Source organism: Emys orbicularis, chromosome 23, assembly GCF_028017835.1.
Source record: "Emys orbicularis isolate rEmyOrb1 chromosome 23, rEmyOrb1.hap1, whole genome shotgun sequence".
Classification (NCBI taxonomy): Eukaryota; Metazoa; Chordata; order Testudines; family Emydidae; genus Emys; species Emys orbicularis.
This window is the reverse complement of record NC_088705.1, coordinates 6,392,063-6,531,487: the sequence shown is the minus strand read 5'-3', so window position 1 is coordinate 6,531,487 and position 139,425 is coordinate 6,392,063. Positions and strand designations below refer to the sequence as shown.

At 58.1% G+C, this 139,425-nt stretch overlaps 1 protein-coding gene across 1 annotated transcript; it reads left to right on the top strand.

The window, feature by feature from the left end:
* Positions 1-59,815: 59,815 nt before the first annotated feature.
* Positions 59,816-134,603, top strand: ADGRB2 (adhesion G protein-coupled receptor B2). The gene is made up of 32 exons (XM_065421890.1): positions 59,816-60,614; positions 74,543-74,626; positions 77,943-78,107; positions 83,412-83,576; positions 87,065-87,229; positions 90,523-90,687; positions 91,699-91,800; positions 92,715-92,821; positions 94,596-94,790; positions 95,767-95,835; positions 96,547-96,655; positions 96,933-97,079; positions 98,210-98,357; positions 99,660-99,762; positions 100,376-100,419; positions 104,572-104,698; positions 106,824-106,927; positions 109,082-109,184; positions 113,889-114,039; positions 114,763-114,832; positions 115,024-115,090; positions 115,432-115,517; positions 121,429-121,527; positions 124,771-124,942; positions 126,449-126,544; positions 127,255-127,294; positions 127,666-128,318; positions 130,078-130,113; positions 130,891-130,995; positions 131,725-131,778; positions 134,259-134,279; positions 134,427-134,603. Exons 1-32 carry the CDS (start codon positions 59,825-59,827, stop codon positions 134,601-134,603), a joined length of 4,719 nt encoding a protein of 1,572 aa, XP_065277962.1. The 5' UTR covers positions 59,816-59,824.
* The last annotated feature ends 4,822 nt before the right edge of the window (positions 134,604-139,425 follow it).

Here is a 139,425-nt window from a genome sequence, read left to right as displayed (position 1 = left end):
TTTCCAGATTTTTTTTTTTCATTTTGTGAAAAAAGATGAATTTCCGACTGGGAATGGAATCAAATTCCCTCATGTCCTAATTTCCCCTGGGATGACTGTTCCAGGTTCTGAACGGCTCTGCTCATTGCACGGTGATGCTCCAAGTGGAAGAAGTTTTCCCTTCGCACTCAGCCATTCCAGTAGGCACCACTGTCCATTTCCTCCACCACTGTCACACTGGGGTTTCATAAATAAAGCCAGAAGGGTTAAAAGCTCATGTTGAACTTGCTCTACTATCTCCTCCGTGCTCCCAGCTGCACCAGCGCTGTTAGGGGATTTCCTGCAACGAGCGGACTGCCCTTCCAGCAAATGTTCCATGCTCCTGAAAAACCAACTGTGGCAAGATGCTGGCAGGGTACAGGATTAAGGTGGCTGTGCAGAAAGTGCATGGAGGCTACATCAGTTGTGGGGGATTTGGGTTGTTGTGCCCCTTGTCTCTAGCGTTCTTTCCAGGGGTGAGACCTGAAGTGAGCGTTTTCTAGCTTTGTAACATTTGAGTCCCTATGTTCCGGGAGTACAGGGAGAGCAGAAGGTGCCGCTATGCAGCGGCAACCTTCGCTCCTGAACAAATTCTTTTTGTAAGTGACCGAGATAAAGGCCAGAATTTGATCCCAGAGGTTTATGGGTCAAACCCAGTGTAGCCAATAATACCTGGTGTAAGCAGAAAAATCAGCTCCGGTAGCTGCAGCTGGCTGAGTGAAATGTTACACCTGAGTGGGCCTGTCATTTTTCCAGTCGAAGGCAGCAATAGACATGCAGACAAACCGATAAATCTTAGCATCTCCAACCGGGAGAGCTCTGTCTGGCAAAGGCTGAGGGCTAAAAGACGGCGAATGTTTTAAACACCTGGATATTTTAATCAGTGCTAAATTGCAATGGATTTTCTCAGGAAGATGAGGAGGTCAGGACCCTAACCTGGCTTCTCTTCCAGTCTTACTGCTGACTAGCTGGTGACCTCGGCCAACTCTGGAAGGGGAGGCTCACCTGTGTCTGTCTTGCAAGGGGGCTGGGAAGGTGAGTTAGTGTCAGTACGGTGCTTTGAGGTGCTCGGATGGAAGATGCTACAGGATAGCGAAGCACTATGGGAGCAGGCTGGGAAGTTTTTGATGAACCATTTTAATGGACGATTCCCATTTGCCAAACCGTGAGGTGCTCCTGGGAGAGAGGGAGTGTTCTTGGGGGAGAGGGTTGCTTTGGATGAATTTCCCACTTCCACAAAGTTTTGGGAAATTTTTTTGAACTGGTCAGTGTCCCGTTTTGACATTTTTAAAATGAGGGGGGAAAAGATTTCAGGTCAAAACAATTTTTGTTTAGAAATTTTAGTTCATTTAGAGTTTAAAAAAAAATTGAAGATTGAAATCAAAATGAAACGATTCGATTGACCCCAATCCAAACATTTTTTGGATGTCCCAATTGCAAAAACTTTTGAGACTTTGGCTCTTTGTCCTCATTTGGGACGGGAACATTTTTTTAAATCTCAATTTCTCCCGGAGCTGGAAAACGTTTTCCTGTCCAGCTCTAATTATTTTTGGTGTTGAGTGGTATGACGAGCTCCATTGTAATGCGGCTGATTGTTTGTACTTCCCCAAGGACCTGAAGGTGGTTTATAACCATTAACACACCTGATGGTGAAGCTGGTACTTGTTTTCCCATTCTTAGCCATGAGTGTTGTACTGCTGCTTTAAAAGACAATGTTGTCTGGTGACTGGAGAAGAAAGTGAGGCCCAGAACTCCTGGGTTCTATTTCTGGCTCTGCAACTGATTCGATCCTGGGCAAGTTACTTCAGCTGTCTGTGTCTGTTTACCCCATTGTGGCAGGTGCTGTAAAAGACACTGAAAGACGGTCCCTTGCCCTGAAGAGATTGTTCTACATGGACAAAGGGTGGGAGGAGAAACTGAGGCATAGACAGGTCAAGTGGTTCCACAGCTGAGAACAGAACTGCCCACAGTGAGGTGTCCACTGGCATCTCAGGTCTAGCATAGGAGGAGGCTGATCCCAACTCAGCCGTACAAGGAAAGGGGATGGATCACTTGATGATTCCCTGTTCTGTTCATTCCCTCTGAAGCACCTGGCATTGGCCACTGTCAGTAGACAGGACACTGGGCTAGACGGACCTTTGGTCTGACCCAGTCTGGTCATTCTTATGTTCTTATGTATGTTCCTAGCCACGTCAGAGTTAATTGCAAATCCACCAGCTCTGCTCTCCCCTCAAGAGGTTGAGATGATGCGCTTGCTGCTTTTCTTGAGGTGATGTAGCTCTCACCTGGGTTATTAAAGCGTGAAATTTACATGGTTCTCAGGCTTTTTCTGCTGAGCTGGGAGAAATCCAAGCTCTGGATCTCTACCCTCCCTCTAAACAGGTCCAGCTGCCGTTGAGTGTGTGAGAGACAGCATTTCAAATTAACCTTTCCCTCGCTGCGATCCTAGTCCCAAGTGCGTCCCAGGGGAGCACAGCTCTCCAGGCTAATTATCATAAACTTGCTTGGAGGTTGGCCGTGTCTATGAAACAGGGCTGGGGCAGCTGAGAGAGTCCAGATCTCGCCCCCCCCCCCCCCCGACCCCACCCATGTGCTGCTGGCTACTCCTCCACCGCACTGCCCCGGTCTGGCCATTAGAACGTTAGGGCCTTAAGTGTCCCGTAGGGTGCAACCCAGAACGGTGCTCATTAATATCAAAATAATCCCTGAGAAATAGTTACTGGGCAGAATGACCATTTCAGCCCAGAGAGCGAGCTGGCAGTGAAGGAAAACAATCTGTGCTCTCCCAAAGGCCTAATTATTAGCTAAACCCTCTGCCACCCAGATGCCCTCAGCATCTCCTGGCTGTTCAGTTGCTCGCCATCCTGCAATCTTTCTCGGCAGGCCTGGAGCTGCAGGTGGGCAGCTGACACGGCAGCGTTCTCCTGCACAGGAAGGGACGACTGTTTAATTACACGTTAAGGAACATGCAGCGGCGTCAGGGGAATGTGCTAGGGTTGCCGTGTCATTACAAGATAAAGAAATAATGCATTGGCTTCTATGCTGCAGAGCAGGTTGTGCCAATGTGGTGGAACGTGGAACGGTATCTAACCAAGAACCGGATTTGTCCTTAGAACTCCAGCCATGTCCCGGGGTCCCGTTGAAATCAATGGCAAGAAAAGCCCACCGATTGATGGGACAGCCATTTGGCCAGAAGTCTGAGAGCGCGTCTTGCGACAGTAACACACTGTTGTTGAAATCCTGGCCAAAGTGCAGCAAGCCTCAAGGCGTGAGACAAAGGCAGGGTGGCCGCCCGGGCATCTGTATGCACAAGTCTGCCCACTGGCTGGGTGCCTGGCTGGCTTGAGAGGAAGAGTTGGTCTTGTCAAAGTGCTGGATTTGGAGACCGGGGCTTCACCACTGACTCCCTGTGTGACCTTGGGCAGGAGAGATGAAGTCAAGCCAACCCCAAATGAGCCAAAATCACACGCCAGGATCCCTCAGTACGTCAATTGGCTTAAAACCCTCAAGACTTTAAAAGTGCTGGGTTTTTTTAAAATATGCCTTCTGTTTTTCAAACCTTCAGGTTCACGTTTTCCAGGTTTTTTTCTGCCACCATGAGGGTTAAAAACAGACACTTAAAATCTTGCCTGGCATGTAAAAATAGGACATAGCCCTGGGACTGCAGAAGCCTGAAACTTGAAGATCAAAACCAAATACCACGAGAGTTGGCAACGCTGGCTCCATGTCCGCTCTGTTTTGATTGGGACGCTCTCCGGGGCAGAGGCTCTCACAGTGTTTGGACAGCAGCTGGCACAATGGTGCCCAGATCTCAGCTGGGCCTCTGGGCACTACTGGAATATAAAGACGCTTCTGGATTCCATTGGCCTCTGGATAAGCCCCCGTGTTGTCAATGGAGTTGCTCTGGATTTGCGCTGTGGTATCCGGGAGGGGCAGCTGGTAAAAGTGTCGACGTCCGTTGGGCAGCAGCGAGGCGGATGGGTATGAGAGGGCGAAGTCTGCCTCCACGACTGTAGCCGTTTTGGGAATGTGGCCAATATCTCAAATGGGAAGCCATTGACCTGATCAGCCTTGGGAAATTTGCTTTATGGGCTCTACAAGGTGCTCAGGGGAACTAGTGCAGAGGGAAATTACATTAAAAGCTCACGGTTTTAAAGCCAGGAGCTGGAGAAACTTGACACGATCTAATCCTCCTTCCTCCACGTAAAAATAACCCCATTGATGCAATATGTAATGCTGCTACATTGCATTTCTAGAGCCCATTCTTGTATTTCTGTAGCCTTTAGACGCCCCCGCTGGGATCGGGGCCCCTTGGGCTAGGTCTATACAAACACATAGTGAGAGAAAATCCTGACAGTCTAAATAGACAAGCCAGACAAAGGTTGGGAGAAGGGAAGCATTGTAGATGGGTGTGGCACAAAGTGGTTAAGTGACATGGCCAGGGTCACGCTGGAAGGCTGTGGCAGAGAGGAATTGACGCAAGGTGAAGTGAGTCCGAGTCTTTCCCTTCCAAGCAAGAATGTCAAGCCATTTAATCAATTAAACCTCACAACACCTCCCTTCCACAAGGTGTGTATCATTATCCTTGCGTCACATGGGGAAACTGAGGCACAGAGCGATGACATGACTTGCCCAGGGTCCCATAGCAGGTCAGTGCCAGAGTTGAGAGTAGCTCTGAGCCATGCCATCTCGAGCATCCACTCCCCCCTGAATAAGATGAGAAACCCTGCGTGACACATAAGGAGTCAAACACCGACCCAATGCCAGTTTGCTCCCAGTAATAAAGGAGCGAATCACAAACAGAGGGGAAGTGAGTGACAAATGACGGGATTTTAATCTCCTCGTCCAGGCCCCATGTGTAAGTGGGATTTTGCATGAGTAATTCCATACATTTTTAATAGCGGCCCCTAGAGCGAAATCAATCAGGCCGGGCCTTTGAGTTTCCCGAACATGATGCGATTTCATTTAAGAACACGCCGTTCAGAACAGCCGCTCCCCAAGGCAGGGGGCTAACAGCGGGGCAAGCGGGGTGGCAGGGGATAAAGGGAGGTGCCAAGGGCTGGCGAGAGAGAGCACCTGATGGGAGAACTGGTTACAGGCAGTGGAGAGGAGGGGGTATTTTTGCCTCCGTTTGAGGCTGAAGGATGCCAGCCTGGGAAGCAGGGCTGGAAGAAAGCACTCAAGACGATTGAGAGTGTTTTAATGAAACGTTTTTTTTTGTCGGGAAATGCCGATTCGCCGGAGCTGGTCCACTTTGTATAAATAATTAAATATTCCTGGGGGCAAAGAGAGAGAGAGACCAAGTCTATTTCCCAGCAGTCCAGGCGTTTACCTAGGACATGGGAGATGCAGGTTTAAGCCCAGATTGGGTAGAGCAGGGATTTGAACCTGGGTCTTTCCCCTCCCCGGTGAGTGCTCTGCGTAAGGGGCGAGCAGCTATTCTGGGGTGGGTGCCTCTTGCTCTTGGGGGGGTTTTGGGGTTTTTTTGGCACAAAAGGTCTCGTTTTCATTCCACATCAGAACGAAAGTAAATTTCGAAAGCTCAAAATTTTTCATTGCACGGAGTTCTTGTTTTCTGGCCAGCCCTATAAATCAGCCAGAAAGACTCGCGTTATTTAAGAGTGAGGGTCGCTACTGGAGCAGGGTCCCAAAGAATGAGATGGGAACCTTTCAATTCAGAAAGGCTGTCGGTCTAAAATATCAGCTTCACCCACGAGGCATTGGGCTCGGTGCAGGAATCTCTGAGGACCCCCCCTCCGCCCCCCCCGGCCTGCGTTAAGCGGGAGCTCAGACAAGATGATCACATGATCCCTTTTGATTGTAACCATCGAGGAATGGGGCTGGATCCAGTTTCAGTCCAGCCTTTGTGACACTGAAATGCAAGAAGATTTCGATTCCCCAAGGGGCTGGAATCGTTTGCGGCGCAGCGGCTCAATCAGATTCTGCCCTGAAATGCTGCTCAAATGTCAGCCCGCAGCCCGGCTCCACTCACAGCTCTGGAGAGAGGGACGCAGTGACGGGAGTTTCTAGGAATAGCTTTGAAAAGGCACCGATTGGTATTCTGCGCACTGCCGGCTCCATTCATGGAAGGGGGCCAGAACACTTAATAAATATTAGCTAAGCCTTGTGAAACCCTTGGTGCGAGGGAAGGGATATATACGGATCACGTCTTCTATTGCTGCGCTGGAAAGCGGACACCTCTGGGGCAGAACGGCGGCGCTCCGTAGCAGCACGTGTGAACTCTACACAACAGGCCATGACAGGACGTGAAGAACATTGGATCCAGGGGAAAGTGCTCATGCCAGGCTGGAACTAGGCCAGAACCCACTGGGTTTATAATGTCACTAACTGGCATGAAAATGCTCCCTATAAATGGCCAAAAACATTGAGGACCTCGGCTTTCCGTGTCCTGTGCTGGGCTATGCCCACAGCACCGCCCTGGCATTACCTTTGGTAAGATCACGCCCTTCTGAGTCAGCGCTCTTTCTTATTCGCCTCGCCAGGGAGTCTTGGGTCAGATCCTCAGAGATATCTAGGTGCCTAACTACCATGGAACCCCCTGATAGCTTTGAGGATCTGGGCTCTAGTGCTTTGAGTTAAGGAGAAGCATCTACCCTAAGACTCTGGTCTCTCATCCACTAACAATCCTGGCTTTGCCCTCCTTAGCTTCGGAGTTCTCACGCGATCACTGCCCAGCTGCAGGGAAAGGCACTGGGATAGTGTTAGCGTCGCCCCTGGATGCCAGTCATCCCAATGCACAAGGCTTACGTGGACGTTACTGCCCCGGCAGCTTGGCGTTGCTGTTTCCTGGCTGACTCCCTGAAGGTACCCGCAGCAGCTCTCTTTATGGAGTACGTATGGGCCTTGTTTGGACCCCGAACCCGTCCCTGTTCAGCCAGCGGTGGTCACTGTAGCAGCTATCGGTGCAAACTCCAAGCATAGGCGAGGAAAGCTGCGTTCGCACCAGCTGAACCTGTCCCAGTTTCAAGCGTGCGCACAAGGGCAGTTCCACTCAGATTTTGCGTTCCTGCAGCTGCCTGGGTTGCTGCCTAGCAGTGGCTGAATCCCTGAGCTCTCCCATACCCCATCGCAGCCAAAAGCTTCAGGACCTTCCCTCCCATCCAGGGTGGTGGAAACCTCCTCAAGATCCTCCTCCCCGGGGGTCCTGACCCCCAGCTTGAGAACCTGTGCCCTAGAGAGAGACAACTTCTCGGCCCGGCCCCGATGGCCAAAATTCTTAAAAGTGGGGAGTGATGCCCAACTGGAGACACTTGAAGGGGCCTGGAAAGTGCTGAGCCTCCGTCCACTGGAAAATGAGGGACCTTTTAGGCAACTCAAGTTGGGCAGCTAGAAACAGGGACACTTGCAAGCTCCAGTCTGTGTGTGTGATGCAGACCTTAGGGGCTGTTCTTTCGACCCACCCAAAATCCTCGGCAAACTCTGGCTAACGTGTCAGCCACCTCTTCCGCAAGGGGAGGCAGGAAACATTAGCTCTGTCTGATGGAAATGCAGCCAGGCGGGAGAGAGCAAAAGGCTAATGTTGGCTGGGTAGTTGCTAAAACTTCGACCGGGGCTGGATAGCACATCATTTAAGATGATATTTTTTTCATGCTGAAATGGAAGAAAGCAGCTGCTCTCTGTACAAATAAAATTAGGGCAAAGGAGGAAAGTAATTTTGTAAAAGATACCGGGAGATGCAGGAGAGGAGATGGAGAGGAGACAGATGAATAAACACAATCTACATAGAAACAGATAAAAAATTCAATTTCTCCGCACACACATCCCTGGTCTCCCTTTCTCTTTCACACTGTACAGACACACTCCTACTTCGGCGTCGGTGCTCAGGCATCCATCTGGAACGTGGGAGGCAAATACAATGATCGTATTCTGTCATGAACACGCAGCAACGTTTCTCCAATTATGTTTTTATAATTCCTCAGAATTAGACTTGGTCTTGAATAATATTTTGTTTTCTTTTCCCCGCTGTTTGAATTTTGTGCTGCTGGAAGGTGACAGAATGACATTCCTTTCGGCCCTAGTCAGGATCCGAGCCCCATTGTGGTAGGAGCTGTACGCATGACAGTTCTTGCTCTAGAGAATGTAACACTCTAAATGGACAAGAACTATGAAGGCTGGGAGAAAGCCAGCCCAGAGATATGGAGGTCAGAAATCTCAGAAGAGCTCTACTGAGCTATCAGAATTGCCAATGATCATACGGCAGCCCTGCCTAGGGCGCCCTTCAGTGGCAGGCAGCAGCATGACAGGCACACCTGCCTCAGTTTCCCCTTCAGAGTCCCCAGAAATGGTGCTTAAAACCTTTGTGTGTGTGTGTGTGTGTGTGTATGGATGGATGGATGGATATCCTTGTAGGGTTAGCTTATTACAAAAGTCCCATGCATATAAATCATAACAAGCCCCACCCAGCATCTCACTATGCTCCATCCCCATCCTTCAGCCATCTCTGATCCTCTGGCTTCAGCTCTCTGGCTCAGCATTAGCAGGTACCTCCCTCTTTCCAAGGAGGGCCTTAAAAGCTTTTTGATCTGAGCAGGTTTCCCCAGAGATCTTCTCCAATCTCCTGATCGCTGGCCATCCCCTAACTCACCCAGTCTGTTAGACACTCCTTCAGGGACCCACCCTCTCTAGGGCCCAGGGGCCCTCTTCTAAGCCTAATTAGGGGGGCAGGGTGCACTGGCCTCTTTCTTCTTAAAGGGCCACACCCTGTGCTACCAACTCTCATGATTTTATCGGGTGTCCTGCGATATTTGGTGTCTTAAAGCCCCAGCTCCCGGAATGATGCCATTATGTCAGCATCTCAGTTTCATTTAAAACAAAAAGTATTAGTGCTCGTTGCAGAGAAAAGCTTGAAAACATGAATCCTAAAGGCTCAAAAATCAGAAGAGACAGAAAAACAACCCCAACGACATTAAAAAAAAAACCCGCCTGGTTTTTGAGGTGCCTGGGACATGATTTTTGTAGCCCTGGGGCTGGCAGTCTTGCACCGCACCCCGCACCTTCCCACTTTTGATCCTCATCCCACTGCAGCTGAGTTAGATTTTGCAAGGTTGGGTGATAACCGTTGTAAGGTAGGTCAGATTTTTGATTTTTGCATTCCCTGCTCAGCAGCATGTTGCACAAATCTAAGTTACACGTAAATGGGAACCTAACGAGACCAGCTACAGGGTTACATTCAAATGATCTGATCTAGAAGTAATTCATTGGCTCAGGAGCGGTGTAATGGCAATAACTGGGAATGGCACAGTGTCCTCTGCTCTACCAAGCGGTCACACACACACAATAGGAAATTCTAGCTCTAAGCAAGGAGCGATCTGGGTCTCGAAGCCGGCAGCTGGTATTTCGGTTAGGTACAAATGGGTGGAATTGTCAAAAAGCCCCAAAGTGATTTAGGAGCATGAGTCCAGTGCCCTTTGCGCGCTTAATACTGGCCTCTTTGTAAAGTGCTTTGAGATTTACTGATGCCACGTGCTGAAGAAGAGGGAGGTTTTACTCTTACGTCACTTTGGTGCCTTTTGAAAATTCCGCCCACTGGTATCTAAATGATTTAATAATCCCTGCCTCTCTCCGTTGGTAGATATCAAAGCACTTACAAGGAGGTCAGTGTTCTGAGCACAAATCCCATTGACTTCTGCTCCTCGGCCACTTAGTCCTTTTGAAAACGCCCCTGATATATGCTTTTATTTTTCAGTGGTAGCTGCTGTTGGTTATTTCTCCTAGAGGCGCGCCAGCAGGCCCCAGCGGAGATGTGCGCTGTACTGGGCTGGCACTGTACCTGCACGCAAGAGACGGTCCCTGTCCCAGAGAGCTCACAGTCTAAATAGATCAGACAGACACAGGGTGGAAGAAAAGAGCTGATGGAGAACGGAGGGACAGAGAGGCTGTTCTTCACCCGAGCTCACCCAGGCAGTCTAGGGCAGAGCCAGGAATCAAACCCACACTGCCCGGCTACCAGCTGATCATTTTATCACCATAGACTACCTACTCTAGACAACTGTGGGGTATTAATTAGTAGGGGCCCCATTGTGTTAATTATTGTACCCGTAGTTACAAAACTAACCATAGCTACAAAACCCGTGAGCAGAAACTCAATGATTGCCCACTGGCCTTGAAGGTAGAACTGGCAAACGTCCTCTTTGGTCTATACCCAAGAGAATTCTCTTTCCAGCCCATCTTACCAATTCAGTCCTGTAACAGGACTGATCCAGGCTCTTTCTGGCTTTCCAGGCTACCGGACCTCTTTGATTTTTTCCAAATGCTTAATTTCTACCCAGGAAAAATATCATAACAGTTTTCACTGGAGATATTTCCTCTCGCCTATTTGTTTGTCCTCTGAAACTTTTGAAAGCATTGAGCCCACTGACATGAGGCCCTCATGTCTGGACAGTGGCCCGTGGAGGACACTTTTTCGGTACGCTGCATGGGGAATTGGATGTGATGGCTCTGTTCAATATTAACAGCGGTTGCGTGTCTGTTTTTCAGAGTTGGCTGCTAAAAGTTCTCGGCCACGTCCGCTCTGCGAGGAGAGGGGAGTGTGGGGTTTTGCCGGGAGTGGAATGATGCCCAGGTTCGTAATGCCTGGGCAGGAGAGTTTGTCAATCGTTGCAATGCTGAATTACTCTGTACATCTTATTTCCACTCCGAACGTGTCTAGCTTCAACTCCCAGCCGTTGGATCGTGTTAGACCTTCCTCTGTTTGTTCCGCTGGTAGGTCCCTATAATCTGTAACCAAGTCACCCCTTAACCTTCTCTTTGTGAAGCTAAATGGACTGAGCTCCTTGGGTCTCTCCCTGTAAAGCAGGTTGTCTAATCTAAGCTGGGTGGTGGATCTACATGGCTACATTACCCGCAGGCCGCCACTTATCACTCGTGCTCTGGCGTTCCATTGGGCATCTCCATTCGTTGACAGGGGGCGGGATCCTGGAGCCACTGACATCAAGGGTGCAGCTGCAATACGAGTTTAGTAGCCCTGCGAGGCCCAGGAACTCTCCCCATTCATCCTCTGCCAGGGCCCTGCTAAGCCCACCAGGCAGCAGGCCCGGCGGGATGGGTCAGTTCTAGACGAGAGTTACTACAAGCCAGGAGCGGGGCCAGCTTGGACAGAGCTGCAGAAGGTGGGGGCAGCTATTGTCCACCCTGTGCGTGAATAGGACTCCCAGCCTCGCACCTCTCTTCTCCCCACCTCGCCTCACTGCTGGGCTTCTCCTGGGCTTCAGTTGCTGCACTCTTGCTCCTCCTGCACCTGCAGCCACCCTGTACAATTGTGCACATACCCACGTGCATCCCCCACCTGCACGCCGGCCTCTGGAGGGCTTCTGGGGCTCCGGCACATGCTTCCTCGTTAGTGATGCCCGGGAAGTGAGCACGGCACCCGGGGTAGTGACACTGGCTCAACCTGGGAAATGCACTACCCTGCTCGGAGCTGGGGCGAAGGGTCACGCGCTGGGAGGGACTGCACAGCTCATCCATTAGAGGCAAAGAACCACTTCCCAGGTGAGCTGTTGGACCGACTTGGATTCGGATTTGTCCCAGGGAGATTTTGCTGTTGGGGTGGAGGGGGGGCATGTCTAGGCTTTCAGGGGGGCAGGAATGAGACTGCATGGACTCTGCAATTGCACCATGCTCATGTGTTTGGAAAAGCAGAAGCATTCCTCTCCCGCTGCAGAACGGGGCAGGGGCAGGACTGGGGGACTCTGCCTTCTACAGCGCAAGTGGCCATGGCCAGACTTGCTGGGCTGATGGGCTGACTCATTGGGCAATTCCCAGGATCTTAAAACATAGCAACTCCAGAGCACTTACCCGCTGGCTACTTCTGGTGCTTGCCCTGAACGGCTGTCAAGTATCCACCCACCTAGCATCCACATAGGAAGGTGCAAGCATGACATGACTGGTCTCCAAGATTCAGGGGTCTGGAGCCCCTCACCCCATTGGAATCTCCTTTCTTTGGGCCTTTGGCCTTGGAGCTGGGTCTGAAATTTGTGAAGGTTTTTGAAGAAGAGAAGTTTAGCTTGGTGGGAAGGGAGATTTGGCCCATTCTAATGGCAGGACCCAGCTTGAACCTCAACTGCCCAATGCCTGTGGGGCAGGGGTGTTTGGATCTGTGCGTTTGATCCAGGCTGTCTCTGGTAGCAGAAGTCCTTGAGGCCTAGGCCCGGTGACCCTTGGAGGAAGATGCAGCTGGGTTTAATCTCTGTTCCTGATGTTTCGCTTTCCTTGCACTGCTGCGGTCACCCCTCTACAAGCAGGGCCGGGTGGGGCTGGAATGGAACCAAATGGAAATCAGGAAACCTTGTTACAGCCTAGATAATTGATTTGCAATGGGTTGGGATGGTGGCTTCCGGAGCCAGCTGGAGACCACGGGCTTTGTGTTGTCTTGTTATTTATTTTTTCCCCCCTTTGCCTCTTTGATGACTGGACATCAAACCAGACAGGCACTGGAGAGCGACGCCGGCCCCCGAGCCTCGCCTGGCACCCACGCAGACGGCTGCTTTTGTTGTCCGTTGCTTTCAGTTTGCAGGTAGGTCGCTCTTCTTGTTCCTGTGGTTTGTCTCAGCTCTTCGTGGGTATAGCAACCTGTTGGGTGTGTGTGTGTGTGTGTGTGTGTGTGTGTGTGTGTGTGTGTGGAATGGGGAAGGGCCTGGCAGATTGTGGATGCACCCATGGCCAGTGGGACATAGCTAGGATGGGAGCTAAGTGGGGTGTTGCTGGTTTCATCCCCCCCCCCCCCCCCCCCCGCTGTGTGTGTGTGCCCCAGGTTGCACTCCCTGTCCGCATGGTGCATGTGTGTGGGGGAGGAGCCCCATGGTATGTTCCTTCCATTCCCCCCCGCCCCCCACGGGAAACTCAGAAATAAAACTTGATACTGTTATGTGCAAAAAATAAATCAATGAAACCAAAGCCACGCGATTTTCCTAATCTGTTTAAAGGGCAGCGGAGCATGGAAATGAGCTCCCTCGGCTCCCGCTGCTGGAAACCAGCGCCGTGTGCCACCAGGAAGGAGAGTCTTGACGATTGCCATGTCCATGGCATGAGCTGCAGGGCGCGTGGGCTGCCTGCCGTCCCAGGGGAGGAAGGAGAGGGACGTCGGGTTGGGGGGAAGGATCCGAGCTCCGCGGTTGTCTGAATCTTTGCACCAAAATCTCAGCCAGGTCATGGGCAGGGCTTGATTCTGCAAGGTGCTGAGAACCCGGAGTTCATCAATGGGAGCCCCTCACCTGATCAGCTCCTTAGGGTATTCCAATGGGGAAATCAAGCTTTAGGGGATAGCTCAGGACTCTCCCCGCAAGGTGCACAGCTAACGAGGAGCCAGGCAATAACACTGCAGCTGGGCAAAGAGACTCTAGTATCTCAGCCACTGGGCGAGTGCAGAACAGAGCGGGCAGCTGCTGTTTTAAGGGCAGGGCCCTGCTTTCATTTCAGTAACAGGAGTCTGGCCAGGGACTTCCCCAGGAGCAGGATAGGGACCTGAAGGGAAAAAACAGGGGCTGGAGTTAAGAGTAGAAAGGATGCTCTAGAATCAGCATTGCTGATTCAAACCAGTCTCGTGATATTTGGTGTTTTTCTGAAAGCCCCAGCTGCTGGAGTCATGGGATTTGGGAGGGAGAATCTCAGCTTTTGTTAAAAAAAAAAAAAAAACGTTTCTAGCCCTTGTGGGTGCAGAGAAAAGCTTGAAAATGTGACCCTTAAAGGCTCCAAAATCCGACGGCCGATAGCCACAACCCAGCCCTCGTGATTTTTAAGCCAATCAGGCCTTGATTTTGAATGTTTGGGGCTGGCAGTGCTGGATACAGGGCCGGCTCCAGGCACCAGGCAACCAAGCTGGTGCTTGGGGCGGCACCTGGAGGGGGGCGGCGCGGCGCTCGGGCCGCCGGGGAGAGCGGGGCCACAGCCGGGCTCGCCGCCCTCCCCCCAGCGCTCTGGCCGCCCTCCCCCCCGCGCCCTCTCCCCCCGGCTGCCGGGGGGAGAGCCGAGCCCCCACCGGGGCTCGCCGCCCTGCCCCCGGCGCTCTGGCCGGGGGGGGGGGAAGAGCTGAGCCCCCGCCGGGGCTCGCCGCCCTCCTCCCAGGGCTCCGGCCGCCCTCCCCTCCGGCGCCCTCCCCCCGGCCGCCGGGGGGAGAGCGGAGCCGCCGCCCTCCCCCCCGGCGCCCTGCCCCCGGCCGCCGGGGGGAGAGCGGAGCCCCCGCTGGGGCTCGCCACCCTCGCCCCGGGGCTCCGGCCGCCCTCCCCCCGGCGGGAGAGCGGAGCCCCCGCCGGGGCTCACCGCCCCCCCCGGGCTCCGCCCCCCCCGTGGGGGGGGGGGCGGAGGCTTTTTTGCCTGGGGCGGCAAAAAAGCCAGAGCCGGCCCTGGCTGGATAATAAAGGCTGCCTGTATCCCCCTTTGCACACCTTGGCTAGCCTGAGTCTGTGCGTGGGCTCCTAGGCTAATCCGTATGCTTCTGTTCTTGGTGGCAATAGTTGATAGAGGGGATGGGACAATGGGACTGCCTACAATTGCATATGGCCCATCTGTGAGTGCTTTTAGGAAATATCTCCACTGGCCAGAGATGAGATGTTATTGGGGAGGGCTCTGAGTTACGACAGCGAATTCTTTCGCAGGTGTCTGGCTGCTGGGTCTCGCCCTCGTGCTCAGGGTCGCTGTATTTGGGGGTCGGGAAGGAATTTCCCCCCAGGTCAGATTGGCAGAGACCCTGGGGGGGTTTCGCCTTCCTCTGCAGCGTGGGCCATGGGTCACTTGCTGGTTTGAACTTGAGTCACTGGTGGATTCTCGGTAACTTTGAAGTCTTTACATCGAGATTTGAGGACGTCAGTAACTCAGCCGGAGGTTCTGGGCCGATTGCAGAAATGGGCGGGTGGGTGAGATTCTGTGGCCTGTGATGTGCAGGAGATTAGACTCAATCATGATGGTCCCTTCTGGTCTTAGTCTGAGTCTGATCTCCTACGGCGGCTGGCAGGCACTGTGACCCTCTCCTGCTGTTCCCCGCACCACTCTGCCAATAGCCCCCCAATCCTAACTGCAGCCCTCGCTGGTATCCCAGACCTGGACTTCCCCACTGCTCTGCCAATGCACCTCACTCTGGCACACCCCCTGCTCCTCTGGGAAATGGCCAGATGTTCCCATGTGATTGAAGAGAGCTTCCTGCTCCCATCCCTGGATCCGGGACTCTGCTAGTGAGTGAATTCATTGCGTTCCCTGTTTCCTTTCCCTCTCCTGCCTTTGCCCCTATCCCTTTGGAATCCACTTGCACCCATTGCTCCTTGCGGGAAGCTGGCTGATTTTTGAGGCCTGTGCAAGTGCTTCCGAGTGGTTTGTTAAGTGGCATCGGTATAATTAAAGAGAGGAGAGAGAATAGAACCATGTCAGCCAGAGGCTCCAGAACCCTTTTATCTGCCACATTTGAAAAAAGACAAAGAAAAAGCCGTAATTCTACCCCGGCATGGAATTATTCACGCTGCAAAGTAGCCCTATGGGCGTGAAGATATTACTGCTTGCTGGACATGGCTGCGGAGTGCTCCGTCAGTGATGTTTTATGTGCAAAGGACAAAGGCAGCAGAGCTGCGCAGAACTTGGGGGGTTTGTTGCTGCAGCTGGAGCTGGTGTGTAACCATTCCCTTCTGTTCAGATCGGCCCAGGTTCGTGTGATAACCCCGGCTGGTCAAACATCTTCCATCAGAACTTCTTTTCGATCGGAAATGGAAGTTTTGGACATAATGTAACTTTTGCAGAAACCCTCTGCTTTTCTTGAACTGTGGTTTGGTTGGGAAACCGTTGTCTGGAGACTGCCAGATGGTCATTTGAAAACGAAGTACTTGGGTTTAGACAAAAAATAACTCTGGTAGCAATGCACTTTGCACTGGTGTGTGTGTGTGTGTGTTTGTTTGTTTCCAAATCTATGCAGTTTGTTTTGGCATTAAAATTCCACAAGTGATGCTGTTGGTCTTCGATTCTGTGATGGCTGTTTTTTCCCCCCCTTTATGTAAAACTAACATTTTGGGTACAAACCATTTGATCTCTGTCGGCGAGTGTTGTGTGCAGCCCAGGGTTCTGTTCAGGGCTGACTTTCGGCTGAGTGACTGACACGTCAGTGGGGTTGTAATGTGGCAACTTGCCCCTTTGTGCGCCTCCGTCTGAGGATACCACTCAGTCCTCCCTGCAAAATGCTCTTGGTTCCATAGAGGAAAAACCCGGTGTGACACCTGAGTATTGATTTAATATTGCTGGTTAAAGTGGGCACCACTAGAAAGGCACAGTTCCCTTCTCCAAAGCCAGATGAGATCTAAAAAGGATGGTCCAGTGGTTAGGGCACTAGGCAGACATGGGTTAGATTCTTTGCTCTGCCACAGACTTCCTGGTGACCGTGGGCATGTCATTTAGCCTCCCTGTGCCTCAGTTCCCCACCTGTAAAACCGGGATAGTAGCACTGCCCTGCCTCACAGGGTGTTGGCAGGGTAAGCATGTTAAAGATGCTCAGCTCCTGTGATAATGGGGGGCAGTGGGAAAACGTGCTGAGCCTGGGATCAGGCCCACGCTGGTGTTAGCTGTGGCCGTGGCTAGGCAGGGCTGTGGATCAGGTCCGCACGTGGCATTGGCTGTGCTCGAGATTAGCCGGGGCTCATGCTGTTCGTTCAGTTTATCTATAGGCTCTGGTAGCGCTGCTCCCTTCCCACTCAGGAGGGATTCCTGCTCTAATTCAGTCCGTCTGAGTGGGAAGGTAAGTTTCATTTTCAGACCCATCGCTGCTTTCCATTTACACCTCCGCCCCTGCAGCTCCCCACATCTCCATCTTCCCCGATTCCCCCTCTATCCTGCCTCGTTCCCCAGCCCCGACCTTCCCCTCCTCCTCCTCGAATTCAGCACCGCACATGCCAGTGAGCGAAGAGCTGTTTGCTAGGCTGCTAACGTGGAGAGTCGATAATTTCCCCTTCAAGCAATTAAGACGAAGTCATTTCTCCTCAATCAGCCTATTTGAATATGGAAATGATTTTTAATTACTCAGAGTCAATATCATTTTATCACTAAAATATGTTTGAATTAGGTTTGCCTGTATTTGCAGGGAACCTAATAAGCTGCATGCACATTTGCTCCAATGCGTGGTTTGCAATGGTCTCATTACTGTAGGAAGGCGCTGCCCTTTGAGGGGGTGGAGCTATTTAATGTCTGAGCTCCTGATGGAGTGTGAAATACCGCCAGTTATTCCTTCTTTCCGAGCTAGGGCATCCCTCCTTCTCCATGCCTGGCGCCGAGATGGCGGGGACCCTTTCCAGGGTGGAATTTTCCACGGTCAGTGCTTTGTTCTCTCTGTCCCGCACTGGAGGGTGCTGTCTCCTTGCGCCTTCCCACCAGACTCCCACAGGATGGAAATGGGGCACGCTGCCAGCTGGGCACCATTAATAGGTGGCAGGTTGAAAACAAGCAGAAGGAAGTTCTCGCACCACGCACAGTCAACCTGTGGAACTCCTTGCCAGGGGATGTTGTGAAGGCCAAACATAGAGCTGAGGGTCAAAAAAGAATTAGATAAGTGGATGGAGGATAGGTCCATCAATGGCTATTAACCAAGATGGTCAGGGATGCAATGCCAGGCTCTGGGTGTCCCTAAACCTTCAACCGCCAGAAGCGGGGAATGGGCAACAGGGGATGGATCACTTGATTACCAGTTCTGTTCATTCCCTCTGGGACGCTTGGCATTGGCCACCGTTAGAAGACAGGACACTGGGCTAGATGGACCATTGGTCTGACCCAGTGTGGCCATTCTTATGAGGCCCCCACCTTGCCCTGTCAGGGGGCCGTTTCTCTGCTTGCTTTACCTGTAAAGGGTTAACAAGCCCATAGGTAAAAGGAAAGGAATGGGCACCTGACCAAAAGAGCCAATGGGAAGGTAGAACTTTTTAAAATTGGGAAAGAAACTTTCCCTTTGTCTGTTGTTCTCTGGGCTGCAGGGACGGAGCAGCCATGCTGTGTAAAGCTTGAACCAGGTATGAAAATTCACTTTCCATACCTAGCAGAAATGATTTGGATAGGGAATGTTTAGTTAGACACAATCCGCTTTATTTTTTATTTTGGGTTGTGGATCTCCTCTGTGCTAACTCCAGGTGCTTTTGTTTGCTTGTAACCTTTAACCTGACCCCCCCCCCCCAAGCTAGTTTGGGTGCTTAATTTTTGGAATTGTTTCTTTTAAGATCTAGCAAAAAGCCTAAGTTCCAGATGTAATTTTTTCCTTTTTGTTTTTAATAAAATTTACCTTTTTTAAGAACAGGATTGGATTTTTGGTGTCCTAAGAGGTTTATGCATGTTGTTTGATTAGCTGGTAGCCACGGCTAATGTCCTTTGTTTCCTTTCTCAGCTCTTCCCTGGGGGGGGGAGCGAGGGGGGTGAAAGGGCTTGAGGGTACCCCACAGGGAGGAATTTCCAAGTGCTCCTTCCTGGGTTCAAAGGGTTGGGGTTGGTTTTTTTTTTTGTATTTGGGTGGTGGCAGCTTTTACCAACCCAAGGTCAGAGAAAAGCTGTAACCTTGGGAGTTTAATACAAGCCTGGAGTGGCCAGTATTAATTTTTAAAATCCTTGCGGGCCCCCACTGCTGCACTCAGAGGGACAGAGTGGGGATTCAGCCTTGACAGCATCAGCCAGCAAGACAGGCGCAGTCTGCATGGCTTAGCCTCTTCCCTCAATGTCTCCCAATGCCCAGCAAGTCCAGCCAGCCAAATGTGTTGGGCAGCGAGGGAGAGCGCTGTACACCTCCTCTGCAGCAGAGAGGTGGTCTGCATGGTCTGATAGCTCCCGGTAGCTAGAGCACCGGGATCCAGGAGACCTGCATTCGGTTCCTGGCTCTGCCACTGCTTCCCTGGGTGACCCTGGGCAAGTCATTGTCCCCAGTCTTCTGCGTGTGTATTCCAGCCATTTCTCCCATCCTTTCGCTGTCTGGTCTATTTAGATTGCAAGCTGGGGCAGGGACCATCTCTTACTATATGTCTGTACAGCGCCTGGCACAATGGGGCCTGAACTCAGCTAGGGGATTTCTAGGGCCCAGGTTAGCTGCCTAACTCCCATTGAAATTAAGGGGAATTAAGTGCCTAAGTACCTTTGAGGATCTGGGCCTACATGCTACCAGAATATAAGCAAATAGGTGCATTTCTCTTGGCCAGTTGGGAGAGCATTACCCCTGTTTTACAGGTGGGGAAACTGAGGCACAGAGCTATGAAGTGACTCACCCCAAGCACCTGGAAGAAGCAGGAATTGAGCCCAGACCCCTGACTCTTAGCCTGGTGCCTTAACTGTAAGACCAGCCTTCCCCGCTTCTGCTTGCAGTAACTTTTGCAACATTTGGGATGGAAACTTTTCGGGAGTGAGGGGCGTTTAATGGAAACACAGTGGTCTTTGTTCCTGGAGTCTAAGGCTGGAAAAAACCATTCTGACCATCTAGTCTGACCCCAATATAACACAGGCCAGGGAACTTTCCTCAGTTACTCCTCTACTGAGCCCGATTGTCGGATTGAAGGAGACTCATGGGAATGTTTCTATTGCAAAATCTACGCTGTTTAATGACAAGCCTTAAATGTCGGCCCGAGGCCACCTTCCCAAGTCGCCGACAGGAAATTCAGCCAAGCCAAGGCCAGGCAATGGGAATAACACCGATCGAACCAGCCTCTCCTTGCTCAGGTCTCTACGGTTACTGTGCCTGCGTTAGTCAAGGGCATTTCAGGGGGCCGTAAGTGCTTTTGCAAACACATTAGGCCTGAGATGCGGAGAGAGTTCCCAAGGTGCTAGATGAAACCCAAATCCAAGCGTGCACACGCCTGCGCCTGCCTCTCCCGGGGGCTGTCACAGCCTAAAAGGACTTTGGTTCGTGTAATGTCTTTCCAAGAAGTGCTCTCTGGAGCTGAAACAGCCTTTGACGACAATCGAGTGGAGTGTCGCTTTTATATCTGCTGTCCCCTCTCTGCTCCTCCTGGGGGACAGCTCTCTCTATACTCCTCTGTCTCCTCCACTCCAGGTTCTTTGATCCTGTAAGATCAAATTAGAGTTAGATAAGAGGAGGGGGAGGGGGCTTGCACGGAGCAGAGGAAGCCGTTCTGGCTGGCAGGCGATTCAGGGAAGGGGCAGCGAGGAGGCCTGTGCCTGGCTTTGCAGCAGGCAGGTTTTCTGGGGCTCTCTCCCCTGGCACTGGGGATGTGCGTGTGTGGCGGTCAGGCCTGTGCAGCATGGGTGTGAAATGCTCTCCCGTCACAGCTCTGCACTCACACCATTTACAGCCACTTTGCACAGGCATGAATGACGCAGCCAGGCAAGAGGCAGGGAGAACTCAGGCCTGGGGCTGGGCGGCAGGCTGGAGTGAGACCGGGGAGGGTTCTAAGAACAGGGAATCCGTCCTTTTCCTGGGCGCTGAGAGCAGGCGGGAGCCTCCTCTGCCTGGCACGTGTATCGCAGCGCACGGTCAGCCCCGCACAGAGCTAAGGGCACCTCCGAGCTGTTAGATCCTCAGCGATGGTCCCCTGGTTAAGTTGCTAGTTAGGTTCTCCGTTTATCAAAGGGGCCTGGGAGGGATGTTGAAATGTCAAGCGTTTCTGTTTGGGTTTTCGGTTGTCGGCTGAGTGACACTGCTACGGGAGTGCATTTCTGCGTGAGACATAGCGGGGCCTGGGCTTTTCTCCTCCCCCTGCCCCCAACTAGCTACCATGTCAAAGCCCACGGGCGAGACTGCGCTTTGACTCACTTCCTGCATGATCCCACTGACTCCTGAATTCTGAACCGTCACAGATTTGGCATTTCCAGGTGAGCAGAGATGCAGCTATAGGGGCCAATCCAGACAGGGGATCCCAGAGCCAGATGCACCACCTCTGGGCTACCAACGCACTGCAAAGGGAGCACAGGGCAAGGGTGTTAACATCAGAGCCCTCATTTCAGTTCTGAGCTCTGCCACACACTCCCAGTGTGATATTGGGTAAGTCCCTTTGGGCTTGTTTACATGGGGGCACTCCAGAAAATTAATCCAAATGAACTTAAATGGATTAGTGAAACCTCTGTGTGGACACTTATTCAGAATTTGGAATAAGCAACTAAATTAAGGGCACTTCAATCCTGCACGAGCTACTCCACACAGGTTTCACTAATCCACTTTGAATTCATACCTGTATTTAATTTGGATTAATTTCCCCTGGGCCTGGTCTATACTTCAAAAGTAGGTTGACAAAGCTGCGTCAGTCAGGGGTATGAAAAACCCACCAGAGCTATGCCAACTTAAACCCCAGTGTAGACACAACTATGTCCACGGAAGAATGCTTCTGTCAATATAGCTACTGTTGCTTGGGGAGGCTGCGTCTACACTGCAGGGTTATGGCATAGCTACAGCAGTGCCGATGAGCAATGAGATGCTTGGATACTAAATCAGCGAGGGCCACAAGGAAGCCTAGATACACTGGGTCAAAGGGCTCACCTTGGAGACTCACACTGACTTTGTCTGCCTTGGAAAGAAAGAAGGCTGAGTTGACTCTTGCCTGATTTGATGGGAGTGGGTCAAGGTATGCGAGGGAGGTTTGAGTGCGTGGTAGCAGGGACCAGGTGGCCAGTTAGTGCACAGCACGCTTATGCAGTCTAGATTTACACCCCTTCTTGGCGTGCTGGTAGCGTTTTGTGCCTGGGTAGCGTTTGATGCCCGCTTTGCACAGGTGGGAATGACTATGAGGCGCTGAGCCACAGACAATCAAGCCCATAGATGCATCCTGTGATCCAGCCACTAGACGGAGATCCAGCCCCACGCTGACAATAAGGGGGGTTTCCTCAGGAAATCAGTGGGCAACCTTGCGATTGAACAAACCGGCGCTGAGGACTGTAGTGTGACTCTCTGTCCCAGCCGGCAGCCAAATCGGGCCCGTCCCAGTTTGATGTGGGCTGGAACAGAGCTGGAGAGAATCTGGGCTTTGCTGTCCCTGGGAAACGGTCACAGGAAGGTTTCTCTGAAAGAAATCCCTTCAGTTGGAGGCTTGAAGGTGCATTTTCCCCCAGCGGTGAGCTCTGGGCTGGCGGGGGATGGGAAAGGCTGCTCCCCCCCAAACATTAGAGCAGCTAAAGCTTTGGTTTATTGCTTTGAAAATCTGTTGGATTTCTGCCTTAAATGTATAGCTCCAGCAACACAGAGCTGAAAAGATAACACTTCCCACCGAAGGCTTAAGCGGCGCTTGCTGCAGCCTTCATGTATATTAATTGAGATGAATATTTATGCAACATTTCCTGCTCTCGAGCAGTGGCTTGTGTTGCAGGCGTGTTCTTTATTCGAACGATTCGTTCATAGCCCGGGCGAGAGGAAGGCTCAGATGTCCAGATGCGAGGTTGGATTTCTTCCCTTAGAGGCTAGGAGCTTTTGGTCTGTTGTTGCATTTTGGACCGCTGGACATAGGTGCGTTGTGGGCTCGGGGACAAGATGAAGAGAGAGAAGCAGGGGAATGAGAAAAGGCGCTGGGGGAGAATAAAAAGGGAGGTGGTTGCTAGGGTGTTAGAGCAGAGAAATGGGTATCAGGACTCCTGGGTCCCCTCTGCCACTGACTTGTTGTGGGGGTTTGGGGGGAATCACTCCTCTCTCCGTGCTTTGGTTTTCCTGTCTGTAAAATGGGGTGATAACACCGTCCTGCTCCCTGGGGGTGCTGTGGCATAGCTGAGGTTGGTAAAATAGTCCATGATCCTTAGGTGAGAGACGGTGATATGAGAGAGAGAAGGCGAGTGAGGTAACGTCTTGTATTGGACCAACTTCAGTGGGGGGTGGGTGGGAAAGAGACAAGCTCCCGAGCTTCGCAGAGGGAACCAGAGTGTCACAGCCAAACACAAGATTAAAAGGCGGCTACCACAACACGGCAAACCAAGACAGCGAGATGTTCTTAAACCCTGGAACGGCGCTTGCTGTCTGTGGTCTAACTAGGTTGTAGCAGCCTGTGCAGGGAGTGTATTGGTACCCATGGAATACAGCGACTGGCTCTTGGGTGTTGTAAAGCTCATCTGTTGTAGCTTCCTCTTTCATTAAGTCCTTCGTCCCAGGGAGAAGCTCTAAGGTAAACTGCTGCCAGGCGTCTGTGCTGAACACACTCAGACGCCAGGAGTGTCGCAGTGAAGTGGGGGGGATCCGTTTGCGTTTGCTCCCATTAGCCACTTCCAGCGAGTCAGCATCTGCAGAGAGCGCGCCAGGGATGGGGTGCTGTCCCCGCTGCCCGCGTCACTGATGTGCTAACAGGGGGCCGGATAATCCGCTGCCGCTGGATTTCCATACGCGCCCCGCCGGAGCCGCAACCTGACGGCTCCAGGGAATTGAGGCAAATGAACCGTGACAAGCGGGAGCAAAGGTGACGGGTGAAGCTGGGCGCCCCCTGGGACAACAATCTCCCCACACCCAGCCGAGTGCCGACGGCTTCATAAATCCCCCCCTTCTCGCCGCCAGCGATTGGAGCTATTTACACGGCCCTGGGACCTTAGCACCACAGGCTCTCGGGAGGGAGAGCAGTGCCATTATCTCCACTTTCCAAATGGGGAAACTGAGGCGCGGACGGATGCAGTGATCTACTCAAGGCCAGACAGGGCCTCTGGCCAGTGCCCAAACCAGTAGACCCTCCTCCCCCTCTAGCTATTATCTGCACCTTCCTGGACAGTACAGTAGGGATTTGTTAGCCTGCACTGCCCCCCGATTGCCTTTAATAGCAGGAATTCTGCCCATGCTAGAATGAGGCTGCTAGACTCCCTCCGCGTTCACACCTGGTGTCTCTGCACCTTCCACGCCGCTGTGTCCCACCCCCCATGGCCCGGCGAAATAGCTCCTTTTCCGTCGAGCTCGAAGAAACGTTCTTGCTTTGATAGACAAGCCACTTGGGTTTGGAAAGACGGGGCCCTGTATACTGGGGAGCGGGCTCGGCGTTGCTCAGGGGAGGAACGGTTGTGGCAGCAAAATGATCTGTTGCCAGACACCCAGGCACTAGGGGTGAAATCCAGGTTCCACTGAAGTGTGCAGGGATTCTCAATCCAGGAGTCACGAACCCTGGGGTTGGGACTCCCCTGCCCTGCCCGTATTGCTAAATGTTATTTTGGGGAGTGTCCTGGCTGGTGGCAGAGGGGTCCTGGTATGGAGAAGGCTGGACCCACTGCTAGAGTGAGGATGAGTAGCAGACATGCCCATGGTTGCCACCTTGTGCCTGCTCCAGCAGACACCAGGGGCCTTTTCCGTGGTCTTCAGTGGCACCAGCATCGGGTCCATAAGGTAACAAACAGAGCAAGAAGGGGATGCCGCTGGGTCTGATCCTGAACTTTAGCCTAATTTCCCCCCCTCCATGGCTCATCCTCGCTAGCAACACTTGGAAACAAAAATCCCCTCCATCCTGTTTGCACCCATCAAATGCTCTTCCCCTGCCAAGCCATCCTATACATATCTCATTCTTTTCATCTCCCCTGCTTGCTAAGGATTGCCAGCCTGTTAGTCATCTCTGTGGCTTGTCGCTGAGGTTAGCTGCAATCTCTCTGGCACCGAGGAAGCCTCGGCAAGGCTGTATATAGAGGGAATTTGCTACCGAGAGCTCTGTCATTTGAGCCCGTTCCAGCCCAGAAAGGCACAGCGCAGACTGTAGCGTAACTGCCTCCATGTCCATCTGCGTTAGCCCGTTTCATGGTCCCAGATCTTCATTTCAAATCTGGATCGCCGGTTTCCTGGCCCTGCCCCGCTGAGACAGTGTGAAATTGGTCAGGAGAGGTGAGCAGCTGTTGTGATTCAGTAGAAGGCGCTCTCCCCTCTGAGTCAGGGTGGAACCAACGAGCCGGAGGCTGGGGGGAAGACACAAGGTGGGAGGCTGTAATGTGGGAGGGGCAGCCTTTCCGATGAGACGTAAAACAAGTTCTGTCCACGGGAAATAATTCAGGAGGCTGGAGGCACTTTTTGCAAGAGCAGGAGTGCAAACCTGGGGTCTGGGACTTATTGCAATTGGAGTAATTGCACCTTGTCTCCATATGCAGATTTATTTGCATACAGTATTCTCTTGTAGCATTGCCATGTGCTCTTAGGCCACACTTCAGGGAAGAACTAAACCACATGCTTAATTTTAAGCATGTGTTTAAGTCCCATTGACATCAATGGACCTTAAGCATGTGCTTTACTGAATTGGCACCTTCATCAGCTGCCCGCCTTCATGCCAGAGGGGGATGCACACCAGTAGTGGGTTACGGGACACCTCTGTACATTTTTGTGTGTCTATTTGTTCAGAAAGTTTTCCAAACACTTTAGATCCTCTGTGCTGTAGGGCCTGCAACACACATGCTGTTATTGCTACATGAGTTATTATTCTTATCATAGCCAGCCACGCGCTCGGCAAGCTGACCTCTCGGGTGAGGCAAACCACTTGGGAAGTGCTGGGGTGAAAGGTGCTGTAGAAATGTATGTCATGGTTGATATTTTATCCTAGCTAAGCAGGCGTACGACATAAACGGAGGGGTCCAGTCTCCCCGCTGATGAAAATCGGCAGAGCTCTGACTTTAATGCCAGGGAAAAGCGCTGGCTTCAGCAGAGCGTTGCTGATTTCCACCAGCAGAGGATCTGGCCCGGAGGCGTGAATAATTCCCTTCAGCCCCGTTCTTGTGCTGTTGGTTTCTTTCCCCTTCAGCACAGAGGGCGGCAGCGTCACCGGCGGCCAGTTCTTCCGATCGTGCGGCACTTGGAAAGGAAATAAACCCTCCCCCCCGCTGAAATGTACTTTTCTGGCTTAAATGACGGTATTTATGTTACCCTGGAACCACTGGGGATACTGCTGTTGGATCGAGACCCGCAGCAGTGTTCCTTGATCCTTGACAAACCCATAAATTGAATTTTATTCTAGGACATTTTCATATTACTGCTCCTCTGTTTAATGTGCACACTGCAGTTAAACTCCTTTGTTTCCCTTCATATTCCCCCCCCCCCCCCACTGGAAAAGACAAAGCTTTAAATCGCCTTTCAGCTGACTTGTGGCCCATAGTGTAGAGCGCTGCATGGAGGAGACGCACCAATTTGTATGCACCAACAGGCCGGGGAGTGGTAGTGACCGGGCATTGTAAATTTCTTTAAGGTGCCTTGCAGGACACCTTCATTGGGTCCTTATTACCTTTTTCCATTAAAACAGATAATCTTGCAAAACAAATCTCCCTTTTATTGTGCTTTTGTTTCTTCGTCCGTGCTATTTGGAGCAAAGTTTATGAAAAGAGATTCGAAGAGGAGGTTGCAGTTATTAGCGGGTGGAGAGGTTCTTGGGGCCTGCCCCTTTATTGTTACGTGAACTGCAGTAGAGCGCAGAGAGGTCCCATCGGAGATTGAGACCCCAGTTTGTTAGGTGCTGACCTCTTCTGAAAATCTGGCTGCTTATTGCAGTGTCTAAAAGGGGGCTGAGTCCCAGATCCACAAAGGTAGGTAATCAGTGGAAGTTAGGAGCCTACCTACCTTTGCGGATCTAGGTCTGAGTTCTTGAAACCTGGTCCCAACGAGCCAGATTTCCATCAGCTCAGCTCCCATGGAGGTAGGCAGCTAAACGAGGGTTGGATTTTGAAAAGAACTTGATATCCAGTGTGCCGAGTTCTTAGGAAAACCTGGCCCCTTCCTGGGTGCTGAACAGAGTTGTGGGGGGAAGAAATGGGTTTCCTGTCCCATGGAAATTTCTCAGATTTTGAAAAACTCTGGTTTGCACAGGGAGGAAACCAAGATATTCTGAAAGCTGTCAGGAAAACCCAGAGAGATCCCAGCCCCAGAATAACCAATAGCCCAGTGGGCCGGACCCTCGCCTGCAAGGTAGGAAACCCAGGTCCAAGTCCCTGCTTTGTGTGATTCAGAACAGCGACTTGAACCTGGCTGCCCAACCTGCCAGGTTGGCACAGTGACTACTGGGCTGTTGATTGGTCTCTCTCTGGTTTTGACCAGAAATTCCATCCTGGCCCTGTGAAGCCTTCCCCACAGAAGTGAGGTTGAATCTAGGACGTTCCCGTGACCAGACTGGGTTTCAACAAATCAGCATTTTCTGAAGTCCAAAAAATCCCGACCAGCTCTGGTGCTGAAAATCCTGGCCCTCTCCTTCTGTCTGAGTGAGCCTGGGTGGCAAGTAAGCGGCACATGTTCATAGCAGAGCATTGCGTGGAATTTGGGTGGTGATGTGGGAACAAAGCAGGGTGGGGGCAAAAACTCCCTCAAACCAGCAGCATCAGGGGACGCTGCTACATCTCAAGTCTGCGTCCGTCTAGGAGCACCTGCATCATACGGTGACGGGTACTTTAGAAACGAGTAAACAATAAAATAAATAATAAATGCCCGGGCACCGAGGGAACCCATGTAAACCTGGCTAGTGATTACTGCCTTAATGGACAGGTCTAATTTCCATTAGTCCCACAAAGCCCCGATGTTACAACCTTCATAATCTCGACTGCTGCTCTAATTATGCCCTTTGTGCCACTCTGGTTACACTGGCTGTATGGTACCTAACAATTTGCATTAATTTGTTCATCATGTGCTGCTGAGAACTTTAATTTTAGGAGGGGAGAGGAATGGATGAGTTGACGGGGGCTGGGAAGAGGTTACTGAGCCTTTCCTCTCTAGGTCACTGGTGGGAATCCAAGCCGCTGCTTTGTCAGGATGGAGCCCGGAGGGTGAGAGACGCTCTCCCTCCAGGCAGGAGATATTCCTTCCCTGGGAATTTCCTGGTGCTGCTCAAAGTCGAAGGCAAGACACTGAGCTAGGTGGGCCCACGCATCTGATGCAGCCTGGCAGGTCCTAGCCGTTGCAGCCTAACGAGCTGCGTGACCAGCGGCTCCTAGGAAATGAATTTGTGGGGTCTCAGGCCACACTCTGCAGTGTCCCCATCAAGCTATTCACGCCAGTCGGGCTATAGGCAGAGAGGCCAGGAGGAGGTGGTGGGGGTGATTTCCCTGCTGCCTGTGCTTCCCTGGCTCTGTAGGAAGAGAGGATGTTGGTCTCCGCAGTTGACCTGCCAGCAGCGTGGAATTCCCTCCAGGGCTGGTCCTAGGAGAGGGGTTTGCAATGGTTCTGGCACCAAGCTGGGACTCTGGAGCAAGCACCCCGTTGTCCTGGTAACAGTGAGGATAGCGCAGGGCCCTTCCCGCTCCAAAAGCCACAGGTCCCTTCCTCTGCCTGGCTAGGGGAGGGGGGGGGGAGTGTCAGGAGGCAGGAATTAGCCTCTATGTCTAAGAACCGAAGGGAGGAGCCTGAGATCTGGGGCCCAATTCTCTGCTGGTGCAAGCTGGACCAGGTCCATTGACATCCCTGTGCCAGTTTGCACCAACAGGGAATTTGGTCCCTGGTCTCTTCTTGTGCTGTATTTCTATGTACACCCGGGGCATCGTGCCACAGGCAAAAGCGAAGGCTTTGTGCTATCCTCCTGCCCAAAGGCTCAGGACTTCCCTCCAGGAATACATGGAGTGAGGGCCTGATCCTGAATGGTGCTAAGCAGCCTGGCCTTGCACCACAGTCAGTAAGAGGGGAGGGTGCTCTGCCCTTCGTAGGACCAGACCGTGAGATCGTGCTAAGGGGGTGAACGTGAGCGTGGAACAGGGACAAGAATGCCAATCCACCAGGCCGTGCCGTCAGCTCCCAGCTGCAGCCCTGGAGCAGAGCACACACAGACCACGCTGTACAATGACAGGCATTGCCTGCTGTGGTTTCATAACGCCTGCTTATGGATGGATGGTTTTTTTTCAGTACAGAAAGTGCATCAAATGAGCAAAGACCCTTGTACCTTGACTGAGGGATTATTAATGGTGAAGGCAAGCTGCAATGATCTGTGTGAAAGCATATTTCTTCTGGGATATTCCCTCTTACAATTATATTAATTGCAATGATCTGTATTTGGGTATATTTGTTATGGAGTATTTCCCATCTTAATGATTTTCTCATCAATGCAAAGGGAAGCATAACCTTCCCTGCCCCCAATTCTGTTCATCGTAGTTAGCTGCCTCCCAGGACTTGAAGACCTCACAACCTTTCCTTCCCTGCGGCCTGCACCTTTGGCAGGTTTGTGTCCTCTAGTGATCCTGAGCTACATGGGTCTCCTCCGTCATGCTGCTGGCCAAGATCTGTGAGAAAACTGATTTAGTTGGGGATTGGCCCTGATTTGAGCAGGGGGTTGGACTAGATGACCTCCCGAGGTCCCTTCCAACCCTGATATTCTATGTTTCTAATAGTGACCCACCCTTTGTACACAGACCTCTTCAATTACCCGCCGGCTCGCCTGTCTTCTAGACGCCCTTTATGCCACCATGACGGGAGAATCTGCTTGGCACAATGAGTGGCCAGCGACGACAGTCGTTAATCACTCCCTCGTCACTGACCCAACCATCCGTCCACCAGCTTTTGATCTGCCAAGGCACCCTGGTGTCATCTCTGAACAGGGCAGGGCAGCTGTGTGGCCAATCTCTCTAAATGGGGTTTTCCGAATGACCTGCGGTGCAGCCGTGGTCAATGTCAGACTGTCACATATCCCTGATGAGCGCCCACTGACTTATTTCGATGGCGGGCTACAGGCTGTCCACCTGGCTGATGCTGATGCCATCACATGACCGGGCACATTGTGCAGACGTTGAGAAAGACCGAACCCTGGGTAGGGCTACCCAAGCAGGACAGGTCCAAGGGGGAGGGACAACCAGATGCAGACTGTCCTCTGGGTGGGGTGGACAATAGGCCAAGAACCTCTCCCTGTCAAAATGTTAAGTTAGAGAAACCCACCAATGTGGCCTCTCATCAGACAGCAGGCTAGTCCGGGAGGAGGGAGGCCTTGCTCCTGCTCTAAGTGCGGTTTGAAGGATTTAAATCTTTAATGCAGGTTGATTGCACCCTGTGAAGTGGAGAAGTACAGTTATCCCCATGGGGAGCCAGGGCACAGAACTTGACTAGCTCAAGGTCACACAGGAAGCCGGTGAAGGGAGAAAAGAATCTGAGTCCCCGCCTAGCACACTAACCACTGACCCAGCCTGTCTCTTGTCAGTTGACTTTCCATTAACTGTAAACAGTACAGGGACCATGATACTATTGATCAGTTTGGATATTCTCCAGTAGAGGGCAGCAGTGCCCAGAAATCCCAGCTGTTTCTGTACGCCATGCCTTAATATCGGTGCACGGGGTGTGACAAAGGGAGTGCGGTTTTACTGTTCATCCTCCCCCTGCCTGTGAAATTGAGTGTTTCCCCTTGCCCAGCCGTCTGAGTGACCCGTTGCTGTTGTGCCGAGGTCACAAATGAAAGCGGTTCCAATCCCCCGGGGGAGAATTGCTCACACCGCAAAACCACCCAGCTGTGTGCCGTGAATAATCAACAGGGTTTGACTAGCATCGGCTGGGTAGCAACCCCGGCAGAGGAGATGGAGGGCTGGGAAGCTGCCAGATGAGGAAGTCCCTGGAGATGATGGGGATCTGGCTGGGGCTAAGGAACGGGAATCAGTCTAGTTTAAAGCCAGGCTGCTCCCCTGTGACCCTGTTGATGCTTGAGAGGTTTTTGGGCCCTGCTGCAATGTGACCTCTGTCACTCCGTGTGGTCTGTGCTGACCGGCCCAGGCACAATTCCTGGCACCCTCATAGAAACAGGCTGCCCGACTCCAGGCTAATTCCAGGCAGCCGGAACTCTGTGACCCTTGTCAGCATCCCCGCTGCAGGGTGGTGTCTTTGTCAGGGGGTCGGATTTAGAATGATCACACAACACAAATGTGCACCTAGACATCACACGGATGCACACGGAGATGTTCAGTACATGTGCACACATCTCCGGGCATGTACACACCCAATGTGTGCACACATTTTACCCTTGCACCCCTACACACATGAAACAACACCTGTGTGCCCATTTAAGCACTCAGCACACCAGCTCTGCACATTTCACATCTACTCACCTGTACGCAGCACATGTCAACACATCTGTGCCCTACAGCTCCCCCCACAAAAACTGTGGGCACATGCATCCTGTGTGCTGTCTACTTGCATATCCACACATGCTCCAGACCTCATGTGCCCGTACATAATCTGCCTACGTTGATCTGGGCAGTCAACACTTACGCTCCCCCCCCCCAGCATGTCTTCACCAACACACATGGCCACGCAAAGGCACATGCCTAGACACACTGATGTGTGCACACACTACAACCGTGCACCCCCCCACCACACATCTGTGCCCCACAAACCTCTCCACACCTGGGCACAGCTCCATGCACACTTTTGTGCGGGTGCACACACATCTGTGCACTGCAACATTGCACACCTAGGTGTATCCTCTCTATATGCACAGACATCCCTGCAACACACCTGGGCACACCTCCACGGCTCACACGACACAGCGGTGCCCGTGTACAACCCCCCGCGCCCCATCTAGGAGCAGAACCTGTCAGAAATCAGGCTGGGGAGGGATGAGGAAAGGACCCACATGAGGGGACCCCCCCCCAGCGGCTACAGTCCCTGCAGCGAACACGCCAGGGTCACCTTAAATCCTGCTGCCCTTTCCGCTTCTCCCTCAGCAGGGCAGGGAGCGAAGGGGGGCGAACTCTGCAGCCCGGGAGCAGGGGAAGAGGCGGAGCAGAGGCAGCCAAGATGCACCAGCCAGGCACAGGCATCTCCCCCCCGCCCAGCCTCCCCCTGCGCCCCGGGCACCCACCGGCTCTGCAGTGAGCTGCCCGGGGCCTCCTTAAAGCCTGGGACTCGCCCCCCCCCCAACTCCCCCCCATCCTTTCCGCGCACGCTCCCCAGCCCCATGCCCGGCGCTGCCGCTGTCACACAGCCCGGCGCGAGCTGCATGCCGCAAGTGCCCGCGCGCGCGAGCCGACCCAGCCCTGCTGCAGAGAGCCGGGGCCAGGGGCGCAGCAGGGCCGGGACCCGGTCCCCACCCGCCCGCACTGGAGGATGCAACCCCGGGCTCTGGGCGCCGGCTGCAGCCGCCTCCAGCGTGGAGCCCCCGGGAGGGTGGGGGCGCGCGGCCAGTAGCGGGGGGGACCCTGTGCGGAGAAGGGCTTTTTTTTTTTAATCGTTCCCCCTTCGCTTCACACTGGGGGGGGAGAAGATCGGAGCGAGCAGCTGCAGCGCACGGAGCCCTCCCCGCACGGCCGGGGACGCGCTCTCCCCCCCGTTCCCCAGCCACAGGCCAGCTCTCAGGGATGGCAAACTTCAGCTGCTCGGGCGCCTCGTCTTGCAAGGGCTTCAAGTACTGCTAGCAGAGATCAGGTGAGGGGGGGGGGGGAGAGCGCGCGTGGGGCCCCCCCGAAACCAGGGAGGTGGGCAGCGGGCTGCAAAGAGTTAATCCTCAGTGGCATGCCACCAAACTGTCCGCCTCTCCCCCCCCAAAACCCCAGACAGCAGGCGTCCGCCATCACGCCTACTACTCAACTTCGTAATGATCGCAATTAGAGGCTGCCGTGATTTATTGCGGAATAAAGCTCCCCCCGTCCCCCGCTCCTCTCCACCCCCACCCCGTCCCCGGGACTCGCTGGGCGCGGGATGCAGAGAGCGGGAGCCCCCAAGTTTACTTCCCAAATCCCCTTCGCCCTGGATTGAGGGGGGGGGTTGCTTTTTCCTTTGCATGTTACAAATAATAATAATAATGATCAATTGCTGCGTGTCCAGTGGGCTCCCTTGAGCGAGGGAAGTTTTCCGCTCTGGTTCATTGCAGGACGGGCCGATCGGTTTAGAGGAGGGGGCCGAGGGTAATAAAAACACTCCCCTGGTGTGGTCCCCCCTGCTTGTCCGTGAAGGCGAAGCTTGCAACTGGCTCGGGTCTTCCTCCTCGCTGTCTCTGCTGCATTTCCCTTGTGCCGGAGTGATGCATCCACCTCAGTTCTGTGCGTCCCCGTCCTCTTTGCATCAGCAAGCCGCCTTCCCCCCCCCCCCCAGTTTTCATGCAATGCGAAAAAACAATCCTGATTCTTATTTGTAATGACTTGGGGGGGGGGGACTGGGGGGGGGTCGATCTTTTAATGCAAACATAATGCGAGGGAAATCGGTGGGTATAAACACGCAGAGAACTTCCCCGGGGTTGCATTTTGAGGACGCATCTTCATAGTTTGCATGTTCGGCCGAGCTGATTTTCTTCAGTGAATTTTGGAAATTCCGGTGTAGCTGGGAGACAAGGAAGGATTCTTGCTTATTGCGTTGCTCAGCGACAATATTCCCCCCCCCCCTTTTTTTCACCGAGGGCCGATGACTGCCTCATTAGCTGGCTAAGTTTTAATTGGATTAAGCAGCCACAGTAGTTTAATTGGTTCACTTTGAAGGCTGAAATATACATATTGGCCTGTTCTGATGAAGAACCTGGTGAAATGCTTTACCCGTTTTTTTTTCATTTGTTTTTTTGTTTGTTTCCGATCGGGGGCAGAACATGGAGGGGGCAACTTCCAAGAAGATGGGAAGTAAAGAGGTGGAGAGAGGGGATTGAATGGACAGTGTAGTAGAAGCTCAAGAGACACTAAACATTCTGTACAGCAAAAAAAAATAAAAATAAAAATGCGTTGGACGAATTTTCTTTAGAAAAGTGTTCTCTGGCTCCTGCTAGAGGCAACCAGAGAGAGGACACCCTCAGCTCTGCATGGGTATTTATTTTTTTCTTGCTGCCCATAACCGCCCATCTGGAAGGGCTCTCATTAGAAGTATTAATCGGATACATTTCTGTTTTGAAAGCAAGACATATGGGAGTGTGTGTGTGTGTGTGTTGTAATGCTCCCCATCCAGATGTACAATCCATGGCACGTCAGACAGAATAAGAGAGAGCAGAGTTTTGACACAGCTTGGATCGGGAGTTCCCTGGATGCTTGTGCTTGTACGGCGGGGAGGTGTGCGTTGGTGCGGCGTGCTTCGGTGTGTTGCACCCATGTCCCACTGCATGTGTGTGGACGTGAGTTGTAGTGAGGCTGAAAGTGGGCTGGAATTGCTCTTAAGGCGCTGGCACAAGATGGGACAAGGTCAGCCCGGGTGTAAGGGCTTGAAACGTTCATTGAGATGTACTAGTTTCCAGCCAGGGCTGAATTAGCATGTGCAACTAATTCTCTGTTGGCAGGTAATGTCTTTGCGATGCTGGGTCTGTGTCCTTTGAAGCCTGTGTGTTGGATTTGTGGGTTCTGCTCTCATGCGCGTAGGTTACTGGGTGCGTAGGCATTGGCAGGCAGGTGCGTTGCTGGGGCTGTTTGCACTGCTGTAGTGTGTAAGTGTGCTTTGCAAGGTCGTACTAGCACCAGGGTGTAGGTGTAGCTGAGTGTGTGTATTGTAGAATGGGCATACAGCCTTTCTGTTGGATGTGGCAGGTGTGTTTGGGTCCCTTTGTACTAGCATCAGGGTGCGAGTGCCTGGCTCGGTCTGGCTGGTACGTGTGTCGGGGGCGTGCATTCCTAGGTTTGTGAGCACTGGGTGTGTAAAGCTGGATCCGTTTCTCTGGGCACCATGGGCACGTGTGTTACTGGGTCTGTGGGCATGGTGTCAGGCGTGGATGCGGGCATATTGCCACACGTGTGTGTGTCCGAGCGTGCGTCCGTGTGTGGTGGATTTGTGTGAGCAGTATAAAGAGGGGGCAGGGATGGGCAGGGGAGAGCGAGTTCTCGTTCCAGGAGCAGCTGGGAGCAGAGAGCGGTTGGCCATGTGTGCAGATCTATCACTGTTTGTTTTCAAGACAGTAACTTGTTGCAGCGTCAGATGATTGTATTCCCTCCAGCCCGAGCCATGCCTGTGGTGAGAGGGCGAGGACCGTGACAGCTCGCTGCTCCTGCTTGCTTTGCGGCAGGGACGCTCACTAACGTCTTGCCTGAGCGACCCTTTGGTTTTCTAGGTCAGATTTGAATGCTCTGTGTGCCAGCGCTTCCCAGCCCGCTGCGAGCTCACTGGAGTCACTGACGTGTCTTGGGACGTGCAGTGTAATTGTGCAGTCAGGGAAAGGACACTCGTGCACCTCGGTGTTGCTCTTGGAGAGGACGTCCCCTGCACGTGGGGTGGGGAGGGGGAATTCTGCCCAAAGGGGGGACGCTGCCACAGGCAAGGGCAGTCCGTTACTCACATCTTTGGGCTCCTGTTCTGTGCTTCTTAGTAGATCATTTCACCCTGCACAGATAAGGGGACGTGGAATTAATGATGCTCTGCCCTGTGGAGCATTCAGCCCAGCTAAAGTGCAGTGCCAGAGCATGGGAGGCTGAAACCTCGTCGGTGAAAGGTTCAGAGTGGGTGTGTGAATATTTTAAACCAATCCGTCCCCCCTTGACAGTAGCAACATCTTGGCAAAAATGTGCCATCTGTGCAGCATGGCTCTGGAATCGATTGGGATGGGGGATGCGGAGATCCGGAGGAGTGGGGTGGACACGAAGCGCAGCCAGAATCCAGCCTGGCTGGCAGCATCTCCCGATGTGGTCGCATCGAGCGTGGCTTCCTCGCCCAGAGCTGTGACGCTCGCAGAAGCCGTGCGATGCGACTGAGCGTGCGGCCTGGATTATGAATGTGGTTCGTAACCCTGCTGCGCGGGGATACCCGAACCACCAGGGACTTAGCTGGCTGGCTTTCCTACCCTTGTCCCAGAGCGGCAGCTGTGATTGGCTGGGGTGGATTTGACTGGAGGCTGGCGGCAACAGACCTCTGGCTCTGGGATTTGTCTCCCCTCACGGCCCAGTGGGGTGTTGTCCTAAGATGCGTGTTAGGGCTCGTTTCCCTGAGCCGGGGGATTGGTCGGCTGATAAGGTGGGTGGGAGAATGCAGTGGGCACGCGCCCATTGCCTTGACATCTGGCCCCAGTAGAAACCTGCAAAGAAAATGAGGGTTCCGAGCCCCTGGTGAGGCATGACTTTGACGGTGCAATTTTGGGGTGACAGAGGTGCTGGGGGGTGTTAGTCCTGGATGGGACAGTCTCTCTCCCCCTCTGCCGGACGTATGGTTTTAGGGGTTATTTCCTAAAAGTAGTGAGGAGCTTCTGCACCCCTGGCCCTCCCCCCAACTCCTCCCTGAGGGAGACCCCATTCAGGGTGAGAGGGTGCTGCAGCCTCCCGGTCCCTTTTGGCCCTGTGTCTTCTTTGGTGGTGTTTTTTTCTGATGCAGACATCTCGCCATGGGCAATGTGGATTGAGGCCTAGCAAACCCATTTCATATCAGCCACCAGACAGACATCTAATGGGAACAGGACTGCATCTGAGCTGTCAGCTTATCAATAGTCATAATACCTGCCTCTTATAGAGTGCTTCAAATCAGTAGCACTTTACAAAGGACTTCAGTCTCATTCATTACCCCCATTTTACAGATGGGGAAACTGAGGCACAGCGCGGCAAAGTGACTTGCCCAAGGTTACGCAACAAGCCATTGGCAGAGCCAGAGCCTTACCATCTTGTCCCTTTGCCCCCTTCTGCTTTCTTGACGTCCTGTCAGAACTTGACCGAACAGCTGGGTGTAGCTTGTTTCGTGCAGGCCACCGAATAGTTCACCAGAAGAGCTTTTGGTCAGGGGCTGTGACCAAACTGGGATGTGGAACGCGGCGCCGTCTACAAAATATACACCGGCTGAATCCGAGGGGTACCGTGGGCACTCTTCTCTTCTACAGCTCAGCTCGGGTGTTGTCCACTCCAGGAATGGTGAGCCCAGAGATCAACTAGGGAATGACTCTGATGCAGCAAGCAGGTTCCGCTGTTCCGGGGCCTACAGTCAACGGGAGTCTTTCCATCAACTTCTGTGGGCTTTGATTCAAGCTCTCAGTACCGTGGCCCGAGCTCCTGGAGCGATGAAGAAGGCTGGGAAGCTATCCAAGGGAGGGGTGTTTTGGAGACACAGAAAGAGAGAGGTTATCCGGCTCCTGTGTAGCAAAGAGAATAGCCACATTTTATACAGTTCCTGCTAGCCTGTATCCCTGCTACGGACTCTTGGTTAGATGGCCCCCTACCCCCCTCCTGTAAATTACAGTGGGCGGGAGGCAGGGACGAACGGCGTGTTCTCTGGCCGAGAGTAATCCTTAAGCCTGGAGGGGATTTCGTCGCTCCAGCTCCCGGCCTCGCGCTCGGAGTGGAGTTTTACCAACAGCCGTTAAGTAAAATAAATAAAAAGGCCTGTGCTTGCCAGTGGTAGCGAGTCTGATCCAGTGATTGGCAAAACAGCGCCATTAATTACCGCTTGGCTTCGCTGCCGGGACGCGTTGCTCAGGAAAGGTGGTGGCAGCGTGCCTGCGAAGCCAGAGGGAGTGGGGGAGAGAGCGGAAGGGATGAAAGAGAGAGAAGGGAAGCAGGCGCTTGTCTCCAGGCACCATGGAGATACTACGGTTCCGCAGGTGTTGTTCCCTACCACATGCACGCACACACGCTCTCCCCAGGGAGGGATGTTACAGTTCTGGGGTGGCTTCAGGCGGTGAGAATTGGAGACACCGGGCCAGGTTCGCCGCCGGTTTCAATGGAGTCACACCAGAGGTGGATTTGGTTCACCGGGGCCAGGAGCAGTAATTACGTCATAGAGCGGCTCTTTACAATTGTTGGTCTGATGCCAGCAGCGTGCCAGGCACTTTAGACAGGCTGTGGGGGTGAGAGGCTGCCCCCTGCACCAACACTTTACAGCCGAGGGTCCCGATTCTACGAAAGGATCCGATGCATGAACCATTTCTCCTGAGTGGGGTCGGCTTGACCTTTAAGGACCAAGGAGAGAGAGAGAGAGAGTGTGTGTGTGTGTGTGTGTGAGAGAGATGGGCCCCTGATTGACAGTATCCAGGTCGAGGTGTGGGAGTGGAGACTGCACACAGCATCGGGTCTGGGCAGAGAGTTGTTAGGTCCATCTGTGGTAGTCGCACAGTTGGGCAGGGGGATTTTTTCAATTGTGCTGGAGGGAGGGGAAATCAGGGGTTTGGAAACTCAGCCTTGTAGGGAAGGCTGGTATGTTTGGGCCGGAGGGAACAGCTTTGTTCTCCTCCCATTACCTTTGGACAGCCAGGACGACGGTGCCAGGTGCTTTCCAAGCACCCAGGGAGTCGCATTTCTTGCCCCCCAAAAGCACATTCACTTCCTGTCTTGTGGTAGGGTTGTGAAGTGTTAAACAGCCAAAGTGCTCCACCCCAGGGGGCTGCATTCAGTGGGGAGGGTGAAGCAATTTCTGCCAAGGCAGTTGGGGATCCGTCAGGAGGAAAGGCTCTGTGTAAATGTAAAAGGACTATTAATTATCTCCTACTATTTATGCCCTGGTCCCTAGTGGTCTCCATGTTAGGAAATGTCAGGGGCCATATATTTTATATGCACTTTTAAAAGAACACTGTCAGGTTAAAAGCTTTTCGCTTTGCTGAATGAGAACTAACTGGTCAGTTTCCCTTTTGTTGCTAGTCAGTTTCACTTTCAGGGTCTCCTCTGCTCCATATAGGAGCCAATACATCTCCCACTGAAATCTTTGGAAAGGCCCCGGCTGAGTTGTTGGGGCTGTCACTCTTTGGGGCAGAGACCATCTTTGCGTTCTGTGTTTGCGCAGCGCCTGGCACAAAGGGGACCTGGTCCATGACTCGGACTCCTAGGCACTCCTGCAATATAAAATAATAATTAATAATGCAGTGTTTGGATTGCAGTCACTGCAGGACAATGTTTGCTTTCAAGTGGCACTGTCGAAATAAGTGTTGGATTTTTTCCCCCTCCCAAATTGACTCATCTAAAAAAAATCCCAGTGTCTGACTCAACCTGTTGGACACAGTCTGTCCTGATTTTTTTTTTTTAAATCCTTAATTTTTATTATAAGGGTTTTTCTGCTCCCCGTGGAGATGTTTATATGGGCCTTTTTAGTTATCCAGGTCGCCCTTTCTAGCTAACTCTGACCCCGATCCTTCAAATACATAGGGTGAGTTTCTGATACCATAAGTAGCATCTTTCTCAAATGGTCCCATTGACTTTGGTCAGCCAAATAGTGGAGTGAGGTGCTGTTTATTGTCAGTATGCGGGCCTGTAACACATGAGTTGTGTCCTTGAGCTCACTGGGGCAACTCACTCATGTAAAGTTACTCATGTGTTTGCAGACGTGGGGCCTGTGCAGTGAATCTGACTTGTCCGGTGCACAAGTAAACAACCTGGAGCGAGATTTGCTCTACCCAATTCCTTCCCTCTCCCTGGAGTCACTGGTAACAAGAGGAGACACACCCACAGTTTCCAGACTTTCACATTGGTGGCGTCTTCTTAAATTGTTCCCTCTGGACTTTTTAAAGCAAAACATCCTGGATGCATTTCTGTTGGTCTTCCCGTGCTATAAACGTCTGACCAAAGCGATGAAAGCTGGGCACGAAGCATCCTCCTGCCGGGGCATCTGGCCGTGGAACGAACCTCCAGAGGAGATGGGGGGGGAATTGGAAATCTGTCTGTCTTCAGGAAACGCTGCAGAACCTTCCTCCTTGACAAACTCTGATGATGTGAACATCCTCTCCCACCTGCCCCTTCTCTCCTAATCCATTTGGAGCTGGGTGTCTGATTCCCAGCTCCAGGGGACACAGCAGTACTGGCTCCGATTGAGCTTTTGAGCTAAAAATAGCAGGTGTAGCTGTGGAAGCTTGAGTGGCAGCAGTGGGGGGGGGGGGGGGCGGGACGACTGGCTGCCTGGAGTATTATCCTGTCCAATGCCCATGGCACGTATTTGGGGTGCCACAGCCCCTCCCACCGGTTGCGCTGAGCAGCAGAAAATGGCAAGAGAGATGGATTCCTGTTCTGAGTGTGTTAGCCGGTGAGGTGCGCTGCAAGATTCACCTTTTCTTCCTGACCCCTAATGGGATGGGTAGATCTGGGGAGTGACAGTGGGGCAGCCTGGGGGGTGGGGGCGGGCTAATTAACTTTTCTATATCGATGTGATTTGATTTTGATGGGTCTGTTTGTTTGTACCTGTGTTTTTCAAAGACTGTCAGAGGCACCCAGAGTGCTGACTGCGGCCTTAGTTCAGAAAAATCGAAATGAACCCGGGGGCTCCATGCACAGCCAGATCCGGGTCCCTAGGGTCGGGGGAATCCCAACAAGCTGAAGGTTAATTGCTGCTGAGTTAACTTTGGGTTTCCTGTGGATGTTTTACATTTTTTCCCCCCAACAACCTCGTGAATAACGAACCCTGACTGAGGCCTCCGTAGTCACAACCGCCCCTACGTGGGAAGAAGGCGTCATCTCTTATTGGGAAGCGTTAGGGAATCTCTGTGCAGTCTGAGCTGGAAGAAGCCGGGCTGCAGCTGGGAATAATCATGTGTGAGGCAGGTATTTAACATCTTCCCTCAAGAGAGATGAACCCCAGAGACTTTAACTGGTTTCAGAAGGGCTGGGTTTCTCTCCTCCTGGAAGGAGATCTCTGGAGAGTTAATGCACCTGCATGACAAATAGTTTGATGATGCATTCTTCTGTCTGAGTCAGCCCTGCGTGACGCTGCTAGAATTGTGGGTTATTTTTGTTTAAAGATGAGATTTATACGGCCAGCCTGACCACTTGTGATCGTTAAAGATCCCATGACACTTTTTGCCGGCGTTGGGGTTTTCACCCTCCTAGGTAATTACATTGTGCCTCCCTAAAGCCACCAGGCAGTTTCAGGTGGATAGACTCTTTTGCACTTTCTATCCTAAAACCCCAATTAGCATCCTATAAAACAGCTGTTGCGTTCCACCCCAGCGGTGGCTGCATTTCAGGAGCAGGTGATGAAATTCCTTAGTCTGAAAAGAGCTTTGGGATCCATTGGGATGTAAGATACTATGTCACTGAAGATATACTATGTAATTAAAAGATCATGGGCCAGATTCTGATCATACTTATGCTGCTGAACCTCTCCCGATGTCAGTAGAGTTACTCTGGATTTACACCAATGTAAGTGCAATGTGGGCCTGATATTCAAGAGACTTGTGTGTAAACAGAAGCATCCCCTGATCCTTTTACCCTGCTGCTGAGATTTCAGTTTGGCATCTTGCCTCCTAATTCACTCCCGTGGAAGGTTGCGTTTCCCTCCGGGATTTTAGGGAAGGGTGCATGCATGATGCAGAGCTTCGGCAAGGACAACGCAGACAGCTAGAAGTAGGAGTTTGGCCAGGGCACCCTGATGCTTGGGGGAAAAATGCAGTGATAGCTTTAACGGCCCGGAGTAGTCAGGACGTCTGTTTTGTGTCTCATCCAGAAGACAACGCCTCCAGCTGCACAACGGTGCTCTGAGGCATTGGTAGTACTGACGTAAGGCAATGACAAGTCCCGCTCCATGCCATCGAGTGCCCCCTGGCAATGTACTGGGGCACTGGGGTCTGCAGCAGGGACTCTCCGGGGCAGAGAGCCCCCTCCTGAATTGCTGGCCCCGAGGCGATCCGCCCAGTTCTCCTCGGAGCTAGCTGAGTGCTGACGAGGCCGATGGTGGGGACTGCTGCAGGCCATAATGTGCTGTGATCCTTGCTGTGCTTCTGGAGAGGGCCCAGGCGGCTTCTCATCCAAGCGGAGAATCACCGAGGCTTTCGCATGCAGGGGCCTTCGCGGCTTTGCCGCAGACTCCGAGGAAAGGATTCACCCCGGGCACAGGGCCAGTATGAGGCCTGTGCCCCTCTTACTGCCCACGTAAGCCCTGCTAGGGCGATGCACGTTGGGCCTAACCCTCGTGTTGCCCCCTGCATGGGGCTGAGTTTCACCCCTAGTGCCCAGGGCTGAGGGGAGAGAGACATCCCCAGCCAGGCCCCGACAAACCTCCCCCCCTCCCTCAGTGCTTGGAGCTCGCATGGGGTTTGAAGTGGGGGAGGGTATTTAGTTCCTGCCGTGCTGTGATTTTCCGTGCCTAGACCTGCTGTATCACAGCCTGCAGCGGTGAAACTGGGGCGGGCTGGCGCGAACGCCTCATTGAGATGAACGCAGGTGGTCGCTCTGTGCTGCCTGCAGACTCCAGAGGAGGGCGCTGCATTGGGCCATGGCCGTGAGGTACAAATTCTGCACCAGCTGACGGGTAGGTCCCTTTGCCAAGCCCTGCTACGGCTGCCTCTCACGTCACAACGTGGCGGGCAGCCCCTTCTCTGCACCCACCCTGCGTGCAGCCTGCCCGGGTGCCCTGGCGAAGGGAGACTTTGTGTGTGCGGATGAGGCTCTTGCGTTTTGTGTGGGGCGTCCTTTGTCCGGGCGAGTAACTTTTCGTGGCCTAGCGGAGGGGACGGCACGTCAGGGCTCCTGGAGGCTGCGCTCGGCTCTGCCACTGAGCTGCGGAGTGACCTTGGGCAAATCACTGCCCTGGGTGCCTTGGTTTCTATGAAATGGGTTTAAAGGGGGCAGCCGCCGAGATCCTGGGTGCTGCACAAGGGCACAATGTTTGAACGGGCGATTTACCACCGTCCTTTTTGATGCGCAGGCCTGGGGTCGTGTAGCAGAGCTGGAGGGTGGGGTTGAGAAGCGAGGTAATGATTCTGGCCAGCCGGGCTAGCAGCGCTCAGCGTCCTGGGACCTGCCATCTCCATGGGACAGGTCAGCGAATGGAAGATGAGGCTGCTGATAGGTTGTATTGGGTCAAATCTCAGCCATGTAGCATCCCCAGAACGGAGCCTGCAGGCTGGGAGCGGGAGGGACAGAGCCCCACGGCGAAGGGGCGTTGAAGGGGCCACATCCAGCCCATCCGTTACACCCAGGCAGCCCTATCGATGTCAAACAAGAACCTTCTCCCCTGTGCCGTCAAGTCCTGCACTAGCTACCGGCTGCACTGGCCCATGAGTTTCAGACATGTGGCGGTCGGGCGCTGTCTTTAGGCCCTCAAGTAGAGGGGCAGGCCCAGTGTCTCAGTACGGACTGTGGGCATCCAGGATTGAAAGCAGTGGCTGGGGTAGCTATGAGGAGCCCACACTTCTTATCTGGGTTGGATATTCTGTATTCAGCACCCAGCCCCGTGCGGCCTGGAGCCCGACTAGAATGTCTGGATCTTTTGCTAATACAAATAATTAATAAACTCTGGGCGGGCAACCTGGTCTTCCTGTGTGTGCTGCAAGGCTCCCCCCCCCCAAACCCTAAACTGGCTCTGTAGCGCAGTGGGGAACGAGAGGGGCAGAAGCAGAATGAAAGATCTGAGATGAATTGCGACCGCGAGGCAGCCAGCGAGTTTGCCGGCACTTCTGTGAGGAGCCACCGGTGTTTGGGAACTCCTCCCGATTCCAGGAAGGAGCCGGGTTTGGTGGCCGTCTGAGCCACTCAGCATTACAGCATCGGGGGGACAGAGAGAGCATCAATTTTCATGCTATTGGGATGTCGTAGGTCAGGAAGGTTGGCAGCAGTTTCACATCGTTGCTGCTCTGGTCGGTCTGCAGGCTGGGCCGGTTTAATAGATGGCACTCCGCGCAGCATGGAGAGAGAGTCTCAAATGTGCAGGTGCTCTTTACCCATATGGCCTGCTTAGGATCCTCAGCTGGGGTAAATGAGTGTAACTCCAGTGAAATGATTGGTGCTACCTCTGATTTACCCCAGGGGGGGGGGGTGTCTGGCTCCTGGAGGTCAGCAGACTTGTGTCCTCTTACGCCTGGCCTGATTCTGGCCCATGTAGAGCGTTTGGAAGTGACTGGGAATGTTCATGCAGCATCTGAGTTGATTGCCGGTCGGTTTCCTCCGGGGAAGGGCTTTGGGTGGCCTTTTAGCTGTCCCCTCACTTTGGACGCCTTAAAGGGACAGGCCTCCCTCCCTACAGTGCATAGGTCCCTCCTGCCAAGGCCACTGTGGAGCTGATTTCCCCAGCGGCCTGTCGTCCCCACTAACGGGATATTCTCTCATTACAGTTCACGGCATCACGTCGTAAAACACCAGGCTGCTAAGTCCCTGTGGTTTGCTCCCCGCTCCCTTTCAGCTGGGCCCTCCATGGCCCGGGCACCTGCTGGTGACCCCTCCATTGCCACTGTGCACATGCTGTGGGGCTGCCAAGGAAACCCCAGAAATAAGGGGCAGCTTGGGGCTCCAGAGATCCTCTGCTTCCCCTGCTGCCTTGTAGGCTCCTTACCAGGGCCCTGGGTGTGGATCGGGCATCGTATCCCTGGGTGGGGTGATGTCCAGCTGCCCTGCTTGGGCGCTCTGATCTTTGACCTTTGTCTGTGCTTTAGCTGCTGCTGTTCCACCTCCAGCTGCAGTTTCCTCTGATGTTACAAGCTGAACAGAGATTTAGTTGGGGTTGGTCCTGCTTTGAGCAGGGGGTTGGACTAGATGACCTCCTGAGATCCCTTCTGTGACGTTGCAGTCTATATGGTTTTATAAAAATATGCTAATGAGTGAGTGTAATGTAACTGGAATATGCTTCATGCAAAAGGTCTCTTGTAAGGTATCATTACAAAGCTTATAATCTACTGAGCGTGATCATCCTATTTGTATAAATGTATCACTCTTGTATCTGAAACTAGAAATATGAAATATAACTCTGAGGGCCTATTGTAATTATGCAAAGTGTGGGCCATTAATGGTGGTTTGGAATCTTGATGACTCCCATTAACCAGGACCATTGACTGCAGATGGCTGTTTTACCTGAAAGTCTTCCTGTATATGTGTGTGCTGGCAAGTGAGTAATGAAGTCTTGCAGTGACATGTGATCATGTCCCCTGACCTGGAATCCATCTTTAACCTGGTGTCTTTCCATTGTGAAGGCGGGGGTGGGAACCCAGAGAGGGACAAAGGATTCCTGCTTTATGCAAAAGATATATAAAGGGGTGGAACAGAACAAAGGGGAGAGAGGAGCCATCATGAGGAATCCCCTAGCTACCACCTGAGCTGGAACAAGAGCTGTACCAGGGGAAAGAATTGTGCCCAGGCCTGGAAGGTGTCCAGTCTGAGGAAAAAGCTTGCTGAAGCATCTCTGAGGGTGAGATTATCTGTATTCAGTTTGATCAGACATAGATTTGCGCGTTTTATTTTATTTTGCTTGGTGACTTATTTTGTTCTGTCTGTTACTACTTGGAACCACTTAAATCCTACTTTCTGTATTTATCACTTTTTACTTATTGATTGACCCAGAGTATGTATTAATACCTGGGGGAGGAAACAACTGTGCATATCTCTCTATCAGTGTGATAGAGGGCGAACGATTGATGAGTTTACCTGGTGTAAGCTTTATACAGGGTAAAACGGATTTATTTGGGTTTAGACCCCATTGGGAGTTGTTGGGCATCTGAGTATTAAAGACAGGAACACTTCTGTGAGCTGTTTTCAGTGAAGCTTGCAGCTTTGGGGCAAGTAATTCAGACCCTGGGTCTTTGTTGGAGCAGACGGGCGTGTCTGGCTCAGCAAGACAGGGTGCTGGGGTCCCGAGCTGGCAGGGAAAGCAGGGGCAGAAGTAGTCTTGGCACATCGGGTGGCAGCTCCCAAGGGGGGTTCTGTGATCTAACCCATCAGACCTTCCAACCCTGATCTTCTATGATTCTATGATTTAGATCAGGGAGAACCAGCTGCTGCAAAGATGGCATGGGTGGCTTGGCAAGGGTGGCCCTCTCCTCTGAGTCAGTTGTAAGCACCAGGCCCCAGTGTGGTGCTAGGGGGCGCTGTGCTGCAGGGGAGTGGGGAGGGTGAGTCAGCAGGGGGCGCTCTCCTCTGAGTCCTTGCTGACCCCAGTGCTCGGAGATACTGTTTTGTCGGTTTGGGAGAGACCTAAAACCAAGGTTATGAGAAGATGATTTAAAGAGCCCGTGATGCATTTGGCAGGAGCAGGGGGTGTGAACCATGATGGCCGGTTTGGGTAACTGCACCCTGGTTGTCAAAATTGCCAGCGTGGTTTCAAAGAGGGACCATTTTCCTCTCCCTTTCTGCCCTAAACGGTTGCGTAGCATTGCTGTTAGAGCTGCCACGTCCCACCCCAGAGCTCACTGCATTTTCATGATGGGCGAAGCGTGTGCGCAGCCAGCGCAGTTTGCAAGGCACTTAGTGACTGACTGCGGCTGTATCAAGGCAGGGTCGGGAGTGTGGCTGTCGGGTACTTTTGGAGGGTGGCTCTGTGCTGCTTCACGCTGTACACCAGTATTATTCTGGGAAGGGGCATTGGGGCCGGGGGGGGGGGGGGAGGTCTGTCCTGCCAGGATGCAGGAATGCTTCTATGCAGTATTGAGGCCCGGGGAGCCCACTGCAAAGTATATAGCGTGTCCCCGTCTGACTTGCTTCTCCATAGGCTCTCTGCTTCTCCACAGAGTGGAGATGGGAAGCCATCCTGCCAGGGGCTCCAGGTCCTTAATGGATTCTTTAAAAATATAAAGAGAAAATGAATCTCCTGTGCCCCACATTCCGCCCTGTGCGTTCGCTTCCCATTATCGCCACAAAGCCGGCGCTTTCATAGGCATGCCGGGCTGGGCTCCCGCTCCCTTGCCTGCTGCTAATGGCTGGTCCAGAGAGGTAGAGGCTTAAGGGAAAGTGGGGGGCTTGAGAAGGAGGGGTGCCTGTTGAATCTTGAGGGTTGAATTGCAGATGCATGGGATCGCATCTCCAGCCACCCGATTGGCACCCGATTGGCACCCTCTGTTAGGTGGCAGAAGATGCGAGCGCAGGACTTGGCAACCCAATTAAATTGCGGGGGAAGCTTTCACCCACAAAAGTGAGGTCTCCCCTTCTGCAATTGAACTCTCCTTAGCACGTTGGGGAAGGGGGTGCACGCAGGGGGTGTGTGCACATGTGTGGGCAAAAATGTGCAAATCTTGCTGAGGCCCCTCCTACCTGCTGTTGTTATTGACATTGGAGTATTGCCTAGAGGCTGCAGCTGGCACGGGGTAGGTCTACACAGCAACTAGACACCCACAGCCGGCCCGTGCCGGCCGACTTGGGCTCGCGGGGCTCAGGCCATGGGGCTGTGTCATTGAGTGTAGACGTCTGGGCTCGGGCTGGAGCCCGGGCTGTAGGAACCTGCGAGGTGCCAGTCCCTCAGAGCTCCACTGCACAGACATACGGTAAATGGTACGGACAAAGAGTCTACAGTCTAAAACCAACTTCCTGCCCACCTATCTCCCCATCAGCCTGTGCAGTTGGCTGGAGGTACCTAAAGAGTTACTCAGTTTGAAATACACACATTTCAAACTTTGTTTGTTTTTGTTTTGTAAATGGAAGTTGAGACTCTGATGCGATCCTGGGGCTCCAGGAGCTGGGGCTTGAAGAAACACCCCAGATATCTCAGAATCTGGCAACAGCAGAGTGAGATCAAATGCAAAAGGATTTTTCCTCCCCTCTCCTTGGAGATCACCATTAGTGGATTACAAGTAACTACTGTATAATATTTATGCTGTACTGTAATTATTTTGGAGTCGAGCGTCCGCATGGGGAGGTATTCCAGTATAGCCATCGCAGAATAGTTCATTGCACTAGAGCGATGCGAGTAAGATTCCTCATATGACCAAGCCCTTAGTCATGGATGGCTTGGGGGCATGGCCCTTCCTGCCCCTCATGCTAGTGGTTGTGGGTTCAAGTTCCCAGCATGCCTTGTGCAGAGAGTAAATGCTGTGCTTTTGGCAAATGAGGCTGGCGCCTCTCCATGGGCTGCTCCTTTACTGGTACTTCAAGTGAGAACTCTATTAGCTTTCATTCAGACTGGGCTGGGAAGGATTAGCTTTCTCCTGCTAAAACCCGGGGAATTGGCAAATCGTAAAAGGTGTCAAAGTAAATTCTGCCTTTTAAATAAAGCATTGTGGCCAAGTCGGCTGTGAACTGATGTAATGGTAGAGCGCTTCCTGCACACTTGTGTTGGCTGCAGTCGTAGAGTGGGCTGTTCACATTGTGTTGCACTGGGTGTATGTGTTGGAGTACACACAGAAGTGCGTGCGCCTGGGTGTGTTGGGGGGATTGTAGAAGGGTGCTTATGTTAGTGTTTGTAGTGGGTGAGGGGATGTGTGTTTGGGTGAGGGTGGTTGGATTTGTGTGTGCTGTGTTGTGTTCTGCATGGGTTCTTATACTGTGCTCCTCGCTAGAGCTGGGCACATTTTTTTGGCTAAAACCTTTTATTTTTTTTGCGCTGCAAAATGCACATTGCTTTTGACCGAACCATTTCACCAACTCGTGTCGATGTCACCAAACTGTTTTGGCTGAAACGAAAAAAGAAAACATTTCAGAACCGTGGAAATGAACCATTTTGATATTGCCAAACAAAAACCTTCCAGGCTTGATTCGCAAAACTAAGGAGGAGGCGCTGCCTGAAAACCTTTAGCCCAGTGCCTGGGCCTCTCCCCTGGGGTTTGGGAGACCTGGGTTCGAATCGCTGCTCTAGAGGCGGGACGTGACCCCAGGCTGTTGTTTGTACTGGGGTCAGTCTCTCAATCCCCGCTGTTGAAGCTGTTCTGCTTTGCAAAGTGTCATGTGTGTGCTTGTGCTGACAATCGCGAACCCGTTGCAGCTAACGAGGAGAGACGCCAGCCAGCGAGAGGCCGTTGCTCAATTGCTGGGTTATTTTTAGATTTATAAGGTGCCCACCGTGGCTTTTCAGAGAAATAAAATCCAAGGTGGCGCCCCCCTGCCCGAATGCCTCACTTCCTGCCCCCTCCCTCCCTGGGCCATCTCTGTCTTGTCTGGGCTGAGTCGCAGCCAGCGGGATCTCCCCCCAGGTCCCTATCTCAGCTCCAGCGGCCAAGGCACGGTCAGCCAGGCCCTGCTGCCGGTCTCTAGTCCTGCCAGACGGCAGCGAGGGCCGGGAGGCTTCACAGCTGGCGCAGGAGGGGCACCGGCTTGCTGCGGGCGTCTCGTGCCGCTTTCCCAGCTGAGACACCAGACGTGGGAGAGGAATTTGTTCCCGGGTGGTTTGTTCTGTGCAGCGCCCTTGGCCGGGGTACACCAGGCCCCGTGGCATCGAGGAGGGGCCGGCGCTGCTTGCCTGCGAGAAAGCTGCTGCGCTCTCCTGGCAGAGCCCTCTTACCGGGCGTGGGCCAGGGTTGGGTTAGTGGCTCACTTAATATCTGCTCCTGTGTGTCCTCCCAGGCCGCCCGGCCTGTCTCCCTTCCTGTGGGTTCTGCCTGCAGCCCCCCCTCCTGCATGCAGCCTGGGGCAGCCGTCTGTGCTGCTCCGTGAAGAGCCAACAACCACACCAGACCCCAGAGCTTGGGCGTGCTTCCCGGATAGATGACGCCTCCATCAGCACAGCGCCCCCTACTGCTCTTCTGGAGTATTGGGTCAGCACTAACTAGCTCCTGCTGAGCTCCCCGTCCCACTCCCTGCAGCAGAACATCCCCAGCGCTGTACTGGGGCCTGAGGGCCAGCGCGGCCAGAGGGGAGAGCGCCCCCTGCTGACCCCCCTCCCCGCTCCAGGCAGCTGAGTGTTCACAGGGCCAGGACTTGTGCACATGGGGAGGGGCGCTTGATAGATCTCCAACTGCTGCTCTCAGGCGACCCTCCTGGTGAATGCCCTCCCAGCTGTTCTGGCGTGGCTGGCTCCCCCTTCTGCCCACCCTCCCTCATGGTGATGGGGGCGGGGCCCACCGCCTCCTGCACCGGGACCCTGCCCCCCAGCCCTGTGCCTCACGCAAGGCCTGCGGGATCGGCCCTGGCAGTGCCAATACGGAGCTGTCAGGAAGAATAAATGTTCAGGGCTCACTCTGCTGGAACTAATGAAAACAAAGAGCCAGGAAGCTGGAGAATCATGCCCCCGAGGGAGCACTTTTCCCCCTGCACGTGGGGCCGAGCGCCGGCCTGCCTGTCGGACGAGGAGCTGGCTACATCACTGCCTCGTTAGCTCTCGCATTGAGGTTACCTCTGCCTACTGCACGACCGGGGACAAGAGACTCCAAGGCTCTGCCTACCCTAGCTGCTCTCGCCCGAAGCTCCAGCCATCGGGGGCGGCAAGGGGCCGGCCCGGCCATTGCCTGGTGGGGCAAACGCATGGCGTGTGATGGGTGCGTTGGGGCATGGCATCGTGTGGCATGGCCTTCTCCTCTCCAGGTGCGCCAGCATCACGCCATGGCGACGGCTCCTCTCGCAGCGCGGCACAGGGAAGCAGCCTCGTGTCGTGACACAGCTGCTTGACACGGCAGGGCCTTGCGAAGCCGGGGGGATGAGTCGTGCGACGCCACGTCACTGTCACAAGCACGAGCACTGTCACTAGCAGCGGTCACGCCGTTGTCGCGCGGGGCACCGTCCGGCTGTTGCAGTGCAGGGGTAGCGTGATGCAGCGTCCTCGTGTCGTGACACAAACGGACGCAGGGGTCACGTGGCACAGGGCCCTCGTCTTGGGGCGCACGTGCTGCAGCGTGACACGATGGAACATCCTGGCTTCAGCCGTGCGCTAGGTGGGAGCAGCAGCCATTAGTGATCGGTTACAATCCCAGCGCGAAGGCTGCTGTGGACCGAGCCCCTTCCCGCAGCAGCCGGTACCGCCGCCACCCTGACAGCGCCCGGGGTCCAGTCATTGGCTGAACCAGGGGGGGTCCCTTGGGCGAGGGTGGGGGCTGCCCTGCTGAGCCCTGGACGAGTTCGCTCCTCTGTTGGGATGGCTGGCACCGGCGACCGACCCTTATAACGCAGCTCATGGAGCTTTTATTCCAGTGTGTTTCCTCCCTGGGGGAGGTGTCTTTCCCATCCCAATGGCCAAGCAAGGGGTACTGACTGCAACTGTGTCCCTGCCCCCCTGGGGCACCGCCCCCGGGGTCCAGCTGGGAGGGAGGAGCCAGCGGAAGACTGGCCTGGGCAAACAGGCTGCGAGGCCAAGGAATAGGCCTGGCGGGTGGGTGGGGAGAAGGAGCTGGCGAGGGCTGGCTGGCATCTGCCCACCCAGCAGCGGTTCCGGAGACCACGCGAGGGACCGGAGTTGATTTGCTCTCTGTAGGTGGTGCCGACTCCCCCCCATTCCTGGCTGGCACAGAGACAGCGAGAACGACACAGGAGAACAAAAGGGTTTTGTTCCTGTCGAAACCGCAGCAGTGACGTTGCAGTCGGAGCTGCGTGGAGGCTGCCGAGGACGTGCGCCGGGGCGGATGGGGGCTCCGTCGTGCACGGCTGAACCCCCGGTAGGAGGCTGGGCTTCAGGCCGGCTGAGTTCTGTTGCTCTCTGGAAGACGGTGCAATCTAGTGGCTGGCATCTCGGGCTGCGAGTCAGGACTCGTGGTTTCGGTGACTCTCCCTAGAAGTTACTGTGGGGTGGTTAGAGCCGGGTGCTGTGTGTCAGGACTCCTGGGTTCTGTTCTCTTTGGGGCAGGAACCATCTGTGTTCTGTGTTTGTACAAAGTCTAGCACTGCAGGCTCCTGGCCAGTGACTAGCGCCGCTACGTGCTCCGGCAGTACAAATAATTCATAATAGCACTGCTGTGCCGTGCGCTCGTTAGCTCATTTCACTTAGGCCTGTGAGCAGCCAGCCGCTGGCTGGGGCTTAAGTCTCAAATGGGGGTGGTTGGGGTTGAGTTTGGATGGGTGCACGGACGTATGAATCAAAGGGATTCTTGAGTTCTCTTGCCACTGAGCTTGTCTGTGACCTTGGGGGAGTCACGTTGCCCCTCTGTGCCTCAGTTTCCCCACATGTCCAGCTGGGGTAATGCTGTTGCCCAGCGGGAAGGTCTGCGGACATGAGTGAGTTACCAGAGCTCTGGTCGCACTCTGACCCCAAGCATTGTACCATGGAGACCTGCATGAATACAAAGGATGTGGGGGGTGGGGAGGTGCAGTCCAGGGCTCCAAAGCAGAGCTCCTCTGGGATTCATGCGGCTGCTGCTGGCGGGACCTTGATAGATGCATTCCCTAGGATCACGTAACCAGTAAGTCTGTTTCCTCTCTTCTAGGGGGGCTTGGATCCCATGAGACCCAGACCTAGACCTCCCCTGCTAGTGTTTTTGCAGCCCCCCCAGCCCTATCCTGCGTGGTGCTGTGTGGCCCCCTCTCCTTTTGAAATCACTAGGCACTGATGGGGCCAGCACCTTGCGGGAAGAGTCCCCAGCTACCCAGATTCTGCAAAACCATCTGTTGTTTTTGCTCCCCATCCTGCCCACCAGTTCTGCCAGGAAGTCACAAGTCTCGCATTCTTCTGCAAAGCTTCGCCAAACCAGCCAACCTTCCGGGGCACTTTCCCACTCCCTCCCACCTCCAGTCAGATCCAGCTCCTTCCCATGTACCCGCGAGCTGAGGACTCCAACACGCTGGGTTTGGTCCTCTGCTCCAGGCCCCAAGCTCGGCAGCGGTTTCCAGCCCCACCAGAGCTCCTTTGACTCTGGCTAGCTTTGAGGCCTTGGCGCTGCAAACCACAATGCTGTAGCAATCACGCTGGCTTCCCCATTCCTGTCCTGACATACTTGCAGCAGCCAGAGTGTCTCCAGCTGCACGCTACGGGCAGGTGCGTCATGCCACCAGAGAGCTGGCATCTCTTTCGCAACGTCGGACTCACGCTGGTGGCTCTTGTGAGATCGGACCCTGTTCTCTGCTCTGAGAGCGCTATGCTAGCATGGATAGAGCAAACCTTCATCCTCGCACCGGTGTGACTTTCAACCCGCCTTGCCCCGACCTCCTCCCCCAGATCCCCTCCCTCCCGGATCTCCCACCGTTAGCGTTCTCCCCGCTGCTCCGGCTGTATCTCAGATCACGCTGCAGCCTCCTTCGGCTCCGAGGTCAGCCCAGCTCACGTCGCAGATGCAAAGCCCCTCTTAAAAGCGAGGCTTCCGCCCTGATTTAATAAGGCAGCTGCCATCCGTTATTTTATTAATGAGTTATTAAAATCCCGTTTGAGGCGAAGCAGCTGCATCTCTAGGATCATTCCCAAGAAATATGTTTTTAATGATCCGTTGGTTCCTAGTTAATGTACAACAGGTGCCTGCAGGAGCCTCCGTGTACTCGCAGAGTCCCGCTCTGATGAGGTGTCGTCCTGACTCCAGAGAGCCCCCCACGCTGTCCTGGCCCCAGTGCCTTTGCTAGAAGGTTTCCTCCGGTAAGCCACCGATCCGTCAGTCCCTGCTGTGTTCACTCGGGATAGGATGTGGGGAGTAGCCGGGAAAGTCGGTAGCATTCGGTCTGTTCTCCCCCTAGCTTATCACAAGCCCCGTGTGGCTATCTCCCCGAGACCTGTAGGGATAGTGGCTACATTTCCCCCGCTCTACACTCCAGCGAGAGGAGTTGGAATCCCCTCCCTGCTCTCCCATGAGGAGGGGGCTCAGGCTCTGGGGACAGCCCGTTGGCTCCCCTGCGAGCTCTGTATCCGAGCGCCTCACTGCCAGGACATTTGGATCCAAAAACAGAGCTATTGGTGTTTCAGCTAAAAACCAGCAAATTACTCATGCTAACAACACAGTATCTAACTTCAAGAGATTCCATGGCCGTGCATTTAATGATCCTTTTATTCAGAAGGAGAAAGAAAGTTTGAGTTATGATTTGGTTCCAATGAAAAACGGTGGAGTTGGAATAAAGGTGATGTACATGGATGAGGAACATTTCTTTAGTGTGGAACAGATAACAGCTATGCTGTTGACTAAGTTGAAGGAGACTGCTGAGACTAACCTAAAAAAAAGCCAGAAGTTCAGGTCTCTCTAGCTCACCCAGTCCTTGGCCATCAAGGCGGGGAATTTGCACCAACCGTGATGTGAACGGGACTGAGACCCAGCAGCCTCATTGCACGTGGGCTGCTCACCAGTAACCCGGCTGCCCTGGGCTGGATTTGAACCAGCGACCTAGCAGCAGCAAGGTTGCTGGGATGGCGAGGGGGACGAGTTTACCCGTTTCCTCCTGCATGGCCGTGGCGGCTCGCGAAGCGCAGCTCAGGATAACAAGCTCGTCACGGCCTCCCTGATCCAAAGTCAGCTGTTAATTAAAAGGGCTCTTGCCCTGGTTTGTTACATTGCTGAACGGGGTGTGGGCACTCGCTCACCTGCTTCTCGCCCCAGATTACCTGTCGCCTGTGATCTTTGCAGAAGGGCAGGGGAAGGGACAGAGGGGGGCTGGAGAGATGCAGCCAGTGTGTCGCATTCATTCCTGAGCATTGTCCCGGGGAGCGTCTGACAGAGCCGGCGAAACCCCGGCTAAAGCCGTCCATATTTATAGCGCCCTGTGAACATTTAACTGATTATGTTGTGTGCGGCAGTTCGGAGCAAACCCAGGGCTGTGGGGAGGGGGCTTTCTGCTGTCCGCCCCAGGGCTGTGGGGAGGGGGCTTTCTGCTGTCCGCCCGTGGCCATGTGTGTGAATGCGGGTGTATGCATGCGGCGCATTTGCAGGCAGGGACAGTGTGTGTGTGTGTGTGTGTGCAGGTGGGGTGTGTGCAGGCGGGGTGGGGGTGTGCACGTGTGTTGCCATGGCCCCAGACACTAAGGACGTTCTGACCCAGAACTGTCTTGCTGATCCGGTACCTGTTGCATCCGGGGGGAGGGAGGGGTGACTGCATCCCAGGTCCTGGCTTGTTCCTCTGCCACACACATGCTGCCTCCTTTGTTCTGTATTTAGCAGGGGGACGTGCCTTTGGTCTCTGATTTTTGGGGGACTGTTCTCGGCGCTCGCCCGGCTCTCTCCCTCCTTTCCCTCAGGGCCGTGACGATGCCGGGTGGTTTGGGAGCTGTTAACCTCCCAGTTCAGAGCTGGCCACGGTTCATGAGCGATGCCAGCAGCCTGGCTGGTGCTAGCCAAGCTCAGCAGAGGAGACAGCTGGGCCCTCCAGTGCTGAACTGATGCCTGTTGTGTGGGCAGTGCCCACTGGGACGTGGGATAGGCTGGCGCTGTCACGGCCTGCATGGCACTATGTGTATAAAGCCCCCAGTTCTCCAGGGCTGTCACCACTGCCTCTTATACTAGATCTTAAATCAGCCAATCAGGATCGTCTCGCCGCTGGTACGGCACCCCTGGATCATAGAATCACAGGACTGGAAGGGACCGCGAGAGGTGATCAAGTCCAGTCCTCTGCACTCATGGCAGGACTAAGTATCTAGACCATCCCTGAGAGGTGTTTGTCTAACCTGCTCTTAAAAATCCCCAATGATGGAGATTCCACAACCTCCCTAGGCAATTTATTCCAGCGCTTAACCACTCTGAGAGTTGGGAAGTTTTTCCTAATGTCCAACCTAGACCTCCCTTGCTGCAGTTTAAGCCCATTGCTTCTTGTCCTATCCTCAGAGGTTAAGAAGAACAATTCTTCTCCTTCTTCCTTGTAACAACCTTTTATGTACTTGAAAACTGTTATCATGTCCCCTCTCAGTCTTCTCTTCTCCAGACTAAACAAACCCAATTTTTTCAATCTTCTCTCATAGGTCATGTTTTCTAGACCTTAATCATTTTTGTTGCTCTTCTCCGGACTTTCTTCAATTTGTCCACATCCTTCCTGAAATGTGGCGCCCAGAACATGTCACAATACTCCAGTTGAGGCCTAATCAGCATGGAGTAGAGCGGAAGAATTACTTCTCGTGTCTTACAACTCTCCTGCGAATACATCCCAGAATGATGTTCGGTTTTTCTGCAACAGTGTTACACTGTTGACTCATATTTAGCTTGTGGTGCACCATGACCCCCAGCTCCCTTTCCGCAGTACTCCTTCCTAGGCAGTCATTTCCCATTTTGTATGTGTGCAACTGATTGTTCCTTCCTAAGTGGAGCACTTTGCATTTGTCCTTATTGAATTTCATCCTATATACTTCAGACCATTGCTCCAGTTTGTTCAGATCATTTTGAATTTTAATCCTATCCTCCAAAGCACTTGCAACCCCTCCCAACTTGGTATCATCCGCAGACTTAATAAGTGTACTCTGTATGCCATTATCTAAATCATTCCATCAGGCTCTGCCATGGCATGGGCTGGGGCGGTTCTGCGTAAGGCGAGCATTGGGCAGCCTCTGATTCCGTCGTGCCTCTGGGCCGGGGAAGCTGAGTTTGCGGGGAAGGGCTGTGAATGTCCTAGTGGATAGAAAACCTCTTTTGGGACACTCCAGGAGATGCAGATGCAGAGCAGAGATCCCAGGGTAAGTTTTCCCTCTGGGAGATGAGTGGGGAAACTCCAGTCATTCACAGAGACCCTGTGAATTCCCGCAGAAAAAGGCATTTCAGGTACAAATCCCGGGACTCCAAACCTAGAAGCCTTTGGAATCTACCCTCTTCCTCTGGCATCACTAAAACCAGAGGTGAGACTGCGGGTTAACTGCGTCCTCACACCCAGGATTGTGTCCCCCTTCGGCCATGCGGTGCCCAGCACCGACATTAGGGGCTGTGGCAGTGACCCAGCCCTTCCCTGTGCCTGGGGGTGTTCTTTGCGACCCACTTGAGCTTTGGCTGCCAGCAGAGGGGCTCGCCAGCGCCAGCTGACCTCTGATGTCGTTCCGAACGGTGCTGAGACCCAGACAGAGGGGCATTGGAGATGCCCGATGGTAATGACATTGGATTGCTAACGACCAAGGCTGGATTCAGGTTCTGGTTCCTGTGCTCACGTTAAGGAAGGGAAATCCATTGTCCCAGGGGAGGTGGGCGGCCCAAGGCAGTGCTCACGTGCTTTTCAAGGCAGGCGCTCTGCTCCAGCGGAAACAGTTGTGGGCAGGGAGGCAGGACACCTGGGTTCTATTCCTGGCTCATCGACAGAGTGCAGTCTAGTGGCTAGTATGGTTAAGTGGTTATAGCAGGGATCTGGGAGCCAGGACTCCTGCATTCTATTCCCAGCTCTGTGCTGATTCCCTGTGCGACTTTGGGCGAGTCGTGCCCTGCCTCAATTTCCCCACCTGTGAAAGGGCGCTCAGGACCCCTCCCATGCAGGGCCATTGACATGTGGCTCACACACATTTGCAAAGCGCTGGGAGAGCCCTCTGCTGCGTTCAAAGCCTGTAACGAATCAACGTGAAGGAGGCTCCGTTGCTGCGGCCTGGCGCTATGCCCGGCTGTTGCCGTGGGAAGCGTCGCGCGGTATCTGTGCGCCGTTTCGAGGTGGCCACACTGGCCCTCTCCTCAGTGGGGTGACGGCGAGAGGAGCCTTGCTTTGGCACATCGGGAGTGACGGCAGGACAGATTGGAGATGCCAGCTCGGGAAACCTTTTGGGTGCTCTGAGAGGCTTGTTTTCCTCCTGTTTCTGTCAGCTGGCCTGACTCCCCTCCTTTCCCACCAGCCATGGCGTTGCTCTTCCAGACCAGGGACGGACCCTGCCTGGGCTGGTGGCAGGGGCAGGGGGAGCAGGCAGAAACACCAGGGCGTGGGGAAGGAAGCAGCTGTCACAGTTGTGCCGGGAGATGTGGAATGCTTGTGCGTGTGCCTGCTGCGATCGGACGCCGAGGGTGCGAGTGGGGTAGGCATGGGGCGAGGGGGGGTCTGTTCCTGTATCTGCATGGCAGGGGATGTAAGCAGCTGCCTGGGGGCCCAGGCAGCATGGAATTCACAGCAATGGGAAGAGGGGCAAACAGAATGAAGAGGCAGATGTGAGCGATGGGCCGGGGGGAGAAGGGTGCGGGGCCCTGGGGGGAGAGGCTGGTGCAGGGCTGGCAGTGGGGCATGCATGTCTGTTAGCCCTTTTCAGTCTGTTCCTTGCCCTCCCCTCTCCCCAGCGTCTGGCAGCCTATGGGGTGCCTGGGTCCCCCTCGTCTCTCAGCTGGGGAGGCCCATCCTTACCCGTGCCTCGCCCTGCACGGTGGGGATCTGCACTGGGCCCCAGGAGTCCCCGCACGGAGCCGGGGCCAGGGCCGGGGCCAGTTGACTCAGAGCGAGTCACTGCGTTGCGTGGGCGTCTGTGAGCGTTCACCTGGGCTGACGTGCTCGGCAGCAGACGCTGATCCAGGGCCCTCGATCCAAACACAGAGCAAGAAAGAACTCTCCAGCGCAACAGAGCTGCAGCTCGGCTGGCCAGCCCCTCCACCCCCACAGTGCCCTGCCACCATCAGCCCCCCAGCTAAACCCGCTCTGCCCCCACTGTCGCCCCGGTGCGCCCCTGCTTTGAACTGCCTTGGGTGGGGGGATGCACTTTGCAGTGCTGTGTGTCTGAATGGGGGTACATAGGGATGCGGGTGCATGTACTGCAGTGTGTGCGTGGGTGGGATTGTGCGACGGGGTTGCAGCGGACTGGACGCACTGTCCCCACGTTCTCTCGGTGTGCGCGTGGTTACATATGCTATCCTTGGGCATGAGCAGAGGCTTTGCTGTGGTGGAACATGCGTGTGTATGGCTGGTGCTGGGGGTAGGTGGCCAGGTTGATCCCCGGGGCTGGCCAAACTGGCGAGCGTCACCCTGGCCTCTTTCCGCCCCCCTTCCCCCCGACGGACAGACAGACAATCCCTGCACCTCCAGAAAGCCAGCCGAAGCACCCAACCCCATGTCCCTGCCCAGCCCCCTCATGTAGCGCCCCTCCTCGGCGATGCCCACGTGCAGAGCATGGCACCCCGGCCGCAGGGATCCTGTCGCTTCACAGCCTATCTGGAATGGCTGCTGGGCAGTGATTGCAGATTTCCCCTGGCCTGGGTACCGTGGTGGGCAGAGCGCCAGGAGGCCCCGGCGCTGCCCCCTGCGTATCTCCAGGAAGCGGCGTCACTGGGATTTCTGATCTCAGTGTCTCTCCCGCCATGGAGAATCTCTCTCTGCTTCCTAGCCCCCCTGGAGCGGCGCCATGGTCCCCCAGGGCTCCCGAGGGCCTGGGGCTACCACATTACAAACCACGCCAGCATGTGGGCACGCGTGTCCATAGTGGGCATAAAGTGCGAATTATCCCTGTGTCCCTGCCCCGGAGCTGCTGGGGCGGGGCGAGCCCCACACCTCCATGGGGCTGGCACCGAGGAGTTGAAAGCGGCCGGGGGTCTCTGGCCTGTGCTTGGCAGGGGCTCCGATGGGATGATCTGTGGAGGCTGGTGGCCAGGTGGGCAGAGGCTAAGCCCCTGGAGAAGGGGGTCTGTGTCAGTTGTGCTGGGCTGGGTGCTGCAGGGAAACGCCGGCCCTTCGGCAGCGGGCACCTGGCCAAGCCACGGGGGTTTGGGATTAGCGCTGAGGAAATACGGCCGGCACAGCTGTTCTCCACCCTCCTCCAGCGAAGGGTTAACCGGGGGTTTGGCAAACACGAGCTGAGCCCCGTTGCAGGTGGGGAAACGGCGAGGCTGGCCCCCAGACGGGAACCGACTTCCAGAGTCCACCCAGGCTGGAGCTGGGACCGGTTCTCACGTCACCGCCCACTCCCTGCAGAGTCAGGGCTAGAAGCCAGTGACCCCTGGAGCAGGATTTATTATTTCTATTGCCTTCACTCCTCAGCCCCAGCCGTGGCCCAGGTCCCGGTCGCACTCGGCGCTGCACAGAGCAAACCCACAGTCCCTGCCCCATAGCCCCTAGGAAGCCTCCAGTTGGCGCTTCTTGTCAGTGCCAGGTGCCCTCGGTAGCTCCGTGCTCCCTGGCCAACCTGTGGGCGAAGGGGAAGCTGTGGGGCACCCCCTTGCTCCCCAGCTGTCTCGCACCCCCCGCTACTGTGTGAGCTGTGGGATTCTTGGGTGGGGGATGGCAGGGTGTGTGACTTGGGTGGGAGGCGGAGACGGAGACTGGGATGGAGGGACTTGGGGGGCCTTGCATGGGAATCACCCCCCTCAAGAGTCATAAAGCGCCGCCCCCTTAAACTCCTTCAATCCCACTGGTGCAGCGACGCCCGCAGATGCGGCTGCCTGGCATTGCTCCCCTGCCCAATTCTCCCTTGTCCTCCCCCAGCCTGTCTGTCTGCGCTACCCGCCAGCGGGGCAGATGCTGCGCGCTCAGGGCAGGGCCAATCCCCTTTGTTACCGGCCTGTACATCTAGCATAGCTCCAGGCTCAGGCTACCGTAATGTATATATCTGGGGAGGGCTGTATCTCAGGAATCCCTTGCTCAAATGACCCCAAATTTAGATCACTAGCCCTACCACATGTGCCCATGAGGCACGCCAAGTTTCAAAGCAATACGGCTAAGGATGTGGATTTTAGAGCACTTGGAAGAGACTGCCCCTACTCCGGAGCGTGGATGCTCTGCTGTAATAACACCCCCTCACTTTGCTGCAGCTCAGTAAGGCTCTGTCTGTCTGTCTCTCCTGCAGGGCAAATGACATAGGATGACCCCTGCTGGTCCCCTCTTACTGTCTGTGATATCGTCTCTCTTGTGGCTAACGTGGGGCTTCGACCCAGCTCCCAGCGCCTGCTCAGCTCTGGCCTCCGGGGTTCTCTACGGCTCGTTCTCGCTCAAGGACCTCTTCCCCACCATCGCCACCGGCTGCTCGTGGACCCTGGAGAACCCCGACCCCACCAAGTACTCCCTGTACCTCAAGTTCAACCGGGAGGAGCAGGTGTGCACCCACTTCTCCCCCATGGTGCTGCCACTCGACCATTACCTCGCCAACCTCACCTGCGGCCCGCAGGGCGACGCGGGGCCGCCCCCACGGGGCCAGGAGGACGGGGAGGAGGAAGGGGAGGCCCGGCTGGAGCTGTGCCAGGGCGCCAGCCCCATCACCTTCCTGCACTTTGACAAGAACTTCGTGCAACTGTGCCTGGCCGCCGAGCCCGAGGCGGCGCCCCGGCTGCTGGCCCCCGACGCCCTGGAGTTTCGCTTTGTGGAGGTGCTGCTCATCAACAACAACAACTCCAGCCAGTTCACCTGCGGGGTGCTGTGCCGCTGGTTCGAGGAGTGCCTGCGGCTCGGGGAGCGGGGGGCGCGGCGCTGCGGCCTCACCCAGGCGGGCTGCAGCTGCCAGGCCGAGGCCCCGCCGGCGCCCCGGCAAAACGAGACGCTCTCCAACGCCCTGCCGCCAGCCGGCGCCCCGGCCGCCACCAGCAGCAGCCAGTGCTGCGTGACCGAGCTGCATTCTGGGAATGCGAATGATTTATACGCGCCGGAGATTAAATATGGTAAGGGGGCGCCGGGGCCTGGAGGAGGGCGGGGGGGTCAGAGTGACGGAGCCACAGCCGGCGTGGGCTCCGTTTGATCACTGGGTGCTGAGAGCGGGATGGAATTTGGCCCCTTCCACCTTCGGGAATCTACTTTCCCTGTTAGCACGCTGGGGCGCAGGTTGCCCAGCGCAGGCAGTTCCAATGCCATCCAGTAGAGGGCAGCGGCGCTCGTCACGCTAGTCGTCATCTGTAGCCGTGGGCTAGTGCATGGGAGGGGGCAAAGGGACCCATCTGGCTCCAGTCTGTGCGGAGTGGAGACGGGGAGCTAGTGGAGTTGGTTTATAACCAGAGCACTCAGCTCCAGTCCACCTGAGTGACGCCCACAATGGCGTTTGGCCCCTTAGCATCCTGCCCTTGGTCTGCTACAAGTTCATGTTGCTGCGTGGCCTGGAAGGAATCCGGCTCGAGTCCTCTTCCAGTCTCCGCCCCCGGGTCCCGGAGCAGGTGCGTGCAGGGGGTGTGTGCAGGGAGCCGGGTGTGAGGTGTTGCTTTGCGATGCTCTGGTTGGGTTGTGATGGGACCCGGCAGCTTTGAGGTATCGTGAGTCTGCCCAGAGGGCCCCGGCGGCTACCCTGCACTCTGGCTGTGCCGAGCTGCCGGCGTCAGGCTGGCAAGGGGAAAGGTTTGATGGTTGGGCTGCATTGAGCATGTCGGTTTGCAATGCCCTGCCAGCTTTCTTCGCCCGTTGCGGTTTCCCGGCGCTGAGGCCGGCTCCGAGGCCTTTCTCTTGGATGCAGATGGCTCCGGGCGCTTCCCCCAGAGCGCATTGAACGTACCGACCCGAAGGCTGCTTAGAACAGACCCCAGGCACCTTCCCCAGCGCTGCTTGTGCACAGCGCGGGCCGCACGGGCTGCTCCGGGGGCCGTCCATGCTAGAGCGGGGAGGGGAGCGGCTCCCTTGTCCCCTTTGGCAGCTGGATTCTGGGCTGGGCTGGGGGGGGAGTGGAAGGGGGGAGGCCACGTGCAATGTGGTGCTAAGTCCAGCAGGGGGCAGAATGGACTTCAGGGCTGGGGAGCTCCCAGTGCAGGATACCCTGGGGCGCTTGCACAAGGTTAGAGCAGGGGAGGAGTTTGCAATTCGCATGCTGTATTTACCCCCCCACCCAATCCATGACATGGGGGGTGTTAGGCAGGGGATCTCACTGGCACCATCTTCCCTGTTGGCTGGGCGTCGGGGGGCGTGATCAGCAGCTGATTTCCCATCCGTCTCTGCTGTGCTGAGTCCTGCGTCCCACCACCTGGCTGATGAGAGCTCCCAATCCAGACCCAGCAGCCTCCAAGGGACTTCCAGCAGCCTCCCCTGAATCCCAGGCCTTGGATCCCTCATCCCCATCACAACAGTCCCTCCCAGCGGCCTTTGCGGGAGGCCTGAGGCTGGCTCTCAGCTGCGAGGAGGAGAGAGCAAAAGGCCCAAGGGGCAGCTGCGTCCCTAGAGGGGGCTGGAGGTTTGCCCGTCTTTCCTGCGCTCCCCTCATGGGGGTGGATCCGGGGCATCTGGCGCACCGAGAGCAGGCATGGCAAAGCAACGGGGGGTGGGGTGGGGAGAGAGTGTGCACTGGAGGACTGTGGGTGGGGGGACCATCCTGCACCCAGCCGGCGGCTGCACCGTTCACCGGAGTCAATGGAAAGACAGGAATCCAAGGGCTTTGATCAGGCCCCAGAATTCTGCCCCCCCGCCCCCCACTCCACTTACCCCTGGGATGGGTGAATTCAGGCCATGGAGATTTCTCCTCCGCCCCCTCTCCCCCCGGCAATGGGAAAGTAGGTACTTTTAGAGCCTTTCCCTGCGGATCCCCAGCCAGTTAGCCCAGCCCCTGTCCTCCCTCCTGAGGCTGGGGGCTTCTCCCCAGCTCCCCGCTGCTGCTGCGGCTGCCTGGCTGACTGAAGCGCCTGGGGCAGGAGGCCCTGTGGAGACGCAGCAAACAATTGACAGGTAAAATGACCCGTTCCTGTGACAAATTACCCCTGACTGCAGCAGGCCAGGTGCCTGTTATTCCAGCCAGGCTAGAAAGGCGTGCGGCAGAGCTCTGCGGGCTATTAACCAGGAGGAATGAGGCCATTTGCTTGTTATAGAATCTCATGAACCTAAAGTGAAATTAAAGCTCCACAGCGTCCCTGCTGGATGACTGGGCTGGTTCTCGCGGCCCTGGCCGAGGAGCTGGGTGGCCCATGCTGTGGGATGCCTGCTGCTTCAAGCCACTCTGCAGAGACGTGTGAGGGGGTGCATTCCCCGGCTCTCCCAGGGCCAGTCAGCATCTGCCACGGCCCCCACCCTTCGAGCCAGTCTGGGGCAGCTCCACCAGTGCATCTCGGTCCAGACCCACAGTGCCCCCTGCTCTTCCAGCCTTGGGCCACCCCCCAGCTCCACCAGGGCATCTCGGTCCAGACCCACAGCGCCCCCTGCTCTTCCAGCCCTGAGCCACCTCCCCCAGCTCCACCAGTGCATCTCGGTCCAGACCCACAGCGCCCCCTGCTCTTCCAGCCCTGGGCCACCTCCCCCAGCTCCACCAGTGCATCTCGGTCCAGACCCACAGCGCCCCCTGTTCTTCCAGCCCTGGGCCACCTCCCCCAGCTCCACCAGTGCATCTCGGTCCAGACCCACACAGCGCCCCCTGCTCTTCCAGCCCTGGGCCACCTCCCCCAGCTCTGCCAGTGCATCTCGGTCCAGACCCACAGCGCCCCCTGCTCTTCCAGCCCTGGGCCACCTCCCCCAGCTCTGCCAGTGCATCTCGGTCCAGACCCACAGCGCCCCCTGCTCTTCCAGCCCTGGGCCACCTCCCCCAGCTCCGCCAGTGCATCTCGGTCCAGACCCACAGCGCCCCCTGCTCTTCCAGCCCTGGGCCACCTCCCCCAGCTCCACCAGCATCCGCCCTTTGGGCGCCGGAGCCCTCTGGCCAGTGGCCGGTAACCAGAGAGGCATCATGCTGGCTCATGCACTCAGCTGAGTCGTGCCCCTTGCTTTAAGGGGTAGGCGCTAGTCCATATTTCTGGGTCAGTTCCTCCAAACGGGGACCATCGGGCTGACGAGGGCTCTGTGTGTTTGGAGGGGAGCGGCAGCATTGTGTAAATCAAACAGTGCGAGAGCCGAATTGGGAGCTGTGGCCAGGAGTAGCCGCCCCTTGGGCCATCGCAGATGTTCCCCCAGCCTGACGGGAGCCTGGGCGGGTGGCGGAGCAGTTTGGCAGGGACCTGTCCTTATCTGGGGCGCTGCTTCCTGCTCTTCTCATCGGCTCAGGCCTGGGCCATTACTGGCTACTCTTTACCGGGCTTCAGCATTTCTATCCGGAGCGAAATGTCTTCCTGGGCAAATCCCTCCGAATAACCCCTGCTCTCTTCCAGCCACGGGGTTATAAACCGCTTCCTTCCAAGGGAGATCTCGGGGTGCTTTTTTCAAATGCAAATTTAGATGGAAGGCTAGGAACCGGCGGCCTGGCGCAGCCACTTTCCCTGGGGGGGATCCGCGCTTGGAGCCCCGCAGAGCCCACGGGATGGGGACAGAGCTTGGGAGAGCCAGCACCCCCTGTGTGTCCTGGGAGCAGGCTGCCTTGACCTCTGTGTGTTAGTACCGGGGACCGTAGGCTGTCTGCGCAGTAACGCCGCGGTTGGCTTCGGGCAGCCCTGGGACAGTGCGGGATTCCAAGAGTGGGCGCTGAGGCCCTGGTGTCTAGGGTTACATCCACAGCGCAAAAAAAACCCCAAAACCCCAGCCAAAAACAACCCCTGTGGGTCTCCCAGTCTGGATCACCTGACTCGGGCTTGCGCTCCGGAGCTAAACGTAGGTGTAGACATTCCTGCTGGGCTCCGAAAGCCGGCAAGGTGGAGGTGTCTCAGTGTCCAGACCAAGCAGGAACGTCGACACTGCTAGTTTTGTCCCTGTAGCACAAGCCTGAGTCAGCTGCCCCAGGCCCTGACACTTGCTGCCCGGTGTTTGTTTATGATTTTGTTTGCAGCGTAAAGGCGCCCTGTGGCTCCCCATGAGAAGAGGCTGGCGTGCTGTCGGCTGTCCTGTTGGGTAGCTGGCTTGGGCCGAATTTTTTTCTGCCTGCGGGTGTTGATAATTTCGATGGAGAATATCCATGTTTATTTGTAAGCAGGTTTTTTTACATGTGTATGTGTAGAAATGTTCACAGTTGTGGGACGTTATGGGGGGGCGGGTCAGGCAGTAATTATTTAGTGGCAGTAAAAGTTCAAGCTTCTTGGGTGACGGGGGGTAAGTCGCTGAATCTCTCGGGGTTCAGGTTCTGCATCGGGGGAGGGAGGATATGCCCTTTCTCCAGCCCCAGGGCAGGCTGGAGTGCGGTGGGCATCTCCACGGTGCAGTCTGTCCTTGGTCTCTCGCTGCCAGCCCGTGCCTGTTGGGATGAAGGCTTTCGCAGTGTGGCTATATGAGCAGAGACCCCTCCAAACTCACTACAGGCCAGCTCCCCAGCAGCTGGCACTGTCCTGGGCCAGATGCAGGTGGGCAGCCTCGAGGGGAGGGGTGCCCGGCAGAGCTGCATGGCACGATCGCCCGTGTCGCGCGCCCCCTGGGGATCTCTGAGGCTGCTGTGAGCAGGCTCCGTGTCTCTGTGAGTGCCCGAGCGGTGATTGTTCTGGAAGGGCAGTTGCCTGAACTCGGTTACCTTCGCCAGATTATGTTTGACATTCAATTAAACCCACAAGGCATCTGGATGTAAAATGTTATTGTAGAGATGAAGTTGCAGAGGATCATCACGGGCAGGGTTGGCAGGGATTGCTGGAGACAGCCAGGTCCTTGGGAGCGCATTGACGGCTCGCACCGCAGAGCATGCAACAGCCCGGGCTGAGCTGGGGTGCCAGCATGTGGTGCCCAGACCGATCAGCTTTGCTCGCGGGATCAGCTGCCGGATTTGGGACACGACTGGACTGGCATATCGCTGGGCATTGGCATGTAGTGCCACTGCCTCCCTCGCACGCCTGTCCTGAGGCCCCGGTTTGTGACACTGTCCTCCCGTCTCACGCAGCTCCGCAACTCCTCTGCTATACAGAGCTCATGGACAGATCAGTGCTCCCACCTTTCTAGGAGCGCCGCATGTTCCTGCACGCTCACGTATGTGTGTGTGCTCATGTCTGTGCACACTCACACGCGCTCTTCATTCTCACACGCTTGCACGCTGTCTTTCACATTTGCACACATGTCCGTGGCATGGCACGCTGACACATACACATCCTTCACTCTTGCGCTCTTGCATGCGACGCGTCATTTTTCACATTTGCACACTTGTGCGTGCTATGGCTCTCTCACTCTCGTGCACGTTCTTCAACCTTGCATAACTGCACACTTGTGCACGTTGTCGCACACATTCCAGCTTGCCCATGGGTGTTCTTTGGCTTGCTGCTGCACGTATTTGTATTCCCATGTGCTTATGCATCTTCTCCTCCGCCTTCTGCACTTTCCTTTCATGGATGTATGCTAGTGCGCGGTCTCATGCACACTCAGACACTCATGGCTGGGCGTGTTTTTGTGCACTTAGGCACACACCTCGACACAAACACGAATGCACGGGAGCCTCTCTATGCACAATCAGAGAGCAGGGGGCAGCGCATCCGGGAACTGACCGAGACGTGGGTTAAGCTGGGGGGAGAAGAGCTACTGACATGCTAGGGCTGATAAACTGCCAGCTTGTTGTTAGAGTGTCAGCAAGCGTGCGAAAAGGGCGTGTGTGTGTGTGATGAGTGTGTGTGCATGCGTGTGAGGCCACGGCTGGCGACAGAGATGCCGGTCTCACTCCAGTGTCCTGCAGCGGGAAGCCTGCCTGTTCCTGGCTGGGAAAGCAGCGGGCATCCCAGCAGACGAGAGGACAGAGCTGGTCATGCTCCCGAACGCTGGGCTGTAGCTGAAGGTGGCGGGTTGGGGGGGTAGCCGCTAGCCTGCCCCAGCCGGGACTCGCACCTGGCATCCCCCCAAGTCCTGGCTGCATGGAGATGCCGCTAAGAATAGCCCCCTGTTTGCCTTTCAGGTTCTCCATGGCAGGCTGGGCCGGGGGGCTGAATGCTGGGCTTTGATTCAGCATTGGCAGACGCCCAGCCGGGATCTCCTCAGGCCTCCTCCAGGGAGCTGGAGCCACGCATTCCCCCTGGCCTGCCTCTGATCCCCTTGGGGCTGCGGGGGGATCATCACCCGGTCCTGCGTGCTCCCGATGGGACCAGGTCTGGCTCCTCCGGGGGTTGGAAACCGGCTCCGAGAGCTGTGGGGCCCATCACCCTGGCTACCAGCCCCCGGGGGTGTTGGAGCATCTGTGCAGGGAGCTGGGAGGAGCTCTTTGGGGCGGTGCTCGGTGGTGAGCGTGCAGCTGCCTGTCGCGTCGTTACTTGATTGTGCCCTGTCCCCGGACAGGTCTGGGTTGCTGTATCAGGGCAGAAGGCTCTCGGTGGAGGATCTGCTGCAGGCCTTCATTTCCTGGGCAAGCACAAAGACACACTCGCACGTGCACTCCGCCAGCCTTCCCTGCACGTGGGCGTGCACACCCACCCTCTCTCTTACTCTGCTGTCTCACCCTGCCTGTGCTGCACATGCACACGCTTCCTTCCGGCACCCGTGCGCTGCCCACGTTTGCACGGAGCTTTATCATCCCTAGGAACCTGGCAAGTTTCGTGCCAGCCCAGAGGCTGTGGGCGAGCGTGAGTGGGAGATTGGAGGAGAAGCTGTGTGTGTGTGTGGGGGGGGGGGGGCACACGACATTTTAGCTGTGATCACGCCTGGAGCTGTTCACGGCCGGCTCCCTCCTGAGCACAGTCAGGATCTGTGCCATGGTGAGAAAACATTGGTGCTTGCAAAGGAAGCATCACATGCAGGGAGCAGAGGGGAAGGGGCTGCCAAGGGACCCCAGCCCTGCCCTCTGCAGCAGCCCCGGTCGGCAAAGCGCTGCACAGGGGCTGGAAAGTCCCCATGGGAACCGAAGCCCAGCAGCTCCCTGGGTGGAAGCTGAGCCCAGGCAGAACAGGAGCTGGGTTTGCTAACCCTGGGGGGCTCCCGGGCCAGGGCTCCGTGGAGCGAGCGTGGGCCAGTGTCTAGTTTAGCCACCCAGGCACATGGACCGGTGTGTTTCTGGCGGCTCCGCTTCGGGTTTGCTCTGAATGTTCGGGTCCACTTGCTGCTGAAATGGGGAGGGGGAGGCACCGATCCGGAGGCGTAGAAGGGGCGGGCGGCGAGGTGCGATGGAGAGGATGCTGGACTGGGAGCCACATGGCAGCCCCCAGCAGGGTGAATGGCCAGGACGGGCCTCGTCCACCCCCCAGCTGCCTCCTCTCTTGGTCCAGGCTCACAGGTGGGCCGTGTGCTCCCAGCAGCCTGGGACGTGAAGCCCTTCGTCTCGGTGGGGGATACCAAACTTCCCCACGCACCTGCGGGGCCAGCATGCTGGGGGGCGGAGCGCTGAGTGCGAATCCTGCTGGGCGCTGTGGTTGTCCTCCAGTCCCACCACCCCCGCCGGAGACTGCAGCGCTGCCGAGCAGGTTACAACAGAAGTGGCTGAAAGCTGTTGGGTAGCCATGGCAACCGCCGCGCTGCCGGGAACTGGCTTCGGAAGGGCGATGAACAAGAAGGGAAGCGAGTGAGATTTGGGCAGGTGGCAGCCGGGACTGGGGGGTGGATGAGCGGATGGAATGGACCAAAGGGAGACGTATCCTGATGGGGTGGGCTAGGTGCAATCCCCAGGAAGTGGCCAGAGCCACGTTACTTGTGGAAGATTGGCCGTGTGGGCAAGGCCGTGGGCTGGGACATGTGTGACCGGGTACAGTTCTTTGCTCGATGTCTGCCTCAGTTTCCCCATCAGTAAAATAGGAGGTGATGATACTGGCTTGTCTCAGCGGGGATGTGAGGATACCTGCAGTGCTGGGCAGGAGGGGCTCAGATACCCCAATGACAGGCTGGATCGGGCGGCAGACAGATCTCCCGCTAGGCTGGCCGGCCGCGCTTGGCTCTGTCCATCACGTACATCACTGCGGAGGGTCATTGCCTAGGCGGCAGGAGTCGCCGGGTGAAATGCTCTGGCCCGTGTCATCTGGGGAGCAAGGCTAGATGCTCAGAGCGGTGGGGCCTCTGGGTGTTAATATCTCCGGCTGCCCAAGAGAACAGGCTGTTAGTGGCTGGGCAGCTTCCTAGCTCTTCTCTCTTCAGTCCCCCTCCTTCCTGGGGGAGCGTTAGCCGGTGGGGAGGGTGGGGGGAGCACGGGGTGTGTGTTTGACTTGCCTTCTGTCCCATGGGGCTCGCTCTGGTGTCAGCATTAAGTGCTTCTCTGCCTTCCCCTGAGCAGAGATGCGTGGGGGAGGTAAGATCTTTTATTGGACCCACTTCTGCTGGTGGGAGAGACCAGCTTTCGAGCCACCCAGAGCTGGTCTGCAGGGCTGGGAGAGGTACTCCCAGCCTCCCAGCTACACGCTCGTTCAGTGATCGCACCTCTTAGTGCAGGAGGTGAAAAGTGAGCGGATTTCCCTGGAGGCTGATGACAGCCCCAGGCAGAGCGAGCCAGGAGAGGGCAGATGGAGATAAACAGGGGGACAGGCAAATACCTCCGGGCTCCAGCACTTCACCCGGGGGGGCCTGTTGTGAAAGCCGTCTGAACGGGCCTGCCTGCGGGGAACCGAGAGCCCAGCTGGAGCAGGCTGCTTGGCACTCATTGTGGGGTGTGTGCAGGGCAGTTGGAGTCGGGGGGAGCTCTATGGGGTGCATTGGAAGACCCTGTCTGGGGGAGCTCTGGGGCCCCCGTCTGGGGGAGCTCTGGGGGGACAGTTTTTGGGAGGCTTATAGGGTGCACGGAGGTCAGTCGAGGGGGGCTCTGCCGTGCATTATTGTGTCTGTTCCAATCGCAGTCGTGGCGTGAGGGTTTTTGCAGCTCTTGCCCGGCCAGGGTTTCGGTTAAGCAAATGTGGACGATCACGGTCATGTTGTGTTTGTTCCGCCCCCTGTGTCGGGGCGCAGCGGCTGGAGAGTCCCGGGGGATCGCTCCCCCTTTGCACCATTTTACCTTCCTTTGCTTCTGCCTCGCGTTTTCTAGCTCCTTATACGCCATGGCCAACTTCCGCCCTGCAATACGCCCCACAACCCCCGTCAATTCAGGGTGGCAGACTAGAACTCCCCTCTGTCTGTCCATTCTAATCTATAGACAAATCTTTTGGCTTCTCCCGCCACTGAAATGCAGCCACCTCTGGGGCGGAGCGCAGTAGCTGTTTAACAGTCCCATTGCTTTAGGATAGGGCGTGAAGAGTCCAAGTATCCAGTGGGACCCACGGAAGGCATTTGCGAGGCTGGATGAACTTAGCTGAGGTCGCTGGGTGTGTGATTTTCCTGCATGTTAAACTATTTAGATCAAAATGACAGAGACCCACCGCCACGGCGTCCCTGGTAGTTCTCCAGCTCGTGAGCACGGCGGCTCCTATGGCCAATCAGTTCTGTCTTGGCAGCCCCGATACCAGGTGCCTGCATTGCTGCTCCCAGGCTGGGGTGCCAGCGCTGGCGGAGGCAGCTGGGTCACTTCGCTCGTGATTTGGGGAGGGAATCTGCTGCCGTTTCCTAACTTGGGAGCCAATCGTCTCCCGTGGGACCTTGTCCCCTCTGCTCCTCGCCTTGTGCTGCCCACGGAACAAGGCTCTGCCGTGGGGTCACCACGTGCTCCTGCACCAGGGCCTCCTGCCAGCTCCCCTGGGTCACCTCTCCGGCTTCCTGTGTGCACAGGCGTCTCTGCTTGTTACTCACACCCGGTGGAGAAATTAGGGACCCAGCAGATGACTCTAGGAATGGTCCATCTTGCTTGGTCTTCCTCCCTCATCCCGGTCTTCTTTCTTTCTTTCTTTCTTTCTTTCTTTCTTTCTTTCTTTCTTTCTTTCTTTCTTTCTTTCTTTCTTTCTTTCTTTCTTGCCAGTGCTGTCCTCGGCACAGCCCCCTCCCTCACTCCCAGGCCCCAGTCCCGTGGCTGTGAGGGCAGAGCAGCAGAGGAGAGAGGCGGCTCCACAGAGAGCCATTAGCCAGAGACCCGAGGTACAGAGCCACGCCGGCAAAAGCCCAAGCGAGGGGAAGCAGAGCCAGGACGTGGCAGGGGAGGGACCCGAGCGGGAGGGGGCAGGCTGGGCCGGTTCCCTGGCGCGGGAGCTCTGCAGAGCGACAGCCCGGGATTTAGTACTTTCCAAAGGAAATTGAATTTGGTTTCTTTGTCGAACGTAAGTGGGGAAAGTGCCCTCATATATCCTGTGAATTTATTATTTGTTCTGGGCACTCGCTGCGCCGTTCATAATTCCTGAGCGTTTCGAGTGGGGAGGCGGGCGGCTCTGCCCAGTGGCGCTCCCCCAGTCTGACCCGCCCTCAGCCGGTGGCTTTATCCACCGTCCAGTCTTCCCAGAGCTGGGGAGATCTTCGCAGGCTCCCAGCTCGTGTGTCCCTGCGGCTCCGAGGAGCCCTTCCAAAGGGGACGCGCCGGGGCACGGATTAGATTGAGTCGGAAGCAACAGTCAGTAAATTTGGGTCCCTTTATGGCAACAATAAGAGTCAGCACAGTCAGCGCTCAGGTCAGCGGCCTGCGTGTATTTCATGCACAGCAGAAAGCAACAGAGGGTCCTGTGGCACCTTTAAGACTAACAGAAGTATTGGGAGCATAAGCTTTCGTGGGTAAGAACCTCACTTCTTCACGGCTACCCCTCTGATACTATGCACAGCAGAGATACTGACAGAGCAGGTGCCTAATCCACCTAGCGGCAGCATCTGCCCCACGGGGAGGCAGGGTGGGGGAGGCCAAGGATCCCTCTCATGCTGGTATAGGGCAGGCACTGAAATGAGCATCTGGCAAGTCCAGTTTTAGTGGGGGTGGGCGGGTTGGGCAGGAGGGCTCTGAAACGGATTCACTCCCAGTTCTGCCCTCCATTGCTGCCCCGTTCTCACAGGGCACTGCTGGGAGGAAGTTCACGTTACCCTAATCTCAGCTGCCATTGCTGGGGCACTGCTGCTAGGAAGCTCGCACCGCTCCACTCCCAGCCGGCCTTGCCAGGACGGTGCTGGGGGGAAGCTCTCGCTGCTGGAAACCAGCTTCTCCAGGGTGGTGGCCCTGGGGCCGTCGCTGGCAGCAGCTGGGAGCCTAACAGTTCCTCCTCTTTCCAAGCGTCTCTGCCCAGGACCATTATCTGGGATATTCGTGCCATCAGTGTCATCGCCGGCACTCACTGCCGTTTGTTTCCTGTGGCGTGAAGCACCTGCAGGCCAGCGACAGAGCCGTGTGCCGGGGGCGCCGCAGATGGGAAGGTGCACACAGCAGAAAGCAATAGCCACTGCTGAAGAGCCTCCCCGAACCACCCGGCGCTGGGCCAGATGGGATAACAGGAGCGGAGCAACCCCGCCCGCTCCCCTTGACAGACGGGGCTCGGCAGCGCTTTACGCACCGAGTGAAAACTCCAGGTGCTGCCTGGTTCCTGTTAGCCGGCTGGGTAGTGCAGGGAACGCCTTCCAAACCCTCCCAGAGCATCCGTTCGGGGTGGGAGTGGAGGAGGTTGTTAGAGCCAGTATGCCGACCTGCACGTGTATGAGCGTGTTTATGCGTGTTCGTGTGTGTGTCCATGCATGCAGCAGTGCATGTCCTGGCGTGTCTGTGTTTGTGCAGCTGCGTGTGCTTTGTGTATGTGTGTGTACATGGAGGGCTCCTTTTTAATATCCCCCTCCCCCCTGCGGCTGTACAGAGGGAAGCACCCTGCTCAGAGAACACCCAGGGGAGAAGCCGGGGGGCTCTGTGTGCCCCCATGCACCTGGCAGTAGCTACACAGGCAGGCCTCTGCTGGGAAAGGACCATGCTGCACACTGGCTGAGTGCCTTCATCGGGTGCTCCACAAAGGAATGTAACAGCCTACTACTGCTGCCAGCTTGCGGCATCGCACGCGTAGCTCAGGGGGGTCTGCTCAGCAGAGCTCCCGGCACTGAGGCCTGCGGTCGAGGGAGCCCTGCGCTGGGAACGTCGTCCTGTCTGCGTGCTCCCCCACTCCAGCCGTGGCACAGAGAGGAGATTCTTTCCCCAAGATGTCCGCTGTCGTCCTATGGGGAGGGGAGGGAGCGGACTGGGGAGGAGGGTGTGGGGGGGATGGGAGAGCTGGGAGGGGGGGCTAGGAGTCAAAGGCGCCCCCCCCCCCCCCCCCCCGCGCGGCTGGCATGCGTCTTTGATGAGCACATCCACATGCCTGTTAATTTCACGCTAAGCACCCTTGATGGATCTCTTGTTATTTTTGGTGAGCCGAGCCATCAATTTGTGGCACCTCGCTGCAGCAATCTGTTAGGTGGCGAGCGAAGAACACCGCCATCTAATCAAACCCCAGTGGGTGGGCGGGCGCATCCCCCTTCTCGGCTACCGAGTGAGCGGGGCACGAGGGGGGCATGGGCGGAGCAGCCGGGATGGGTGGTGAGGGCCCAGGGCCGGGCTGCGCTACCGCAGTGAAGTACTACTGCGAGCATGCAGCCGGCTGGCCGGGTGGTTAGCACCTGGAGAACGGGCGTTGGTGCGCCTGCTTTCCGGAGTGGATGTGCTTACGGGAGCGCCTCAAATCCATTGCACGGTGGCTTTGGGTCATGGGGGCGCTGCCCGTTGCAGAAATGAGCGTTGCCGGCTGCCTGGCCTCCAGAGGGAAGCGGGCAAACCAGATGAAATCTCAGGGATCCGCAAAGGGATTTTGCAGCGAACTAGACGGTGCAAAGGATCGGATCACCCCGAGGGGGAAGGGAGCCCAGCTCGGCACGGGCGAGATCAGCCTTCTCTTGGAGAGTTTATTTTAACATGGGGTCTCCTAAGTGTCAAGGGACTAACGCTGTTGCCCGGAGTCAGGCTCGGTGGGTGCAGGGGCTGGGTAAGCGCCCCCCAGGCGGCTGCATCAGTGCATCTCAGACCTGCCCTGTAGCAGCACCTTGCAGTGCTGGTCCCCGGCTCTGCCAATACATCGCAGTCTGGCCCCGTAGCTCCCCCTGCTATTCCAGGCCTCGTCCTCCCCCACGCCTCTAGCTCTGCCGCTGCATCTGTGCCCACCCCCCTGCTGTTCCACCCATGGCACCCGGCTAACCCAGCCCAGTCCAGCCTGAACACACGCGGCTTGGTCCTGACGTGGTGCCAGCTCAGAGCTGGATGGAGCGCGAGGCGGCCAGTGAGCAGAACGCGGCAGAACCTTGCAGTGAGGTGATGGATTGGGATGCTGTGAATGCTGCTCAATGGTAACACAAGGCAGTGGGTGGTGTACTGAGATGCAGGCTGTATGCCCGGGTAGTGGGGGCAGTGCCCAGCAGTGAGGCAGTGCGGTCAGAGGCAGAGCGCAGTGACGCTGTGGCAGGGGGCAGTGCCTTGCAGTGGGGCAGTGCGGTTGCAGGTAGAGTGAAGTGACGCTGCAGTGGGGGAGCAGCACCCTGCGTGGGTGATGCGGTCAGAGGCAGAGCGCAGTGACGCTGCAGCAGGGGGCTTAGCCTTCTCCCCGCCTGTCTGCCCTTCTCCAGCCCGGCACCGAGCGCGAGGTCTGTGTGCTGGGGGAGGGAGGAGCTGGGGGGGAAGAATTAAGGGAAGCACATAGGGCTTTGGTCTAGTGGCGAGAGCACAGGCCTGGCAGTCAGGACTCCTGGGTTCTCGTCCCAGCCCTGCCCCCTGTTCACTGTGTGACCACGGACGAATTGTGGAAATCTCTCTGTGCCTGTGTTCCCATCTGTAAAATGGGGATAATAATATGATTCTGGCCCCCAGTCCCATGGTGTGAAGGGCCCCCAAGTGATGGGGGGGGGGAGGATTCCCCCAGTGTAGGGCTGCTGTGAGCAGCCCTCACAGACCCCTCTAGCAGCCCCAGACTCCTGTCGGCCAGGGCATGGACACTCTCACCCCCCCCCCCCCCCCCGCTTTCTCACCAGCGTCTCACTCTCCTCCTTTCAGGCGATGATGTGGAAGAGAATCAGAAGGTGAAAACTCAGTGGCCGAGGTCGGCGGACGAACCTGGGGTTTATATGGCCCAGACAGGTAACGGTGCTGGGAGGGCGGGTTCTGTGGGTGAGGCAGTGTTTAAAACTGGGGATGGGTAGCCAGGGCGCGAGCTCCTTGGGGAGGTACCGTGCCCTGCACAATGCTGGCCGGAGAAGCACTGGCAGCCAGTCCCTGTGGGGCATCATGTCCGGGCACACACAGGCGTGTGCTCCCCCCAGGAAATCTGGGGGAAATAGACTTGCAGCCTCCCCTGGAGGCAACAAATCTACCTGCAGGCTGGGGAAGACGTTCCAGCATCATTGGCCCTTCCCTGAGTCCTGCCAGCCCCCAAGCAAACGCAGCAGCTGCCGGTGGCGCTTGCTGGGAGTGGAAGAGGCTTGGCCCAGAGCCAAGCGCTCTGGGACTTCTCTAGCCAGACGGTAGGGCCAGGGCCCCACCCAACCTGCCCCGAGGGATAGCGGGGGTTGATGATGATGATTTATTTGTATTACTAGGAGTCCCAGTCAGAGACCAGGGCCCCAGTGTGCTGGGCACTGGACTGGGCTCCAGCAGGCCTGGCTTCAGTTCCCTTTTCTGCCACTGACACCCTGAGTGACCTGGCCAAGTCACCTCATCTCTCTGCACCTCGGTTTCCCATCGGCTTCTTGTATGTTCTATCCCTGTCTCACCATGCATATGTACAGCGCCTAGCGCAATGAGTTTGGACGGTCCCAGGGCACTACCATAATAAACATGATGAATAATAATATGTACAGCACAATGGGGCCTTGTTGTTTGGGCCCCATTGGTGGTTCTAAAAAAAGCCGGAGGCCCTGAGTTCTAATCCCAGCTCTGCCGCTGACTTACTGTGTGGCCTTGTCACGTCACTCTGGGAGTTAGGCGCCTCAATACCTTTGAGGATCTGGGCCGCTGCCCCTCTGCCTCAGTTCCCCGTGTGTAAAAACAAAAAATACCCAGGGGGCGATACTGTTTTTCTCCCTCCCTCCCCGGGCTGTGGTGAGGTATAATTAGCTCATGTCTGCACCGCTCTTCGAACATGAAAGTGCTCTCAGAATGCTAAATGTTGTAAGGCAGCCACCTCTCGGGTGGAGCAGGGGCAAAAACGACCAGCCTCAGCAGCACTCTGCAGCAGGCTACGTGTGACGGGAAGCCAGTTCTCCACCGGGCTGTCCCATAAATCAGCCCGGGGATGATCACAGTTCTGTGCATTTTAATTAAGAAGAAAACCCTGACAGTTTAAAAACAACGGCCTGGCTTCCATTTACACGTGCTCTGCGCAGTCTCTGGAGCAGCAGCACCGGTGACGGAGATGGAGCGAGGTCCTTTGTTCCCAGCCCGTGCGCCCACTTAATTGGCTCCATGTCTGTATTTTCTTTGCACCTTCCTGAGAGGATTAAAAAAAAAAATCTATTCATTGTTTAGTTCAAACGTATTTATTTAGCGAATTCAACTGGGTCATTTGAGCGCCTCTTGTTCCCCACTCCCTGATTGATGCGCTCTGGGCTGCTCCGTGCCTGGCAAGTTGGATGGAGCCGGAATCAGCAGGAGTGATCAGGGTGCAGTGAGTCTGGCTTGCGGATCTCGGATCCTGCCATGCCCAAGGCTTGGAGGTCGCTCCCGGGTAGGGGCCCGATCCTGTCCCTGTTGGAATCCAAGGGGGCTTTGCAGCTGGCTTTGGTAGGGGGCAGGATCAGCTTTCCCTTGCAGGACTTCCTCTGTCCCAGCTCCTGCTCGTCCTCCTGGTACCCAGGTTGGCATTAACGAGCCCTCCTCCTCCGCCAGTGAGATCAATGCCTGCCAACAGGCTGGGCCCTATGGCAGACACCTCCCAGCCCCTTTGGATCCTGTCCCCGTGGAAGACAGCAGCCAAACTCTCATTGACTTTCCTGGGAGCAGGATCGGGCCCTTATTATCCTGTCTGGGTGTCTCGCTGGCTGTGAGACCTGAACAGAACCAGATGCTGAGTGAACACGCACTGAACTGTGAGTAAGTGAAAGCTCCCGGTTTGGGACTGGAACCTCTACAGCACTACAGGAGTGTTTGCAGCCCTGGCAACCCTACAATAACAAACCAGCGTCCAGCCCTGCAGTGGTGTGGACGGCCCCAGTGCTCCTGCCCAGGAGCTTCATAGCAACCAAGTGATGCGTATGCGCAACCCTACAATAACAAACGACTGATAGTCAACCCGATGGGCCCTGAGATACATGGATTAAAGGTGCTGCCTAGGTGCCATGGATTGTTACAGTTGCTGTAAATTGAGGGCACAGCCCCACTGTTCGCCAGCAACCCTATGACAATAAACCACTCCAGATAATACACCAGCGTGCACGTACCATGGAGCGAAACAGGAGGTGTGCCGGACCCCATGCTGCCCTGCATCTAGTGGGCCAGATCCCCAGCTGGCGTAAGTTGGCCTAGCTCCATTGAGGTCAGCGGGCCAGATCCCCACTTGGTGTAAATCAGCGCGGCTCCATTGAGGTCAGTATTTATGCTGATTTTCACTATCTGAGTCCACTGGCTTCAGTGACGTTACTTCTGATTGACACCGCTGGAGCTGAGAGCAGATCCCAGCCTGTAATGAGTAATAACAGCCCAGAATTCTATCCCCCCCTTTAATTTTTGACTGATTACGTGAGCGCCTCGCTGGGAAGCCCGTTCCAGCTAATCTCCGCTCTCTCTGTCTCCAGCAAATAATAATCCCCGTCCCATGCCTCCTGCCTACGTTCCCTCTTAAGTTAAACTGATATCCCTACAGCTGGCCTGTCCAATAACTTCAAACGGATCATCAAGCTTAATAAGGGCCGGACTGTTGTAAATGTCAATATCACACCTGCTCACGGGAGAAAGAGAGATGGAGGCCTGGGCCCGCACAGCCAAACAGCTGCTGGGCCTTCCGGCTCGACCACCACTGCCCAGGGAGCTTTCCCAGGAACCGAGCCAGACTGGATCCGATCCGGGCCCGGTGTCCTGCTTCCGACTGGCCAGCAGCAGCTGCTTCAGAGGAATAAACCCTGCAGCTACGGGAGAACCTGCCCCCCTGGGAAATTCCCTCCTGATTCCTGTTAGTTAGAACCATTAGAGGTTAGGTCAAGCCCTGGGGCAGGAGGGCTTTGATCCCGTCCCAAAGTTTATTAAGCCTCCCCAATGTAAACCTGGCTCCTCTCCCTCTCCAGATAAATGTCCAGTCCCTTTAATTTTAACCCTGCTAAGCTCGGTGACCTCATGTAGCAGTGAGTTCCGCAGGCCAGTTGTGCATTGCGTGTGTGTGCGTGTGTGTGTGTCTGGCGGGGGGCGCGCTGCGTTTCGAAGGAGGCCGGCTGGCCAACGCGTGTCTCTCCCTCTCTCCCCACAGGAGACCCCGCCGCGGAGGAGTGGTCCCAGTGGAGCGTCTGCTCCCTGACGTGTGGGCAGGGCTCCCAGGTGCGCACACGCTCCTGTGTCTCGTCTCCCTATGGGACGCTGTGCAGCGGGCTGCTGCGGGAGACGCGGATATGCAATAACACCGCCACCTGCCCAGGTACAGGGGGGCAGGCAGTGAGGAGGGGGGAGTTGTGGCGCTTCGTTCCATTTCATAACGAGGGCCCCCTACCCCCACTCCTCACCCGGCTGTGCCACGGGCACAAACTGGCCCCGTGGCGGTGCAGAGATGCTGCATTGCTAGGAGGAGCAAAGCCGCCCGTCCCAGGCTGCAGGGTGACCCCAGGGCTCCCAAGCTGCTCAGTGAACACCCAGCTTGCGGGGCAGGCGAGCTGTGGGGTTCAGGACCCTGATGATGAATTGGTGGTAGGGATGGGGTGGCCCTAGGCTTCTCTGCTCTTCTTCCTGAGCTGGAGTGATGGTCTCCCTCCCCGTGGGTGACCCACCCACCCCGAGAGCTGTTCCCATCCCCCCTGGGGGAGCAGGGGCAGGACGTCCTAAGGGCCAAGGGAGAAACTCCTGTCCTTTCCTGCTCTGGGATCCACCCACTGGATCCTGGTCTCAGCTGGAGAGGGGGTGAAACGCCACTGGCTCCAGGACAGCCACTTGACCTGGGGCGTGCGAGAGCAGACCCCGGCCCTGTGGCCCCTCACGAGGGGCTGGCACGGGGCGGGGATTCTGTCCTGGGGCAGTGCAGAGTGGGCGGGGATAGAGCCTGATCCAGCTGTCAAAGGGGATGCGGAACCGGGCTTTGAGCTGGGTCACGCTGATGTGACTCTGTCGCGGTCAGGAGAAGTTATTTCTCATTTACACCAGAGTAGTTAGTCCTGTGGCCTGAGTGAGGGACATGCAGGGCATGCGGTGTAACCCATATGCTGTCCCCCAGGGGACACCTCTGTAGGATTGAACGTTGGCCTCATGCACGAGGCGCTGACGTGTGTGAGTGGGATGTATTTATCGTTAACGTTACGCTGACCGGCCGGGATCTTGATATTCTAAGCCGATGATCCTGATGATGACATTGGTGCGGTGAGTTAGGTGGGTTCTCAGCCCAGCTCCGAGTGGAGACAGGCACCCACAAAAAAACCATTGCGACGCTTGCGCGCAGGCTCAAGCAGTGCCATGGGGCCGAGCTCCCTTCACCCACAGGGCAGAACCAAAGCCTGCAAGTGGGGAGTGGGGAAGGAGGCAAGCGTGCCCTGATCCTCCCCTACTGAACCTGGGCACAGACTGAAACTCCCAGGGCTGGCGACCTGGCCAAAGCGCTCAGCAATCTGCTGCCAGGTTGTCTCTCCCCGCTGCAGGCCCCCAGCAGGGAGGAAGGCATTTTAGGGTAGGAACGAGTGTTTGCCTGGGTAGAAGGAGGGATTCAATCGGGAGAGGACGGCACCTGCCTGGATCCCAGAGAGATGGTGTGTGCAGTGGTATGGAAGGACGGTGCCTGTAGCCCCCATATCCCTGGCACCGGCTTGCCTGGTTAGAGCGCAGGTAGCCAGCACGTTAAGCTTGGAGTGCTGGTTGGGAGCAGGTTCCCTGGCTGCTGGGGACATCTCGGTGCTGTTACACTCAGGGAATGTCTACATAGCAGCCTGGAGGGTGACTCCCTGCTCGGGTAGATGTACCCGGGCATGCTCTGCTCGAGTGAGCGTGTGAAAAACAGCGCTGTGTCCTGGCCGTCCGAGTACAGACCCACCCGATCCCCTGGCTACGTACTGGGCTAGCACAGCCACCACCTGGGGTGCTGTTGTCTTTGGGAGCTCAGGAGATGGGCAACTTCTCCCGAGTGGGGGTAAGTCTCCTTGCCTGACACGCACCCAGGCCCCCTGTCCCAGCCAGCTCAGTGATCCATCTCGGCTCGGGCTCAGCGGCCAGCAGCGCAGGCAGCCCCTTGAACTGCCAGGGGCGGCAGACCAGGCCCTGAGCAGCTTCCGCTCCCACGGATGTCAGCTGAGAGCTGGGGATGCTCGGCACCACGTAGGATTGGGCCCAGCGTGGCGCTGGTCTGGGGCTCCAAGGCTGGGAAGCACACTGGGGTGAGGGGGCAGCACGAGACCCAGGCACCACTTTGGTCCCGCTGCAGCCCTGTGACTGATGTGGTGCTTGCCTGCTCAGGGGCCTTGTCCAGGCCAGCGTCTGAGGTGTCACCTTACAAGCGAGGGCCTTTAACACGTGCTAAACTGGCTGATTTACAGCCTGGGGGCTGGGGAGCCTGGCCTTTAATTCAGCCGGCCTGGCATGTGCGGCCTAGTGGGTAGAACCCTGGACTGAGATGTAGGAGCCAAGGTCATTACAGGATCGGGGCCTTTGCTTCTGTGCAGCTGGATTCTCTCTCTCTGTCTAATCTGATGGTCTCATCTGGCCCCCTTTGGGAGCTTATCGGCTGTTGCAAAATGACAGCGTGGGCAGAAAGAGTCTGCTAGTGATGTCATAACACCCCTCTGCGCTCCCCAGCCACGGGCTGACGCTGGCTGTGTCCCCTCCCCCAGTCCAGGATGAGATTTTTCTCCAGGCCGAAGGCTTTTATCTCAGTGATGGCTCGGTCGCCTTCGTCTTTTCCTCATCTTCCCGGCGCTTTCAGGTTATCCCTCCGAGCGGCTGTTTGATCCTCAGAAAGCTCCGAGCTTCCCTGAGGGCTAAAGATGCTTCGCAAAGGCTTTGAAGATGGGCGAGATGTTGACATTGCAGGCAGAGCCATGGAAACGTAAAGCACAAGGGCTGCCCTCCTCCCCCCACCCCGCCATGACATCGTGTTTCTCGGCTCATGCAGCAATAGGAGAGCGTTGCCTCGCAGTTAGAGCTCGGCGGGCTGAGAGAGCTGCGCTTATTTCCCACGTCTGCCAGGAGCAGGAGCCAGGACTCCTGGGTTCTATTCACAGCTCTGCCACTGGCTCCCTCTGCGACCTTGGGCGAGTCACGTTGCCTCGCTGTGACTCGGTTTCCCCAACTCCCCGCTCAGGGCCTTGGGAAGCTCAGTCCGCCTTCCCGAAATGCTTTTCGGTTCCTCAGAGCGAAGAGGTGGAAGAGGCGGGAGCGTTTCTATTAGCACTGGGCACAGGCGAGGGCAAGGTGGTGAGGGGACAGCATCAACCCCCCCAAAAATCCCATTTCTGTCTGAAAACGCTGAGCCTGCTAGTCCCTGGGAACACCAGAGATCGCTGCAGGGTGGGGACGTCTCTCTCTTTAGTCCAGCTTGTTTAACCTGTGCACTTTAGGCCAGTTTTTCCAAAGGGACCAGCACTCACCAGCACCCACCTGACGTCGTGGGTGAGGGATGAACAGTGCTGAGGGCTTTTGCGAATCTGGCTCTGACTGCAGGGGTGGAGCCAGTGGAAACTTGGCCCTTTGCATCTAATCGGTTTCGCTGTTTTCCCCTCCATGGTTCATCAGTTTCACCGTGGTCTATAAACATCAGTGGAGGAGCAGGAAACCCCCCTCCCCCCCGCCCACCAGTGCAATAGTTCCTTTATTGACTATTTTATTTTTAACAAACCTGGATTATTTTTAAAAACCAGAAACTGGAATTTTGAAAATTAACCAGTTTTTTTTATAAGTCCCAAGCAGGCCATGATCCTGTAACCCGATCGGTGTCTGGTCCTGCCATTGGCGTCTGTGGCTGGATTCTCACGGCTAGGCAGGGTCCTGAGGTAGCCAGTGGGGTCCCACGTGGATCCATCCACATGCATTGGATTGCAGCTGGACATTCAGGTGGTTTTTCAAGGCCTTGTCTGCAGGGGAAGGTGCCACTAGCTGCACTTATTTCAGGGAACTTCTCTGGCTGGTACTACACAGGAGGGCCGGCCAGAGGATCACAGAGGTCCCCTTTAGCCTGTGACTTTATTAATCTAAATACACCTCTACCCCGATATAACGCGACCCGATGTAACCCGAATTCGGGTATAACGCGGTAAAGCAGCGCTCCGGGGGGCGGGGGGGCTGCGCGCTCCGGCGGATCAAAGCAAGTTCGATATAACGCGGTTTCACCTATAACGCGGTCAGATTTTTTGGCTCCCGAGGACAGTGTTCTATCGGGGGAGAGGTGTAGGTTTTGAAACCAGTTTAGTTAAACTGAAGCAAAGCCACATGTGGATGGTCTGATTTCAGGTTATTTTGGTGCAACTAAACCTGTTCCTAATCGACTTAAGCGAAACTGGACTAGGGGCTTGCACTAAATCGGTTTCGGTTCACACCTTAGGTTAAATTAGTTTCTTGTGTAGACAGGCTTGAAGGGTGTTAGATGTCCATTGTAACCCAGTGGGGGGCGTTTTACATTGCCACCCCTGTGCATTGTCCACAGAGAATGTGGGTCTGTTATAGGCTCAGCTAGAGAAACTGAGGCACAGAGAGGTGAAGTGACTCCTCCCAAGGTGTATGGCGAGTCAGTGGCAGCGCTGGGAATGGAACCCAGGAGTCCTGACTTCAGCTGTGGCAGCTCATGCGGTTAGCTCAGGAGGTCCCCGTTTCGGCCCCAGGTGTGGCGGCCATCACCCAAAGATCCCCTGGGCCTTGGGTTCTGCTGCTTTCCCACCATGTCATGTGTTCGTCGGTATCTTTTAATCACGCTTGGCCCCACCTCACTGTCACCGCCGCCAAAACGCCCTTTGGAATCAGCCCTAAGGAAAAGACTGTCTTTGGTTAACCTGCTCTAGCTAGGAGGTTATACTAGGGGGTGTACGGTAATGGGGCTGGGGTTGAGACTAGGGACTGGAGGGGAGTCTGACCTGGCTGTGTGGGAGACAGACCCTCGCTCCTCCGCTGTCTCTGTGCCCCCCCGCCACCTTAACATTTCTTACGATCTTCGAGAACGTTCCTGCCTCCCATTGTCCCCGCCCCATAGATCCAAAGTGAGGACGCTCTGTTGTAGGGGGCAGAGCCGAATAACACCCCCCACACTTGGATCTGCTGGGTGGTGCAGCAAGGGGCCGGGATGGTAGGTGGCGGCTTCTGATTTGCCTGCTGAGGCCTTGGGGTGGGGGGTGGGACTTAGGGCATTTAGGCACCAACCACCCAAACCTCCACCCCGGGGAGGGAGGAGAGGTTCAGTGGTCAGAGCAGGGAAGTGGCAGTCAGGACTCCTGGGTTCTGTTCCCAGCACTGCCCCTGACTCACTGTGTAGCCTTGGAGGAGTCACCTCGCCGCTCTGTGCCTCAGTTTCCCCACCCGTAGAACGAGGGTGGTGATGCCTCCCAGGCCGCGGTGGGATTTGAGCCCCCCGTTTCACAAGTGCTTCCAGGTCTTCCACGCAGCAGCTCAGCCCTTCCCTCTGCCGTGGGGGAGCTGCTTTGGGTGCGGGCCTGCACTCCTGGGACGGAGCGCCCCCAATCCCCGTCCCCCGCCATGCCGTATGCTGCGCGCGGCCTGGGCCCGGGCTGGGCCGGAGGCGTGATTGCTGTGTGCTGTATTGCAGTGCACGGCCTGTGGGAGGAGTGGTCCCCGTGGAGTCTGTGCTCCGTGACCTGCGGGCGAGGGGCCAGGACGAGAACCCGGCAGTGCGTAGCCCCGCAGCACGGCGGGAAGGCCTGCGAGGGCCCCGAGGTGCAGACTAAGCCCTGCAATATCGCAATCTGCCCTGGTTAGTAACTCGCTCCTTGGCTCTTCTCCTCCGCGCTTTCCCGCTCGGCTTTCTTGCTTGCCTGCCTTCCCTGGCCGTCCCTCGAAGCCCACGGGTGGCGTCGCCCTCGGCGGCAGCCCCATGCCACGCTCAGAAAAGGCAGCCCCCCTCCCTGGGTGGTCTCAGGGCACTTAGGCTCCAATCCTCAAAGGTATTTAGGTTCCCAACTTGGACTGAAATCAAAGGCAAAGACTTTTGATGTTCTGTGCATTAGGTTCCCATGGGAACAGCCTAGAGAGATAGATATGGAGGTCATTGTTCGTCCCCTGGCCGCCCCTCGGCTATCCACTAGCCGGCACACGGGCTCGGAGTGCAGGGAGCAGTGTGTGTGTGGGGGGGGGATCGCAGGGGGGCGGACTGAGGGGGCTGTGGCACGGGATGCAGGTGTTGTGCTGGAGAGGGATAAATTGGGGAGCAGACACGGCGTGCCCGTTTGTTCCCTCCCCTGAGCTAGGAGAGCGGGTTGGAAGGGGACTCGGACGGGAGATTGGTCAGAAGGAGGCCGGCGGGGTGTGACCCAGGGGAGCGAGGTGTGAGTGCGAAGGGGGCGGCTGGGGTGACTGGGGGAGGGGGTACGTGACTCCAGCTTAGACAGACAGCCCCCGCCCACATTAAAGCCCAGGTTCCCCAGCTCTGGGGCTGAACGGCCTGCGTCCAGCTCCTGACTGGGGTGACTGGGCCGGTGCCTGTGATCCGGCGGCTGGTAGCAAACGCTGCCGTCTCACTAGATGTGGCCGCTTGGCCGAGGCCCCGGCGGGCTCAGCAAGTGGCATTTCTGTGGGATGCACGTGACATGCACTGAGCGTCCCCAGGGGGCAGCCTTGATTCCAGCCCCTTGTGGGGAGGGGGAGAGCCCCGGGGGGTGGGGAGGAGGAACGGGAGAAGACAGGACTGTGAGACGTCTGGGTGGCGCATCGTGAGCACCCAGGGCCCTGGGGCGCTGGAGGAGGGATGTGCGGGGGCAAAGGAGGGTGATGTGATGTGGCTGTAGTGAGGCACGAGATGTGGGTAGGCAGAGCTCCATGGGCAAGAATGGAGTTGTGGGATGGGGCGAGGGGGAATATAGGGCAGAGTAAGGGAGACGCATGGGGCAGGCTCTGTGGGGGGTGGGGTATCAGAGAAAGGGCCCCATAGGGGCAAGAGCATACCGTGGGCCAGCTGAGATTGTAAGTAGACCCCCTCTGGGAACGGTGCCAGGCACGGGGAGGCTCTGGGCCTGTCCCGTCAGGGGGCTTTGCTGTCAGTTCCCTTTCGGCAGCCAGAGCTCCCCAGCGGGCGGGGGCTGCAGGCGGACGTAGCCGAGGTGTGAAATTGCCAGCGGCCTCCCCATCTGTACCTGCTGCTTTAAAGCGGGGGCAGCGTGTAGCTCCGTCAGCGGCGACTCCTGCCCACCCCGTCGCTGGCCAGGGGAAAGCAGAGGATGAGGGGTTCCCCCTTTCTGTGGAACCCCCATCTCTGTGCTGAGTCCTGACACGGCCCCTTGGGATACCCCCCGAGAGATCAGGGATGTGGGGGCTCTTCCCTCTGCACGCTGTTCATTTCTCCTGGGTGTCTCCCTAGCTCAGAGGCCCAGGGGTGGAGGTTGCTGCCCCACAGTACCTGGGCTGCCAGCGGGTCACTCCGGGCTCTGCCTTTGACCCAGCATGATGGGCGGGTGTCGCCCATCTCTGTCGGGGGGAAGCTGGCGAGTAGCAGCACCAGGCAGGCTGCAGGCGGGTCGTTTTGTGTCCAGGGCTAACGAGCAATTCCCTCATGGGCCGAGCTGGGCAGTGGCCAGGGCGGGGGATGGCGTGCCAGGGTGGGAACCCTCCCAGAGCTCCACAGTGCCCGCCAGGAGCCAGCAGGAGGAAATGGGAATGAGGGGAGGCAGAGACCAACTGCCCCAGCTGGTGTCAAAGGGTCCTGCTCCACTGGAGTGAGTGGGCCAGATCCCCTTGCAGTCGAGTGGTGGTGGTCACACCAGCTGCGGATCTGGCCGAGAGCGCGCGCTCGCTCCCTCTCGCTCTCTCTCTCTTTTATTCAGTTATTGATTTTGCGGCAGCAGGTTACCAGCTGACTCTTTCCTGCCCTGTTGGGCGGCTGACGGGCCAGACAGGCTGCTACAAGCCTTGGGGCAGGGGAATAGCTGTGTTATTCCGACAGGGGCCTGGGGCACATCGAGAGCGATGGGGAGGAAATGTATTCGTTTGTTTCTGAGCCTGCACGCTGCCCCGTGTAGGAGCCAGGCCTGTCTCCCAGATCCATGCCCCGGGCTGCCTGTCCCCGGGGCCATCCCTGAGCCCCGCATTGGTTAGTTTCTCCCTCCTTCCTGCTCCCAGCGAGCGGCTCCGCTGCATTTCCATGGCGATGGTTTTAGGACACTGGTGGGGCCAGGGGCGGGGAGTTCAGTGCTCACATCAGCCAGGAGGTGGACGGGGGCCTAGATAACCTGCGGGGGCTCCTGCAGAGCCAGCCTGCTGCTCCTGGAGCTCCCCTGGTGCTGCATGGCACAGGGCGGCTCGTTAACGCTCCAGGACACCCCATGGAAAGATCCAGGTTGGCTCGGAGCTCGTGCAGCCGCTGGGAAGCCAGTGCAGGCGGCTGTGGAGTGGAAGAAGTCGCAGCTGCTCTGCGCCCCCAGCGAGGTCCCTGCTAAGGGCTAGCGGGAGGATTCATTGCTCATCTGGTGTGGGGGGGGGCGTAGTCAGGGCAGGATCCTTCCGCTCTCCTGATGCACCTCAGCTCTGCCGTGCTGCTCACGCATCTCAGCCCGGGGTCCCCAGGCACAGCTGTGCTGATGCCCACAGACACCCCCCTACCTGCCCTCCACGTTTCCTGGAAAGAAACTGCTGGGAGCAGGCTGAACTGTGAACTGTGCCGTGGCCTGCTATCCACTGAGCCGCTGCAGCAGGACCACTCATGGGGCTAAGGCAGATAGCCCCCCTGCAACATGTGCCCCCCCATAGCTGCAGCCTGGGTGCTGGGAGAGCCTTGTACCATCTCGCCATAAGCGCCAGAGCCCCACAGCAGGAGCAGCAGGTGGTTACCCGGCAGCACTTTGCAGAGCGGTAGCATCGTTGGTGCATGGGGAACAGTAGCCACCACCCCGTTCTTCAGAGTGGGCCAAGTCCTGGTGACACCTGCCTGGGCGGCACTGTCGTAACCACTGCGGGGAGACAGGATGCGAACCCAGAACCCTGAGCACCACAACACAGGCAGCTAGCGTTTCAGCTCTAGGCGCAGCTGTTAGCTGGCAGCAGTAGTAGGCTGTTACCCTCTAACTGGCCAGCCACTAGAGGGGGACATGATGCACACTTTGCCAATGTGTTGCCGAAGCCCATAACTGGATAGGGGAGGACGAGGTTCGTGCCCGGATCTGGAAACCGGGGCCATGAGGAATTGCCCCTGCCCCCCATCCCCCCAGCTCCTGTTTGCACTAACCACCTTCTCTCCTGTGCTTTCCCTGGCAGTGGAAGGTCAGTGGCTGGAGTGGGGCTCGTGGAGCCGGTGCTCGGTGTCGTGTTCCAACGGGACCCAGCAGCGCACGCGCAAATGCAGCGTCTCGGGCCACGGCTGGGCGGAGTGCAAAGGAGCCCACGCCGACGCCAGGGAGTGCACCAGCCCTGACTGCCCAAGTAAGGCTCCTGCGTGCTGTGTGGGGGCGGGGGGCTCGGGCGGAGCTGGGACAGGCCACGGGGAGGGCGTCAGAGCTCAGAGAGGTTGGGGACACGGTGCTGGGCATTGCTCTGGCACAGACCAGGCCACATGTGGCATGTTGGGACCCAACGCCTGCACAGGGACTCTAGGGGGAGAGCAGGAGCACCTCTGGGAGGGTAAATGCCCCCTTGCAGTAACTGGGTGTGAGCAGTGGTGCCGTGTCGGGGGGGGTGTCCCCGTGTGTCGCTCTGGGTGTGAGCAATGGTGCCGTGTCGGGGGATCCCCGTGCGTCGCCAGGTGTGTGAGCGGCAGTGACACATCGGGGGTGGGGTCCCTGTGTGCCGCTATGGGTGTGAGTGGCGATGTCGCGTTGGGAGGTCCCCGTGCGTCGCAGGGTGTGTGAGTGGCAGTGACACATTGGGGATGGGGTCCCTGTGTGTCGCTCTGAATGTGAGCAGTGGTGCCACGTTGGGAGGTCCCCATGCATTCTGGTGGATGTCAGTGTCAGTGCCCTGTTGGGGGCAGGGGGTCCCTGTGTGTCGCTATGGGTGTGAGCGGTGGTGCCATTCCTGTGTGGGGGGATCCCCGTGCCTAACTATGGGTGTGAGCAGTGGTGCCATGCCTTTGGGGGGGATCCCTTTGTGTCACTGTGGGTGTGAGCGATGGTGCCATGCATGTGTGTGGGGATCCCCGTGCGTCGCTGTGGGTGTGAGGGGCGGTGCCGTGTCAGGGGGCGGGGATCCCCGTGCGTCGCTGTGATGTGAGCAGCGATGCCATGTCGGGGGATCCCCGTGCGTCACTGTGGGTGTGAGCGGTGATGCTACGCCGGGGTCGGGGGATCCCTGTGCCCTCGCACTTGACATGGCTTGCTCAGTGAGTGGGGGTTTGATCAGTGCTGAGCCGCCCCCAGCTGATGTGCAGTGGGAGGAGCTGGCGCTGCCCCCAGCTGCCTGACCCCTCTGTGCAGCGTGGCCTGTCTCCTGGATCCAGGTTTGCGTGGGGCTCACTATGGAGTGGGCTCTGTCCTGCTCCCCGAGCCAGGTGGCGGTTGCAGTCCTGGGTCTCTGAGCCCGGTCTCAGCTGCTCTCTCGGGATCTCTGCATCCAGGAGCTCTGGCTGTCCCTCCTAGCCTGTGGCCACCGCAGCAGCTGGCATCTGCTCCATGGCAGGCCCCGGGCTGGGGCCCAGACTCGGCGTAAACACCTTTAAACTGAGCCGCAGACAGGCCCCGTGAACCCGTCTGGGGCGCCAGCTGCGCTCCATAGGAACGCTAATCCCCGAGTAGCAGGCATGGAACTGCCCGTCAGCAGGCGACGGTGACAGATGGGCCCCGGCTGCCTCTCCCCACCATAGAGCTGATCTGTCAGCGTTTAGGAGAGCTAAAGCAGAGGAGCTGGGGGAAGGGTACGTCCAGAGCTGGGGGGCACCGTCTCCTGGGCGCTAGGGGCTCCCGCTCATGAGCTGAGCTCAGACACGCTGCCATGGGGCTACACGCTCACATGTGCTTCCCCAGTGCTTGAGCGTCCGTGATCTGTGCCCCGGGATGGTGGGGAGGCTCCAGGGCCCTGGGTGGGGATCGCTGCCCTTCATCGCCTGCTCGCTTGGTGACGGTTGCAGCTCCCCGCTGGGCTCGAGCGCTAGCCCCGTGGCACGGCGGAGTCGTGGGCCTGCCGTGGGGCCGTGGCTCCCAGAGAGAGGGGGGTGCACAAGCATCTGTGCGAGCGCTCGCGTTGGCACCGGGAGCTAGCTGGCCTGCGTGCACGGACTCGGGACGCAGCTCCGGGAATGCGGCCGTGCACGAGCACTCCCAGCAGCATCGGGAACTGAGCACGTAGGCATGAACCTTCACAACCGCTCATGCGCGCACGCAGGGGCAGATGCCCTGCCGAGGCCCCGTGGCTGGTCAGTTGCTGCCAGGACCCAGCACACATCCCAGGAAGTGCACGAGAGTGTGCACAAGCGGGCACTAGCGCAGGGTGGAGCTAGCTCATAGACTCACATGCGCACGGAGCGGAGCCAAGGACCTTTCCCGAACCTTGGCCCTTCAGTGCTGAGGATGGGGCCTGCACCTGACAGCCAGCGCGGGGCGAGCAGGTCTGCGCGAGGCGGCCCCGGGATGGGGGTGGACAGGTCTCCTGATCCTTCCCCCATCCCCAGTCAGTCCCGGCCCCTCGGGTGGGTCCAGCCAGGCCCTGTGCACCCAGCCCTCGAGGGAGGGCGGGTGTTAGGCCCAGTGCAAAGTAATGGCAGACGCTGTCACGCGCCTGCTGACCTTTAAATGTCACTTGGCTGCCGTGAGCTGCCTGGAAAGGTCGGGGGCGCCGGCTCCTGGCGGGTCACGCGGCTCATCCAGGCTGCTGGGCCGCCTCGGCGGAGGGGGGAGAGAACATCTGGGGAGGGGCTCCTCCCTGGCAGAGACCGGAGCCAGGTGGCTGAGCCCCCCCAGGGTCCGAGATCAGCGTGCGGTGCTGCAAACCGGACGCTCTCTGGGCCAGTTCGAAGGGCGCCCGCTCCCCCTCCTGGATCTGGGTGCGAGTGGCGAGGCCGGGCGGCGTGACCCAACAGCTGGTGCACTGGGCTAGGAGGCAGGAAGCCTGGCTTGTTCCACGCCTCTGCTGAGAGTCCCGGGGCGCGTTGCTTCCCTGCTCCATGCCTCGGTTTCCCCATCTATACAAGGTTGGTAGCGATACTGACCCACCGTTGTGCAGTGCCGGGAAGCTGATGCCTCGAACCTCGCCGGTGTCTCCCTGGACTCTGCGGTGGCACCGGACTCTGACCCATTGGGGTGGGGGTCGCCCAGCCCTGCGGGGGTGCCACAAATGGACTGAATAAGGGAGCATCAGGAGGGGAAGCAGGGGGGATGGGGAGCTGCGTAGGGGCTGGAGCCCTGCACACAGGGGCCCGGCAGTGGGCAGAGGGGGTCCTGCGGAGGGCAGGCGGGCTCTGTCTGGGCTCCCTGGATTGGCAGGCAGAGGGCGGGAGTGTGGGTCTGGGGGGGGCGGGTGTGTTGGGGCCGAAAGGACAGGAATACCGGGGGTGGCGCTAATTAGCCAAGGACACCCTGGGACACGAGGGGACATTTGTCTCGTTTGGTTGAAACGAGGCCGAAACGATTGATTAATGGGTTTAATAATCTGTAGAATATTTGATTAAAGTCATTCTGAGCTGGCGCGGCCGTGTCCCGGTCTCTGGCAATCCCTCTCGCTCGTCTGTCTGGTCCCCCCGCCGCCCGGAGCAGGGCCCTAACACGCGTCTCTTGCTCCCCCGGCAGCCGATGGCAAGTGGGGCCCGTGGAACCACTGGAGCTTGTGCTCCAAGACGTGCGACACGGGCTGGCAGAGACGTTTCCGGATGTGCCAGGGCACGGGCATGCAAGGCTACCCGTGTGAGGGCTCCGGAGAGGAGGTCAAGACGTGCAACGAGAAGAAGTGCCCAGGTACTTGGCGGAGAGTCTGCCGACCCCTGCTCAGCCTCCAGCCCAGCACGGGGGCTCCCCCGCCTCGGCCTGTCACCGCGATGGGACCCAGGGACTCTGCCTCCCTCTGGCCAGCTGGTTTGATACCCTTCGATCCAGCCAGCTCCTCCTCCTCCTGTCCTGCCCTGACACCCACCCAGCGAGCCATCCGTCTGTCCTTCCACCCACCTGCGCTCCCTCTAGCCATCTGTCCTTCTCCCTACCCACCTTCTGTCCGTCCTTCCACCCACCTGCTGTCTCTCTGTCCGTCCGTCCTTCCACCCACCTGCTGTCTCTCTGTCTGTCCGTCCGTCCTTCCACCCGCCCGCTGTCTCTCTGTCTGCCTGTCCGTCCTTCCACCTGCCTGCTGTTCCTCCATCCGTCTGTCCATCTGTCCTTCCACCCGCCCGCTGTATCTCCATCCGTCTGTCCATCCGTCCGTCCTTCCACCCGCCTTCTGTCTCTCTGTCTGTCCATCCGTCCTTCCACCCACCTGCTGTCTCTCTGTCTGTCCGTCCGTCCTTCCACCTGCCTGCTGTTCCTCCATCCGTCTGTCCATCTGTCCTTCCACCCGCCCGCTGTATCTCCATCCGTCTGTCCATCCGTCCGTCCTTCCACCCGCCTTCTGTCTCTCTGTCTGTCCATCCGTCCTTCCACCCACCTGCTGTCTCTCTGTCTGTCCGTCCATCCTTCCACCCACCTGCTGTCCCTACATCCATCTGTCCGTCCGTCCTTCCACCCGCCCACTGTCCCTCCATCCATCATTCCACCCACCCTCCTGCATTCCTTCCATCTGTCCTTCCACCCTCCTGCCGTCCGTCCAGCTCCCTCTCAAGCCAGTCTGCCTGACACAAGCCAGTCCTCCCTCCACCCCAGCTGACCTGCCACACGCCTGCTAGTCCCGCCCAGCACCCGCCCCCCCACCATTCTAGTGGCCCATCCGTGCAGAGCAGCCGTCCGGGGGCCCGTCTCACCCTCGCATTCCCTTGGCAGCCTACCACGAAATGTGCAAGGATGAGTACGTCCTGCTGATGACCTGGAAGAAGACGGCCGCTGGCGAGATCATCTACAACAAGTGCCCACCCAACGCCACCGGTGAGCGGCCGAGGCTCCGTCCCCGCCCCAGCTCCCTCCCCAGGCTGCGAGCCGAGCGGGGAGGGGGGCGAGGCACGTGGGCTACGGGAGTCACGTGCCAGCAGGCTCTTTTCTGTCGTGCCTCTGCCTGCTCCCCGGGACCCCCTGGCAGCAGCCTGGCTCCAGGGCCGCACGCCCCAGCTAACGCTGCTGGGCCCCCGAGGAGTTCTGCTGCCTTCCTAGACGCGTTGATTCCCCGGCCCGGCTTCGCACCCCGGCTTCCCCAGGGCACCTTGTGGGGTGGCCGCAGGCTGCTGCTGGAGCTGGGAGCCTGGGGGCAGATGCTGGGACTTGGGGGGACCTGTGGGCGTTGGCTCTGGGGGGCTGCAGGCACTGGAGCTGGGCCTGGGGGCTGTGAGCGCTGGGGCTGCAGGCACTGGGGCTGGGGGGCGGGGTGGAGGCAGGGGCTGCGGGCACTGGGGCTGTGGGCTCTGGGACTGGGGGGTGGGGTGGGGGCAGGGGCTGTGGGCACTGGGGCTGAGGGGCGGGTTGGGGGCAGGGGCTGTGGGCTCTGGGGCTGGGGGGTGGCATGGGGGCAGGGGCTGCGGGCACTGGGGCTGTGGGCTCTGGGGCTGGGGGGTGGCATGGGGGTGGGGGCTGCGGGCACTGGGGTTGAGGGGCGGCGTGGGGGCAGGGGCTGCGGGCACTGGGGTTGAGGGGCGGCGTGGGGGCAGGGGCTGGGGGCTCTGGGGCTGGGGGGTGGGGGCAGGAGCTGCGGGCACTGGGGCTGGGGGGCGGGTTGGGGCAGGGGCTGCGGGCACTGGGGCTGGGGGGCAGAGTGGGGGGGGCCGCGTGGGGGCAGGGTGGGGGCAGGGGCTGCGGCGCTCGGGCTGCACAGGCTGGGTGCTCCATGCTTCTTTTCCCCTCTTGTCTAGGATCCGCCAGCCGCCGGTGCCTGCTGAACGCCCACGGGGTGGCGTACTGGGGCGTGCCCAGCTTTGCCCGGTGCATCTCGCACGAGTACAGATACTTACATCTCTCAGTAGGTGCACACGCCGGCGGGCCCGCACGCTCCCCCCCCCCCCCCGCCCCCGGTGCCACCTTCGCTGCCTTTCACCCCGACGCCTTGGCAGTGCCGGTGGCTGCGTTGCTTTGAGACTCCCTCGCACAGGGGGAGAGCCCAGCCAGCCCCCTGCCAGCTCTGTGCCCAGTGCCGGCCCCGGCCCCTCTGCTGAGCACCCCCCACGTTGCCCCGTGTGCCCTGTGCAGGCAGCCACCTGGGTGCAGGGGTCATTCCTGGGGGGACTCTGGTTTCTTGGCCAGCTGGGGGGTCCCAGGGCTTGCCGTGGAACTCGTCCCGAAGGGGGCTTGGGGGCCTGGGCCGTGGTTTGAAGTGGCCGGGGGGGGGGCGGGGAGGGGGGCTTTGATCTGGCGTTCTCCAGAGGTGGGGATTGCTACAGTCGCTGCTGCAGGAGATGGTGCCTCATTCCTCCTCCCCGGGGCCAGCCCCGTCCCCTCTGCTGATCCGCCCGGGCCACGGGGCTCCCACTGGGCCGATAGGTCCCTGTGCCTGGCCGCTGATGCTCCGTCTGATCTGTCCTTCCTCCCTTGGCTTCCAGTTCTCCCAGCCCCTCTCCGCTCTTGGGAGCCCCGCCCCCCAGCTGACTCCACCCCAGTGACCCCCACTTACTCATTAACCCTTTGTGACCCTTCCCTCCTCATCCCTGTTGTCTGCCCCCCTCTTCCCCCACCCCACAAGCTGCCCGAGAAGCAATTGCGGCTCAAGGCAGCGGGGACTGACCCGCGACTCCAGTTCTGCCGCGATCCCTCTGGTTGGGCAGGACACCGGGCCCCCCAGGCACACCTTGCAGGCATGCCCGTCCTGGCGGGCTCTGATCTCCTGGCCTTGCATGGCTCCTCCCCACCGTATGCCTCGTTAAAGGGAGAGAGGGGAGCCCCTGCAAAGCCAGCCTGCCCCCCATCCGATCCCGCCCCCTCCCCTTTCCCAGAGAAGGTGTACTCCGAAGCTGGGTGGCCCTCGCGATTGACAGACAAAAGCACCCCCAGTACAGAGCAGCCAAGCAGCCCCTGGCTCCCCCCAGCTGCCAGTGAAAATGCTGCTTTGCATGAATATTTCATTGCAATGGAACCTAATTAACATCCTTGCCCCCGGCTCCTTCCCCCGCCCGCCCCGGGTTCGGGGAGGGGGCTGATGCTAATTATCCCTCTGTGTTGCCATCTTCCCCGTTCTCGCTGTCTGTCCTGTTCCCTGGCAAGGCCAAGCACTCTGCTGAGGTAGATCAAGGAGCTGCCTTGACTAGCGATATCCCCATTTGACATATGGGGAAACCGAGGCACGGGGTAGGGGAGTGACTCACCTGGAACAGTGACTCAGTGGCGAAGCTGGACTAGAACCCAGCGTTCCTGATTTCCTTGACCCCTACTCTAATCCACCAGCCCCACACCCTCCTTTGGGGGGCCGCGGGGGCTCAGGGGCTGCGGTGTGGGGCCAGGAGGGGAGTTGGCGTGGGTATGGCACCTTCCTGCCTGGCGGAAGAGGGGCGAGGCCCTGGGCCCTGCAGTGGTGGCTCCTGGGATGGTGTGGGACACGGGGAACTTCCCCGGGAGGGGCCGTGTGTGCTGGGGGTGGGACATGGGTAACCACCCTGGTGGCTCCTGTGGATGTCCATGCTGTTCCCAGACAGGACTCCTGTCCGGCTGCTGCCTCAGGGTGGGTTGGGAGAGGGACCTGGGGAACCCCCTGCTGCTGGGTAATCTCTCCCCTCCCCCCCATCTCTGTCCCTCTGCGCGGAAAGCTGCGGGAGCACCTGGCCAAGGGGCAGCGCATGCTGGCGGGCGAGGGCATGTCGCAGGTGGTGCAGAGCCTGCTGGAGCTGATGGCCCGCAGGACGTACTACAGCGGGGACCTGCTCTTCTCGGTGGAGATCCTGCGCAACGTCACCGACACCTTCAAGAGGGCCACCTACGTCCCCTCCTCCGACGACGTGCAGGTACCGCCCGGCCGGCCCCTGCGACGAGCCGGGGCCCGGCTCAGGCCCCGTGAAAGGCCAGCGTGGCTGCCTTTCCCTGCCCTCTCTCTGGCATTGTTATGGGGGCCTCACCCCTTTTGTGTCTGGCTCTGTGGTTTCACTTGCCATCTCTGGACCCATGTGCATGGGGGTCCCCCCGTCCCCAGGCTGGTGCTGCCGGGCTAACAAGCAGCAGCCGAAGCTGGCCTGGGTCTGAGCTGGTGGATGGGGGGAGCTGGTGGAGATGCTCGGCTTCCACCGGCAGCTGGGGGGGAGTTGGTGACGCTCAGTTGGGAGCAACCAAGGTGGTCGCAGCAGGGCCAGGAAGAATCCCAGATGGAGCTGGAGCTGGGGCGGGGGTTTGGGGGGTCCTGTCTGGGTGTGTGGGTGACAGGGCTGCCTGGGGGTGCAGGTGCAGGTACTCTCAGGGCAGTGGAATTTCGAGGCTCCCAGACATGGCCGGGGGAAGCCCCCTGTCCCATAGGCGCCAACTTTCTCCGACGCCGCTGGGTGCCCTGGCCCTGCCCCGATTCCACCCCATCCCTGCCCCCATTCCAAACCCATCCCCAAAGTCCCCACCCTAACTCCTCCCCCTCCCTGCCCCTATTGGATCCCTTCCCCAAATCCCCGCCCCAGCCCCGCCTCTTCCCCAGCACTCCGCGTTCCTCCCCCTCCCTCCTTGCCCCACGAATCAGCTGTTTCGCGGCGCAAGCGCTGGGAGGGAGGAGAAGCAGGACACAGCGGCGCGCTCGCGGAGGAGGCGGAGGTGAGCTGGAGCAAGGGGGCGGGGCAGGGCCACGGGGAGGTGCTGGTGGGTGCTGAGCACCCACCAATTTTTTTCCATGGGTGCTCCAGCCCCGGAGCACACACGGAGTCGGCGCCTATGCCCTGTCCCATGCCCCCTTGCGTCACAAAGCCACCCCCTCACGCCTCCTCTCCTCTCCTCCACTCCCTGCAGCGCTTCTTCCAGGTGGTCAGCTACATGGTGGACTTGGAGAACAGAGACAAGTGGGAGGACGCCCAGCAGGTGAGCCGGCCGCTCAGGGATGGGCGCCAGCCGGCCAGGGAGGCAGGCGCTCAGCCGGCGCAGCATGACTGTGGCTGTGACAGGCTCTCGATGGAGCAGGGGGCGGCATGGTGCCAGGGCTGCCAGCCCAGCTTGTGGGGCTGCCCTTCCAGTGCCCTGCCTAGGCTGGAGGGGCAAGGAGGCGCCCCAATCAGCAGGTGGCCCTTTGGCTTCAGCCCCATCTAGAGGGCACCTGGTCTGGGAGCTTTTCTGTGGCCTTGTCTGCTGCTGTGGGAGGTATGGGGCTGGGGGCCGCCTGTGGGGAGGGGTCTCTGGATGAAAGGGTTGGGGCCGGTGCCTGGGCAGGGAACCCCCTCCCCACAACACCTGCCCCTTCCCCTAAGGCTAAGCATGGCCTGGATCAGCGCTAGCTCCTGTCCGCCCCCCCCCCCACACTCTGGGAAGTTTGGGGTGTCCCCCGCGGATGATTTGGGGGGACCCTTTGGAACCGTCCAGGTCCTTCCTGCCCCATTCCCCATCAGTGGGGGCATGTGGCAAGGAGCTTTGGTTATCATAGAACATCAGGGTTGGAAGGGACCTCAGGAGGTCATCTAGTCCAACCCCCTGCTCCCCCGCGCCATACCTGGGCCCCTGTTTTAGCCCCCTTCCACTCCTCTCTCCCCGCCGTACCTGGGCCCCTGTGGTAGCCTCTCCCCCTCTCTGTGCCCACAGGTGTCCCCTGGCTCCGTGCACCTCATGAAGGTGGTGGAAGATTTCATCCATCTGGTGGGGGACGCGCTGAAGGCCTTCCAGAGCTCCCTCGTGGTTACCGACAACCTGGGTGAGTGGCTGGGCTGGGGCGGCCCGCGGAGGCGGCAGGGCCTGGGGCCGCTTTATTCTGAGGGGGGCGTGAGGGGTCCCAGGCCAGTGCAGCAGCAGAGAGGCTGGGAGCCCTGGCGAGTGGAGGTGGCAGGAGGCACGTGGCCCCTGCAGGGCTGCGCCAGGCGGGCTCCCAGGAGGCCCGTGGGCAGGGGCGCCGGGGTAGCCTGAGCTTGGCCAATGTGCCCAGGCAGGCGTGAGCTGGAAGTGACCCTTTCTCCCTGTCGCTTCCCTGGCAGTGATCAGCATCCAGAGAGAGCCCGTCTCGGCCGTCTCCAGCGACATCAACTTCCCCATGAAGGGGCGCCGGGGCATGAAGGACTGGGCCCGCCACTCGGAGGATAAGCTCTTCATCCCCAAGTCGGTGTTGAGCCTCTCCTCCTCTGGTAAGGCAGGGCCGGGGCCCCCGGGAGGAGAGCAGCAGGGGTGGCTGTGTATGCGTGTCTGTGTGTTTGTTCCCATGTGATTACGTGTGTGTGTGTGTGTCGGTTTGTGTATGCACACAGGCGAGGTGTGTGTTTGCATGCAGGTGTGCAAATGCCCATGTGTGTCTGCATCCCCATCTGCGTGTGCATGATGCAGGTGTCCTTGTTCATGTGTGTGCGGGTATGTTTGTGAAGGCACATTTGCAAAGTTCGCATGGGAGCAAATGCACATGTGCCTTGTGTGCATGGTCACAGGTGATTGCGTGTGTGTATATTTGTGTGTGCCCGTGTGCGTGCCAGCTGGTTTGGCTGCTGTGACGGTTGTTTGGACGCGGATCCAAACAAGCGGCTGCAGTTGATTTGCCGTTCTCTCCATGGTTGCTCTGTAAAGAGGTACAAACGGTGGTTCCCAGCCCAGCGCATGGAGCCTGCGAAGGTTTTAATCTTTCAATTACCTGTTAATGTTGATTAAAAATCTGCGTGGCATCGGCTGGGGGGTGAACGCAGGCTGCCCTCGAGCTGGGCTTTGGGGCCGTCCTGTGACATGGACCTGGGTCACCTGTGGGCCTCTCTCTCTGTCCATGGGGGACACGCCCTGGGCTGGACTTGGGTGTCAGACTCTGCTGGCTGTCCTGTGAGATGGGCCACTGGAAGAGAGGCAGGCTGGGTAGCCAAGTGCACCCTGGGACACAGACATGGCTGGACTGGCACGTGCTGGGGACGGCTGCTATTCCCCCTGCATGGTGGTGCTTTAGCAGGGCTCCCAAAGCCCTTCCCCTTCCCAGCTGCGGGTCGGCACTGTTAACCCCCTTTTACAGGTGGGGAAACAGAGGCGCGGAGCCATTCAGCAACGTACCCCAGCGAGTCACAGCAGGGAGGGAATAGAACCCAGGAGTCCTAGCTTCCACTCCCCCACTGTAACCTCTTCCTCTGGATGGAGCCACCCCCGTCGCCCGGAGGGCAGGGGAAGGGGCCTGTCTGCATTCCCAGGCTACGGGGAAGGGTGCGCATTGGAAGAGGGGGGCGCGTAACGACTTGCAGCCCTTTCCAGGAGGGCCACGTGTGTCCCCGCCCCCAGGCTGGGGTGTGAGCGGAGCCGGGCCCCAGGGACGGATGCCGGCCCCTGTTCACCGTTGCTCTGTCCCCTTCCCTTCTCTCTGCAGAAATGGACGAGTCGTCGTACTTTGTGATCGGGGCCATCCTGTACCGCACTCTGGGGCTCATCTTACCTCCTCCCAGGTGGGTGGCCAGCCGGGGCGTGGGGGCAGGAACCAGGGCTTCCGAATGGGGCAGGGGATGGTGGGGCCCTGAGTCGCTCGTTACATTGAAATGCAGCCATGGAAGGGGGGGGGGGGGAGGACAAGGCTGGGCCCTGCATGGGGGCGATCCACAGCCGTGTGCCCTGATCTGTGGCCTTGCTGGAGTTATTGCTGCATGTCCTGAGCGTGAGTGGGGAGAGGGGAAGAACTGAGCACTGGGCAGATCTGGTTCCTGGATTCAGGATCAAGTGCGGGTAAGGGAGGGGGTGGACCCTATTGGGGCTTTGGTTATCATAGAACATCAGGGTTGGAAGGGACCTCAGGAGGTCATCTAGTCCAACCCCCTGCTCAAAGCAGGACCAATCCCCAGACAGATTTTTGCCCCCAGATCCCTAAATGGCCCCCTCAAGGATTGAACTCACAACCCTGGGTTTAGCAGGCCAATGCTCAAACCACTGAGCTATCCCTCCCCCCATACACACACACTTCACCCATGCACAAACAAAACTGCACCTGTGCACACTCTCCATCCCCAACATACGGGGGGGGGGTGTATCCACACACACACACACACACACACGTGCACGGTCAAGGAGTCAGACGTTCATACACAATGCCCAGGCACAGGCAAAACCATCCCCAGTTGTGGATATGCAGCGACATGGGGAGAGGATCGGAAAACATGCTTTACAGGGCTAGACTCCTGGCGCTTGACCTGTTTAGCCTAACCCAGAGAATGGGAAAGGGGGACTCAGTCGCCGTCTGGAGGTACCTCCGCGGGGAGCAGAAATTTGATAGTGGGCCCTTCTGTCTAGCAGACAAAGATTGAACAAGGTCCAATGGCTGGAAGCTGAAGCGAGACAAATTCCGACTGGAAAGCAGTGAGGGTAGTTAACGACTTACCAGGGCTGGTGGTGGATTCTCCGTCCTCGGCAATTTTTAAATCAAGCTGGGAAGTTTTTCTTAAACGTGCGTTTTAGATCGAACAGGAATTAAATTCAGGGAAGTTCCAGGGCCGGAGTTATGCCCGAGGTCAGGCCCCTTCACTGCTTATCATTTATACATACCGTGTGTAAGGAGATGCACACGCAGCTCATACAACGTGGTGCATGAGCAAAGACAGTCCTGCAACGCTGTGTGCGCACACACGCTCTCACACACACACACACGCAATACGCATGTGACCAACAGCAGGACGTACCAGCTCCCAGAGAGCCCTGTCCTGACGCCTGTAACGTCCTGCGCTGTGTCCTGGCTCCAGCGTGTTCCCTCGTCTCCACAGGAGCCCCTTGGCCGTCACGTCCCGAGTGCTCACCGTGACCGTGCGCCCGCCGACCAAGCCCACGGAGCCCCTGATCTCAGTGGAGCTGTCCCACATGCTCAATGTAAGTGCTGTGCATTCCGAGGGGGGTCTCAGACGTCCGCCGGGCCCCATCATGAGGGCAGAGAAATGTTCACCCGTCGCCCACCCCTGCATGCCCTGCTATTGCGGGCCCCTGCTCCACCCACAGCCTTCCTGCAGTCCCAGTCCTGTGTGCCCGCCCTTCCTCTCAGCCGGGCAAGTGCCCTGCCATCCAAACCCATACCCCTGCTATTCCAGTCCTCGGTGCCCTCAGTCCCCACCCACAGAGCCTGGCTTGACCTTGGGCGAGTGAGGCGCAGCCCAGAGCTGCTGCCGCTTCCCCTGGCTGGGGGCTGCGGGGGAAGTTTCCCTGGCCACGTGTTACCAGTCTGCCTGGCTTCAATGCTGCTGAGACACCAGACGCTGCGGCCCCTGCTGGTGCCCTCCCTTGTGCCACTTTCTAGGGGCCCGTGCTGTGGCGGGCAGGTAGTCATGAGGCTAACGGGGGCAGCAGCAGGCTGTGCTCAGATTGGAGAGTGTCTCCCGCCCACCATGGCCGGAGCCAGAGAGAGGCGGGTGAGAGCGGGGGCGGGGAGAGAAGGAGCGTCCCCGTCCCTGCCCCGGGTCTCTGCTAACCCAACTCTGTCTGTCTGCAGGGCACCTCGCACCCGCAGTGCGTCACCTGGGACTACTCCAAAGCGTGAGTGCAGCTTTGGGCCCGGCATGTCTCTCGGGGGGCTCCCTGGATGGTGGCGGGGCCTCAAAGAGGGGGGCTGGCTCTGTGCCATGGAGGAGAGCCTGCCGCTCGCTGGAGCCAGAGCTGGGGCCTATGGAACAGGCGCACTGGGCCCTGTGTGCTGCCCTCCCCATCCCCGGCCTTCCCCATGGCAGCACCCTCTGCCTGGAGACTGGAGCCTGCCCACCCTCGCAGAGCGGCACCCGTCTGCTCACCCAGCAGCGGCACAGGCTGTTCCTTCCCCTCCAGCCGCTGCAGCTGGGCTGTATGCCAGCCTGCCCTGGGCTCTGTCAGGGTGACCCCTGTGGTTTGTTAGCCCCTTGCTGCCCATGGCGCAGCCCCTCTGCTCTCCAGCCTCTGGCAGGCACTTGCACCCGGACCTGGGCCTGGTCTCCCTGCAGGGTCTGGAGTTGGCACCCACCTGCCTTTCCTGGGTAGCTGAGGGCTCTGTGCTGGAGGCTGGGCTCTCTGCAGGGCGTTCACTACACACTGTCCTCCTGCCGCAGAGCGTGGGAGGTGGACGCACCTCCGGGGTGGTGAGAGCCAGCCGCCTCCCCACCCTGCAGTGTCAGCCGGGCCGTGGAACGGCGGGTGACATGGAGAGGGCAGGTGCCCAGCCTCCCTGCTGCTGCAAACCTTCCCCGATCCCCCTGCGCCACAGGCTGCCCAGGCCCCCAGCCGCCCCACAGGCACTGCCCACCCACCCATCTTGGCTGCAGAGCCCCATGCAGAGAGGCAGGTTGACTGGGCAGGACCAGGGACTGGGTGAGGGGGGTTGTGGGTGAGGCAGGCGAGCCTGTGGCTTCTTGGCAAGGAGAGAGGAGGATGAGAAGGGGACCCCCACACCCGCACACTTGGAGGGTTAATGGGGTGTAGATCCCTCCGCTGCTCTGATGCCTTCCCCGCCCCAGCCTCATTGGCGTTCAGGGAGGGGACTGGCCATTGGCTGGAGGGAGCCAGCGAGCCAGATGGGGGGCCCTGTGTGGTGCTGTCCACTCCCCCGAGCTGAAAGCTCCCGTTATCCCAGGCAGAGCCCCGAGCAAAGCTCCCCATCTCGTTATCCTTGGCGCACGGGTTATTATACAGCAAGGAGAGATCTAATGGGCTCCTCTCCCCGCCCCGACCGGGCGGTCACGTCCACATTTAAAGAGCGAGGAGACCAGAACGAGGCCAAGCCCCCTATGGCCGTGGGTTAATTTTGCTAATACCGGTATTGATTAGCGCCCGCTTGAAGCCGGAGATTGATGCCTGCAGCTTGCCAGATGCAGTTTGTTAACGACGGGCTGGAGCAGAGAGCCAGGGCCATGCAGCGCTCGGGCGGGAGAGCGATAAAGTGGGGCAGATTGCTGTGGCGTTGGGGAGGGGGAGCCAGTGGCCTCCAGTGGTCCTGGCTGTGCGCTCTGACAGCAGTGCTGCCTGGGCTGGGGGCCAGTGGGGCCGTGCCAAGGGGGGGTGCTCCTGGCCTTAGCACCTCGTTATTGTCTGCCCCTTTCTGTCCCTGCAGGGGCGGTTGTGGGGGGAGTTCAGCGGCCTGCGTGGCAGGGGGTCGGGCGGGACGATCCTGGGGGTCCCTTTGGCCTTGCAAACTCTGGATCTAGCCAAGCGCAGCCTCGCGGCCCTGCAGCCTCCCTTCGGGTTGCCAGAGCAACCGCGCTGTAACTCTGTCAGCCTTGGCACGTCGCAGCAGCCACGGCTCGCGCTCCCCCACCTCCCGCGTTGTACAGTCCCACGCCAGCCGCCTCCCGTGGACAGGCGGTGACGCTCCGACCTCCAATCCGGAAAGGGACCCCCCCCCCCCCCGAGGCCATTGCCGGGGCCCTGAGGGCATGCAGTGGCTCGGGGATGGGTGACAGAGCCTTCCCCGCTCTGGGTTACTGGTTCCCGTGCAGCCCTGCTGGGGAGGGACTCGAGATGGGCCAGAGGCTGGACTTGACCAAAATCGGGGGCTGGGCTTTCAGTTCCGGCCTCCCCGGCTCGGAGTTGACGCACGCTGTGCAGCCAACATGGCGGGGCACAGCCAGTTCTCGGGGACGCAGGCCTGGGGCCTGATCCGTTGACACCCTGGGTAAGCGGCTCCTGCCCCTTACCCAGAACCGCTGCCATCGCAAGGAGCGGGTATCGCTGGCATCTCTGAAGTGATGGGCTAATGAGCACCCAGGAAGGGCTCTCCAATGCCCGGAGTGGGTAGTTGCCAATCCCTTGATGTGGCAGGAGGGCTGGGCAGTCAGTGGGGCGGGAGCCTTGATACCAGCTCAGAAAGGGCACCAAGGCCCAGAACCTGCCCTAGCTGCAGGGAGATCCCACAGCTCCGGCTGCCTGCAGGCCCGTCCCGAAGCAGTAATGAGGGGCCCATTGCTGCAGGCTTCCAGGCGGGGATGCCTGGCTGGAGGAGGGTAAAATCTTCCCCAGCCATTGCCATGGTAGCGCTTGGCGCCCGGGTGCCACTTAAACCAGCAGCCCTGGGTAGCTCTGGGCCTTTGTTTTACCCCAGCTGCATTCAGCTGCCCCAGCCCCGAACCGCAGTGAACCCCCCGTTACCATGTGGCAGTGCTTTGCTGCGGCGTGAGTGACTCTGCAAGGTGAGGGGCAGTGGGGCCCAGTGCCCGTCCATGGTGCCTGCTGTCACAGAGCCCGGTCCCCAGAGGGGCTGGGCACCCCCATGCCAGTAGAAGCGAATGGGCACTGTGGGAACCTGGCACCTCTGCAAATGCCAGCCGTGGGCTCTGGGACTGGGTGAGCCTGGGGGCTCCAGCCCTGGGCATGGTGGGGCGTGTCACTGCTGGCTTTGCATGCCCAGATGCAGGGCTTCGCACACCCACCTGACACATGGGCCCGCGGGCCCTTTGTGTCCCGTGTTTCAAAGCTGATGCTATTGTACATTTCTGCCTGGGCACCAAGGCACGTCCCTGTGCGGTGGCCCCTGCAGGCAGAGTAGTGCTTGCAGGAAGGTGGGTACGTTCAAAATGTATCTGCCAGAAACAGTCCCACCCTCCATAGCGCCAGCGCTCCTGAGCCCGCGACTGGCCCCGGCAGCACACGCAGGGCAGGAACGTGGGTAGGGCGGGCAGGCTTCTCGGCCCAGAGAGCTGGGAAAGGGCCTGGTACAGCTGGCTCCATTCCCTCCCATTTCCTTTCCAAACAGCAGAGCAAGGTCGGGGGGGGGGGCGAGAGGGGGGTGAAGAGGCATCTCCCAGCTGGCTGCATTGGTGGCTGGCTGACTCAGCACAGGGCGCCCCACCCGCTGCAGTTCCGCAGGAGGGCAGTGCCAGCTGTGCCATCGGCTAAGGTAACCGGAATGGGCGAGCGTTGCTCAGGCCGCAGTTGGGTTTTCCAGGGGTGAACTCCGGGCTGATCTGGGGCGGAGGGGTGTCCCCAGCTGGGTGGGAGTGGCAGCTTTGCACACCTTTGTGTGGCCTGGCACGCAGTCAGCCACGTGTCTGTGAGCCCGCGCGTGCCCCGGATCACACGCGTGCCCAGCCTCGCAGGTGTGCTGTTCCGTGTGCAGTTGCTGTAATGCCTTGTTGCATGGGTGCTCCCCGTCCTGGGCTGTATCACTTACCTGGATCCTGGCTTGGCTCATTTAATTCCCCTCTGTTCTCGTTAGCTTTCAATACAGGTGGGTTGAACAAACAAGAGGCCAAAGCCAGGTGGGGTGTGGGAGAGCTGGCTCTGACCCCTGGCTGGCCTCCATCCACCCTTCCTGGGGCCGGGCTCCCCTCCCTTCCTCGCTGGAGTTTAACCCCCGACCCCAGCCAGCAACCTGAGCCTTCAGATTAAATCAGGCCTGTGTGCAGTGTTCAGCCCCCCCAGTGTCTGGGGGGGGCGGGGAAGAGCAGGGGGGTGTGGGGGATGGAGCTGAGCTGGCTTTCGTCAGCGCAGCCTGGGGCAAGGAGGGGGGAAGGGCAGGGTTCTGCCCCAGCATCTGGGTCACGCGCTAAAGCAGCCGCCCAGACCCTGCCCCAGCGCCGCTCAGACCCCCCCTCCCCCCCGTAGGGCCCAATGCGGCCGTCGGGTGGGCAGCGCCAGCGAAGGGTTAAGTCGGCTCGGAAGCCGAGGGGCTCTGTGTTTGATCATTTTAAATCACTCTCTCTCCTGCTCTCCCGTTCCATTAATCAGGGATGCGGGCTCTGGAAACTGGGACACCGAGAGCTGCCAAACGCTGGAGACCCTCCCGGCTCACACCAAATGCCTGTGTAGCCACCTCTCCACCTACGCCGTCCTCGCCCAGCTGCCCAAGGACCTGGTAGGTGGCACCAGCCCAGTGCCCTCCAGTTTCCCTTCTTGTCTTCGGCTGTCGCTGGGCCCAAGCCGAGCAGGAACCGGCAGCAGGAGCAGGGTGGGATTGCGGGGCAGGGAACGCCAGCTGGAGGGGGTCTGATCGTAGGGGGTGGTCCCGAAGCGTCGCGGGAACAAGGCCACAAGGTGGGACCCAGTGCTGATCTCTGGGGTTCTGTAACAATAACCCCTGCCTGCTTGGAGAGCGCGGCTGGGACGTGCACAAACTCCACCAGCCATCCCCGCCCCAGTGGGAGGATGGTGGTGGCTTTTTGATGCTGGGGGGGGGGTGCTGTCTGCCAGGGCCTGGGGGAGGCTCTGGGGACAGCTGATGCTCTGGCTGGAGATGGGGTGAGAAGGGGGGTCCCCCATTCCTCGTGACAGGTTGGAATCGTTCATGAGGGAAGAGCTTGGGAAGGGGACAGCTGCTGCTTGTGCTGGGCTCCCGAGATCCCCCCCCCCCCCGTGCCATCCCTCTGCCTCTCCTCCGCTGACGCTTTCCCGTTCTCCTCTCCTCTCCCCCTGTTGCTTTCACATTCCCTCGTTCCCTGGCTCTGGCTCTCTCCCTGCGCCCTCCTGGCTGGGCTCGGTGCTCCTCCCAGGCCCCCGCCTGTCCCCAGCCCACGCCGCTTTATCCCGTGCTGAGAGCGATGGGCCCAAGCTGTGTGGCACCCAGAAACCCACTGGGGGGGGGTGTGGCACCCACAAAGTGCACCTGCTGCTGCTCAGCCTCCCCCCAGGGTTATGGGTACAGGGGTTGCAGTGGGGGAGAGGTGCATTCTGGCCCTGTCTTCTCCTAGGGTAATGGACAAATGGTAGCAGGGGCAGGGCATTTTGGCCCGGTCCTCCCCTGGGTTATGGGTACGGGGGGAGGGAGGGCATTTTGGCCTTGAACTCCCCTGGGGTTATGGGTATGGGGGGGTGGGGCAGGGCATTGTGTCCCTCTCCTCCCCGGGGTTCTGGATACAGAGTCCTGCTTGGCTCGTGCTGCTCGCCCTAGGGCCAGGTGCTGTCTCTCAAGCCGAGGCCCCGAACGTTGGACTCTCTCCTTTGCCGGCTGAGCGTGAGCCCTGGCACAGAGGGCGAGCCCAGGGGCGGGGCAGGACACTGGGGCACTGGAATTCAAGCCAAGGGGCATTGCCCTGTCGCGGTGGTGAGGGCTGTAACGAGAGGGGGGCCAGCTATGGTGAAGGGGTCCCATGCCCGGCTGCCTGGAGATTTCCCATCATGCAAAGCCCGGCCCCCTCCCCCCATGAATAGACCCTCTTGCACGGCTGTGCAGTGAGTGGAGAAGTGCCCCACTCTTCCCTCCCCCCCGCTCCTCTCATCTCCCCTCGGAGCCCCCCCCGCACTGCAGTGTGTGCTGAGATCAGTGCTCTGCAGCAGTCACAGGCAGGCTGCCTGGTGGGATTTATAAGGCTCATTAGCAGGTCTTCCAGGCGGCAAGACGGGAGGAGGGCAGGGGCGGGAGGGGATGTGAAAGGAGCCATCTTGCCTCATGTCTGGGAGTCCTGCTCCCCCCTCCAGCGCTCACAGACGGGGCGTTCTCCCTCCCCCCCGAAGCCGAGCGCCACCCAGCTCCCTGCGGCCGCGCCGGGCCATTGGTATTCTGGGAGCGTGCCCGGTTGGCAGGACGATGGAGAGGCGCCCCCAGGAACGTGCCTTGGCAGCCCAGAGGCTGCGGTCAAGCCACCCCGCCCTCCCGCCCAAAGCCCCAGCGCGCAGGAGGCCAATGGGCCCCTGGGAGGGGGAGGGAAGAGAGGCCTGGTGCCAGGGGGCCTTGGGCTCTGCCCCGCTCACTGGGGGAGGAGCTTTTGAGGTGTGTGCTGGGGCACGTTGGGCTTTCCAGGGATTGGGGTGGGGAGGGAGCAGCCTCCGGGTCCCCAGGGACACTGGCTGTGCACGTGAGTGATACAGCCCTGGGGCAGCGCTGAGACCCATTCTTCCCCCCTCCCTCCACTGCCCCCCACTGGCCAGCTCCACCCCCTGTGGCTCGGGGGAGCTCCCTCCTTCCAGCTGCTGAGCCTGGCTCCGGCGGGACGCTTCTCCCCTCCCCGTTTTCAGCACCTCTCTCCCTCTCTCCTCCCGGGCAGGCCATGGACCCCTCCGGCACTCCCTCCGTCCCGCTCATGATCGGCTGTGCCGTCTCCTGTATGGCCCTGCTGACCCTGCTGGTGATCTACGCCACCTTCTGGAGGTAGGTCGGCCCCATCCCCGGACTTGCCTTCTCCCTCCGTCCTTCGGCAGCAGCCCAGAGGCCAGGGCGTAATTCCTCCTCGCCAGCAGGGTGGCTGGGGGGGAGCGATTGATAGCTTTGTTTGGTGGAGGTCAGCTGAGCTGGGGGCACCGGAGCAGTGTCCGTCTCCGAGCTTACGTCAAGGTTTTCTACAGTGGCCGAGTTGGCCATAACCTGCCGGGACGTGGATCCGAACGTCGCCACGGGCATCCTGGGGGAGGAGCAAGGCCCAGAGATGGGTGCCAGCAAGGACCAGGGCCGTGCTCCTCGAGCGGGGCCCTGGGCAGCTGGCAAGGGCTCCTCTTTGCTCCCAGCATGCGCAGGGGGAGAGAGGCCTTGTTGGCCCACGTGCAGCGGGAGGGGAAGAGGCGAGGGTTGGGCAGCCGGGAAGCGTGTGCCGAGAGCAGAGGGAGGAAGAGCAGTGGGGGGTGGGGAGGAAACAAGCAATAGCTTCGCCGCTGCGTGATTGACTGTATTGTTCCAGGAAAAGAACAAAGCTCTTAGCGCATTAAAGACAATGGTGGGCATGGGAGTGTCCTGCTGGGGCGGCTATTCTGGTGCTGCCACAAGCAGGAGGCAGAGACAGGAGGGCTCTGCAAGGCCTGATCCTGCCTCGCTGGCATCGGTGCCGCTCAGTGGAGTCACTCCCGATTTACACCAGCAAGAGGGACAGCAGAATCAGGCCCTCCCTTGCTGCTGAGATCCCCTGGCTAGACGCATCAGCGATGTGGGGGGAGGGTCCACCTGAGGAGAGAGTCAGAGGGCTGTTAATGTACAGTGGCACCTAGCAACCTCGGGCAGGGCTCAGGGCCCCATTGTGCTAGGAGCTGTACGGGCATGAGGCTTTCAGTGCTGATGCCGTTCACTGCAACGGGAACCAGGAGTCCAAATACCTTCGTCAGCTTTGCAAGCTCCACCTCGGGCAGGTTAGCTCCCAATCCTGCAGTCCTTTCCACACCCATACACCCCTGCTAGGGAATGCGATGGAGCCTGGGTGCACAAGGAAGCATGCATGGAAGTGTCTGCAGGAGGAGCACCTCGGTCTGCGAAGGAAAAGAGGAAGAGACGGTTAGGGTGGAGGTTTATCAACAAACAACGCCCAGCGCAGAGAAGATCCGTGGGGCTCGCTGCTCTGTCCTGAAATTGAAAGTAAAAGGGCTCAACACATCTGAAATGGAGGGGGAAAGGAATTTGTTTCTTCCCCTCATGATGGATTGTTCACCTGTGGGACTCTCTGCTGCTGGATGCTATTAAGTCAAAGAGCCAAAATTAATATTGAACGTTTTTACATCTCAGTTCAGGGAAATTTTATAGGCTGCTTCCCTAAATCGCCTCTGAGCTGTGTTGGTGGGCACCCTCACATGGCCGCCACGTTCTGCTCCGGAAGTGGCTGCAGTTCTGCCAGAGGTGAAGCAGTCCCCGTATCCCTCAGGGTACATCTACACTGCAAAGGGAAGTTGTGATGGTAGCAGGGGTAGGCATAGCCATGTTAGCTTTAATCTAGCTAGCATGGATATCTGTAGCAGTGTAGATGTAGACACAGGCTAGTGATTAGAGTACAAGCCCACCAGAGACCCTAGGTACCATCTAGATTAAAGCTGGCACAGGTATGTCTACCTATGCTGCAGTCATACCTTCGCTTTGCAGCAGAGACGTACCCTCACATACCTCACAGGGATGTCGGAAGGCCTAACTAGTTCACGTTTGTGTAGCATATTGTGTTCCCCAAGTGCTGTGGAAGTGCAGGTGTTTCATCCCAGTGTCGGTATTTGTTATATGAATGGGGTAGCCCCTGGAGCCACACTCCCTAGGATAAAATAAACTCTCCATCCTCATGCTTCAGGGCATAAACTGATCCCCAGCCGGGGGTCAGGAAGGCAGTCCCTGCCTGCTAACACACTCCACGCACTATATGAAGGTCTGTGCTGCCCTCTAACATATCCCCATTGTCCACTGTTGGAGACGGGCTACCAGACTGATTAGACCATTAGTCTATTGCGTCATAGCCTCTCCTGCATTCTCCACCTTAGGTCTAGAGAGAAACCAGGCCAGGATGTTTGCAAGGGGCCCAGCCCCAGGACCCCTTCAACCTGCCTCCCTCTGCCCTCCCTGCAGGTTCATCAAGTCGGAGCGCTCCATCATCCTGCTGAATTTCTGCGTCTCCATCCTGGCTTCCAACGTGCTGATCCTGGTGGGCCAATCCCATATGCTCAGTAAGGTGAGAGTCTGGCCTAGGGCTTCCGGGGCTTCTGCCCCATTACAGCTGCCAAGGGGCGTTGCCTGGCTGGGCACCCAGTGAGGGCACGCCGTGTTCCTTGGAGAGAGACAGGCACCTGCTGGACATTTCCCTGGGGCATTACAGCCAGAGAGCTGTGGGCAGAACAGCCTGGAATGGCAGGATATGGCCTTTAAATCGATGCATCCTGCTGTTTCGGCTGAACAGTCCCCTGTTCTGAATTGCTTTGCAGTGTTGCTGCGTGCTGTTAGAACAGCTGCTGTGCTCTGTCCCAGAGGTGGCTGCATTTCAGTGCTGACTGAAGTCTCTCCTGGACCAGTGGAGCTGGTGAAGTGCTCTGGGATCCTCTGGGCTCTAGATACAGAGCTCTCTGTTGTCCTGTGGCCCAGAGGATACAGTAGCTTGCTTGGCCACCCCAGGTGACTCTGCATCAGTGAATTCATGGATATAAATATTGAGGAAAGGGCAGATGAGGCCCCCAAATGGCATCCCCCAGCCCCAAATCCCTGCAGCATGAATGAGCCAGTCAACCCACCCCCCCTCCGCTCCCCAGCTCTGCTGGTTGTGCTAGGTGGGCAGTGCCTGCTGCATGCGTCGCCAGGTGTGGTGGCGTTCTGTGGGGCAGTGCCCTGCTGCGCTCCTGGGAATGTTGGCTCCCCTGGACAAACGCCTGAGAGCGACGGAAGCAAGCGGCAGTGGAGTGGGGATGAGTCGCACTGGGTGGTGTGTGTGTGCTCGTGTGCGCCTCTTGCTCGCCCCAGCCCGTGGGAGCACAGTTAGCGCGAACCTGGGGGCTGCTTATAGGGACAGAGAGAGGGATAGAAGGACAAGGCGCAGCGGAGAAGTGAAAGGACCCATCCCCGTCTTGTCCTGGAGTAGGGAGCGCTCACTCCTGCCACTGAGAGTTTCCAGCTGCCCATGAGAGAGGAGAGCTTGCTCCTTGCAGCCCTTCTGGGGAGAGAGTTGGCTGAAGCCAAGACACCAACGGCAACAGGAGCAGCGCCCGGCTGATTGGCACTGTGGCTGGCTGGCTGGCATGGCCTGTCCGGGCAAGGGGTGTGATTCTCCATATTCCCTGTTGTGTTAATTTTGATGGACTAAGTCACAGGTGTTAACATGACCCAGTCACTGTGCAACATTAAACCCTGCTCAACAAGGCTCGGCATCCAGGGACCTTGGCCTGCTTAGACCCCGGTGAACACCCCATTAAACGTCCCTTTTAACCTTCTATCAAAGAGCAGAAAGAAAAACGGGGAAAGCGTCTGAATTGTAAAGTTTGAAGTGAGGCTTTTGCTGTAACAGTCCCCCTCATTCCCTCTCCCTTTGGCCGCTCGGACGCCTGGCAAACCTACCAGCATCGGGCTGTCTCTGGCACTGCTTTTACCTGCCTCGGGCTTACGGCAGTGTTACAGAATACACGGCCCTGGCGGGCTACGCCAGACTGTGATTAGACAGAAGGGAAAAGGAGAGGGGGGGAGGGAAAGGGGAGACATAAGGTGGGGAAGGAAAAGAGCACTCGGGTTGTGCCGATGTCGTCTGGGTCTCTGGCCGTTGATTGCTGTGGGTTATTGTGAGGTTTTATGAACATTCAGGCTCTTTACCACGGTGGAGCTCACCGTGTAGGCCCCATAGCTTGGCTCCCATCCCACCCTCTTACCCACCACCCTGTCAGTGGTCCAGGCTGCCTCTGCACTACCTGCCCTACAACAAGGGGGCCCCAGTGAGCCCCAGTTAGCATGGCCCGGGGCCTGCTGTCCCAGCATTCCCTTCTCTCCGCAGCTGCAGGGATACCTTTCGGGCGCTTTGTTCCTGGCACATTTCTTCCAGTCCAGCATCCATACATCCCCCTGGCCGGTCCTTGTCGCCCCGATGTATAAAGGCGGCTCTGCCTAGCGCCAAGCCTCGCTTATCCCATGTGAATCCCCCAAGGAGTGAGGGAGCTTAGCTTTCAGGGCGCTTCGTGGATGCAGCCCAAAGGCTTCAGCCGGTGCCCCCCGCCCCGCCCCAGCTCCAGGCAGCACAGCGCTCTCTGGGACGCGTGTTAGCGGGCAGCCTCCTGCCGCCTGGCGTGTCACCTCGGGGCAGCGTCTCTTGACGTTCTGGAGACGGGACCCCTCGCGTGCCAGAAGCATGTCTGCAGGGGAGGGTGGGACGTCTCTGAGGGGCAGGGCATTGCCGGAGTACGTTGGCCAGGGGTGCAGAGGTGGGGAGCCACAAGCAAACCTAAGGGCAGCCTGCCCTGTATTCCACTGTGGTTGCAGCCATGCTGCTCACCTTGTAGGGATGGTTTAGTGGCTGGACCATCAGGTCTGAGGAGTTTCTGCAGACCCCAGTTCAAGTTCCGGCAGGGCTGACTCGGGTTCCTTGCAGCAGACGGTGCCCACACAGGTTCCTGCGCTGTGTGACCATCCATGAGCTCAGAGGGCTCTCAGGGAGATTTAGGGGGATGCTGCCTCTGGCTCCCATGTGCCCTCCCCACACCGGGGTGTTATGTGCTGCTGCGCTCTGCCCCAGAGCTGGCTGCCTTTTGGTGGTTTCCCACCCTTTGTGTTTTGAGAGCCATTTGGTGGAGGCCAAAATTGTATTTTTCCCACTGTCTTACAAACCTGGGCACCCCGGTGTGTGTGTGTATGTCTCCCAGATGCAGCTTGCGCTTGCATGCATTGTGTCCCAGACATTACCAGATGTGTGCAGTGCATTTGGGGGTCTGTGTGAATGCACCCCAGGTGTAGGATGTTTTGGTTGTGCCCAGGTGTACCTCAGGCAGGCGTGGTGTGCTTGTGTGTCCTGGCCCCTTTTGTGCCTGTATCCCGGCACTCTGTGTACGTGTGTGTTCATTTGTGTCCCAGTGGTTTGAGTGTGTGTGTGCCTATGTCCCAGCACTCTGTGTGTGTGTGTGTACGCACATGTTCCAGTGCTCGGGGGGCAGGGGGAGGTTGTCTGTGTCCCAGTGTGTGTGAGAGCATGTCTCAGCAGTGTGTGTCCCAGCGCTGTGTGTTGGCCCTGCACAGTAAGGAAGGACCGTGTGCTGAAACATTTGCCTGCTGATACCATCTCTGTGGTGTGGCTTGGGCCCCAGGGCCGCGTGTTCTCTCCCGGATTCCCTCGCTGGCTGCAGAGGCAGATGGGATTTGGATTAAGTCAGTGTGGGGTTGACGGCTCACGGTGGCTTTGTCACGTCCAGTGGATTCAGCTGCCAGGGGATCCTCCCCGCAAATGCTGAGCTCGTGCTGGCTCTCAGAGAGGGATGGCTCTGTGGGTCTTGTGGATGATTCGCTGGTTCGGGACTCAGAGGAACTGTTTTTTGTCCCCACTTCTGCCATTGAGTTGCTGTGGGGCCTTGGCTGAATCACTGCCCTGCTTCGTGCCTCAGTTTCCCCAAATGGGGATAATCCTTCCCTGCACAAGGGGTGTGAGGATAAATCCATGAGGGTCTCAGACACTGCCGCGATGGGGGCCAGAGAGCAGCCCCTGGTCTCTACTCAAAGGGTGGACTCCGCTCCCTTGTGGCCGAATGCTCTGGTGGGTGTTTACGGCATTGCCAAAGAGGTGGCCCCCGGCGTATTAGGAATGCACCATCCACTCCCCCATAAACGCAATGCCCTTGCAGGACTGGGATGTAGCTGCAGCAGGCCCCCTGTTGCACCCCAGATCTCACACCAAAGACGACGCTTGTAGCCAGTCCTGTACTAAACTAGCTAAAGATTTATGAGCTAGGAAAAGGAAACCAGAGCGGCCTTGACAAGGTTAAACAGCCACACAAATGAGTTACAATCTCAAGTTTCAAAAGGCAATAAAAGCTTCTAGTATGAGCATGTTCTACACATCCCTTAGGGCTAACCCAGGCTGAGCCGCTGGGGATCTCTTGCGTGTGCCTAGAAACATTTGGTCCCCAGATTCCAAGCAGCACAGAGAGACCAAGTTCCTTTTGTCTGGGGTTTTTATCCCCCTCCTGCCATGTGCCCTGAGCTGCAAACTCAGCTGATGGGAGGAATCGGCTGGCGTGACTCATCTTCCTGGGGAGGAGGAGGAGAGCAGAGTCACAAAACTCTTTTGTTCTCTTGTGGAGGGTAGGCAGGGAAATTCCAGGTGCACCATCCCCCAGTGGTCCATCTGGTATCGATGGACCTCTCCTTTTGGGAAGATCGGCCTAATTAATGCCACACTAATTAATGTCTCTCTCCTGCCTGGTGATGTTCACAGGCTCAGAATACAACCGCTGAGATATTACCTTACCGTGTGTTATAAGTGAGGTTAATTCAGGCAGCGACTCACAAGCTTTCTTACAATCTAATACCTGTTTGGGCCCTGCTAACACACAGGTGAGCCGGACGGAGCCCAGCTCTGGAGCTGTCAGCGTTCGCCGTGGGAACCTTGCCAGGAGCTGGCACCTGGTCTGCCAGCGGCACGCCTGTTACCAGAGATTGGAGTGCACGATGCATCCAAGCCATGAGAGCATTGGGCTGCGCACCTCTCTGGCTTACGCCGCTCCTACTCATTGGCTTCCGTGGAGTTGTTCCTGATTTACGCCATCGAATTCAGGGGGAATCCGGCCCATTATTAACAACGCCGGGGAGTGTGGGATGCCCGAGGGCTCTGCTAGAGCCAGATCCCGAGAGGCCCGAGCACCCCCAGGCCTCCGTGCGGCGCGCCTGTGTTGATTGCCGTCTCTCTCTCTCCTTGCAGGGCGTGTGCACCATGACAGCCGCATTTCTGCATTTCTTCTTCCTCTCATCCTTCTGCTGGGTGCTGACCGAGGCCTGGCAGTCCTACCTGGCCGTGATCGGCAGGATCCGCACACGCCTGGTCAGGAAGCGCTTCCTGTGCCTGGGATGGGGTAAGAGGCCTCGCTCGCCTTCCCCGCGAACAGCAGGTCCTGCTCAAGGAAGGGGCGGGGTCTAGTGGTCAGAACAGAGGGAAGCACCTTGCACTCGTGAGTTAATGGTGGTCACACTCAGACCCCGCCTCCGGGCGAGCTAAGGATTATCACCCCCATTTCACAGGTGGGGAAACTGAGGCACAGAGCAGGAAAGTGACTTGCCCAAGGCCGCGCAGCAAATCAGTGTCAGAGCTGGGAATAGAAGCCAGGAGTCCCTGCTCTGACCCTCACCCCAGCCCCTGAGCTATGTGACTAGCCCCGCTCTCATCAGGGCAGAGTGAACCCAGAGGTGCCGTGGGTCGCTGCGCTGTTTCACATCTAGATGTGCTGGTGCTGTACATCCCAGCCCCCCATCGCTGCTGGGTGGCTTGGGGCCCCCTGCTGATGCATCGGTCACTGCATGCTCTGTCTCTGCTCTCCAGCTGCTGCCCTGGGTCTATAGACACGGCCCTTGCTGACCTGTGGGGGTGCAGGGGCAGATCTTCCCCCGGGCTCTGCTCCTAGCAGCTCTTACTGTTCAGGGGATCAGTAGGGTACTCGCCGTTGTTCGCCACGGGGGCGGGATGCTGCACTGGTGTCAGTGGGGAGGAAATGGAGGGAGGTTCCCCACTGGTGTCAGTGGGGCAGGTGGGTGCTGAGCCCCTCTGCAGATCCTGGCCATTGTCTCATCTCCCCCGCCAGGTTTGCCGGCCCTGGTGGTTGCAGTCTCTGTCGGCTTCACTCGGACCAAAGGCTACGGAACAGCGAGCTAGTGAGTGTTGGAATGGAGCCCGGGTGGGGGTGCACGGGGGGCTGGGGCTCCAGGGGCTCCCCCGTACACCAGCCTTGGCTGGGGCTGCGGGGCGAGGAACCAGGCTCCCTGGTAGGAGACGGGCCGTGGTCAGTGTGGGGAGGCAGGGAGGAGATCCCATCTCCCCTAATGGCGCCGTGTTCCCTCTGCAGCTGCTGGCTCTCCCTGGAAGGCGGGTTGCTCTATGCCTTCGTCGGCCCCGCTGCCGTCATCGTGCTGGTACGTGTTTGCTCTTTGGGAGCACGTCTTTGGCTGAAGGAAAAAACCAACCCCTGTCTCTTGCCGTCTCCCCCTCGGCGCCCCCCCAGCCCCAGGGAGCCCCTCCCCCTCGCACCCCACAACCCTGTTTCTCCTCCCCTGACCCCAGCCCGTTCCCAGCCCAGAGCCTGCCGCTGCGCTCTCCCCACAATCTCTCTGAACTCCCCACAAAGGCCAGTCCCTCCCTGGCCCTGGGGTGGGGGCGGAGCAGGAGGGGAGGGCGCTGCCCAGCGCTGGGTCCCCTGTGTGGGGTCACCACCCTGCTCCTCAACCGGGCTCTGTCTCTTTCCCTCCCGACCCAGGTGAACATGCTCATTGGGATCATTGTCTTCAACAAGCTCATGTCTCGGGACGGCATTTCAGATAAGTCCAAAAAGCAGCGGGCCGGGTAAGTGCCCCCTGGGGCTGCCCCCGTGTGGGGCGGGCGAGTGGGAGGGCACATGCAGGCAGGTAATACCCTCTGCTCCTTGGCAACCCAGGTACAGTCAGGAGGAGCTGTGCAGTGCATGTCCCATTTGCTCTAGGAGGCTGGAGGCTCAGATTGTTAAGAGCCCCCCTCCTCACCTTGGTTCTGTCAGTGCACCCCCCAGCTGCACCTGGGCGCGGCTCCAACCATTCACAAGTGAAGTGAAGTCTGTCCAGTCCTCAGCAGGCTCCCAGCTCACATAGCTAAGGCCTGGTCTACACTACACCTTTAATTCGGATTTAGTGGCTTTAATTCGAATTAACTCTGGAACCGTCCACACAACGAAGCCATTTAATTCGAATTAAAGGGCCCTTTAATTCGATTTCTGTACTCCACCCCGACGAGCGGAGTAGCGCCAAAATCGAATTTGTCAATTCGAATTAGCGTTAGTGTGGCCGCAATTCGATGTTATTGGCCTCCAGGAGCTATCCCACAGTGCACCATTGTGACCGCTCTGGCCAGCAATCTGAACTCGCATGCACTGGCCAGGTGGACAGGAAAAGCCCCGGGAACATTTGAATTTCATTTCCTGTTTGCACAGCGTGGAGAGCACAGGTGACCACAGAGAGCTCATCAGCACAGGTAACCATGCAGGCTGATAATCGAAAAAGAGCACCAGCATGGACCGTACAGGAGGTACTGGATTTGATCTCTATATGGGGAGAGGATTCAGTGCTAGCTGAACTGCGTTCGAAAAGACGAAATGCCAAAACTTATGAAAAAATTTCCAAGGGCATGATGGAGAGAGGCCACAATAGGGACACAGATCAGTGCCGCGTGAAAGTCAAGGAGCTCAGACAAGCCTATCAAAAAGCAAAGGAGGCAAACGGTCGCTCCGGGTCAGAGCCGCGGACATGCCGCTTCTACGCTGAGCTAAATGCATTTCTAGGGGGGGCCGCCACCACTACCCCACCTCTGACTGTGGATTCCGAGCTGGGGATAATCTCATCAGGTACACCTGATGATTCCATGGAAGGGGAAGAGGAGGAGGAGGAGGACGAGCTGGCAGAGAGCACCCAGCTCTCCGTTCTCCCCAACAGCCAGGAACTGTTTCTCACCCTGACTGAAGTACCCTCCCAAGCCTCCCAAGCCAGCACCCAAGACCATGACCCCATGGAAGGGACCTCAGGTGAGTTTACCTTTTAAAATAGAAAACATGGTTTAAAAGCAAGCATTTTTAATGATTAATTTGCCCTGAGCACTTGGGATGCATTCGCAGCCAGTACAGCTACTGGAAAAGTCTGTTAACATGTCTGGGGATGGAGCGGAAATCCTCCAGGGACATCTCCATGAAGCTCTCCTGGAGGTACTCCAAAAGCCTTGCCACAAGGTTTCTGGGCAGTGCAGCCTTATTCCGTCCTCCATGGTAGGACACTTGACCACGCCATGCTAGTAGCAAGTAATCTGGTATCATTGCCTGACAGAGCCTGGCAGCGTATGGTCCCGGTGTTTGCTGGCATTCAAGCAACATCCGTTCTTTATCTTGCTGTGTAATCCTCAGGAGAGTGATATCGCTTAGGGTAACCTGGTTGAAATAAGGGAATTTAATTAAGGGGACTGAGGTGGCCGTTCCTACTGGGCTGTTTGCCTGTGGCTGAAAAGAAATCCTTCCCTGCATTTAGCCAAGTGCAAGGGGGGGGGGAGGATTGGCCCAGAGTTTTTCGCGTTTTGCTAGCAGGGATCTTCCCTGATACCAGCCACGCGGTGGGGGGAGGGATAAAGCACTCATCCCAGAGAATTCATGGCGGGTGGGGGGGGGGGGTGTTAGTTTGGTTCCTGCAGGGATCTTCCCTGATACCAGCCACGCGGTGGGGGGAGGGATAAAGCACTCATCCCAGAGAATTCATGGCGGGTGGGGGGGGGGGTGTTAGTTTGGTTCCTGCAGGGATCTTCCCTGATACCAGCCACGCGGTGGGGGGAGGGATAAAGCACTCATCCCAGAGAATTCATGGCGGGTGGGGGGGGGGGTGTTAGTTTGGTTCCTGCAGGGATCTTCCCTGATACCAGCCACGCGGTGGGGGGAGGGATAAAGCACTCATCCCAGAGAATTCATGGCGGGTGGGGGGGGGGGGGTGTTAGTTTGGTTCCTGCAGGGATCTTCCCTGATACCAGCCACGCGGTGGGGGGAGGGATAAAGCACTCATCCCAGAGAATTGGATGGGGGGGGGGGTGTTAACCTTCAGCAGCAGAAAACAAGCTAACAGGAAAACTGCAGCACAACGGGCTTTGCTTGGTATGTGGGAAAGCAGGGCGCAGAAGCCTAAAGACAGTGGCTTACCATGGCAGCATGCAAGGTGAATTCTGTTGCCCCGACCTGCGTCTGTGATGTCTAGCAGCAAAGCCACAGGCACTCAATATTAAGAGGCAAAATGCGACCTTGCACAGAAATCACATGTGCTATGTAATGTGAATAGTATACACCGTGAAAGAGTATAAGCATTGTTCTGAAAAATGTATCTTTTAAAAAAATTCTCTCCTTTTTTCACTCCCTCCAGCAGGTGCAAATGTTTCAAGCCTCCCTCCTCCTTCCCGAAGGCTATCCCAGATAAGGCGTCGTAAAAAAAAAACGAGAGAAGAGATGTTTTCCGAAATCATGCAATCCACCAGGAATGAAAGAGCTCATCTGAATGAGTGGAAGGAGACGGTTTGCAAGTATAGGAAAGAAGCCAGTGACCGTGAGGACAGGAGGGACCAACGTGAGGACATGAGGGACCAACGTGAGGACAGAAGGGACCAACGTGAGGAGAGGAGAGACGCTCGAGATGAGAGGTGGCGGCAGGAAGATCAGAGGAGTCGGGAAGCAACGCTGGGGCTGCTGCGTGAGCAAACAGACATGCTCCGGCGTCTGGTGGAGCTTCAGGAACGGCTGCTGGAGAACCGAGTGCCGCTACAGCCCCTGTATAACCCCCCTACCTCCTCACCATGTTCCATAGCCTCCACACCCAGACGTGTAAGAACACGGGGGGGGAGGCTCCATACACCCTCCCATTCCACCCCAGTGGACAGCCCAAGCAAAAGGCTGCCATTTTTTTAACCTTTTTTTACTGGGCTTTTCCTTCCCGCAGATCCTCCTCCCAAACCCCACTCAGGTTCTGTGCCGCTACAGCCCCTGTATAACCCCCCTACCTCCTCACCATTTTCCATAGCCTCCACACCCAGATGTGTAAGAACACGGGGGGGGGAGGCTCCGTACACCCTCCCATTCCACCCCAGTGGACAGCCCAAGCAAAAGGCTGCCATTTTCTTAACCTTTTTTTACTGGGCTTTTCCTTCCCGCTGATCCTCCTCCCAAACCCCACTCAGGTTCTCTCCCTCTTTTTCTAATCAATTCATAAAGAATAAATGATTTTTAAACAATGGTGACTTTATTTCCTTTGAAAGCAAGCTGGGGGAAGGGGGAGGGTGGGTTCCTTACAGAGAATGAGTCAATAAAGGGGGCGGGTTTTCAGGAAGGATAAACAAACATAAATTTCACACTGTAGCCTGGCCAGTCATGAAACTGGTTTTCAAAGCTTCCCTAATGCGCAGCGCTTCATCGTGTGCTCTTCTAATCGCCCTGGTGTCTGGCTGCGAGTAATCAGCAGCCAGGCGATTTGCCTCAGCCTCCCACCCTGCCATAAAGGTCTCCCCCTTGCTCTCACAGAGATTGTGAAGCACACAGCAAGCAGTAATAACAATGGGGATATTGGTTTGGCTGAGGTCTGAGCGAGTCAATAAGGATCGCCAGCGACCTTTTAAACGGCCAAATGCACATTCTACCACCATTCTGCACTTGCTCAGCCTGTAGTTGAACAACTCCTGACTCCTGTCCAGGCTGCCTGTGTATGGCTTCATGAGCCATGGCATTAAGGGGTAGGCTGGGTCCCCAAGAATAACAATTGGCATTTCAACATCCCCCACGGTTATTTTCTGGTCCGGAAAGTAAGTCCCTTGCTGCAGCCGTTTAAACAGATTGGTGTTCCTGAAGACGCGAGCGTCATGAACCCTTCCCGGCCAGCCCACATGGATGTTGGTGAAACGTCCCTTGTGATCCACAAGTGCTTGCAGCACCATTGAGAAGTACCCCTTGCGGTTTATGTACTGGGTACCCTGGTGCTCCGGTGCCAAGATAGGAATATGGGTTCCATCTATCGCCCCACCACAGTTAGGGAATCCCATTGCAGCAAAGCCATCCACTATGACCTGCACATTTCCCAGAGTCACTACCTTTCGTAGCAGCACCTCCGTGATTGCTTTGGCTACTTGCATCACAGCAGCCCCCACAGTAGATTTGCCCACTCCAAATTGATTCCCGACTGACCGGTAGCTGTCTGGCGTTGCAAGCTTCCACAGGGCTATCGCCACTCGCTTCTCAACTGTGAGGGCTGCTCTCATCTTGGTATTCTGGCGCTTCAGGGCAGGGGAAAGCAAGTCACAAAGTTCCATGAAAGTGCCCTTACGCATGCGAAAGTTTCTCAGCCACTGGGAATCGTCCCACACCTGCAACACTATGCGGTCCCACCAGTCTGTGCTTGTTTCCCGGGCCCAGAATCGGCGTTCAAAGCCTATAACCTGGCCCATTAACATCATAATCTCCAAAGCACCGGGGCCCGCGGTCTCAGAGAATTCTGTGTCCGTGTCCATGTCCTCATCACGCTGGTCGCTGCGCTGCAATCGCCGCCTCCTCCTCCTCCTCGCCTCTTTTTTCTGGTCCTGTGTAAGCATAAACTCCACGAGAAAGCGCGAGGTGTTTATAATGTTCAAGACTGCGTTCTGGAGCACAACGGGATCCATGCTTGATGCAGAATGGAGTCTGCAGAGTTCACTCAGGAAAAAAGGCGCGAAATGGTTGTCTGCCGTTGCTTTCAGGGAGGGAGGGGGAGGCTGTACCCAGAACTACCTGCGACAATGTTTTTGGCCCCATCATGCACTGGGGTCTCAACCCAGAATTCCAAGGGGGGTGGAGACTGCGGGAACTATGGGATAGCTATGTAAAAGCTACCCACAATGCAACGCTCTGGAAATCGATGCTACTATGGTAGCTTGGACGCAAACCACCGAATTAATGGTGCCTAGTGTGGCCGAATACATTCGATTTTACAAAATCGGTTTCCTAAAGTCGAATTATATAAATTCGAATTAATCCTGTAGTGTAGACATACCCTAAGAGGGGAGTGGTGGTGGAGTATGGATTTCCAGGGGGTGCCCCTCACCCCCAGCTCCAGCAACACACCATCCCCACCCTGCAGATGAGCCGTCCCCCGATCTAGAGAGACATCCCCCACCAGATGAGACACACCCCAGCCACCCATCGGCACCCTGTACCCCAGCACCCCAGCCACGCCCAGCAGGCTTAGCTGGAGGCCTCGGGAGACAGAATGGGGGGTTGGCGCTGAGCTGATGGCTGCAGCGAGGGGGCAGTTTGTGCCCCGTTGTCTGTTACCCAGAAGTGCCCACGGTCCTGCACCCGTTACCAGTGGGGTAGCCAGGCTCCCGAACCTCTCCCCCACGCATTGTCACAGAGCTGCACTCGGACGGGGGAGGGGCTTGCCCGTCATACAGGGAAAGAGGGGATCCTACTGCAGAGCCCCCCAGACAAAGGGGCCGAGCCCCCAGCCGTCCCCCAGCGAGAGCTGCAGGCCCCTTGCTAGTCACTAACCATCCAGTGTGCCGGCCTGCAACTAACAATCTCTCTCTCTCTCTCTCTCTCTCTCTCTCTCTGTTTTTCTCATTTGCTTGGTGTATGTGTCCGTCCGTCCCCTCCCGCCTGTCTCGCTGCCTCGTGCCCTCGCTTCCCGCCCCTCCCCGCCCCCTGGCCGGCGCGTGGCTCTCCCATGGGGGGTGGGGCGCTCAGCTGGAAGCAGCCCGCCTGCGGCCGCCTGCTACTGAAATGCACCAAATGCGGCGTGGTGTCCAGCACCGCCCTGACCTCCGCCACTGCCAGCAGCGCCATGTTAGTCTCTCAGCCTGCGCCCTTTGTGCCCGCTCGCGCTGTCGTGTGTGGCTGCGCTGCCCGTGACCTGAGAGCACAGCATTCTCCCGCCGGCCGGAGCACGGGGGGCGGGAGGGAGGGAGGGGGGTATTGCCTGATGGGCGCTCAGCCGTTCAACTCTCTCCCCGGGGCTGGAGAATGCCGTGTGCTCGGAGCTGCTCCGGGTCCTGCGTCTGCTGCGCTCGCTGTCTCGGCTCTGTGTCTGGGGCTCTGTCTCGCGGTGGCTGGCGTGGGGCCCTGTGTGTGTGTGTGTGTGTGTGTGTGAGAGACCCGTCACTCCTGCATGTTCACTGCCGCTCATCAAATAACACGTCGCCTGGGGCAGGTCCCTCGTGGGGGTGGGGATGGGGGGACGCTGGCTTTGCAGCCATTAGCAGCCAGCTCCCCAGACTGGGGTCCCAGGCCTAGGGGAGGGCGCGGATTGTGGGGGAAGAGGGATCAGTGAGGGGGAAGAGGGGACGAGGAGATGAGCAGGGGCTGGGAGCCGGGACCAGCTGGGGGCGAGTGGAAGAGGGCAGCCAGTCCAGGAAGGTAGCAAAGAGCTAAAAAGCTCCGGGGGGGTGGATTGATACTCCACATCCCACGTCCTTGCTGCAGGGAGCCTGTACCCCATGTGGTGGCAGGACATGGGGCTCAAGGGGGGCTAGGTAAGTTCCTTTTCCGCGGCTCAGCGGGGCTGGCAGTGCCTTACAGAGCCGTTCCCCTCTCCACCGCTGGTTTGAATCCTGCTCGTGGCAGCAGATGGTCCGTTTCTGGGGGTTGGTGGGTCACAGTCCAGAGGCCGAGTGGTTCCTGCCACCAGAATCCCCAGGGTGATGTGTCCTCGGCAGTCACAGCAGAGAGGTGGCTGCGGGAATGTCCCATGGGGGCCTGGCTGCCCTCCAAGGGAAACCAGGGACGCTGAGTCCAGTCTCCAGGGCTGCCAGGCTGGCTCTGCTGGGACGCGAAAGGGGGCCCTCGCTCTCCGTGACTGGAGGCGGAACCCAGCAGCTGATGAGAATGTTCCCACCCAGGCCCCGGGGCAGGGCTGCTGGTGCCACTGCCCCTAACACTGGGACGCTGGTGACGATGTTGCTGACAGCAGCCGGAGACCCCGGGGAGCGGCACAGCCACACTGTTGGGAAAATCCCCCAAAAGCACAATTTTAAAAATCCTTTTTTTAAAGACCAAAATCCTTGTGCTTGGGCAGAGAACGCAGGAATGGGGCGGGGGGTTTCAGGCTCTCAAACCTACATTGCACCCACGTGCGCCCCCATACACCTCCATAGCCCCCCTGCACTCCCCCATGCATCATGCACCCTGTAGCCCCCCCCCCCCCCCAGGTCGTTCTAACTCATGCGTCACCCTCTCACATTGGGCTCCTCTCTGCACCCACTGATCCTCCCAGGGCTTGTGGGATCCCTGCCAGCCTTTCAGGGGAGGCCTGGAGTGAACCCCTGGAGTCTCCCCGCGCAGGGGCGTGCTCCGCGACTGCCAGTCCGCGTGCATGGCTGGGGTGCAGGGGAGTTGCTAGCTGGCTATCTCCATGGCGTGGTTAATCTGTCTGCGCTCTATCATCTCGTTCCCCCGCGTCCTCCCCCAGAATCCTTTCTCATTCTTCTGCTGCTATTCACGGCAAGAGAGAGAGGCACGTGCACACGCTTCGTGCCGGCCCCGGCTTATCTTGCATCACTCTGCTAACGGCATCTGGCATCAGCGTTCCGCCTGGAACGTTGTCTTAGGAATACAGGGCTCAGTGGAAGAAAGGCCACTAGCCACCTGCAATGAGGAGGGAGGCGCTCCTGCTGGTTTCCCCAGCGGGCCCGATTCTCTCGCACGCTGGTGCAAATCAGGAGTGACTCCACTCAAACCAGTAGCCACACCAGTGTAAACGCAGTGGGCCTCATCCAGCCCTGCCCTGCACCTTGCCTATGGTTTCGCATCGGCGCAAAAGGCATTTTTGCGCCCATTTTGCACTGGTATAAATGATGACTCAGCTCATTGACATGCGCCGAGCGCTTCCTTGCACGTCTGGCCCAAGGGCCGGAGCAGTTGGGAATTGGAGCCCAGCGCATTCGAGATCAGACCCGGCCCTCAGGTTTCATTCTCCTCCCGCTATCTCAGCTTCCCCCTAACGCTGGGGGGGAAGGACCTTTTAGCTGTAACCCAAGGCCAGGATCTGAGTGCCTTGGGCCGTATGCAGCCCCGGAGCTGGCCGAGACCCGTATCATGGCAAGGCAGGCCGGGCTCTCCGTTCCCAACTCTGCAACTTCTCTTCCTTAAATCTCCGGGAGGCTTTGCCTTCTGCCTGTCACTTAATGAGCTTTCAACTGCTGAACAGGGCAGCAAGAGGAGAGGTTCGAATGAGAAGATAGTTAAATCTAATGAGCCGAGTGCATGAGCCGTTCTCCCTGCCTCTCTGTTCTCTGCATGCAGAGGAGCCTGGCTCACTTCTGCAGGAGTTTGCATGCTTCATCCACGCAAGCTGGGGCATCGGCTCGGGCGCCGTAGGCAAAGCTACAAGCTTCCTCAGTTGATGCAGGTCTTTCTCACCCCGGGAGGGGATGGGCTCTTAGGCCCAAATTTTTAAAGGTGTTCAAGCATTGCTGCACTCAGCATTGCAATGCCTAATTGATTTAGGAGCCTCAGGCTCCTTTTCAGAAGGGATTTAGGCACTGAGGAGCCAAAATCCCTTTGACGGTCAATAGGATTTAGACCTAAATACCTTTAAAACTCTGGGCCTTAATGCAGTTGGGGAATGCAGCGCTGAACAGCTCAGGGGAAAGGGATTCAGAGCCTGGCTCAAAGCCAGGTCAGTCTGAGAATGGTGGTGATGGCCTGCCTGAACCGAGTTTGCTGGGTCTCTCTTCCGTGCCCCCATCAGAGAAGCTGGCACGCAGTCTGGCAGCCTTGGCAGAGAGGCCAGGAACTGGCTGGGCTGTGCCGGGAGGGGCGGTGCCGGGATGCCCCCATTGCACAGTGCCAGGGGGGCTGCGCGTGCGAGTGGGAGATGTGTCGGGCGACAGGCGGGATCTCTCAGCTCTCGCCAGCGATACCGCAGGGAGGGCAGGCGTAAAGCACTTGCTGCTGTTCCTAGCCCTTTGGACAACTGGGCTCCCACAGCTCCCTTGGGAACGGCTGCCATTCCTTTTAAACAGCAGCCTCCCCCCTGATTGGCTCCGGGGCTCGTCTGTCTCACCCTCGTCCCTCCCTCTCCCCGCCCAGGGCATCGCTGTGGAGCTCCTGCGTGGTCCTGCCCCTGCTGGCGCTCACCTGGATGTCGGCCGTGCTCGCCATGACCGACCGGCGCTCCATCCTCTTCCAGGTCCTCTTCGCCGTCTTCAACTCGGTGCAGGGCTTCGTCATCATCACCGTGCACTGCTTCCTACGCCGAGAGGTGGGGCCCCACGCTGCCCTGCCCTCCCCTCAGAGCTCACGCGCACAGCCCTCATCCGTGCTGCTGGTCTGATCCGTGGGCTGAGGTTCCATCTGCCCTTCTCTTCCTCCAGCTGTCCGTGGCTCAGCCTGCCCCTGGATTTGCACACGCCTTGTACACGCCCAGGCTGCACACTGCTTTCCACTCCTTCTGCAGAAAAAGGGGTCTCATTGGGTCTGCCCCCACACACCTGGTGGAACAAGTAGCCCTGCGCTCTTTGCACAACCCGTTGCCAGGGATTGAGGGTTTGCACACCCGCTTCGCTGATGCAGGGGCGGGGTGGGGTCCCACTGTGGAAAGGGGGCCCTTTGTGTGTAGACGCACTGTTGTGGAGACAGTAGGCAAAGCGAATGCATCTTGTAATCAAAGCCCACAATCCTGGCTGAAGGCAGCTATCACACACCAGACCAAATTACGGCTTTATGCTCCAAATGGAACACTAAATCTTAATGGAGTTGCCCAGCTCCGGAGGGTGGGAGGGGATGGAGTTCTGTCCATCACCCGTCTGGAGAGAACCGCGTCCTTCCGAGCCCATCCCTCTGCATTCCGGAGCTCCCTTGGGTGCCCATTTATCTTAGCATGATGCACTGCGAATGGCAGCTCTATAAACAGAGAGAGAGCGCGCATGCAAGGTCTATCGTTAAGAGCTTCCAGCCCGTCCTGGGAGCGCCTGATGGCTCTGTCCTTGTAACCACCTGGGAAAGTTAGCAACAGCAGCCTCGCATTGGAATGCCAAGCAGGGCGGCCGGAGCGGAGGGTCAGGAGGGCGAGCCGAGGGACGTAGGATTTATAGAGTCTAGTAAAGAGGAGTCTCTGGAGAGACGGGGCCAGTCTATAAATATCTCCGAGGTAACAGCTCACACGGCAGCAGGCGCTGGTCAGAGCATTACAGATGGGCACAGAGCTAGGGAGGGAGAGATTGTGGCCGGCTGCCGGCTGAAGGTTCCCATCAGGGCGGGGGGCCCAGTGGCTCGCACTGCCCAGGTGCCAGGAGGGTGTAGGAAAGATGCTCATGGCAGTGCCAGGGCAGAGGTCCCACAAGACGCAGGAGAGCAAGAGGTGGCTGAAGTTCCCCCTGCATAGAGGGGCTAAGGGGGCCCTGTCCTCACGCTGGCTCCTCTGCAGGGGTTGGGGCTCAGTCCAGCTCCAAGCGGGCAAGTGTCCTCGCCCCTAGATCTCCAGCTGGCGCTGTGCGGTCAGCTCCAGCCTAGGGTCCAAGGCCTCAAAGAGCAGATGGAGACTGACCTGCCCTCGGCCCCAGTTACTGCCCAGCACCAGGCTAGGGGATCAGATGGGCAGATTGGGGCGTGAGGATTGGTGGGGTGGATCCTAGCAGGGTGTGAGGATTGGCCGGGCGGATCCAGATGGCTTATTGACCCTAGTAATCATTTGTGAGGGGCAGGGCAGCAGGGGCCCCCTCTCGCTGCCAGCCCCCAGGGCAGTAACCGCAGCCTCTGCCTCGCCCAGGTGCAGGATGTCGTGAAGTGCCAGATCGGGGTGTGCAAGAGCGACGAGAACGAGAACTCGCCCGACTCCTGCAAGAACGGACAGGTGCAGATCATGGTGAGTGAGCGTCAGCCAGGCGGCACCGGGCAAGCAGGCGGCACGGGGCCTGGGTCAGGGGCGGCACCGGGCGAGCAGGCGGCCTGGGGCCAGGTCAGGGCCGGCACCGGGCGAGCAGGCGGCCTGGGGCCGGGTCAGGGGTGGCACAGGGTGAGCAGGCGGCCTGGGGCCCAGGCTGGGGCAGCACGGGGCGAGTGGGCGGCCTGGGGCCAGGTCAGGGGCGGCACAGGGTGAGCAGGCGGCCTGGGGCCCGGGCTGGGGTGACTGGGCAGCATGGGGCCAGGTCAGGAGTGGCACGGGGCAAGCAGGTGGCATGGGGTGAGGGGGCAGCCTGGGGCCGGGTCAGGGGTGACTGGGCGGCCCGGGGCCCGTGCAGATTGACTGGGCTAGCTCAGCTCGAGCAGCATGGACCTTGCAGCCCTGGCGGTAGCCCAGACTGGCCACCCAAGTTCATACCCTGCGGGTCGGGAGGGCTCGGACTCGGTGGCTAGCCCGTGCCACTGCCAGGCCCGTGACATCCACACTGTGAGCGCGCGTCTGTCTGCCCACGCTGGGAATCGCCCCTCCCAGCTGCAGTGTAGCCGGACCCCCTGGGACCCCACTGTGTGGCTCCTTTTACCCTGCTTGCCGCCTGTGATACATTCATCCCTCCGGGTTTCCCTCTCTCTCCCCCTCTCTGTCTCTCTCCCCCTCTTTCTCTGTTCTTATAGACAGACTTTGAAAAGGATGTTGACCTGGCGTGTCAGACAGGTGAGGCCTGGTCCTGGTCCCGCTCCCACAGAGTGGTTTGGGAGGGAGGGTCAGGAGGGCAGTGCTGTGTCCCCTCCCGCACCCCCACCCCCCCCAAGCCAGGAATCGCCACAGATCCAAGCCATCCCTTTAAAAGAGGGGGGGGGGCTTAGCATCAAGTGGGAGGAGCTAAGTGGGGCAGCGCCAGCCGGGCGCTGTAGGGATGGGTACCCCCCCGTATGGGGCTAACAGCCTGGTATTAATGCCACTTAGGGCAGGGCCAGTCCCCTTCCCAGCCTGACCCCATCCCGGTGTCCCTGGAGGTTGGGAGACACCCTCACATTGACTGTCCACGTCTGACCCATGTCTCTTCTTCTCCCCGCCCCGGCCAGTCCTCTTCAAGGAGGTGAACGCGTGCAACCCCGCCACCATCACGGGCACCTTGTCGCGCATCTCCCTGGATGGCGACGAGGATCCCAAGCTCCACCCCGGCTCCGAGGGAAGCCTGGGCTTCTCCAGCCTCCCGGGGAACATCCCGCCCGCCAACATCCTGGTGCAGGTGCCCACGCTGACGCATAAGGGCCTGAACGAACTCAGCGACCCACCCGCCAAGAAGGACGTCAACCTGGACAGCCGGGGGCCCGTCTACCTGTGCACGGACAGCAACCTGCGGCAGGCCAACTATGGCTGGATGCGGGCGCCGGAGCCGGCGCTGGAGAGCGACTACATGGTGCTGCCCCGCCGGACTGTGAGCCTCAAGCCCTTCGGCAGGGAGGAGGGCAGGCTCAACATCAAGGTGGATGAGGTGCCACACGTGGGCAAGGGGCGCCGTGGGGCCGAGGCGGAGGCCTACCCCGGCTTCGTCTCGGTGGACCACATCAATGTGAACTTCAACCAGCCCTACGGGACGGTGAAGCACCCGTACGGCCTTCAGTTCAAGCAGCACCCCACGGTCCGGCAGATCCTGGCCTCGGAGCTCACGGAGCGTAGCCGCACCATGCCGCGCACGGTGCCGGGCTCCACCCTGAAAGTGGGGTCGCTCGAGGTGAGCCCAGAGCCCGCTGCCCCGGGTGGCTGAGGGACTGCGCGAAAGTGTGCACATGTGTAGCGGGGTGTGTGTGTGCAAGGGGCTGCGCAAGCGTGTGTGGTTGAGGAAGTGTGTGCGTGCGAGTACGTGTGTATGTGCAAGAGAAGGTGTGGGTGTGTAAGAGTGCACAAGTGGTAACTGCATGTGCAAGACCGCAACGAGTATGTGAGAGAGACAGTGAACGTTGGTGAGCACGTGTGACTGACCGCATGCACGAGCGTGTGAGAGGCCACATGCAAAGGTGTGTGTGAGAGCGAGTGTGTGCATAGCAGGGCGTGCGAAGCTGCGTCTTGGGGGCTGATAGTGCTGTTGGGCGCAGGGGGCTCTCGTTCCTTCTCTCACTGGGATTCGTTTGTACCCAGGACTGTCCCGCCCAGCGCACATCCGTGCGGTGACCCGGCTTTGAGCACTTCCTTGCCAGCTCGGGGGGGTGTCACCCCTGGGGAGGAGCCCGGATGCAGCGCTTGACCCTTGCTGCATTTACTTTCCCTTTAGCTCACTACTTTTCCCCAGTGTACATCTGAACAGGAGAAGGAGCCAGTGCGTTCCCCTGGCTAAGCCCCAGCCCCATTGCTGGTGTCCCCCCTCAAACAAAGGCCCTGCTCTGGGAATAGTGTGTGTTAACTAACTGCTGGCTGCAAAGCACCAGGGGGCGCTTGCACATCCCTTTTCTGTGTGACACGTCAAAATGGTGGCTATTGTTTGCTGTTGGGAGTGGGGTCTGCGAGAGTCGGAGCTCCTGGCTTCTAGTCCTGGCTCTGCCACTCATTTTTTTGTGCTAGCCACTTCACTGCACTGTTTACCCAGCTGCAAAGTGGGGAGAATGCTCCTGGCCTGGCTGGGGAGGTTTAGTTCATACCTGGCTGGTGCTTTCACCTCTTCCGAGGAAAGGCGCCAGCACGGTGTGCGTACCGGGTTAGTATCGCATTCAACTTCTTGGTGACAGAGTGAGACAGAAGCCGTGCGGCTAGAGGACATTTCCCTGCTGGATTCTCTTTTAAAGCAGGTCCGATTTGGGGCTTGCCCAGGTCCCTAGCGTCCCTCCCAGCTAGTAACGAGGAATCACAAAGCCCCAAGGGCTGGAGTGATCCTCACCCCAGCACGGGGCAAGCGTCTGCTGCTCTGGCCCAGTGCTTCGGGCGCCAGGTTGGGTCGTCCCGGCTCTGCCGCAGACTGGGGGTGTGACCTGGGGCCAGTCACTCAATCCCCAGCTCTAAAATGAGGTAGTAGCCGTTACCCACATACCCACATCAGAGTGGGGTCGGGACGCTAACTGCATTAAAAGATGGTTAGGCGCTATAGTAACGGTTGCCATAGCGGTGGTACTCACCCCCTAACACTTTGGGCAGCCCAGGTATCAGCTAGCCTGTCAGGGGTCTCTGGCTAATTAACATATGCAGATGAGGGCAGGGAGCACACCTAGACAGCACTGTGCAGAGGGGCCATCCCGCAGACGAGCACAGAGGGAGCAGCTATGGGAAATCCAGCCAAAAGGGGGAGCTTGGCTGCCCTCCGCTCCTGGACCGAGTTTTTGCAGGCTGGGGTATCTCCTGCTGAAGTCAGGTCTAAGTCGGCATCCTTCTCCCAGCCCCTCGCCCCAGTGCCGCCGCGGCGTGTGCTCTTCCCCCTCTTTGCCGGATAAACCAATAAAGATCTTTCTTTTTTCCCCCTCCCCCTTTTCGGTTTGCTTTGGCCGGCGCGTATATTTCACCCCCAGAGGAAGCGGTTACGATACTCAGATCTGGATTTCGAGGTAAGCGCCGCTGAGACCCGCCCCACTTCTGCGGTTGGTGCGGCAGTTCCCGGTGCCTTGGCACCGGCGCGGTGACCGAGCTCCCTTCCGGGTTTCGGGGGACTCGCGGTACGGTGAGCGCCGTCCTGCCCGAAGCAGAGAGGGATCGAGGGTGGCTGGCGCTTGGTCTCTGCGGAGAGATGGGGGCTGGGGTGGAGCCCTGCAAGGAGCTTGTCCGGGTTTGGGGAATAAAATCTCTATTTATTTCTCGCCTGCAACCGCATCCCTGGCCCGATTTCAGCCGAGCTGAGCTCCGAGGAGTTTTATACCAGGCAATAAAGAGCGCTCACGGTTGATTAAAACGCCGGAGGGCTGCTGGGAATACTTTCGCCAGGTTCATGGCAGGAGCTGATGCTCCCAATCAGGCAGTGTCATTTCAGCTGGTGGGAAGGGGGAACCGCCGAGTTATTTAAGCCCCTACATTTTGCCCTGCTGCACGTGTGTGACTGTTTCGATCCGCCGGGGCGGGTGACGGGGGGAGTCCTGAAGGGGGGCTGGAGTCCCTCCCACCACTCTGTTGCCAAGAAATGTCAGACACAAACCAATGATAGCTACTGTTTCTTGTGGGTCCTACAGAAATCCAGTGTGTGAGCTCCCCCTGCTGTAGCGAGTAAAGTAACCACCATTATTCCCATAGCCCAGGAGCAGGCCGCCGGGGCGGGGGATGATGCTGTGTGTCCGTGAAGCGGCACTGACTAGACGTATGTACGTTTCCCCTCCCCCCCAATCCCTTTGCAGAAAGTCATGCACACGAGGAAGCGCCACTCCGAACTCTACCATGAGCTGAACCAGAAATTCCACACGATGGATCGGTACCGGGCACCTGCTACCAAAGCTGCCAAGGTAAGGCTGTCGGTGTCGGGCAGGGCTGATCTGTTCCTACGTCCCCGCACAGCAGCGGGCGGGATGGGCACAGGGCTGCGTTACCGACCGAGGCAGCTGCTGCTCGCTGTCCTTTGCGGAAGCCCTTTCCTGTCGCTCCCCGGCTGGTGTCTGCTGTCTCGCACGGACGGCACCGTGATCATCCGTACCTCGATGGCGCACAGTTAGCCGTGCTGCACAGCGCCTCCTGCTGGGAGAAGCTGGGGCTGGACTGCCTTGACGCTCTCACGGACCTAGTGTGTTTAAAACACCCTCACTGCATTTATTGTGGAGGCTAGGACATCTGCGAGACCGCCCTGCATCCAGTGCACGTACAGCAGCGCCTCCTGCTGGCCGGAGTTGCTTCTCCGCAGCCAGCACTGCTAGGCCGTTTCCTTCTGGGAAGGCTGGGACTGCAGAGGCTGGGGGTCTCTCTGGGGCGCCTCACCCCGTTCCCTTCATCTCCCCCTGCTGGGAGGGCCCCCTTCGCGATGGGCTTAGGCAGATGGTCGAATCGAGAGGTCAGTATCGTTGTGCTTCGCAGCCCCTCCCCTCCCCCCAAGCCGGGGGGCTGCCTGGGGGCCCATAACACCTGTAAGGTGCCCGAATGGGTGACGACCAGTAGCCGGTGCCATAGGGCTGAGCCGTGGGGAGAGGGGGCCTGTGCCTTAGTGTCTGACGCCAGCTGCCTTTCCTGTCCTTCCCCCCCAGAGAGAGAAGCGGTGGAGCGTCTCTTCCGGCGGCGGGGAGAAGAGCGCATCCAGCGTAAGTGCCTGGACACCCCCAGCTGTGGGTCCGGCAGCACCAGCCCATGGGGAGGGGGGTTCCCTGGGGCGGGTGAGCTAATGCGGAGCTGCTGCCCCTCGGGAGCCCTGTGCCCCGGAAGGTCCCCCCGTGGAGTCGTCACGTCCGCTCGCAGGGATCCTGGCACGTCGGCATCTTCACCTCATCCTCGTCCTCATCCTCGCTCGGTCCCTTGCAGGATGAAGGCCTCCTGCGGTGCTGCCCCTGTGACCCTGTAGTTCATGCAAAGCCTCCCAGCTTGTCTGTCCATCCTCCTCGCCCCCCCACCCCGTCTCCACCCCTCCCCCTGCATGCTGTCCCTGCAGCCTCCTGGCTCTTGTCCCTCCCTCCCCAGGCTCCATCTTCATCTCATGCTAATGCGCCTCGGGCTCAGATACATGTTGTCCCACGCTTCGCTCCCAGCCCCCAGCCCCCCTCGGGCATGCGCCCCGTCCATCCTGCCCGTCCGCCCTCGGGCACGCGCCCCGTCCATCCTGCCCGCCCGCCCTCGAGCACGCGCTCCGTCCATCCTGCCCGCCCGCCCTCGGGCACGCGCCCCGTCAATCCTGCCCGCCCACCCTCGAGCACACACCCTCTCCTGCCCCCGCCCGCCCTCGGACACGCGCCCCGTCCATCCTGCCCGCCCGCCCTCGAGCACACACCCTCTCCTGCCACCGCCCGCCCTCGGACACGCGCTCCGTCCATCCTGTCCGCCCGCCCTCAGGCACACACCCTGTCCTGCCCACCCCCCCCTCGGGCACGCGCCCCGTCCATCCTGCCTGCCCGCCCTCAGGCACACACCCCGTCCTGCCCACCCCCCCCTCGGGCACGCGCCCCGTCCATCCTGCCTGCCCGCCCTCAGGCACACACCCCGTCCTGCCCGCTCACCCTTGGGTATGTGCCTCGTCCATCCTGCCCGCCCGCCTTCAGGCACACACCCCGTCCTGCCCGCCCGCCCTCAGGCACACACCCCGTCCTGCCCGCCCCCCCTTGGGCACGCACTCCGTCCATCCTGCCCGCCCACCCTCAGGCACACACCCTGTCCTGCCTGCTTGCCCTCGGGTATGTGCCTCATCCATCCTGCCCACCCGGCCTCGGGCACACAACCTCTCCTGTCCGCTTGTCCTCGGGTATGTGCCTCATCCATCCTGCCCACCCGGCCTCGGGCACACAACATCTCCTGCCCGCCCGCCCTCAGGCACGCGCTCTGTCCTGCCCGCTCGCCCTCGGGCGTGTGCCTTGTCCTGTCCTGCCCGCCCGCCCTCAGGCATGTGCCCTGTTCATCCTGCCCACTCGCCCTCAGGCACGCACCCCATCCTACCCGGCCACCCTCAGGCATGCACCCCATCCTACCCGGCCACCCTCAGGCATGCACCCCATCCTGCCCGGCCACCCTCAGGCACACGCCCTGTCCTGCCCGCCCCCCCTCGGGTACGCGCCCCATCCATCCTGCCTGCCCGCCCTCAGGCATGCGCCCCGTCCATCCTGCCCGCTCGCCCTCAGGCACACGCCCTGTCCTGCCTGCCCGCCCTCAGGCATGTGCCCCATCCATCCTGCCCACCCGCCTTCAGGCATGTGCCCCGTCCATCCTGCCCGCTTGCCCTCAGGCATGCGTCCCATCCTGCCCACCTGCCCTCGGGCATGCACACCATCCTGCCCACCTGCCCTCGGGCACATCCTGCCCGCCCACGCTCAGGCTTGTGCCCAATCCATCATGCCTGCCCGCTTGCCCTCATGTGCCCAATCCTGCCTAGCTGCCGTTGGGCATGCACCCCATCCTGCCCAGCCACCCTCGGTTACACTCCCTGTTCTGCCCACCCGCCCTCTGGCTGCGCGCCCCAGCCTTCTGCCCATCCTCTGGCTGTTCTGTGTGTCCAGCCCGCCTGCCCGCCCTCTGGCTACGTCCAGGTCTTTCACCCACCCGCCTCTGGCTGTGCACCCTGGCTGCCTGCCCTTCTCTCCAGGTGGCTTCCAAAGCATCTGCTCTCTGGCCCTGAGCCTGCTAGCTGGTCCCTGCGCAGGGAACAGGAACGCAGAGGAGAGCAGGGGACTTTCCAGCCTGCTCTTGCCCGGCCCTGGGTCCCTGCTGCCCTGCCCCTCATGTGTCCCCTCGAAGCTGCGCAAAATGGGTGCAAAACATCCTGCTGGCAGCGTTTCGCTCCCTCTCTGCCCAGGGCCGTGCTGCCTTTCGGCGCTCCCTCTGGCCGTGGTGCGGTGCACTCTTACAGCAACCCTGCCCGGGGGCCTGGGCTAGTGCAGAGCCCTTACGCCAGCCGTGCCCTGCCCCGGGGGGCTCTCTGGGCTCCTGCCAGTCTAAGGCCCCTTTACACTGCCAGGCTGGCATGCGGGGCCTGCCCCCCAGTTCTCTGTTGCAGGTGCTGCCAGGCTGAGTAGCCAAACTATTATTAATAATGACTGTCTCACAGGATGCCCCAGAGACCCAGCTGCCCAGCCCCAGGCAGACAGACAGCCCCAGTCCCCCAGCGATCACAGCCTGCGGAGAGCAGGCCAAGGGTGGGAGAAGGGAGCTGTCTCTCTCCCTAGGCCCAGGGGGGGAGCTGAGCCCCAGCGGGACCGGTGCTTTGGCGCCGTTACATCCCCGACGCGTCTCTTTCCTCCGCCCCGTGCAGGAAGTGACCAGTCCGGAGGAGCAGCAGCAGCAGAAGAGCTGGAGCACCTTCAAGGCCATGACGCTCAGCTCCCTGCCCCCCAAGCAGCGGGAGAAGCTGGAGCTGCACTGCGCCACCTGGGAGCCCCCGTGCATGAACCTGGACGTGTCAGAAGGGGATTTCCAGACGGAGGTGTGAGCCCGAGGGAGCCGGGCCCGGCCCGGGCAGCCCCACGCTGCAGAAGGGAAAAGCAAACAAAAGGACAATCGGATTTTGTTTCCCTTTTGTGGGGGGGTTTGTTTTCCTCGTTTGGCCATTGGACTCTGCTCCCCGTGCCAGGGGGGCCGTGCCCTCCCCGGCGCACCATCCTCCTTTCGCCTTTTGTTGTGGGCTTTCTTTTCTTCTCTTCCCTTCCGACGTCGTCACCGCCGGGGGACACGCCCCCCTGGAGACACACCCACACGCCCGCAGATGTAGGGTCACGCGCACGCCAACCGGCCTCCCGCCCGCTCCTGCCTTGGCAGTGCCGCCAGCCCCGCTCTCTGCGGGCGCTGGCAGGACCCGACTTGTGTGCGGGGGCCGGGGAGCCGGCTCGGAACTCTTTTGTACCTGGGCATCTCTTCACGCAGTGCACCGTGTGCACCTGGGAACGACGCCCACTGACGCAGCCCCGCCCCCTGCCCGCCGCGGGGGGCGCCCGCCCTGCCGCTCGCTGCCCCCCAGCACCGTTCTTCCTCGTCACACCTCCGCTCGGCCTGCTCCCTCCAGGCGGGAGGGGGCTCTCTCCATGCCCTAGACCCCAGAGCCCACCTTGGGAGGGGCCCCTCCCCTCCCCGCACCCCCCTTTCTATCTCATGGGGCAGGCGCTGTCTTTGTTGAAAATAAAAGTTCACTCTCTGTGGATCTCTGCTGCCGGGGGCGCTCGCCTCCTTTGCTCGGTGTGGGGCGGGGGCAGGCGCCGGCACCGGGTCGTTGGGCACTGTGCGGGGTGGAGCGGGTACTGCTGCCGGGGCTGTTTTCCCTCCTGCAACACGCCAGCCTCATGCAGTGACCCGCTACCCACCCAGCGCTGCCTCTGCTGGTGGCACGTTCACCCCGCCGGGCACATGCGTGTGCGTCTGGCGACAGGGGGGCTGGGGGATGGTGTGAAATGGAAGGGGATGGGCTCAGGGCGAGGGATTTAGGGTGAAGGCCGAGGGGCTCAGCACTGCAGTGTAGGTACAGGTGAGGGGCATAAGCAGAGGAACACGTAATTTGAGAGCAAGGTGAGGGTCATAGCCCGGGGTACGTGTGGGCTGGCAGGGCTGGGTCATGGCCAGGGGTACCTAGGTCCTGGCAGGGTTGTGGCTGGGTCATGGCCCGGGGTACATATGGGCTGGCAGGGCTCGGTCATGGCCAGGGGTACCTAGGTCCTGGCAGGGTTGTGGCTGGGTCATGGCCCGGGGTACATGTGGGCTGGCAGGGCTGGGTCATGGCCAGGGGTACCTAGGTCCTGGCAGGGTTGTGGCTGGGTCATGGCCCGCCCCGGGGTACATGTGGGCTGGCAGGGCTGGGGCTGGGTGGTGGTACCTAGGTCCTGGCAGGGCTCGTTTGTGGCCAGCAGCAAGCCCCAAGCTGGGAGTTGATCACTTTGCTGCACGCCTCCAGCACCACCGCTGTCAGAAGGGGGGCAAATCTGCAAGCCAAGCCCCGGACGACCCCTTAAAACAACTTGGTCCTTTCCGTGGTTCCCTGCAGCTGGTGGAATAGTTGCACTAGGACCCAGGAATTTATGTTCCTTGTGGTTCCACATGTGATTGCTCCATTGCTACACCCAGCCAGCGCCCCCAGCTGGTGTCGCTGAGGGCACATGAGCAATGGCAAAGCAATGCACAACTCCGGGTGTGGGGTGAGCACAGGCCCGGGCACCAGGGCCGTCTGGCACCAATTCCCTCGGTGGCCTCGGGCAAGTCCCGCCCCTCCTGCTGTGCCTCTCCCCACCAGTGCGATGGGGTAACGCCACTGCCCTGGCTCACTGGGGCCCAGGGAGGCGTCGGCGACAGCTGCAAAGTGCCCGGAAGGCGATGCGCCTGTGCCAAGCGCCGCATCCCAGAAGCAGCGCCCAGACCTCTGCCCCCCACCCGCTGGCTGAAACCGATGAAGCTGCCCCGTGCGGGGGCCCCCGCTCGGCCGGTTATGGGTCCGGGGATGCAGGACATGGACTATGGGGAGAAGGGGATTGGATTGGGACCATGCTGTGGGTACCCGCACCTGGCCTTTGATTCCCCAAGGAGATTTTCCCGGAGCCTGGTCACTCCGGGGAATAAAGGTTTATTTCAAGGGGACGACGTGGTTGGTGACTTTGCCCTGTCTCGCCCCGTGCTATAAATCGCTGTGGGGAGGGAGCTTGGTAACGCACAGGCCTGTCCTGTGGATGTCAGACTGGAACGAGAGTTTGTGGCCACAGACGACTGCCCCTGCTCCGCAGCTGGCTTACAGGCCCAGTCACCGGTTTGAACAGGTGCCCGTTTGGCAGGCAATGCGAAGCCAGGCACTGCCCGTGTGACGGGGGATGAGCTGCCCTGACTCAACTTGTCCCCCTGCCGCTGGCCCATAATGCACAGGTAGCCTTGCCAAATCTCCCAGAATGCACTGGAACAATTCAACTTGTCCTCCCACTGCTGTCCCATAATGCACTGGTAGCCTTGCCGACTCTCCCAGAATGCACTGGAACAATTCAGCTTGTCCTCCCACTGCTGTCCCATAATGCATTGGTAGCCTTGCCGACTCTCCCAGAATGCACTGCTCCCAGGAGCTGAGCTCGGAACGGTGCGCTAGGTACCCCGCGGGCCGTGCAGTTGGACCGGTTCAGGACAGTTGGTGTGGACGTGGGGTCACATGGAAATTGATTCACTTGGGCTCGTGGGGGTGGCACAAAAGTGACTGAGCTTTAACCGGCCCTGTTATGCACTGAGGACGTGGCGGGCTCAGAACTGGGGTGCCAGCGGCCTCACGCCATGGGCGCTATTTGGCAAGTGCTTCCCCAGCCGAGCACTTTGCAACCAAAGCCTCGTGTCGCCCGCCCCGGTCCCTAGCAGAGCCGGGGGGTCTGCCGGCTCGCCGGGCACTCTGACCCCAAGGGGACTATCCCGTGCGTGCTCGCCAAACCCAGCCCATCCTTAGCTAGTGGTGGGGAGCTCTGCCCCGCTGAACACGGGGGTGGGGGGCCGATTCCAGCAGGGCCGAGCCCCCATATCCCCAACCGAAGGCAGCAGCACAGCGCTTGTGCCCGTGCTGGGTAGCCATGTTCTGTGGGTACAGCAGAGTACGGCGTATGGGGCCCTGCAGACCTGCCAGTACAGCCCCACAGGCTCCCTTGTGAAGGCGGGGACAGAGAAATGGCTGGTTTGTCCACCCCGGTGAAGCAGCGCCGTCGTGGAGCCGGGAGCTGCTCAGCAAGGGGCCGTGCTGCCCCCCGTTAAGCCGCAGCTTGTCTCAGCATTGCAGCCTGCAGGGCCGAGGCGGCTGGGGGTCCCTGGCCCATCTGCTTGGAGACCCAGAGGGAGAGGCGGGGCTGAGGGAGGGGTGCTCCCTGCCCAGCCAGGCAGCCCCGTGTCTTATCGCTTCCCGTTTAACTTGTTAAGGAGTCCGGCTCCTCTCCCACCCCACCCCATATCAGCTGAGAAGCTGCATGTGCCTTTTCAGAGTTAACCAGCGTTCCTGCGCCGGTTCTGGCTTTGCTGCAGTGGGGCAGGGGGACGGGGTAGGAAGAGGCTGCTCGACATGGGGGGAGGAATATAAATGCAAGAGCACTCAGCAAAGGGCTGGGGGCTAGCGTAAAAAATACATCCCTGGTTTGCCATCCCGGCCCCCCCGCCCCCAACGCAGAGTTTGAGTGGAGGAAGACTGGCCCAGTGGTTAGGGCTCTGTTCAAGTCCCTACACTGCCCCACATGTCCTGCGTGACCTTGGGCAAATCACGTCCCTGCTCCGTGCCTCGGTTTCCCCATCTGTACAGTGTGGATAACAGCACTGCCCTGCCTCCCAGGGGCACGGTGAGGGTAAATGTGAGACGCTCAGAGCATGAAGGCTGTATAAGCATCTCAGGCAGACAGATGCCTAAGTAATCAGCTCGAGTCAATGATATTCAATTGGCCTGACAAACTCTACAGGCCTTGGTCTCCTACCAGAGTGATGGGCACGCTACCACTACCTAGGCTGGACAGACAGACACCTAGCAGTGGCGCAGGGCAGAACAATAGTTTCAGGGGGGGAAATGGGAAACCCACTCCCTAAATGGAGATGAGACACCCCAAAATAGAACAGAGACCCCTAAATAACTAACTCCCCACCCCGGTCCCAGCAGCATTGATACTCTGCTGTCCCTTTAATGACTGTGGTCCTGATTCTGATCTTATTGGCACTGGTGTAAATCAGAACTAACTGCCTCAAAGCCAGCTGGGACACGCGAGAGGAGACACAGGCCTTGGTGGGCAAGTGCTCTACGCAGCTGGGAACCTTGGGCCTAATTTTTCCAGCCATGCCGGCCTCCCATTGGCTTCCTATGACATTGCAGCTGGTCAATACCCCAGTCTCTCCCCACCTGTGTCTTTTAAATATGGTGGATAGCCGTCCCTGCCTCTTCTAGCCAATAGGATCAAAGAATCCACCTGTTTTAGTTTTCTATTGGATGGACTGCTCCAAGCTCCACCCTAGTAGGCGGAGCTTTTGCTAAGCAGCCTGTATAAAAGGAGAGAGGTTAAAGCACCCTGCTCTCCCTAAGAGTCCTGCCTGTCTGTGCTGATGAGCAGATTGTCTCTTGAAAGTGCCTTAACCCCCAAACTGTGGGAGAAATGCAGCTGGTCCAGCAGAGCAGACAGCCCTGGGTGGCAGCTGCAGGTAAGCGAGAGGCTGGGCTGGAAAAGCAGGTGAAATGTCCCGTGTGAGGAGTTACAAGGAGAGTAACTCCTGCAATGGAGTGAGGCTTGAGGGCTGCAGGCTTTGTAGCTTCTGTTGCTCTGAGCTGGTTGAACACTCCTGGG

What these genes read in the sequence shown, in the direction of transcription:
- ADGRB2 (XM_065421890.1), top strand. Translation starts at nt 59,825, where the DNA reads ATGACCCCTGCTGGTCCCCTCTTACTGTCTGTGATATCGTCTCTCTTG. An exon ending in CGTGGTTACCGACAACCTGG is followed by an intron (nt 96,656 to 96,932) that starts GTGAGTGGCTGG and finishes CTTCCCTGGCAG; the next exon opens with TGATCAGCATCCAGAGAGAG. An exon ending in GCCACTGCCAGCAGCGCCAT is followed by an intron (nt 121,528 to 124,770) that starts GTTAGTCTCTCA and finishes CTCCCCGCCCAG; the next exon opens with GGCATCGCTGTGGAGCTCCT.